The 109,733-nt window shown below is 40.2% G+C and overlaps 2 protein-coding genes across 2 annotated transcripts; one reads left to right on the forward strand and one right to left on the reverse strand.

Annotated features, from left to right (window-relative positions):
- Positions 1–1,042: 1,042 nt before the first annotated feature.
- On the reverse strand, positions 1,043–14,083 carry steep1 (STING1 ER exit protein 1). The gene is made up of 7 exons (XM_073841360.1): positions 13,885–14,083; positions 9,898–10,015; positions 9,774–9,815; positions 5,488–5,632; positions 4,659–4,748; positions 4,464–4,556; positions 1,043–1,313 (listed from the first exon to the last, which is right to left on the reverse strand). The coding sequence occupies exons 1-7, from the start codon at positions 14,006–14,008 to the stop codon at positions 1,251–1,253; spliced, it is 675 nt and encodes a 224-aa protein (XP_073697461.1). The 5' UTR covers positions 14,009–14,083; the 3' UTR covers positions 1,043–1,250.
- A 12,185-nt stretch (positions 14,084–26,268) lies between these two features.
- Positions 26,269–107,047, forward strand: rxfp2l (relaxin family peptide receptor 2, like). Its single transcript, XM_073840043.1, has 17 exons — positions 26,269–26,377; positions 29,391–29,519; positions 40,321–40,426; positions 40,664–40,735; positions 47,222–47,293; positions 47,901–47,972; positions 48,361–48,432; positions 48,614–48,688; positions 53,708–53,779; positions 64,949–65,020; positions 66,291–66,362; positions 66,648–66,719; positions 69,622–69,693; positions 72,127–72,356; positions 95,003–95,413; positions 98,010–98,222; positions 106,099–107,047. Exons 1-17 carry the CDS (start codon positions 26,269–26,271, stop codon positions 106,236–106,238), a joined length of 2,061 nt encoding a protein of 686 aa, XP_073696144.1. The 3' UTR covers positions 106,239–107,047.
- The last annotated feature ends 2,686 nt before the right edge of the window (positions 107,048–109,733 follow it).

Below are 109,733 nucleotides of genomic sequence, written 5' to 3' on the forward strand. Positions count from 1 at the left end.
ACGTCCTCTGAGATTTTTCACAGTGCGGAACGTCTTGTATTTTTAAAAAATATATTGCACTGTAGCCACTGGAAATTCAAAACATTTAGATATGGTCTTATAGCCCTTTCCTGACTTGTGAGCAGCCACAATGCGCAGTGAGCTCTTTTGTCTTAGCCATGACTGTCCACAAACCAACAGCAGAGAGCTTCTGTTTTTCACCTGTTGAGTTGATTAAAACAGCTGTTCCCAATGAATCAGGGTAATTAGGATGCTTTAGAACAGCTTGGACTATTTGGAATGGTATAGAACTTTGGATTTTCCCACAGACTGTTACAGTTTGCAAAGGGTATGAATAATTTTGGACATGCCACTTTTTGTTCAAATGTAAATAAAAGCTGAGAAATATTTTTTTTCACAATGATACCTCTTGTACATCGTCTTATCTTTTTTGGGAGAAACCTTTGTCATTTCCGGTCAAAAAAAAACTTGCTGGTTAAATAAAATAACTAAGTCAGAATTTGCCAGGGGTATGAATCATTTCGGGCTTGACTGTATATTTAGCAAAAATCATCCTAATCTAGTCCTATGTCAGAAGCGGCTGAGTCCTCAACTGGTTCATTACAGACGGCCTGGTAAGATGCCTGACCAGCATGAGGGGCGATTAACTGCACCTGTGCAGGTACAATGTCTCACTGGGGTTTGTGCAGGTGTGAAGTAATGCTCATGTACTGTTCACTGATCCAGAATCTGATCATTAATCACGGACCGCACAGGACTGAGAAACACTGGCCTTGCTGTACAAATACACACAGTTTCTTCCTGCAGGTGCACATCATCACTCTTCAGAGGTTCTCTAAGAGGTTTTGTCCAGTAATTTGCTTGATCAATCTTGCTCAGAACAACTGAACTGAAGATGTGTGAATATGACCATGACACATGCTGGGTTGAAGGACAGGTACATAAAAACCCTGCTGCAAATATTACACAGACACAGTAGTCCCACAGTCCCACAATCTCTGTATCTAATACAAGACAAAAAAGATTGTGAGAGGTTACATCATAAAATTCAATTGTTTTTTATTTAATGAAAAAGAGCTTGAACATTATTTTTACCATTCAAACATTTAAATAAATCTGTAATAAAAAAGATGAAAAAGTGATGTAAAAAAAAAAAAGTCCACCCTTCATACACACAACTGCACAAATATACACTCTCTCCAGCAGAGAACTCATTCATTTGCTGTGTCTCTCTCATTTACACACTATCTTCATTTGAACTGGTTGTCAATGAGAGTTCCCTTCATCTTGGCTTTCTTCGCCTCAAGCTCCGCCTGTGTGAAGAGAAACAGCGTTCAGATTACAATTGAAATCAGTCTGAATCCATTCAAATCAATCCTACATTATCATTTAAGTCAGTCACTGATACATATTCACATATTTACACAGTATTATAAGCAACTGTAATTTATTTTTCCTAAAAAGAATCTTATTCATGTACAAATCACATTAGCAGAGTCTTTGTGAGAGTTTTCTTGGTGTGTGCAATAACTTAAACTAACTGCAAAAAGAAACTCAGCATCTCCCGCAGTCTTACTCTTGCCTAGACTGCAAAACTCACTTGATTCCTCTCAGCTGCAGTTTTAGTATCATGTCCAGAAATTCCCAGAGTGAAGTTCTACAGCTCAAATGGACTTGATTTATGGGTTTTGTGTGTCTGCGCAGCAGTGTTTCAAGCTAAATAGGAACAGGGAAGTCCCCTGCCCACCCCCTGCAGCCCATATACCCACAAGGTTTTTTGACAAATAGTACTACTATGTAAAAAGACTTTTGTATAATATTTTATAGAAAAAAAAAAACATTATTTTTTATAGATGTACACTACGAGTCAAAAGTTTTTGAACGGTAAGATTTGTAATGTTTTTAAAGAAGTCTCTTCTTCTCACCAAGCCTGCATTTATTTGATCCAAAGCACAGCAAAACAGTAAAATTTTGAAATATTTGTACTATTCAAAATAACTGGTTTCTATTTGAATATATTTTAAAATGTAATTTATTCCTGTGATTAAAGCTAAATTTTCAGCATCATTACTCCAGTCTTCAGTGTTGCATGATCCTTCACAAATCATTCTAATATGCTGATTTGCTTTTCAAGAAACATTTATTATTATTATTATTAATATTAAAAACAGTTGAGTACATCTTTTAGGATTCTTTGATGAATAGAAAGATCAGCATTAATCTGAAATAAAACGCTTTTGTAACATTATACACTATACCATTCAAAAGCTTAGAGTCAGTATATATTTTTTGGAAAGAACCTATAGAAATTAATACTTTTATTTAGCAAGGGTGCTTTAAATTGATTAAAAGTGATGACAAAGACACTTACAATGTTACAAAAGATTTCTATTTCAGATAAATGCTGTTCTTCTGAACTTTCTATTCATCAAAGAAAACCTGAAAAAAACTTGCTTCTCAAAAAATGTTTTTGAGAAGCAAATCAGAATATTAGAATGATTTCTGAAGGATTATGTTACTGGAGTAATGATGCTAAAAATTCAGCTGTGAAGTCACAGAAATAAATTACATTTTAAAATATATTCAAATAGAAAACAGTTATTTTAAATAGTAAAACCATTTCAAAATTGAGAAGAGAAAGAAGAGAGAAGAGCAGAAAAATCAGTACAAATCTTACTATTCAAAACATTTGTCTGGTAGTGTATGTAAATGAAAATGTAATTTATTCTTGTGATGGCAAAGTGTCTCTTCAGTGTCACATAATCCTTCAGAATTCTATAAATCTATAAGATTTAAAGAAAAAACATCATTTAGCAAGAACACACTAAATTGATCAAAAATGACAGTATGGATAACAGATATTCTATTTCAAATAAATGCTGTTTAAACTCTTTTTCAGCTGTGTTTTTCATCAAATCAAAAAATAAGCTTTAATGAACATAGGGCACTTCTTTCAAGTTCAGTCTATATAGTATATATAGTGCTGGGATGTTTGACCAAAAATCTGTATCACATTTTCTTTTTTAGGATTCTGGCGGTTTCATGGTTTATCATGTTTTTCTTCCCTGACTGTGCCTTCATATAAATCAGAAAACATAAAACAGTTGCAGAACCACTGCATTTTAATCATGAACTAAACAAACATGCAACATGTAGCTTGAGCACTTTTTGATGTAAATTAGATTGTATAATTTCAAAATGTAAAGTAAAAACAGAATGGTCTGACCTTAGCTTTGTGAAATTATGCTACATAAAACATAATCACACAAAACAAAAACAGCAAACTGGCTGAATGAGAATGCAAATTCTTGGTTACTGCTCTAAACAAAGCAGCACTGCTTTTAAAAACTACATTAATGTGCATCATATGGACGTAAGATGAAAAGAAAATACCATCTAAACTTTTCTGAAGACAGTCAGTTCCCTTCAGAGATACATTCATATAAACCCCCAATTCAGTATTAAGGATTTTCTTCCAATATTTTGTGTATCGTAAACAGTGACCTTGCTTTGCCTGCTACAGTATTTTCTCCTTTTTGCATTCATCTTCAGCGTCTCTGACTTCTGTTTATAGCCGTTTACAGTTGGTTTATTTACCCAGTTAAATTAAATAATTAGTTGTGTGTTATTAATAGTTCTCTAATCATTAGTCAAAAGTGTATGCAGTTAACAGGGATCTTAGTTTACAACACTGTTGCTTAGCCACTTTTACCAGTATGCGTTTATAAAAAATTGTTCATTTGCAGAACACAAATGAAGACGCTTTTGATGAAATCTAAGAGCTCTCTGGCCCTCCATAGACAGCAAAGTTCCAAAAAGGTACCAAGAACATTTACAAAATATTCCATGTGACATAAGTGGTTTAACCGTAATTTTATAAAGCTATGAGAATACTTTTTGTGTGCAAAAAAAACAAAAATAATGACTTTATTCCAGCAACATATTGGAACGTGGAAGGACCCTTACTGTCTACGGAGGGTCAGAAAGCTCTCGGATTTCATCAGAAGTATCTCAATATGTGTTCAGAGGATGAACCAAGTTCTTACGGGTTTGGAACAACATGAGGATAAGTAATTTATGACAGAATTAAAATTTTTGGGTGAACTATCCCTTTATTAACAGGCGAAAAAGGCCTCAATCTATGTTCATGACCTGGCTTCAGAATGTGTGTGTGTGTGGGGGGGTATGTGTGTTTACAGTGTGACTCAAGAACTTGTGTGTGCTTATCTCCACACGTTTTAAGATAATCAAATACAAGCCTTCAGCTGCTTAACCAACCCACTTTAAAGAGCTGCCAAGGTAAATAAGATTAAGGGTGAGTGTGTGTTTGCATGTGTGTGAGGGGTCTCTGTCATCTTTAACTCTAAATTCATTAGCTGTGCAGACTATATTAAAGTTTCAATCTGCCTCAAGCATGGATGCACATTGCCTTTTCTTTCATCTTCCTGTGTGTGTACTCTTACCAGTTCCTGAAGTCGTCTCTTGCTCATTCCTTTCCTCTCCAGCTGTTTCTCAATCACTTTGGCATTCTGGGCATAAGAATCCGCCACCTCCCGCTGTAGGATAAACCAATCACAATCAATCACAGCTCTTCAACAAAGAGAGATGATGTAAGGGATGAGTCAGGCCTGATGGGCAGCTGATGAACTTCAACTCACCGCTTCAATCTCTTCCTCTTCTTCATCGATCGTTGAAACCGTTACAGAGCTGAACTTGCCCATGTCTTTGGTGCGTTTCGTCATCATAACCTACAATGCATACAAATGCATAAGTGACCCTGGATTACAAAACCAGTCTTAAGTTGCGCGGGTGTATTTGTAGCAATAGCAAGAAATACATTGAATGGGTCAAAATGATTGATTTTTCTTTTATGCCAAAAATCATTAGGATATTAAGTAAACATCATGTTCCATAAAGATATTTTGTAAATGTCCTACCGTAAATATATCAAAACTTGATTTTTGATTAGTAATATGCATTGATAAGAACTTAATTTGGACAACTTTAAAGGAGATTTTCTCAATATTTAGATTTTTTACACCCTTGAGATTTCAGATTTTCATATACACTCCTAAAAATAAAGGTGCTTTAAAAGGTTCTTCACAGCGATGCCATAGAAGAGCCATTTTTTGTTCCACAAAGAACCATTCAGTCAAATGTTCTTTAAAGAACCATCTCTTTCTTACCTTTTTGATACCTTCAAATGTTAAAGGTTCTTTATGGAACAATTTAGACCAAAAAGTTCTTCTATGGCATCGCAAGGCACTTTTATTTTTAAGAGTATAGTTGTATCTGGCCAAATATTGACCAAATTATTTTATAATTAGGACTATATTTGTCCTAATTATAGCTTTCTGTCAATGGAAAGCTTATTTATTCAGTTTTTTGACCCTTATGACCTAATGGTTTTGTGGTCAGATATTACACAAACTTGTTGACTTGTTGCAATTCTCTCACATTTTTTCAAATAAAAACGTGGTTTCTTACCCTGACTTTCTTTGGTGTCTCTTGTTTCTGGCTGTATACGCTCGTGTTGCCAAATCCCTGGCCAAACTTCACCAGCGCACCATCTACAATAAACGTTGCTGGAGTGCTTTTCATCTGATGCTGATAAAACAAGAGCAAACCACACCTACACAAAACACACACAAACAGATTAAAAAACTCAAAAAACACAATTTCTCAACGTTGAGACACTTTCAGTGTTGATTTATGGGAATAGTCAGATCAGCTGACTCAGAAAGTAATCAAACTTGCTAAAAATGCTGAGATCACACATAATTAGCACATTTTACAAGCACACTGCCTCTGCTCTAATCATTCCCTAAGCCTTGACGTCAACCTCTCAGGCACAGCATGACCGTCGTCATGGCGACACGGGAAGCTTGGGACTGACTGTTGTGAATGCTTATTTATGGACAGGAGATAATATGACTGGAAAAGACCACGGTTTTCATGAATGAGTGATAAATTGCAAGGCTAAGGTTATGTATCATCCTGAAGCCGATTATTTATGACTACATTATACAGCTTATTACAAACCTACTTACCAAATAAATAAATAATGAACATGGAATATTGATTCAATCGTTTTATTACACAACTGTTCAAAAGTTTGCTGTCGTAAGATAAATGATTATTTTAAAAGAAGCCTCCTATGCTCACCAAGGCTGCATTTATATTTAAAAAAATGACAGTAAAACAGAAATATTGTGAACCATTACAATTTAAAAGAATTATATTACTACAATTTTAAAAACATATTCTATTTTAAGATTTTTTTTTCTTTAATTCTGTGCTGCAACATTTAATTTTCTTTAGTGTCGCATGATTATTCACAAATCATTCTAATATGCTGATTTGGTGCAAACATTTACTATTATTATAGATGTTCAATGTTTTAGGAATCTCACTTAAATATAAAAAAGTTTCTTTTTGCATTTTCAATATCTTTACTGTTACTTTTGAGCAATTTTATGACAATTAAATGGAGCCCCATGTATTTAGGCTTCTATGGCTTAATATAACATGAATTATATTTCTTACTAAAACATGCAGTAAAGAAAAAAACAAGAAAGATTTACATTATTTTTAAAAATCCATATCGTTTTATACAAATTTTAGATAATGGGGGGTACCATTTTTTCACTTACGTGAAGTAGTTGCACTCCGTGAGCTACTAGCGCTACTTGTTGCTATTTTTACTGCAACACAACTCGGAAAATAAAATACTGATACAATGCCACATTGTGTGGCTTTTGGTTGTCATTTTCAGTCTAAGGGCAACAAGAGAATCGATCAGTGTTAATTTTGACAGCAAATTTTGATTTAGTCTTTGTCATAGTCTTTTGACTAAAATGCCATTTAGTTTTAGTCATTTTAGTCAACTGAATGTTTTTTAGTTTTAGTCGACTAAATATCATAAGATTTTAATTGGCTAAAATTTAATGGGTTTAGTTACAGTGTAATGCATTCATTAAGCATTTCTCTAAAATCACATTGTGTAGGTTTGATATTAATTTTTTTTTTATCATTATAGACAAAGATTTAACTGCTGTGACATGCAACATGCCTTTATAATAAAATTAAATGAAACTACCTCTCATAAAAAAGCAAGAACATGGTCTTCCATTCAATGAAATACCAATGGTTATATAGGCTAATTATGCATTCTTGCTTACCACATTTTTCGTTCTTTCAAGCAGACATATTTATGTATATAAATAAATTTAGGTTCATCTTTATAAGGGCTACTAAAGTGATTCAGTCAAGAGCAGTGAGTGATTTTCAGTCTTTCTTTTGTTGCTTGATTAACATAAATGCCACAGACGATAGCAACCAAATTAGGCTGCTGTCCCTTAAAAACCAAATGCACAGATGCAGGGTACTGATACGCATTCAATATTCTCCCTACTATTTATGTTCAAGACGTAACCGAAAGTGTTTACTCATGAATACTCATAAAACCAGACAATTCAGCATCATTTTGTGTGTATATCTCCGTTCCTGAGATGCGAAAGAGTACTCGTGTGCTGTGTGAGAGGCACTGCTTCGGTGTCCGGACCAAATTGAGTTTTCTTTTGCGTCGTCAAATTTATCCATATGTCTGCTTTTCTCTTACTCCCAGATATGGACATTTTTGAATGTTTTATGAGATGTGCAGCAAGTGTATGCAAGTTTATTTCCTGCCGATTAGATCAATAGGCTGCCTATGAAACAGTTCAGATGTACGCATCTAACCTCCTAACCACAGAGCAGATTCGTTCTGAATGAATCTCTTCCCAAATTGTTAACGAAAATGTCAATAGATTTTCATCACAGTTTTTGTCATTCAAAAACAGTTTTTGTTCTGTTATCATCTCATTTTCATCTGTGAAAAAATGTTCTTGATGAAAATTAGTCATCAATGAAATTAACACTGGAAGACATATAAGTTTTCACTGCTTTCTTAGTGATAAGAAGAGGAGAAAAGAATGGAAAGATGCCTGTGGACGAATAAAACTTCCTAAAGACCCATGTTTTTGTTCTCTTCACTTTAGCCCTGATGCCTTTGAGGCTTTTAGTAGACCACAGCTACTGAAAGAGCTTACAAATGGCAGAGACAAAAAACGCTAGATGCAACACTGGCAGGATGTAAACATGCCAACGCTTGTCATGACGCCGCAGCCACTGAAGGAGTTTCTCAGTGCAGATTTCACTCGATATCTGGGGGGCGCTTAGACTCCTTGTGGGAAAAAATGATGCTACGGCATTTGGTTTAAGCCTACGCTTATATCCATCGCAACCTGTAAACTCTTTTAGTAGCTGTGATCATCGTATCAGTATTTTATTCTCTGAGTTGTGTTGTAGTAAAAATAGCACAGGTAGCGCTAGCAGCCATTTCACATCATTGAAATAATGGCGCCCATCATAGTTCAAAATATGAATAAAACAATGTAACAATGTTTTTTTCTACAGTCGTGGCCAAAAGTTTTGAGAATGACACAAATATTAGTTTTCACAAAGGTTGCTGCTAAACTGCTTTTAGATCTTTGTTTCAGTTGTTTCTGTGATGTACTGAAATATAATTACAAGTACTTCATACGTTTCAAAGGCTTTTATCAACAATTACATGACATTTATGCAAAGAGTCAGTATTTACAGTGTTGGCCCTTCTTTTTCAGGACCTGCAATTCGACTGGGCATGCTCTCAATCAACTTCTGGGCCACCCGCCTCTTGAGGATTGACCACAAGTTCTCAATGGGATTAAGATCTGGGGAGTTTCCAGGCCATGGACCCAAAATTTCAACGTTTTGGTCCCCGAGCCACTTAGTTATCACTTTTGCCTTATGGCACGGTGCTCCATCGTGCTGGAAAATGCATTGTTCTTCACCAAACTGTTGTTGGATTGCTGGAAGAAGTTGCTGCCCTTCTTGACACCAGGCCATCTTCCAAAAGTCTTGGCCTCACTGTGCGTGCAGATGCGCTCACACCTGCCTGCTGCCATTCCTGAGCAAGCTCTGCACTGGTGGCACTCCGATCCCGCAGCTGAATCCTCTATAGGAGACGATCCTGGTGCTTGCTGGACTTTCGTGGACGCCCTGAAGCCTTCTTAACAAGAATTGAACCTCTTTCCTTGAAGTTCTTGATGATCCTATAAATTGTTGATTTAGGTGCAATCTTAGTAGCCACAATATCCTTGCCTGTGAAGCCATTTTTATGCAAAGCAATGATGGCTGCACATGTTTCTTTGCAGGTCACCATGGTTAACAATGGAAGAACAATGATTTGAAGCATCACCCTCCTTTTAACATGTCAAGTCTGCCATTCTAACCCAATCAGCCTGACATAATGATCTCCAGCCTTGTGCTCGTCAACATTCTCACCTGAGTTAACAAGACGATTACTGAAATGATCTCAGCAGGTCCTTTAATGACAGCAATGAAATGCAGTGGAAAGTTTTTTTCAGGATTAAGTTAATTTTCATGGCAAAGAAGGACTATGCAATTCATCTGATCACTCTTCATAACATTCTGGAGTATATGCAAATTGCCATTATAACAACTTAAGCAGCAACTTTTCCAATTTCCAATATTTATGTAATTCTCAAAACTTTTGGCCACGACAGTACATATTTCAGTAAGAAACATTGTTTTTGTTATATTAAGCCATACAAGTCTTAATACCTGGGGTTTCCTTTAATAAACCAAACTTTTGAACAATAGTGTATGGAACAGTCTGCAAGCCGTGTGCATTGTGAGACACTGTGAAATGAGTATACGTGCTTACTTACTTCCCACATTTTTTGCGATACTGTCTTTCGATGCCCTCTGACCTGCACAGAGACATACAATGGTTAGAGAATCTTAATCAATGTCTCAATGCACCACTTCAACACAACGTACAGACACACACACCTTTTCAAGTACACAGGCTCATCTTCCTCCACATTGCAGAACTTGTGGGCGTGTTTTGCTCCATCAATCACTCTGGCTTTGTCCCGTGGTCTCATGGGTAGTTTCTCTATCTGACAGTCTAAAAAAAGAACACAAAAGCTTAATTATCTCTCTCTTTACTTCTCACACAAATCACACACACACCACAGAGCCAACAGACAAAGCCAACTCTTGTAAAACAAGAAGGTGATGCCCTATTGACCAGTATGATCTCACTGACCTTGCCCCATAGATCTTGTCTAGAACATTCAGATGTCAGCAATTTTAGTCTGTATTGATTGTAAACAAAGCTGTACTGAATTCTAAGTTACATTTAGTTAAAATTCACTATTATGTAGCTATGAATAGACATTTTAAAGGGGACATTTCACCCAACAATACCGTCATCATTTATTCACTCTCAAGATATTTAATGAATGCTGGAAACAAAATGGTTTTGATGACCACTACTTCCACTGTTCAGGACAAAAAGTTTCACAGAAGAAAGAAAGTCATGCAGGTTTGATTCAACTTCATGGCATTTACTTTCCTAACATTATAATGAAAATAAATACCACAGATAATGAGTTTAGTCACACTAATTTCATTTTTAGAAGCAAATCATATGAATAACACCATATGAATGAAAAGCAGAAACACATCATGATAATTATACCTAGCTTCTCGTTATATTTCAACTAAATGTGTTATTTCTCATTATCACACTCTTGCTGAGGTGAAGAAGCATACAACTAGAAAAGGTAGTGATCACAAGGAAAAACAGGTTATCATGACGTAAAGTAATTCATGACGTCGCTGTAAATCTCGAATTGATTTTCCCCTCAGAAATCTCATGCAGCGAGATTAATATATATAACAACAACTAACGCATAATTTAATGTATTATATTATTAAGGGGAGACACTGCAGCCAAAAATGCAGTTTTTTATGCACCTGTCAAATTTAAAAATTAGTTTTTTCTCTTACACTGAGCCATAAATCTCCACTTCAGTAGCACTTACACACACCAAACTTGACCAAATTTTTCTTCCTGTCTATATCCTGAAGGTTTTTACAGAGGGATTTGTTCATATACAATTAGCTTGATTTTATACAACATTTTACTCCCCCCCCAAAAAGGGTAAAAATACATGGTTTTCTGACTGCTCAAAGTTTTTTCTGAATTATGGAGTAACAAAATAAGATACCTAAAATCACCTCTGTAAAAACGTGATTCTAATATGCCAAAAAATTTAAACAATAATTTCGAACTGACCTGACTCCAGTGTTTAGATTTCTGTACTAGAAATGTATGCAAATTAGTGCATATTTCATTAAATAATGGATTATTTGCATATTTAAACCTAACAGTTTAGAAAACTTGTAATACAAAAAAATGTTTGCAATTATCAATGTAATCAAACACCTGGGCAAGTAAGGTGATAACTATTAGTTCCTTTTTTACTCTATTCACCTGCAGTGTCTCGCCTTAATATATGTGGCCCTGGACCACAAAACCAGTCTTAAGTCGCTGGGGTATATTTGTAGCAATAGCCAAGAATACATTGCATGGGTCAAAATTTTTGATTTTTCTTTTATGCCAAAAATCATTAGGAAATTAGGTAAAGATCATGTTCCATGAAGATTTATTGTAAAATTCCTACTGTAAATATATCAAAATGTAATTTTTGATTTGTAAAATGCATTGTTAAGAACCTAATTTGGACAACTTTAAAGGTGATTTTCTCAGTATTTTGATTTTTTTGCACCCTCAGATTCCTGATTTTCAAATAGATGTATCTCGGTCAAATATTGTTCTATCCTAACAAACTATGCATCAATAGAAATCTTATTTATTGAGCTTTCATATGATGTATAAATCTCAGTTTTGTAAAATTTTATCTTATGACTGGTTTTGTGGTCCAGGGTCACATATTATTAAAAAATGTAACAAGAAAAGTATGACTAGATTACACATTAATATAAAGCAATGCAATACAGTTACTAAGGCCGAGTTTTGACACAAATTTCACAATTTCAATTCGATTCTTATTCACAATTTCTAACTAATGCTGTAAAAAATACATGAGAGTCAGTTGGTACTACATTACTATAATATTGAAGGTTATTAATTAAAATTAACAGATTTGTATACAAACACTAAATTAAGTTTTTATAATAATAAAGTTACAATTACATAATTATCTTTCTACTACGATTTGTTTTTGAAATATAAACATTTAAATGAAGGCTGACAGATTTACTTAAATTAAACATTGAAGAACAGTAAAAATTATAAAGAATATGTTATATGTTTCATATATTTAGCAAAATGCTCCTCTCAAGAGTTAATTTTTCTAGCTGACTAACAGTTTATGGTCACCGAATCAGTTTTTTCTGAGGTAAATGTGACGTTACGTGACATTGTTTACAAGCTGTTATATTAAGCTCTTTGCATGCCTGAAACACTGAACAATTACAGGAGACAGGATACAGATTTTGGTAAGTTGACATACCTTCGGATGTTTATGCATGTTTATTTTGTGCTAAAACTGGTATTAAAGTGGAGGAGATCATCAGTTCACATGCATTTCGCACTGCCGCTTCTTTTGAACTAAGGAGCTACAGCGATCTGTCACTTCACATTAAACAGCACCAAAACAGTATTTATTGTTTAAATACTGTAATAAAAGAGACAGAGTTTGAAATAGTTTTTACAGGGACAAGCCCTAAATAAGTTCTGAATAAAGTGCAATGGTGGTAATTACCCCTTGATGGGGTTTTAAAATACAATATTTTGGTTGCCAGATTAGATCTTAACCACTAGACTAAACCGTAAACTAATACTTATTTTAAACCAAGTGTCTATGTGCTTAATGCAGGAGCTTGACATTTAGACAGACCCTTGAACAGGTCTCAGGTGGACACAGATGCTCCTGTGCTTTGGGATGCTCAAAAAAACTGAGCATCTCATATCACGTCCACAGTCTAAAGTAGAGGACAACACATTTAAGCGCCAGACGTATAAAATAACACCTATCCTACAATATTCACAACATAAGTGAGGCTGAGTGGGACAAAGCCCTGTTGTGTGAAATATCAGTCCGCCTGCTCTAAAAGCGTTTCCCTGTTCACACATTCCCATGAGTGCAGGTGCAGACACATGTGTGAGGAGAACACCGTGAGGTTAGAGGACAAATCTGAACAGTGTTAAGGATTTGATTCAAACCACTGATGACAATCATCTGAATCAGTTCAATTCTTCCAGTGACCCTTTCAACGGGTCACATAGTTACAGCAGTAGCAGTAGTGTCTTTATTAAGTCATTTAATTATTTACTGAATAAAAAGAGAGAGTAATTTCGTCTTAAAAACCTGTTTACATCTGTAATACTACAGAAAGATTGTTCATGCATTATAAGCATCAAAGCAAATCTATCATCGTTTTCCTCAACTGTCATCTGCCTTTCTTGTCAAATAACTTTTATCAAGCTAAAAAATAAGTTTTAAAAGATTCTTTCAGTGACCCTTTCAGCAGGTCACACTGTTAACGCTTTTACGCCAGCAGTTGGCCACAAGTGACTTTCTTTATGAATGAGTCACTGCTGGTCATAAAGGCATGAACAAGTGCAAACAAAACATCTCATACTTGCAATAATTTTAAGATGATTCGTTCATAAACGAAACACCACCAAACCTGCACTTCGGGTCTAAACACACTGCAGGACGAATCTAGTAAGCTCCTGTTATAATCCTGTAATATATCCACACTCCTCAAGCGTTTAATTTTATCGTGTCGCAGTTAAGTAAACAAGGGGTGAAACCATATTAAACACTGGAAACACGACGATTTCTTAAACTTTCATTAGGTTGATAGCTGGGGACTGTTCGCTGAATGTAAACAGTGAATTACTGGACGATCAATCAAATCATAACTGTTGAATTTTGGGCTAACGTTAACGTTACTCACCCAGAACAAGCACCATCTGGCCACACAAGCAGTAATACACATGCAAGGGTTTCTCCCCATCATCATACTCCTCTCTGTCACGGGTGTCCGAACACACCACACTCCGAGACACCACTTTAGGCATATTTAATCTCGATTTCCTATCTTTTTAAATTCTGAACGAGATGTGTGTTTTCAGGCTTGTTTACTCCGCAGTTGTCGCCCGGTGATGACGTTGTATGGTTCTGTGACGTCGGGAGACCCCGCGCATCTTTTGCCTGGTTTCCTCTAGATGGCGCTGTAGACAGTTTTGCCAGATCAGGTTGACGATTTCCAGCCCAAAAGCTCACCAAAACCCGCCCACTTCAACAAAAACCAGCCCAAATTTTAACTGCCAAAATAATGAGAATTTTATTGCCATGTCAAGGTTGATAAGGACCATATTTATCTCTTAAAAAAAAAGAATAATGACAAAATAAAATAAAGATAAACCAATTTCACAGGAATATGGATCAAAACAGTCCGAAAATATGCGTAAAATGTCCAGAAATCTTTTCAAAGTGGAAATTAACCGATGACTTTAACCCTTGGAAAAACGCATGCATCATTTTCAATGTCCACAGTAAAAAATATGCTAATTTCTGTGCAAAAAGTGCACAATAAAATGATGAGAAACAAATGTAATGTAAAACCCCTTCACTCACAAGTCATCACATCTCACTAACGTAAAAGACGTAAATTGATTGACAGGTCTCTGTTAAACTAAACCAGTAAGGGTTACGTTAAGCAAAAATGAGTTGATGACTGCACTACACATTATATTACTATGATACTTTGAGCTCGAACGTACTAAAATAACATGACTAATGATAAAAGCGAAGAAAAAAAAAAAACAGCTGATTGGGCGGCTTTTAATTTTTTAAAGCAGCCCAAATTTTGTCTACCCGCCCAATGCGTTATTCTCCGGTCCAAGCCGACCAAAAGAAGCCCAATTGGGCGGAAACCCGCCCAATCTGGCAACACTGGCTGTAGATATTAAAAAGTACCAGAATCGTGTGCAGAAAATCTTCTGATTGTAAAAGGAATATGAGTCATGACATAACAGTAAACACAGATGGAAGTGAGATAGGCTACAACGATGAGAGAGGGCGTTTTCGCTGATGCAGTGAATTACTTCTCATTTGTTATAGTAGCCTACTACTACTACCAATATACATTTTAATTAAAGCAGCTTTCTCACAACAAAGCACCACAATAAAATTTTAAAAATAAAAGTAAAAAAGAAAGAAAGATAGGTTTTAATAATTTCTTGAAACAATTTAAGATGAGGCATTGCATAATCTAGGGCCATAATACATATAATACAACCTCTGTGAGGAAATGTCTTTGTATTTTCTGAGTACACGGCTATGTATTACTCATTAGTTTAGCTACTTGGAGTTTTGCTTTGTAAGTGGCTTTGGAATTTGCTAACAATGTCTAACCCTCATCCTGAGAGAATAGAGTGTTTTCACAACGCAAATTGGCTATATTGGTGGCACGGAACATAAACAATGCCACCGAACCAAATGAAACCTGAATATTTTGCTGATTATTACTTCTGAAAATGGTCAATTATTGTCATGTTTTGGGCTGTACTAACTGGTCGGACCAGGAAAAACATTTGAAATACTACAGACTGCCAAAAAGTTATAACAAATCAAGGAGAAAACTGTCTGAGAAACAAACAGGCGTTTGTGGTTTGCCAAAGTGAACCAGGATTTCCAGAGCAAGAATCTTGACAACGTTCATGTTTGTTTTTATCATTTCCGGTCAGGTAGGTGAAACATTAGGCTAATATCTTAATAAATACTGCTTGTACATGTTTACCACCTATTAACTTTAGTTTGTTAAAATATTGCACCCTTTCCTGTTTACTAAGTCCTTCTCTATGTGATTTAGCAGCTTTCACAGGTTTTTTCCATGGTTAAGACAGTACAATAACAGGACAACATATTCAGTAGTGCATTAATTGTGCAATCCATGCTGTTGTTTACATCCGAGTATCACCAATATGGCCGCTTCCAAGTAACTGACCAAATCGTGACCTTAAGTGCAAATCCTCTATCACTCAATTTACACTCATCACTATTCCTTATCTATTCTTATTCTTTGTTTAGTTTATTTAATAATAGTATCTAATATACAGTACTTTCTACGTTTACTTTGCAATTCTAATTTGTTTTTGTAATTTTACTTTATTTTACAGCGCACTACACAATTTCTCATTACACCCCGCTGCCTTTGACAGTGCAAATATGCACTTTGTCATGCAAATGAAGCACAAAATTAAAGTTGAGGTTTCCAGTTTCCAGTTAGTGATTCTTAAAGGATCTCAATTGAACTAATAGAGATTGTTTAAAAAAAAAAAAAAATTATAATATACAAGACATCCCACCTTAGTGTTTCTGCCTTTTGTAATCAAACATACACATGCGCAGACACACTTTTCTGTTGTCAACATTAAGAAGACTCCATACCTTACAAATCTTAACAGGAAAGTAGCAACAGGACACCTTGAATAATAGACAGAGCACATGGTTTACCTTACGCAAGCACACACATGTGTGAGTGTGTGTTAGGAATCATGCTGCTTTGGCAGAGAGTATGTTTCCATGTCCAAGTACTATCTGTGTGATATAGATGTGAGTCTCTCTCTCTCTCTCTCTCTCTTTCTCCCTCTCTCTCTCTATCTCTCCATTGCTCAGATCAGCAACTAGCAGCCTAGGAGATACACACTCACTTGTCTCTCAGAGCACCACGCATCATGCTTCCTCCTCTCCTCCTTTCCTCTCTCTCCTTTTCCCTAGCTTTTCTTTCAGGTAAGACCCACTTCTGTTTTTTCACCCCGTCTCTTCATCTCTTAACTGTATCTCACATGGCTTTCTCATTCTGAACACAGGTAACCGCATGACTGTCTTGTGGTCTCAGGAGATACTCTTAAGCATTTCTTTCCTCTGCTTGCTACTTTCTCACTTTCATTCCGTGTTAATGGTGTTTGTGGTGGATGTACAACTGCTTGAAGAATGTGTAAAGGAATACCTGTGCAGATGAATGAGAGAATGAATCATCTGTTGAATGAGCCGCTCTGTTAGGTAATGGGTTGCACTTTTGAAAGAAGCTTTATCAGTATGAGTATGTCGTGAATGGGTTTATAAATGTGACTGATTGAATGAATATAAATGTGATAATGAGCTTTTTCCAATGCAAATGAGCTTCAGGCAGTTAGATGTGACTTTTGGGATCAGTCTTTTTAATTAATATAATCAGAGGTTTTATTTTAATGCCTGTCAGTATTATGCTGCTATAATAGAGGTAAGATCTTGTGGAATGCTGATATCTGGCACAAAGGATTGTTGGCAGAAATATGCAGTTTAATTTAGTTTCAGTGTGTGTAAAGAAGTGTTTGATTGTCTGATACAGTACGTGCGCCCTGTGAGTGTGAGTTTCCATTTAGCTTTTATAGATATGCTGTATTTGTTTGATCATTTTGTCATTATGAGAAACTCAACCTGTTTTAAAATTAGATGGTGGACCTAAAAGAATTCCCTAATACAGGTGGAAAATGTGTGTGTGAGAGAAAGAGAGAGAGGGTGTTGAATTATTAAGGAGAAACCAGAAGATTGATGGACGCAGACACACACATGCAAGAGCGCACACTCTGTGCAAAATTCCCCAAGGTGCTGGAAAGCAACACCATATTTATTCACCTATCAAGAGATTCTCACGTTTTTATATTCTTGTGATATGACCTGTGGCATCTCTTGTGATCCATAATCTATAGTGTTTTGGGTCATGGACAGACACAAGTATGAATCAAGAATTCAATATTCCCTCAAGGACTGGAGGACATATGCATCCTTCTGTGACACTCTCACCTGATGTATGGTTGTTGAAAAAATATTACAGATTTTTTTTTTTTATTGAGTAGTATCAGTCAGTATTTAATATTTTATGGTGCATGCTCATTTCCCTTGTTTTTAAATTTAGTTTACCTCTGCTGTTAGCAGAGTTGAACCCAAAGTTAAATCTTCAAAAGGAATAATAATGTAATAACACCATTAAATGCAATTGTAATCGAGTCTTAAATTGCTGTGATGCACTTTAGTAGCACTTAAAATGATTTTAGATTTAGTTTTTTTTTTCTTCATTTATTTAGACAAAATAGTCTAACAGCGTATTATATTGGCCAGAATTTTAATAGCCCTAGGGTATATGTGTATCCAGTCTTGTTAATTTTTCTTTTTTGAAAGATTACGCAGATGTTAATCAATGCTAAATACAGATGCTTTTCTTTTCTTTGGGGTTTGTGTGACCTTTTAAAGCCATTAATCATTAGGGCAGTCTCTCCTTTGAGAACAGCAACTTATGTTCTTTGGTATTTAGAAATCTCATTTGAAGAGATCATTTCTTATACCTGTCTCTGCAAGACCACGCTCTTGAGTTACGTTTGTATATTGAGGAACGTTTTTTAACAGTACCATCTAACTTTAAATTACTTCTAAACTGAATTAATTAGCCTTGAAAGTAGGATGAATTCTTAATGGATGCTTGTACTAGGGCAAAGAGGAATGAGTCATATAAGTTAGAGGAGCATGAAGTGTTTGTCCATAAGCAGAAAGTGGTCCGTTTAAAAATAATCTCATGCACAGAATTAAATAACAAAAGAAACTGATGAAGAAATCGTTTCCAGGTTGAACTCAGCCTCAACCCAGAAATACGCTGAGTTGCGCAATGAGAAGAAAGAAAGAAAAAAAACATTGATGACTTGAAGCAATTCTGTTAAAAGAAATGAATGGAAATATAAAGCTGCTAAATAGAGGCAAAAGGAAGGGCTACTACTCCCAATAGGTGATTAAGATTTTCAGTAAAGACATCAGTAAAAACTTGTCAGAAAAAATTATGACATATCAACAGAAATATTCCCAAGAAGAATGGATTTAGGACTCCCAATTTTTAAGGAACCCAAAATGCTAGAGTGCTATTTATAAAATCAGTTTTCCAATTTCCAATCTATCAGCTTAAATATACATTAGTGTTTTAGAGTCATACTTGCGGCACTGAATGTAAACAATGCCATTTAACCAAATAAAACTTGCATATTTTGCTGATTATTGCTGCTGAAAATGGTCAAGTATTGTCATGTTTTGGGCTGTACTAATCAGTCAGATGGGGAAAAACATTTGGAGTACTATAGACTGCCAAAAGTAATAACAAATCAGGGAGAAGAGTGCAAAAAACTGTCTGAGGAACAAAAGGCATTTGTGGTTGTCTGAACTTTTGTGTTTGTTCTTATCATTTCTGGTCAGATAGGTGAAATATTAGGCTAATATCTTAATCAATACGGCTCGTATGTATCTTTACCACCTATTAACTTTAGTTTGTAAAATATTGCACTCTTTCCTGTTTACTAAGACCTTCTCTATATGATTTAGCAGCTTGCACACGTTTGTTACGATTTTTAGACAACATAAATTAGCAGAACAACGCATATAGTAGTACATTAAACGTGCAATCTATGCTGTTGTTTACATCTGTGTATCTCCAATATGGCCGCGTATCTGAGTAACTGACCAAACCATGACATACATGCAAACCCTCTATATTTGCTGTATGGGCACTCTCAGAAAAAAATGTGCTAAAATTGTATGCGAGTAGAACAAAAATTTCAAAAGGATATCTTTTTATTAGGGATGGCGAAATAAATTGATGCATGGCGAATCGAAAAATTCAGAAATTTTTCTAATGCATCGCAATTCTCTCTAATCGATTGTGTGGCTTGTTTTAGAAAGAGCTGTACTCTGCTTGCTTCAGGTCATTGCACACTGAATCCGAAATTTTCGATATTTTCACACGTTAAAAAATAAATACGTCTCACGTTGTGTCAATCATGTTTGCACACTGCCTCTGAAACTTTCGTCCGTCATAAAAAATGTTTAGATTTTCTGCATTCTTCGCATCCATTGCAAGCATTTTGATAGGAAAGGATGACAAATATGAAAAAACTGAAAAACGCATACATAAATTTCGTACTCAGTGCGCAATGACCTTTCCTGTTCCTTAAATAATCATTCATAAAGTTTGAAGCGAATTTACAGTAAACTGTGTTTACATTAATCTTGTGTCATAAAAGCATTCTGAGCATGACTCAGTCGAACGTACAAGCGCTCTTCTTTGTGAGCATTTGAGTGTGTGATTAAAAACTAGATTAGAGCACCATCTTCTGTTAAAAATGCATTCAAAATTGATCCATGAATCACGATGCATTGATTTTGCCTTTAATTTTATACCAGTACCTAGTTCACCCAAAAATTAAAATTCTGTCATTAATTACTTACCCCCATGTCGTTACAAACCCATAAGACCTTTGTTCGTCTTCAGAACACAAATTAAGTTTGTTCAGAGGAAAGCATGTGCATGCGTCATCGTATTCTACTAAATGGCGCTAGAATGACGCAGAGGAGAAGAATTGTTAAATAAAGTTGTTATTTTAGTTTTTTTGCGCACAAAATATTCCCGTAGCTTAATAAAATAATGGTTGAACCAATCATGTCACATGGACTATTTTGTCTATGTTCTTGGTACCTTTCTGGACCTTGCTGTCTATGGAGAGTCAGAAAGCTCACTAATTTAATAAAAAATATCTTAATTTCTGTTCCGAATACAAACGAAGATCTTATGATTTTGGAATGACACGAGGGTGAGTAATTAATGACAGAATTTTCCTTTTTGGGTGAACTATCCCTTAAGGGTACATATCAATACACTTAAGGTCATAATATGAAGAGGTAGTTGTCTCTTTAAAGATACTGCCCCCACGATAAAACTGTTTTTCCACATTTTTCATGACTGTGGGTCTAAACAGTTGCACTAAATTAAATTTATCTCCCTTTAGGTAATACATTTCATTGGCTAGAAATGGTTAGCTACTGGACTCCTTGTACTGTGTGTGTGTGTGAGAGTGTGTCTGTGTAAGAGAGAGAGCGAGAGCGTGGCAAACACACCTTTCAGTTTCAGAGTCACACATCAAGTTGGATTTCTTTTTTTTTTCTCACATCTTCTTTAGTCATAATCTTGGTGTAATGTTGATAATGCAGATCATCTGTTTATGTGCGAGCAGATGTGTTTGCGTTTGTGTCTGAGTGTGTCTTTGAGATTTCAAGAAGGAGACACCTGAGTGTGAAGGCTGCGGTTCTGGAGAGGTGAGCTAATTGAATAGTACGCGGTTCAGGGCAGACAGACTTATCACGTACGTGACCGACTTACCGTCCGATAATGATGGCAGAGCTGTGAGTGTATTGGCAATGCATTCAGGAGGATTATTCAAGTGTTTACCTGTGTGTGAATGATGGAGAGAGAGAGAGCTGAGGATTTCAGCTGACCCTTAGATTTGATGGGGATGTGTAGAGGTGTCTGTGATACATGACAGCAGCTCCCTGGGGCTTCACATAGACCAACCACTGCTTTATATTCATCCTGCAGACAGAAAGAGAGAAAGAGAGAGAGAGAGCGAGTTCATTGACTAGAACATAGTGTAGATGAAAAGCAGAATGAGGAATGCGGGATGGACAGTCAAAAGAATGAAAGCAAATGAAAATGCCTCTCATTTCTATGATGTCATCAAGAGGATTGTCAGCGGGAGACAACGTTGTCTTGTTCCAGGCCTTGATGAGACCCACTAAGGCTTTATGTTATATACTCACTGTGGGCTAAAGGAATTTTATCCATAAATATTTTATCCCTGATTGTGTGAATATTAACGGTGACCCAGGATCAGAAATGACAGTTACAAAGAAGTATATTAGTAAATGACGAGCGCACATTACACACATATAAAAGTGTTTAAAGTACTGTTTATACAATTAATATTTATGAAATAAATACTGCATAAATATAAAGAAAATAGTGTAGATTAGTGCTTCTCAACTATGGGGCTGTCAAATGCTGACAGCCAATGCTTTACAAGTTTTTTTTTAGATTATAAGATGGAATATTTTATTCATAACTTTATGAACTAAGTGCTCAAAAATTGATTTAAACAACAGTAATTAGAAAAATAATAATTGTCTCACATCCTGATGTACAATAATACAGACCCGAACATGTTCTTCTGTCATGTATTAAAAGGAAAACTGTTATCCTCCAGCTGTCTCACAGTTTTTCAATAGAAATATTCCAAATAAACCTGAAGGGCCCATCGCTGTTTAATCTCCTAGCTGCGTCAATGGAAACTTCTCCTCAGTCCAGATACAAAAAAAAAAAAAAACCTGTCTGGGTATCCTGCAGAGCGAGGAGAGCTTTCAGAGCTTTTACTTTAAGAGCTTTATAGAAATGCTAATTTTATTTTCCTTGCATGGTTCTAGTTCAAGAACTTTTTAATTTTATTTTCAATATATTGTAATACTGGCTGGTTGTGTTACTTTAATATTATCTTGTACTGGAAGCAGCAGATACCACTGGGTTGACGGCTTTTCAGTGGCAGGGGTTGCATATCTGAGGTTTGAATGTAAAGATTTTATGTCGCATATTGAAAATTGATTAGAAGGTTAAGATTTCATGCTTTTTCAGAACCTTACATTTCTGAGATGTTACATCACAGCTGCAGTGTGCTGGAAGGTCATCAGTTTGAGACGTACAATGTGATGCTGTCATGAGGCTGAGAGGTCACGCGAGTGGTGGCAGGGTTACCATAAACTAACCTAAGTCTTCCATCAGTCACGTGACCTACCTGCATCATGAATTTTGCCCTCCAGAAGTGCAACAAAAGGGAAGACAACAACATTCGGACACATCTCAGTTGGGCATCATTACTACATTAAATACACTGGAGAAACAAGATATGTTTTAGCTGGGATCTTTTAAATGTATTTAAAGATGTGTATACTTATGTAGACTATTACTCATATACCACATCCACAAAAAAGACAATTACACTCTAAAAAAATGCTGGGTTATTTATTTAACCCAAATGCTGGTTTCAGCTTGTTGGGTCATTTTTTGGGGGGTTATTTCTACTATTTTTACCCAGGTGCTGGGTAGTTTTTCTGCACTCTAAAAATGCTGGGTTATTTTTGTTAACCCAAATGTTGGGTTCAGCTTGTTGGGTCAATTTATTGGGTTATTTCTTATATTTTTACCCAGGAGCTGGGTAGTTTTTCTGCACTCTAAAAATGCTGGGCTATTTTTGTTAACCCAAATTCTGGGTTTTCTGTACTTTTAAAAAATGCTGGGTTGTTTTTTTTTTTTAACAGGAATGCTGGGTTTGACTTGCTGGGTCATTTTATTGGGTTATTTTTAATATTCTTTTACCCAGTTGCTGGGTAGTTTTTCTGCACTCTAAAAATGCTGGGTTATCTTTTTTAACCCAAATTCTGGGTTTGGCTTGTTGGGTCAATTTATTGGGTTATTTTTAATATCTTTTAGGGTAGTTTTTTGTAAACCTCCTCATACTTCCCCAGCTCTAGGTCAGTGTAACCCAGTGTTGAGTAGTCTGTGCCAAACCGGTTAAAGCTCGTTACATTTGTCAGTGGTCATTTTGTGTTCTGTTCTGAGAGAAAAGACTGACGGGAAACTTCCTGAATGAAATTAAGGTTTGTATTACATTGTAGTCCTTTCAAATTATCACTGTATAAGTAGAAAACTGTCTGTAGTCTCACATTTTAACCTTTTTTTTTTAAATGTACACCACAGCTAACATTCACTAGACTTACACTCAAAGCAACGCAACATCGCTGTTATATGTAACAAAGTTACCATGTGCTCCACTGACTACAATAGGAGCGCTATTAATCTACTGCACCATTGTTGCAGCTGTGGTCGCGCTATGCGTTTGATGGGGTGAAAACGTTTTCTGAATGTTTTTAAAGATTTTATGCTTGTAAAAGACTTGAAATTGACTAAAAAATATTGTATATGAACTGTTGTTGTCCTATACAATTGCAATCAAAAGCAGAAACAGCAGTACAAATACACGCTTTTGTGAAGATCCAGTAATTTATAAATCTATAACAGTTTACTGGCATATTTTGGAGTTATAGGATTTTTTTAATAACACAGCTATGTCATAATTATTCAACCCCTATTCAACATTACTGTTTTTAAGGTTACTTATTTGTATCGTGGGGAACAAAATTGTCTTAAAACACAATTAAGTCTTTAGAAACTCTATTAAAAACAGAATTAGCTTCAGCTGGTACCCATACATAAACTTAGCCCATGCATATGCTGAAGTTGAGTAGCAAACATGGCAAAGTCAATAGAGCTCTAACAAAAGCTAAAGCGAGGATTAGTTTTATTACATTAGAAAGTCTACGGCTACATGTAGATTTCCAAGACATTAAAAGATCCTAGAGACACAGCTGGCGGCCTTATTTCCTAGCTTAAAATATGTTGTACCACAAATCCTTTAAGGGTCTTGAAGAAAAAGCACAATATCATAATAAATTTGAGCAACTGAGGAAAAACCTGCAATGTACAGCCAGAGACTTGTAAGATGACCTGACGAAAGGTTGAACAACATTTCAATGAGAAGAACACTAGACAAGCATGGCTTTTATGTTGGGGCATCTTGATAAATGCCAATCCTGACCAAGAAGAACATAAAACGCTGACTTTAATTTGCTAAAATTCATTTAGATAGACCTGTGGAGTTCTGGAAGAATGTTTTATGGAGTGGTGTGACCAAACTGGAACTTTTTGGACCCATGGATCAGCTGGTGCAAAAAAGGCAAAGCTTATAAGCAGAAGAACATTGAGGTGGACCAGTCCTGTTATATGGGGTGTTGTCCTATTGCAGGAAGTGTATGAAAGACATCAGGCCATTTTGGCAAGAATTGTGATGCCTTTGGTGCAAATACTAAAGCTAATGAACAATGGACTTCAATCATCTCAAAGTATACATCCAAATCTACGTATGCTTGGGTTAGGGATCAGTCATAGAATGTTCTTGAGTGGCCTGTTCAGTTTACAGATTGACTTCTCATTGAAAATATTTGGTTGAATTTGAAGAAGCAGTGCTAATGTGAAAACCAAAGATTATCAGTGATCTATACATTTTTCAGGCGAGGAATTGGACCAAGATCGCAGTAGAGATGTGACAGAAGCTTCTAAGCACTTACTGACAGAGTTTATTGGTGGTTTTAAGGAATAAAAGATTCTGCACAATATTGGAAGGGTTTTGGGGGTTAAATAATTTTGAACATGAATGATTTTTATCATGACTTATCAATGTTACATTCTCAGAATCACTTCCTCCAATAGTTTACTGTTGCCTTTGTTCAATGTTTCATAAAATGTTGTTCTCTGCAGCAAAATGTCTTGTAGGTCAAGGAGATTGATTAATTTTGAACTGTATAAAACAGTTCCCTTCCGGAGGGAACTCTACGCTGCGTCCTGGTGGACACTATGGGAACTGCCTCCAGCGTGACCGGCTCTGAAGCTCTTATAGAACAACGACAATGAACTTTGACATTGGCCGGCGCCAGCCTATGACATCATCACAAGGCGCCTACCAGTATAAAGGTGTGCTTGTGAATACATCAACCATCTTTTTGTCCTTCAGACTGACCTTGTTCTAAGCGTGAGTAGAATGATGATTACTAGAGAAATCCGTGTCAGAGAAATCTGACACCAGATGACGTGCACAACCTGTTTGTTATGTGTTTGGGTGAAGAGCACGTGCGCTCTGTTCTTGAGAGTGCAGAGCGCGTTCATTGTGAGAGTTTCTCTCTAAGGAAACTCCGCTCTCGTTGTCCCTTTTCCCGAGGGAATTGGGACATTTATCTGCCCTGCGCTGCTCGGGTCCCGTTGCAGCCGAGGCTGCACGGAGAACGAGCTCGCAGACGTTACAGATGAAGTGCGGTCACGAGTTGAGAGACGTGTAATCTCTCACGCTCGTCAGCCGCGGACGAGGGCGAGCTGCGGGCGAAGGATGTATTGTTTTCTGACATCCTTTGATACAGCAGCAAGTGCTCTACTGGTTTTAAGCCAGGTTGTGGCTGTTATGGGCGAAAAAGTTATTTTCTGAGCTCTCACAGCCTGCCTGCCCCGCGTATGATAAGCTGTTGTCTGTTATGAACCGCGCTGCAGTCTGCTTTGATCTGCGTTCAAAGCACGTGCAGGGGGAGATTGCTTCCCATTTTGCATCCCATTCCTTCCTGATCTATATAATAAGATCGGGGGGGCATGGGATAAACCATATTTAGCCCGCACTCATCTATATCAGCATGTTAGTTATGCTGATGCAGAGTGAGTGCGTGAGTATGGCGAGGGCATACGCGGCAGCGGGTCAGGCTGGTGCTGCCTGCACACAGTGGCAGTGTTGCGGGCGTACTAGGCTGATCTGCTGGAGGATAAAGACCCGTGGAGATGGCTGAGCTGTTCCACACCACAGTTTTGTGGGTGAATTCGGCAGACATCGGGGAGAAAGAGAAGTGCTTTCTCCTCGATGCGCCAGTCTCGCCTTCCGAATTATTCTGTACATCCGTTGAGACGGTGGTCGACTAATTCAGGGAGGCGGAGGCGTGCTCAGCGGCTATTAGATCCTTTAGATGTTTTTGGATCTTTTGGATCTGTTATTTCTCACCGGTCTTCATCCCCACCCAAAACACAGGGGGGAGCCTGGCCCCTGCGGGCCGGAGGCAGGACCAGGCAGTTTGTGTGGCCACTCGAGACCCTCCTCCTGGGAGGAGTACTGTAGGTCTCAGAGGAGACGTGATGTGCGATTTAGGAGAGGGGATCGTAGGGAAACGATCCTCTCCCTTCTCCCTCACTATCGTTCGGCCACCTGTCCTTTTCTCCCCCATAAGACTCTGGGGCTGGGCCGACGTTAGATTGATAAACTGGCCTGGTACATGAACTGACATATATGTGGGTAAGTATATATGTATAGGTATGTATTGTTTGTCTACCAGCTCCGCTTGGGTGAGACTTATTGTAGTATTCGAGCCCCCTATTGGGCTCTACTGCCCCCAAGTGTCGAGTGTAGCCAGGTCTCCCCTCGTGTTTTAGCCAGTGTGTCGAGACCTCCACTTGTAATACTCCCATATGGGGTGAAGCGTTGTTAGGCTTCCTCGCCGTCTCGAGTTTCCTTGAAGCCTCCGCTATGTTGAGCTCGGCTTAGACATCATTATACATACGTATACATAGTTAGATGTTTCCTACAGGAAGCCCTGTGAGCATTGTTAGGCCTCTTCGAGCTGAAGGAGAAAGCTCTGCTGAAGCCTCCGCTCTCTGAAACCCTGCTAAGAATGTTACCCTTAGGCATGAGTGTAGTCAGGTCCCTTCCCTGTGTATCTTTGTATCATACAAGTGAGACCTCCACTCTTGGGAGTTTCGGTTCTAGGGCGAACAGAGCGTTGCTAGGCCTCCTCTCTGTGTAAGAGATGCTTTCCGCTGAAGCCTCCGCTCTCCTTAAAGCTCCACTTTTAAGTAGACTATTTCTCACAGTACATAGCTGGTAGGCCCCATTGGGCCTCACTAACCATTATTTTTGGTATCGTGCTAAGCCCCTCTGCCAAAACTGAGTGTAGTTAGGCTTCTCTCTTTTCAGAGATGTTTTCCTGAAGCCTCCTCTCTATGGAGTCCCGCTGGTGGACTCTTATGTGAGTTTAGTACTTTTTAGCGTTGAGTGTAGCCAGGTCTCCCCTCATTGAGAGTCATTAGGTTAAGACCTCCACTCCTTAGAGCTTTTTCCAGTGGTTTGAGTGTCGCAGGCTCCCTCTAGTTTGAGTGTTTCTGTTTAGCCTCCGCTCTCCAGGAATGCAGGCCGCAGTCATACAGCTAGTAGGCACTCTTATGCCTCGCTAATTATTTTGGTGGAGTGCTAATCTAACCACTCACCATGACCAGGTGTTGTAGGCTTGTTTCCCTAGAAACAATTAAGAAGCCTCCACTATGCACAGCTCTGCTTTTAGCATGTGAGCTCTTCTGTGAGCCTTGTCACTTCCAAGCGTTGAGTGTAGTCAGGTCTCCCCTCCTCTAGAGGGTTCTTAGTCTGAGACCTCCACTCTGAAGAGCTTCCTTAAGGTTGAGCGTCGATAGGCTTCTACGCGCTCTAGAGAGCCGTTCTGCTGAAGCCTCCCCTCTCCAAAAGCTCCGCTTCCAGGCTCTGCTATCGCCCGAAAAATATATGGTGTTTCCCTCGCTATGCCTGGGTACCTCCTCAAACCCACAACAGTGGTGATTACTCACGCAAGTCTTTGAGCACTCCTTAAAATCCACATGAGTGGTAAGTGCACTACTTAGGCACTTTCTGAAATCCATATTTATGGTAAAGGTCCCCCCTGTGTGCCGGGTCCTTTTCTGAAATCCTATACGGTGTGGGTTACGCAGGGAAATCCTCCGTTCCCATCTTCGAGTTGGTTCCAAAACCTCTAGTTTTTTTAACTCCAATCCAGGTAGCACTGTTAGCACATTGAGTGTCGCCAGGCTCCCTCTCGTTTAGAGAGTGTTCTTGCTGAAGCCACCACTCTCCAGAAACGCCACTCAGATAATCCTGTTGCATAGGTTGTTGAGCCTCTCTGATTACCTCCAGTGTTGAGTGTAGCTAGGTCATGAGACCTCCACTCTTAGAGCTGTTTCCTGCTAGCACAGGGTGTTGCTAGGCTTCCTTCGATGAAGCCTCCACTCTCCAGAAACTCCACTCAGGTAGTCTGTTGTATAGGCTATTCAGCCTCACTGATTACCTCCAGTGTTGAGTATAGTTAGGTCATAGACCTGCACTCTTTGATGGTTGATGTATTCACAAGCACACCTTTATACTGGTAGGCGCCTTGTGATGATGTCATAGGCTGGCGCCGGCCAATGTCAAAGTTCATTGTCATTGTTCTATAAGAGCTTAAGAGCCGGTCACGCTGGAGGCAGTTCCCATAGTGTCCACCAGGACGCAGCGTCTCGTTCCCTGTCCTCAGGGAACCGGGGTTACATACGTAACCTAGATGATTTTAGAATACATCCTTCTTTTATCAAATGAAAAACCTTCGATAGGTTGACTGACCCAGCAGCACTACGTCAAAAAGCAACACACTAAATGTGTTAATGTATAAATCCCAAAAAGCTGGGTCAAAATAAATAACCCAAGCATGTGTTCTGTCCAATATTTAACACAGAAGAAGCCAGAAATTGTTGTTTTTAACCCAGCATTTTAGAGTGTAGAAGATGAACACTAAACAAACAATATGGGATTCATTCAGTGGAATGTGATGGATGAATCAGTTTTGCTGGTTGGTTGGTTGATTGATTAAGTCAAGACTGTTTTAAATGCGGTTCCCAGCTGAATTTCATTCATTCTGGAAGACATATTTACAAATTTTCATGGTAATTGTATTTATTTATTTAGTTATTCAGGTTTTTTTTAAACACTGCTTTGCATTAGTTTCCTGACAGGAATAAAAAATGTACTTCATTTAACAGTCAAAACCTAAACCCATGTCTGAACAGACTTTGGCATTACCTTGTTTCTGTCAATGGATGTGTTTTTGTGTATGTAGATTCTTCAGGTTCTGATATGTGTCCGCTGGGTCAGTTTCCGTGTGGGAATCTGTCAGTGTGTTTGCCTCAACCACAGCACTGCAACGGGCAGCAGGACTGTCCTAATGGAGCAGACGAAGAGAACTGCGGTAAGCCTGTGGGCAAGAACGCACAAAGACACACATACAATAGATAATTTACAAATGGATGCAGCATATTAGGTTTGAATTGGTTTATGCTGGTCCTGAGCTGGTTTAAGCTGGTCATGTGCTGGTCCTAATCAACTAGGACCATTATAACCAGCTCAGGACCAGCTTTAACCAACTCAAACCAGATGCCATGCTTCAAACCATACATAACCAGCATATGCTGTTTTTTTCTACAGGGTAATGCAAGTGTGCAGACATGTTCACATTATATTTCCATAAACACACACAAATGCAGAAATATGAATATTCAGAATATGTGACAAATCAGAATATATGCATATATGTTGCAGTGGATAACAGTGGTTGGCCCCATCTGTTTGATGCCTTTATGAAAACAAGGGTCCAGGAGTCGAAAGAGTGCAGTAAGTGTTCTCATTTGTCCTCCCTCTTTTCCTCTCTGTCTGTATGGCTTTGAATGTATTTGTGAATTGTTTAAAAACATGCATAAAGATTACATGCATAATTATTAAAGGCGGATTATGTTGTGTTGAATCCTGCGGCACAGTGTTTCTCTGCTATACAAATATGACAGTGAGGTGTGAGTGTGGCATTTTGTTCACAGCTATCATTTGTTTTCTAAGCTTTATTTATTTGCCAGTGTGGAGCTTTCGATATAATTTGTATAATACTCCTCTTAGAAACAAAGGTGAAGTGAATGTGAGATGGGTTTAATACTTAACAACTCTCGCTTAGATGGAACAAATCCTTTGAATGGGTTTTATCAATAGGGTGTTTTAAATTGATGCTATCAGGTGTTATTATGTGGTTTTATCATTGGGTGTTATTTGGTATTGAGTGTATTTATTTTGCCTTTATCAAACAGGGCAGTCAAAAAATGAGAAAGAAAGTAATGTGCACTTCCTATAATTTAAAATCACATTTTATTTAACAGTTTGAAAGGAAAAGAGTGTCTCTTTGATTCCCTTGAGAACTGTTGTGAAATTCTAGCAAACGTTCTACAATTATGCTTTTATGTCCTTTGCTTTTTATTTTAAATTTGTTGAAATTGCTTTCTAATATAACACTATATGACAGGTCTCAATTAGTAGAACACAGAAAAATGTCTCACACAGGGCAGCTTCAAGAATTCATTGAGTAATTTGTCCCTCTTTCATCTTTGAGTACCAGAAAGAAGGACATGGACAGGCAATGTGTTTAGTTTGGTGAATATATTGGATACGCTTCATTGTCTCACTTCTGAAGATCAGTTTGTTTTCAAAAACGGCAAACAACAAACAGTTTTAAACTCTGCAACAAACCAATCTGTCACACTTCTGATTTGATTATAAAAACTTCTAAGCAAATTGGCCTAAATTAAAAACTCACCAAAAAGAGATACACTTGCCTGGATGAAAGGGTGGGACGGAAAAGAAGGAGAAAGAAATTTAAGCTTGACATCTCACAAAGTATTATTTAATGAGTTTTGCTGACTACAATAAACTGTAGAGGAACAGCGGAAAAAATGAAAACGTGTTCAACGGAACTGCAGTATAAAGTAAACTTCATCTGAAGCTAATGGTAAAGAACAGGTATATGACGCATCACTAATGGCTTTTCAATCTGTAAATATATACATATGTTAATAGGCCAGGCTTAAAATGCACACCAGAGTGTGGCTGTTTGCCATCTTTTCTCCGTTGAGAGTCAGGATCACATATAAGCTGTGCGAGTTTGAGCAGAGGGCAAAAGTGATGACCTGTATTCTGTGAAGACCTGCTGCAGCTCTCTGCAAAAAGCAAACACTCATCTTGAGTATCCGCTCTTAATGCAAGTGGTGGTACAGCAGTGTAGCATATGGAAAAGGACAGGGCCCGAGGGTAGAAGACCCAGGTTCAGGTTGTTTTATTGTGGGAGCAGTGCACAAGTTTTGTTTGGGGACAGTTATCTTGCAGTCTGATGATCTGACACGCTCTCACAACAGAATGCAAACTGATTGGGCTAAATGAAGTCACAAGGAAGGTCATACATACTGATTTGAGCTATTGTGTTTACGCCAGCTCCATTATGGATGAGAAGCAAAACATTTCTGCACGACTTTCTTCCTTAAATCTCACTTTCTGTTGACCGAAGAAAAAAGCCATTTAACTTAAAAGTTCTTAGCCTGTTTGCTTTCTATCTTCCTCTCAGTTTCTACCAATTACTTTCGGCTGGCAAGAGGGCTGGTGCAGTGTTAATAGACTGACCTTAGTGGCACAAACTCAAATTCAGATCATTTGAACAATATTACCCAGCAGTGCCAGGGCAGGAGTGAGAGAAAAACTAGAAGAAAGCTTTTAAAGATCGATAGGAAGACAGGGTGATGGTGGTGACATCTAGTTCCAAGGGAAATATACTTATTATTAGCTTGGTGCCTGCCCTCTGCCATCACCTATTACCGAAGACACCAGCAGGGTTCTTGAAGATGACACAAACAACTAATTTAATTTTCTGGAACACATGTGTCAAACTCAGCTCCTGGAGGCCCACTTTCCTGCAGAGTTACCTCCAAACTCTAATTAAACACACCTGCCAATCAAAGTCTTTAGGAGTGCTAGAAACTTCCAGCAAGGTGTGTTGTAGCTGAGTTTGACATTTGTTCTAGAAAAGTGAAGTCTTAAATACTGTATATATATTTTTTATGTATAAAGACTTTGGTGCTAGGTCAGAGTTAATTCAGTTAATTCTCATATTGTATTTTTAAAAAGTTTTGGAATATTTGTCCTCTCCCCAAATTTGTCATTACCGAAACACAATAATATATAATTTAATAAGAAGGGTTATATTGACCTATTAAGATTTCATTTACATCTCCCTGTAAATACAGTCAAGCCCCAAATTATTCATACCCCTGGCAAATTCTGACTTATAGTTACTTCTATTCAACCAGCAAGTTTTTTTTTGACCACAAATGACACAGGCTTCTCCCAAAAGATAATAAGACGATGTACAAGAGGCATCATTGTGGAAAAAAAAATATTTCTCAGCTTTTATTTACATTTGAACAAAAAGTGACATCCCTGCTGAAAAAAACAGCATATGCTGGTTAGGTAGGTTTTGGTGCTGGGATGCGGGTTTTAGCTGGTTTATGCTGGTCCTTTGCTGGTTTATGCTGGTCATGTTGCTGGTCAAGGACCAGCATAAACCAGCAAAGGACCAGCATAAACCAGCAAAGGACCAGCATAAACCAGCTAAAACCAGCATCCCAGCACCAAAACCTACCTAACTAGCATATGCTGTTTTTTTCAGCAGGAATGTCCAAAACTATTCATACCCTTTGCAAACTGTCATAGTCTATGGGAAAATCCAAAGTTCTATACCATTTCAAATAGTCCAAGCTGTTCTAAAGCATCCTAATTACCCTCATTCATTGTTCATTGCACACCACGGATGCAGACTAAAGAGGACACCACTTCTCCAGATAAGGTACACAAAAGCCCGCTTGACCTTTGCAAATGCTCATCGTCTTCTGTTTTATGGTCAAATGAAACAAAAATTGAATTGTTTGGCCATAATGATGTAGCCTTCATTTGGCGTAAAAAAGGAGAAGCCTTTAACACCATCCCTACTGTCAAACATGGTGGTGGGAACCTACTGTATTGTTTTGGGAGTGTTTTTCAGCTGGTGGACCAGGGTACCTAATCACAGTAAACGGCACCATAAAAAAAGGGGCAATACATCAAAATTCTCAACAACAACATCAGGCAGTCTGCAGAGAACCTTGGCACCAGTGGACATTTCAGTGAGACAACGACCCAATACACACAGCAAAAGTGGTGAAGAAATGGTTAGCAGACAAAAACATTACCGTTTTGCAGTGGTCCAGCCAGAGTCCTGACTTAAATCCAATTGAGAATCTGTGGAGGGAGCTAAAGATCAGGGTGATGGCAAGGAGACCCTCCAACCTAAAAGAGTTGGAGCTCATCGCTAAAGATGAATGGGCAAAAATACCAGAGGAGACATGCAAAAAGCTGGTCAGCAATTATAGGAAGCGTTTGCTGTAATAGCCAATAAAGGCTTTTCTATTGCTTATTGAGAAGGGTGTGAATAATTATGGACATGCCACTTTTTGTTCAAATGTAAACAAAAGATGAGTAATATTTTTTTCCACAATTCTTGTACATTGTCTTATTATCTTTTGGGAGAAGCCTGTGTCATTTCCGGTCAAACTTGCTGGTTGAATAAAAGTAACTTTAAGTCAGAATTTGCCAGGGGTATGAATAATTTCGGGCTTGACTGTATATTTGTTGCTTTTTCTGCTTAATTGCAGAAAAATGGTGTTACACACATATTTTTGGACTTTTGAAAACAATTTACCTCAAAATGATGGGACCTATCTACTCATACCTTGTAGCTATGAGAAAGAAGGACACAAGAATATTTCCTGATCAAAAATCAAAAAGATATTAAAAAAAAGTTCAATATTGTTTTCATAAGTTGGATTTTATCCACCTCCCAATTGAAAGTACCAAATACTTACTGATATTCACATTGATACTGAAATCTGTCTTCTGGTTGTGGGACAGCAGTTTGGACCAATTCTGTAGAATGCCCCTATATATAACCTATACATACCTGGAAATCTGTTTTTGAGAGCAAAATATAATTTACATTTACATTTTTATTCCATTTTTCTTTTAACTTTTCTACAGACCCTAGTCTGAAAACCCTTGGATAATACAGTCATTCAGTAGTACAGCAAAACTGTCATATACTGTAGATGTATAGCAGATTGGGCCTGTCAGAGGCAGTCTTTCTAACTGCAGATGTTATGGAGCACTTAACAGGGTTTCCTCCTTGTTATGCATGTCTCTCCAGAGCTTTGGGCTTAATGGATAGACTGTTGCCACTTTTTTAAATAAGCTGTCCTATGTTGGCTGAGAGGGGCTCCCAGGGGTCTGATATGCTCACAACACTCAAATCTGGCTGGGAACAAGGCAGATGTAGATAATGGGTGTCCTATCCACAAGAGCTTCTTTTAAGTTTACTGTGGAGAAAATACTGAAAAAAGCATCCAGTTTATTTACATTAGTTACACTCTTTTTGTAAGTGTAATATAAACAGAAGCAATGCTGAGGCAAGATATTACAGCAAATGACAATTAAAACCACTTAAAAATTTACTTGTGTATTATTTATCAGATGTTATAGTGCTATAGCATTTAAATACATTTTTTTCCATAAAGAAATTATTGTGGATAATTACACATTTATAAGTTATTGAATTACTTTTTTTGGTTGAAACTATGACAAATACTGTGGTCTTATTCAATGTTATAGCACTCCACAGTTAAGAGAATTGGGATAAATTAAAAACTTTGACTCCATTTACTCACCCTCATGTCATTCGGAAGCTGTATGACTTTGTTTCTTCTGCAAAACGCAAAATTGAAAAATACATTTAAAGGTATTTTATAGTTTTTTTTATCCTTATACAAAGAAAGTCAGTGAAGTTGGACAACATTGGGCTGTATATGGAACAAAATGAAGTAGAAAAGTAAGTAGTGTTGACAATGGTGGAAATATTCAGGTTGTGGCTGCCAAAATATTCTCTCTAAGCCAATTTTATGATCTTTTTTATTCTTTGCCAGGCAGATAAAAAGAGCAAAGATAAATACACAAGGGGAAATAAATATAGACTATACACACAAAGCATAAAGCAGCCAGTGTAACATCCTGTAATGATGACAGAGCAAATTAGTACAGTAAGTGTCACAATTTTTAGGGTTGAGGAAGATCCTTGAGTTAGATTATTAATTATTAAATGGCATGTGGTATAAATGATGCAATGTATGTGTAATATATGGAGTCTGTGCAGGTATGACAAGCAGGGTCGATGAATTCTGACTGCCTGTGGAAAGAAAATGCTCACAAAAATGTTTCTTAGCCTCGGGTCTGACAGATAAATGGGGTCCTTCCCGATGTAGGAAAGCGGGTCACAGTGATGTACTGGCCAGTTTTACTATCTGTTACAAGTCGTTCCTGTCAGCACCAAAACAACTTCCATAGGCCAGATAGTGAGTTTGTTAGAACACTCTCCATGTACAAGCCCTGCAGAGCACCAGTGGGACAAAAAGTTTCTGTGTGGAGTTTGTTGATTAGGGTCTGAGGTAAGATTGTGTTGAAAGCCGAATTGAAATCAGTGCTTTCTGACATAGGGGTCTTTATTTTCCAGGTGACCGAGTGTGAGATGGATTGCGGTTGTTATGGCATTTTCGGTTGAGTGGTTATAGGCATTCTAGTGAGGGTCCAGAGTAGCTGGGATGGAGGCTATGATATGTGCCCTGACCTGCTGCTCAAAGCACTTCATAGCAATGGAAGTGAGCGCCACAGGGGAATATTCATTCAGGAAACTTCCACTGGAATAATGATGGCAAATCTGAAGCAGGTTTAGGGCAGAAAAGGATGAAGTACTCAAAATCCTGTAAAAGTACAGATACCCTAAAATTGTAGCTACTCCAGTAAAAAAGTGTCAGTTGTCCTTTGAAATTTTTGCTCAGTGTAAGTAAATTCAAAAGTTTAATCAAGAGGCAAACATACTTGTCCATAGACTACTATTTAGTTACTCAATATATCTTCCTGCTCAGAATATTTGAATGTACCTGAAAATATCTGAATGCGTCTATCTGAGAGCAAAAGTCAGTCATGCAGATACAGCTCAGTCCAACATTATTATGAGTCAGCACAACAGATCTTTATATATCATCTATTATAAATCAGCAGTCAGAAGCACACTCTCAAGGAAACATTTTACTTTTTTTTTGGTCATTTAAAAGACCAAATACCAGTTTGCTCTATTCGTTTCTGTTGCTATGTCCGACAAGCCATGGCGCTCTCATGCCACACATCATGTTCTCACGCAATGAAAAATGCTACCTGATCTCATGACAAAAATTTACCTGTGGAAACTTTTTCACAAGACTCGAAATACGTACCAATAACTATATCTCTGTAGTTTCCAACAGAAATGAACACTAAAGGTGGTGAAACAGTGAGCACTTGTAATCGTTTTGGTCCACAGTTATGATTACAGCTCCATATGTTTCACTTTCCAGACATAGTCTGCACCGAATTGGACTTAGGATGTGGGTACGAATCACGCAAAAAACATGACTCACGATAAAAGAGCTGAAAGATGAGAGATTAAAAAAAACAAGCTAAAATGGCATGCTTGTGATTGTGTTTTTACGTCACATTCACTTTTGTTCACCATACTACCAGGTAGGTTTTAGTTAAAGATGGTACATTATTTTAAAACGTCTCAAGTATTAGAGTTATAGCACCACTCAATGGACATTTCAAGTCAGACCTGCGGTGACACGTACATTCACAAACACTCTTTTAGTGCCACTTATTGGACATTTCACATTGAATATGTCACAAAATGTACATGGTGCTAGTATTTCGCGTCTAAATTCCCACATGTACGTTCATGTGATCAGGCTGGAAAAATACATTGCAAACTAAAGTGAAAACTTACAATGCACAGACAAACAAGGTTACTTTAGGGATGAAATAAAGTCTCAGCTTTCAAATATTGTCTTTTTCTTAAGAAACTCAAACAATAAATACCGTTTTTTGGCTCTTTAATGTGTTGTGACAGATCACTGTAGCGCCTCAGTGCAAGCGTGAACCAGTCAGTTTTTTCTGGCCATTCCTGACACACCATTTTTCAGGTTCAAGTCCACTGATGTGTATCTACTATCTGTCTGGTTTGTTTGTCAGACAAAAATGGCAGATTTGGCATTACGATTGGTCAGATTTCCTGCCAATCAAACTACCTGCAAAGGTTCAAACTGAGATTTACTCATGTCATGTCACCCATGTCATCCAAGATGTTCATGTCTTTCTTTCTTCAGTTGCAAAGAAATGTTTTTTGAGGAAAACATACCAGGGATTTTTTCCATATTTTTTTCTCCATATAATGGACTTCAATGGTGGCCAACGGCTTGAAGGTCCAAATTGCACTTTTAATGCAGCTTCAAAGGGCTCTACAGGGTCTTATCTAGTGAAATGATCATTCATTTTCTTTAAAAAAAAAAAATATATATATATATATATATATATATATACTTTTTAACCACAAATGCTCGTCTTGCACTTGCTCTGGGTGGTTAGTTCTTCATCTATGTACTTTGGTTCAAAAAGGTAGGGTGAAAAACTCCATCTCATTTTTTCCTTCAACTTCCAAATCGTCCAACATCGTTCTTTTAACCTTTTTGGTAAAGGTTGTTTGACTTTCTTTGCACCTTTGCTTTGTAAACCCTGGGTCAGTATTTCTGCCACACGTGACCTTTCCAATGTGACTATGAAATGCTAGTGAAAGATTAGCGGTTAAAGGGTATATTATTATTTTTTTTTAGAAAAGGACCAATTGTTTACCTAGATAAGACACTTATTCCTCGACTGGGATCATGTAGAGCCCTTTGAATCTGCAATGAAACTACAATTTGGACCTCCAACCTGCTGATCCCCAAAAAAATAGAATTTCTTTTCGACTAAAGAAAGAAAGACATGAATATCTTGGATGACATGGGGGTGAAAAAATTATCAAGAAAATTTCATTCTGGAAGTGAACTTTTAAATTCACAGATGAATCATTAAACTTGATTTGTGAACCAGTCAAGATCCAGTTTATTAACAAAGACATCGTTATCGCATCTTAGAGCAGATCAGGATTTCTTCAGTTTGGAATAATGGTGGATGGTATGTTTTATTCAAATATAGTAGAGTAAAAAAAGCTATCCTATGGAATGTAGCAATCTATTATGCTTTTTTTCACTCCCAAACAAACACTTACAATTACTAAATAAGAAACCCCACAGGAAATAGATGCTCAAACCTAGGTTAGGTGACACAGACCCACTTGTCTCACAACCTGAATGTGTCGGAAACTGATTGCTTCAGTCTCACTGGGGGATTAAGCTGTAGATGCCTCAAATGTGTCGAGTGGGTTGAAAGAGCCTGAAACTACCTTCTGTGTCAAACTCTATGAGCCATAATGGACAAACAATATGTGGGAAGACCAGCTGTAACAGTATTCTTGTAATAAATGCTTCAAAATTCAGAAATTTAACAGACTTTTCTTGGCTGGCTATGCTGAAAATAGTTTTGTTTTTTTATGAGATATTCAGACTACTTTAACTTTATTTTTCCTCCTCTCTGGAGATTTTTAAAGGAGAAATTCATTTCCAAAAAAAATGTAAAAAAAAATGGTGTCCTGAGTTTGAACTTCCAAAATGCAGTTTAAATGCAGCTTCAATGGTCTCTAAATGATCCCAGCCGAGGAAGAAGGGTCTTATCTAGCGAAACAATTGGTTAATTGGTTGGTAAAAAAAAAATTCTCGTCTTGTCCAGCTCCGCGTCAACTCTGTGTATTCCAGTTCGAAACAGTTAGGGTATGTCGAAAAACTCCCAACTCATTTTCTTCTCCAGCTTCAAAATCACCCAACATCGCTGTTTTACATTTTTTTGTAAAGAGCGTTTGATCTTCTTTGCAAGTTCACTTTGTAAACACTGGGTCAGTACTTCTGCAACGATGTAGGATGATTTTGAAGTTGGAGAAAATTAGATGTTTTTTTTTTTTTGACCTACCCTTACTGTCTTGAACCCGGAATACACAGTTGACACAGAGCTAAACAAGACGAGCATTTGATTTTAAAAAGTATATTGTCAATTATTTTAGAAAATAACTGATTGTTTCACTAGATAAGACCCTTTTTCCTCGTCTGGGATCTTTTAGAGCCCTTTGAAGCTGCATTTAAACTTCATTTTGGAAGTTCAAACGGAGGCACCATAGAACTCCACTATATGGAGAGAAATACTGAAATGTTTTCCTCAAAAATAATTTCTTTACGACTGAAGAAAGAAAGACATGAACATCTTGGATGACAAGGGGGTTAGTAAATTATCTGTACATTTTTGTTCTGAAAGTAAAATTCTCCTTTAAGGCCTAAAATCAAAACTAGTTAATGTTAAGTTTCTTTTGAGAATAAGCAAAAAGTGACAGTTAAAACTTAAAAGGTTTGGAGGTACGGCAGGACACTTTCCACAGTAAATGGGGATTTAACTTTTACATCATTTTCTCTCTGTGTCTCTCTCTTTGTTTTGTTTTCAGTCTCTCTCTCTCTGATTTTAGCTTAACATCAGTATACATTGTTTACACAATTAGCTGGTGCAGGCATGGAACATAGCAATTTATTTAACTAGGAAACAAAAGCTTTCAGATGGTCATGGTTGTGATGCCCTGCTGTTTTTAAATGGATTGAGAAAGGCATGAAAAGAACTGAAGCACTGATTTTATACACTTATGGGAAACACAAAAAGGGGTTTGAGAGGGTCTACAAAAGCGTGTTTTGTCATGTTAATGCCAGGAGTTTATCTATTTTGGAAGACATAAGGTAATCTGTTTCTATCTCGGTCTCTTTCATGCTTTTCTGTCTTTATCAAACGATTTCTGAAGAATAAAGTCAATACTCATTAGCACAAAGCCTGTAGATGAAACATTATAGCCCGCTTCGTAATAACAGATAGACACAGAGAGAGAGAGACACACACACACTGTCAATGATTTCTAATTATACACTTAGTACCTTTACAAGTACACATTACCCTGCTTATCTAAAACGAAATGAAATTGCCTAGCCAACCATATTCATTATTAATATGGAAATTCCTGGTTGGCAAATAGGACCATTCAGCATTTATTTTCTGAGCAATATTCCTGTGGGATTTTTAATGACCTGTTTCTGTCTGTTTGCTTTCAGTGTTAGATGTCTATCCAGATGTATGTCATTGTGAGGGTCGGAAGGTGAACTGTAATGGCAAAAACCTTCTCCATGTACCTGTTGTATCTTCTAATGTAACTGCACTGTAAGTATAACACATAGCAAGAGACCTTCATCTCTGTTATTGATCAAAGCAAAACTCTGACTGTCAGGTTTGCTGGTTTTAGAAAGGTTTTGGGGACTGGTCAGTCTGGCAGACTGGTCCACCTTAAGCTGGTTTCAACCTCTTTTTTTTTCTTTATCAATCAGGGAATGAGATGCAAATCATTATATTTGTTTTCCAAATGTAATAACTGTTATTTTCCTCTCACGCTGCCCTCAGAGAGCTGAACAGCAACAGGATTGAATCTCTCTCTCGTGATCTGTTCATCCGCTACAGACACCTGGAGAGATTGTGAGTGACACTTCATCCTTTCTTCTCATCTTCTCCTCCCCTAATCCCTCTTTCAGTTATCTCTTCTAAGCTTTTTAAATGTTTGAGTCTCATTGCCTTGAGCTAAAGTCATGATTTATAAATGATGATTAGCAACAGCTTTGCAATGATGAGTTTTTCATTTTCTCTAAAATACCAAACAGACAGGTTTGTGTGTGTGTGTGTGTGTGTGTGTGTGCACCTGGTATTCATCACGTTGTGGGGACCAAATGTCCCCACAAGGATAGGAATACCGGTAGATTTTGACCTTGTGGGGACATTTCTTAGGTCCCCATGAGGAAACAGGCTTATAAATCATGCACAATGAGTTTTTTTGAGTAAGTAAAAGTGTGCACAATCTCCTGTGAGGGCTAGGTTTAGGTGTAGGGTAGGTGTAGGGCGATAGAAAGTACGGTTTGTACAGTATAAAAACCATTACGCCTATGGAATGTCCCCATAAAACATGTAAACCCAACATGTGTGTGTGTGTGTGTGTGTGTGTGTGTGTGTTTAATTAAGGGTTCAAAAATTGACCAGTTGGGCTGTAACTTTATAAAGAACTGCAACATTGTAGTTAAAACTGTAAGAATGACAGCCTGATGTTAGAAAACAAGCAATTCAATCTGACAAGATTTAAAACATATACTAAAGAAATTATCTGTGCTCTAACAACTTTTACCTCAGTAGGCTTAAAATTTTTCATATTAACCAACCAACTAAACCAAAACAAATATATTAGGAATAAAATCATGATATTTATAGTTTGTATATTAAGCTGCAAATGATGCAATAACATCCACCTAAATAATTCTAATAAATACAGTCAATTATTCATACACCTGGCAAATTCTGACTTAAAGTTACTTTTATTCAACCAGCACATTTTTTTTGGATTAGAAATGACACAGACGTCTCCCGGAAGATTATTCCAAAATTATTCATACCCTTCTCAATAATCAATAGAAAAGCCTTCATTGGCTATTACAGCAATTAAATGTTTCCTATAATTGCTGACCAGCTTTTTGCATGTCTCCACTGGTATTTTTGCCCATTTATCTTTAGCGATGAGCTCCAACTCTTTCAGGTTGAATGGTCTCCTTGCCATCACCCTGGTCTTTAGCTCCCTCCACAGATTCTCAATTTGATTTAAGTCAGGACTCTGGCTGGGCCACTGCAAAAGTTAATATTTTTGTCTGCTAACCATTTCTTCACCACTTTTGCTGTGTGTTTTGGGTCATTGCCGTGCTGAAATTTCCACTGGTGCCCAAGGCCAAGTTTCTCTGCAGACTGCCTGATGTTGTTGTTGTTGAGAATTTTGATGTATTGCTCCTTTTTCATGGCGCCATTTACTGTGATTAGGTTCCCTGGTCCACCGGCTGAAAAACACCCCCAAAACATTAGGTTCCCACCACCATGTTTGACAGTGGGAATGGTGTTTTTAGGGTTGAAGGCTCCGCCTTCATTGTGGCCAAACAAATAAATTTTTGTTCCATCTGACCATAAAACAGAAGACCAGAAGTCTTCTTCTTTGTTCAGATGATCATTTGCAAAGGCCAAGCGGGTTTTTGTGTGCCTTATCTGGAGAAGTGGTGTCCTCCTTGGTCTGCGTCCGTGGAACCCAGCGGTGTGCAGTGTCCGTTGGACTGTCTGCCTTGAGATGTTGCCACCAGCAGAGCCCAGATTCATCAGGATGGCCTTGGTGGTGATTCTTCTTTACCTCTCTCACTATCCTCCTGGCCAGCATAGGTGTCACTTTTGGTTTCCAACGACGTCCTCTGAGATTTTTCACAGTGCGGAACGTCTTGTATTTTTAATAATACTTTGCACTGTAGCCACTGGAACTTCAAAACATTTAGATATGGCCTTATAGCCCTTTCCTGACTTGTGAGCAGCCGCAGGTCCTCAGTGAGCTCCTTTGTCTTAGCCTTGACTGTCCACAAACCAACAGCAGAGAGCTTCTGTTTTTCACCTGTTGAGTTGATTAAAACAGCTGTTCCCAATGAATCAGGGTAATTGGGATGCTTTAGAACAGGTTGGACTATTTGGAATGGTATAGAACTTTGGATTTTCCCACAGACTGTTACAGTTAGAATTTGCCAGGGGTATTAATAATTTCGGGCTTGATTGTATGCAAATACAGTTTCATGGGCAACAATTAACTTGCCTATGTCAGATATGGAAATCAAATAATTTTAGATCCTTCCATGTGCATGACTGTTTGTGTGTGTCAGAAAAAAAAAAAAAATCTCACCCCCACCCCTATCTCTTCCTCATTTGTCACTAAGTGCAGTGGAGGTTTTTAAAGCTCATCGTCCTTTGTAGAGTTCAGACAGGATGACATTTTTATTGTCTATCAAAGTTCAACTGTGTAGCAGTCAGTACAGACAGATAACATTTATTCTTAGACAGATGACGAAAGAGAGAGAGGCAGCCCATCAATTAATCATAATAAATGACAGACATTACTTAGAAAACGTCATGATAAAAATAATCATCATAGCTTTGTGGTTTGATGTAAATAAACAACAACAACTGAAGAAATGTGTATTTGAAAGGTTTGTGTGTTTTCATTTCTACAGCAACTATACAATTTATTAGCAGATTGTATGTTTTGCTTTTGATCTGCATGACAGCTCTGTCAGTTCATTGACTGTGTAAGCACGATTTTTATTTAATAACTAATATGAGAATTTTTAAGGTAATTGTGTGTTCCTGTTACAGTTCTGTCAGTTTATGTCTTAGTCATGTCATGTCTTTGGTTTCTCCCATTGTCTCCCCCTGTGGATCTGTGTCATTTTGGTTTAGCCCCATCATCTGTCATCCGCATCACCTGTGTCCCCGTAATTAGTCTGTCCTTATAAGCATGTGTTTGAGTTCTGTCCTTTGTCGGTCCTTTTGTGTGAAAAGATGTGTGTGATGTTCCTGACTTGTTCCTGCCTTGTTCCAGTCGAAGAGTTATATTAAATATATTGTATTTTGTAATTCCTGTCGTCCGTCTCGTCAACTCCTGCACGCACCCCGTTACATAAGGACCGACCTACAAAAGTATACCTGGCGTCTTTCCCTGCGTTTATTTTTTCGTTTTTGTATCAGTGTTTGTTTTATTATTTTTCCTCATGGATGACCCCAACGTTGCCATCATTCTCCTGAAGCAGGGGAGACGCTCTCTCGAGGACCACGCCAGAGACTTTCTGTTCCTCGTTCCATCAACTCACTACCCGGACAGCTGCTTGTGCACGTTCTTCCACCACGGACTTAATGACAACATCAAGACGCAGCTGTCCGGGGAGGGTCCTCGAGAGAGCTTTGCCGGATTCGTCGAGTGGGTGCTGGCGTCCAATAGATCTTCCTGGACTGTCGATTTCTTCGAGGAGGACGTCAGCCCCGCTCACAACCCAGAGAGCAGCCAACCATCGCCCCGACATGCAGAGCGGGAACCCGAGCGCACCGCGGATGCAGGACTAGAGCCACGAGCGACAGAGCCAGAGTCCTCTCCGGCTGATCAGGTGCGTGAGTCGGATTCTACATCTCTGACGGTGGATTGCGACGTGGAGCTAGGGAGGGAAATGGAGAGCCCTGCCCACTGCAACTCCGCTGGGGGTGAGCTGGACATCTCTGGGGACTTAATTGACTTCGTTGCTGAAGTTATGGAGTATAAACTAATTGACTTTGTTTCTGAGACTGTGGATATTGACACGCCGGATTTAATAGACTTTTTCTCTGAGCCACTGACCCGCATTGACTTCCCTCCCACCCGCCCTCATCTGTCCGAATCTGCCTGGTTCCCGCTGGTTCCGCCCAGCCGCCCTGAGTCCCCGCTGGTTCCGCCCAGCTGTCCTAAGTTCCCCAAGTCAGCAGTCAGTCCCCTTGCTCACCCTCAGCCCACCATCTCTGCAGTGGGCTCGCCGCAGGGATGCCTGCTCACTTCGGTGGCAAGGCTGGAGGTTCCCTCAGCTCCGCCTCCAGCCTCCGAATCCAGACCTCCACCTCGGTCCTCCGACCCTGCGGCTCCACCACGGCTCTCAGCGCCCTCCTCTCCACCGTCGCCCGTCGGTCCACCAGCTCCACCGGGCTCCATCGTCTTTCCGGCTCCGCCCTGGTCAGTCGTCACCCCATCGGATCCTCAGGACTCTCAGCCTCCATCCTCTGTCGCTCCGGCTCCGCCGCGGATCTCCGGGACTCCGTCTCCGCCTCGGCCGCCAGAGCCCGTTCCGCCTTGGCCCTCCGGATCCGCGGTGTCGCCCTGGATCTTCGGCTCTCCATCTCCGCCTCGGGTTCCTCTGCCAGCTGCTCTGCCTCTGTCGGTCGGCCCCACGGAGTCGGCGGTCCGTCCTCCACCATGGCTCCTCCCTCCGTCGGCTCCTCCGTGGGCCGTCATCCTGGCTGCGATCTGGGTCCTGTTCTCCTGCTTCAGGTCCCTCCTGTGTCTTCCCTGGCTCCTCCCTCCGTCGTCGCCCCCATGGACTGTCTTTTTTGCCCGTTGGACTTGTGTTCTGGTCCTCCTCCGGGGGTTGCGTCCTCCGCCGGAGCCCCCTCCCTTATTGACTCTATTTTCCTGGTTTTCCGCCCCTCTCGTTTTTTCGTTTTTTCTACGGCGCGAGGACGCGCCTTTCCGGAGGGGGGCGTAATGTTACAGTTCTGTCAGTTTATGTCTTAGTCATGTCATGTCTTTGGTTTCTCCCATTGTCTCCCCCTGTGGATCTGTGTCATTTTGGTTTAGCCCCATCATCTGTGTCATCCGCATCACCTGTGTCCCCGTAATTAGTCTGTCCTTATAAGCATGTGTTTGAGTTCTGTCCTTTGTCGGTCCTTTTGTGTGAAAAGATGTGTGTGATGTTCCTGACTTGTTCCTGCCTTGTTCCAGTCGAAGAGTTATATTAAATATATTGTATTTTGTAATTCCTGTCGTCCGTCTCGTCAACTCCTGCACGCACCCCTAACAGTTCCCAATGAAGAGTTTGTAAATGTTTACTACCATTCTATGTGGGTTTGGAAAGATTTTTTATGTTTTTGTAAGGTGTATCTCATGCTCACTAAGATATCAATTATTGATCAAAAACAGTAATATTGTGAAAAATTATTACAATAAAAAAATTGTTTTCTGTTTGAATATACACTAACAGTCAAAAGTTTTTGAACAGTAAGATTTTCAATGTTTTTTAATCAAGTCTCTTCTGCTCACCAAGCCTGCATTTATTTGATCCAAGGTACAGCAACAACAGTATAATTTTGTAATATTTTTTACTATTTATAATAACTGATTTGAATATATTTTAAAATTCCTGTGATTTCAAAGCTGAGTTTTTATCATCATTACTCAGTCACATGATCCTTCAGAAACCATTCTAATATTCTGCTTTGCTGCTCAAAAAACATTTATTATTATTATGTTGAAAACAGCTGAGTAGAACAGTAAATATACATAGAAATATATGTCTTTTGTAAATGTCTTTATCATCACTTTTGATCAATTTAAAGCATCCTTGCTGAATGAAAGTATTAATTAATTAAGACTCCAAGCTTTTAAATGACATAGTGTATAATGTTACATTATATTTACTTAACTGTTTTAAAAATTGATAATAATAATAATAAATATTTCTTGAACAGCAAATTAGAATATTAGAATGATTTCTGAAGGATCATGTGACACTGAAGACTGGAGTAATGTATGATGGTGAAAATTTACCTTTGATCGCAGGAAGAAATTACATTTTAAAATATATTCAAATAGAAAAGTTATTTTAAACAGTAAAAACATTTCTCAATATTACCGCATCTGCTGTATCTTGCTTGAAGAGACTTCTCTAAAAAACATTAAAAATCTTACTGTTCAAAAATATTTGACTGGTAGTGGATATTTGAATTTTCAGCTTTATAATCTCTTTCTAATATGCTGATTTGGTGCTAGTGCTTAAGAAACAAACATTTTTATTTATACATTTCTGATTATTAAAATTGATCAAAAGAGCAGCATTTATTTGAAATGGAATCTTTTTTAACAACATAAATATCTTTGCTGTAATCAATGTAATCCATCCTTGCTGAACAAAAGTATTCATTTCTTTCAAGAAAAGAAAAGAATAATCTTCTAACAGCAAATGGGTGTATTGGCTGACTGAACAGTATACCAATTATTACTTAGCAATTAAATAAATGAATGAAATATTGATTTAAATCATTGCAATTATTTGAATTTAATTTAATGTAACATTATTTTATTATGTGAGCAGAACCACTGAGTGCAAAAAGAATGATGAAACTAGCACCCTGTTAAATTGGTTGCCAGACACACGGCGACCAATTATACATTATGCAAAAAATTTTATACAAAAATATTTGACCGCAGGATGCTGCGATTGACTATTCATTTCTTTAGGGGTAAAACTTTTTTAATGAGGCGAAAAATACAGCATGCACCTTGAGCTACAACTCAAACTGCTGTGAATGTTCTCTCTGTCTCCACAGACATTTGGAAAGTAACAGTATAGAAATGATCTCCAAGAGGGCGTTTTCAGGACTGATCTCGTTGCGTAAACTGTGAGTAATGTGTAAATGAATGGAACGACTGTGTGTCTGACTGCGCGCGTTTATATCCCTGACACATCATGTATAATGACATTGATCCTTCCCTGAGCTCCTGTTTAAATCATCGTGTAACTGTAAATCACTGACTATCTGTCTATGCAATTATGAGCGTCCCATCTGTTTCTTTCTATCAGTCAGTCTGAGGCTTTCATCATCCACCCATTCATCCATGCAAAAGAAAAAGAAGGGGAAGAAGGATGTAACAATGAGAATGGTGGATTAGGCTTGATCCAGGCAGAACAGATCCATGATCAAAGAATGAATTTTAATGCATCCTAATGCTGTTGTGTGTTTATGTATGCTTCAATGTGTACCTGGGCTCTTACTTTCAAAGTTCTGCTTTAATGTATACATTAATAATAAACATTCTACTTAAACTAATCAGACATCTAGAAGGAGGAAAGAAAGAGAGAAAGATAGGAGGAACAGCAGTGATGGTCATACAGCAGATGGTCTTTGTAATAACACACTTAGCAAAGCCCATTTAAATATCAGACCTCTATTAATGTGGCTTTCTCTTTCACTTTCTCTTATTTTGTCTCTCTCTTGTTTTTTACAGTTTTTTGAGTCAAAATAGAATTGCGTCTCTCAAAGCAGGAATATTTAGTGACCTCAGCAGTCTGGAGTGGCTGTAAGTAAAAAAAACACAGACACGTACACACTCATATAGTGGATGAAATGGGCTGATAAGTGTGATTCGGCTAGGAATTGCTCTCTTTCTTGTTCTCACTTTTTGCTTTTTCTTTTTCAATCAGACATAATTGATGGATTGTGTTCATTCTCCCCGAGAATGAAATGCAGAATAATTTAAATGTATTTCGGCCCTTTCAGGGCTTAGATTAGGATGAGTCTGACATGTTTTCATTACCATGCAATGCGCTTCAACAAGCTCTCCTCAAAAGACTTGGGGTTTCTGAGGAGATAGGTATTTTCAGATGGTTTTCGGGTCAGTTTTTGTGAATATATTGTCATTTGTGATAAGGAAATTCATTATTGGATGTGTGTCTGTCTGTGTGTAGGATTCTGGATGAAAACAGAATATCATCTCTGCGTCAGAAGTCTTTTGAAGGCCTGAAATCATTATTTTTCCTGTAAGAGTGACCTTCTAATTTACCTTGACAGATAGATCATATAGATGAAATACGGTATATGCTAAGCTGTGCATAGGCCTATAAGGCCTTTTTTTTACTGTACAATTTACTGTAAAGTGATTTCTCTGTTGATTGTACTTTATTCCTCAACAGTATGTGTGTTTATCTATGTATTTTGCAGATCTTTATTAAATAACTCTGTCGAACAGTTTCCTAAAACTTCGATTTGCCTTGAGATGCCCCGACTCAACTGGCTGTGAGTTATAAACATATTACTTAATTGTCTTAATTGACATCCTAAAACAGTGGATGTATGAAGTATTTGCAACTAAAATACAGAACCTAATGGCATTTTTACACGAAAAAAATTCTAATAATACATAGATAAGTTCACTTCCAGAACAAACATTTACAGATAAATGTCTTTCTTTTTTAGTCGTAAAGAAATTTTTTTTTTTTTTTGAGGAAAACATTTCAGTATTTCTCTCCATATAGTGGTGCCCCCGAGTTTGAACTTCCAAAATGCAGTTTATATGCAGCTTCAAAGGGCTCTAAATGATCCCAGCCGAAGAAGAATCTTATCTTGTGAAACAATTGTTTTTTTTTTTTCTTAAAAAAAATGGAGAATTTATATAGTGTTTTCCAAAAGTTGGTTCACGAATTTGAATCATGATATGGACTAGTGTCTGTGAATACTGAAACGCAAAAAGACGGTTTAAATATGAATCCTGCATGTTCCGTTTGCCTCTGGATGTATAAATGGCAGAGACATGGTTTTGTTTACTACATAAATACTGAAGCATGAATGACGCTCCCGGTAATTTTCGGCCTTTGCGTCTCACATAAACAGATAAACTCATCCTCCAGAGCTGCTGTGAGTATCACTTAATGTGAATTTTACAGTTTCATTTGAGAAAACTAGCAACATATCACACTGTATACACACGGAACTTCACGGCAACCTGTCAAAATAAAAGTCTGGTTTAACGTGTAACAGAACTATATTAGTCTTTTATTACTTTTGTACAGTATAATGTAGGTGTTTATATATTCCTATTTCTGGCAAATTTAAATAAAACAATTAAATAATAATAAAAAAATATTAAAACAAGATTTACCACTTAATTGTAGAAAAATACTAAATTAAATATTTTTATTAAATAATTAAAACTTTTTAACTGAATATTCACACAATTATTCTTCCATGTATTAATTTTAAACAGTAAACGACATAGCTGCAGAAGTACCCACCTAGTGTTTTAGTGTTTACAAAGTGAACATGCAAAAAAGATCAAACACCCTTTACAAAAAAAGGTAAAACAGCGATGTAGGGTGATTTTGAAGTTGGAGGAGAAAATGATATAGGATTCTTTCAACATTCCCTAACTGTCTTGAACCAAGATGAGCATTTAAGGTTAAAAAGTATATAAATTGTTATTTTTTGTAGAAAATAATGTATCGTTTTGCTAGATAAGACCCTACTTTCTTGGCTGGGATCTTTAAGAGCTGTAAGACGAGGACTCGTAGGAAGCGTGTAAGATCCAATTGCGAGCTTTAATAAACAGATCGTAGTCAAACAGGCAGGGTCAATATCCAAACAAACAGTGTGACGAAGGCAAGACAATAGCGCAATCCAATAATACAGACGAGGGTCAAAATCCAAATGAGCAGTCCAAAGTAGCAAATGAAACAAAACAATGAAACAAGGAAAAACTATAACTATGACCATAAAACAAAACTATGACTATGAAACAAAACTATGACTATGAAACAAAACAGAACAATGGCAATGGCAAAAACAACAAGGCAATGAAACAAGAAAACGCTTGGTAGAGTCCACAACAGCAAAATACTTTGCAATGCCTGTTTGGCATGGCCATCCTTATATGGCTGCCAAACAGAAAGTAACCATAGAGGCAGCAGAGGGAGCAGTGACAGTCAGTGTGAGTAAGGGCTCCCTCTGCTGGCCTGGCGTTACAGATTCCCCCCCTCTAGGAGCGGCTCCTGGCACTCAAACAAAACAAACTTAATAAGTCCAGGGGGGTGGCAGAGCAGGGGGTGGGATGGTGGGCCAGGTCCATGCAAGGAAACAGTTACAGAGTTAGGGCCTGGAGCAGAGGCAGACAGTGGAATAAAGGAGGACCTGGGCCGTGGAGCAGTGACAGACAGTGAGACAATGGAGGTCCAGGGCCATGGAGCGATGGCAGACAGTGAAGCTCTGGAGGACCTGGGCAATGGAGCAATGGCAGACCTGGACCATGAAGCAAGGGTGGGCCTGGTCCGTGAAGCAATGGTAGACAGTGGAGTAGTGGAAGCCATGGCAGATCAGACAGTGCAGGAGGCCATGGCGGAGCAGGCAGAACAGGAAGCCATGGCGGATCAGACAGAGCAGGAAGCCTTGGCGGAGCAGGCAGACCAGGAAGCCTTGGCATTGCAGGCAGAGCAGAAAGCCATGGCGGGGCAGACAGAACAGGAAGCCTTGGCAGAGCAGGTAGCCTGGGTAGCCATGGCATAGCAAACAGTTCAATAGGCCATGGCTGATCAGGGAGCTTGGGTAGCCATGGCAGAGCAGACAGGAGCACATACTTCCACAGTGGAACAAATTACATCCATAGCAAAGCAGTGAATTTGTGATTGGATGCCGCCCCCATAAGAGGTTCTACAGCCGGAGCTACCACCTCCGGGGGCATTGGCACAGACTCATGGTCAGACATGGCAGTGAGTTCATGGGTGGACGCCAACTCTTTAGGAGGTTCTACAGAGCATGCTGACACCTCAGGAGGTATTGGCGCAAACTCTTGGACACGAGAGGCCTGTGGTACAGACTCGTGGACAGACTCATGGACAGACGAGGCCTCTGGAGCAGACTCGTGGACAGACTCATGGACAGACGAGGCTTCTGGGATGCAGTGTGCAGCCCACACACTCAAAATGGCAATTGCCATCACAGGTAACACAGTAGGCAATGGGATGCCCACCGGGCTGGAAAGTGAGAGGCTTGGGAGCGTCAGCCCTGCATGGCTTGGGAGCGTCGGCTCTGCGTGGCTTGCTTGTCTTGGGAGCGAAGGCTCTGCGTGGCTTGGGAGCGAAGGCTCTGCGTGGCTTGGGAGCAAAGGCTCTGCGTGGCTTGGGAGCAAAGGCTCTGCGTGGCTTGGGATGCCTGCAGCCTGCACTGACATCAGAGGAGGGTCCATCACACTGGCAATCAAGACATGGCATGGCTCTCGCAGATCAGACGAGACATGGTGTGGCTCTGGACGCTCGGGTGAGACGTGACTTGGCTCTGGACAAGAAGCTGTGACTTGACTTGGCCTTGAAGGGATGGCTATGACTTGACTTGATGTTGGACCAGCAGCTGTGGCTTGACATGGCTTTAAAGGAACAGCTGTGGCTTGACTTGGCCTTGAAGGGATGGCTATGACTTGACTTGATGTTGGACGAGCAGCTGTGACTTGACTTGGCTTTGAGGGAACAGCAGCTGTGACGTGACTTGACTTTGCAGGAACGGCATCTGTGACGTGACTTGACTTAGGAACAACAGCTGCGACTTGGCTAGACTCGTGGAGAACAGCTGTGACTTGGCTTGATTCGTGAAGAACAGCTGTATCTTGGCTTGACTCATGGAGGATAGCTGTATCTTGGCTTGGCTCATGGAGAACAACAGCTGTGTCTTGGCTTGACTCATGGAGAACAGCTGTATCTTGGCTTGGCTCATAGAGAACAGCTGTATCTTGACTAGGCACGGAAAGTGTAGCCCTGACTTGACTTGACACCAGAGGATCAGGCATCACTTGATTTGCTTTGGGTGCAGCAGATATGGCGAGATGAGATTTGGATGAGATGATTTTGGCTTGATGAGGCTCAGGTGTGGCAGCCATCTTGGCCAGGGACTCAGACAGGGCAGCCATCTTGTGAACAGGCTTGGGGATGGCGGCCATCTTGTGAACAGGCAGATGTGACGTGAGTATGTTGTGGTTTGTTAGACGTGACGTAAGCAGGCTGTGGCTTGGCAGACGTGACGTGATCGGCTGTGGCTTGGCAGACGTGACATGAGCAGGCTTTGGCTTGGCTGACATGATGTGAATAATTCCAGACATGATGGAAGGGATGTGAAAGCACTGTTGTGTTGTAGGTACTGTGGGGAGGCAGGGTTCTTCATCCACAACCCCCACAGTAAACGAGGAACCACTCAAACGAAGTGCAAAGTCGATATATTGTTCTAGAGTCCAGTGTGGGGTGTGTAGGGGCATACAGGGTTTTATTTTTTTGTCCAAACCACAATAGAAAATGTCCTTTAGAAAAGAGTCCATGAAGTCTACCTGATACGACAGCTCACAGAAGTCAGACACATACTCCTCAATGGGCCGGTTATTCTGGCGATCTGATCTGTTTTTGAAAAGCTGCTGGATCTGTGGTAGGCGAAGTATTCTGTAACACGAGGACTCGTAGTAGCCTGTAAGGTCGGAGCTTTATTAAACAGATCGTATTCAAACAGGCAGGGTCAATATCCAAACAAACAGTGTGACGAAGGCAAGACCATAGCGTAATCCAATAGTACAGACGAGGGTCAAAATTCAAATGAGCAGTCCAAAGTAGCAAATGAAACAAAACAATGAAACAAGGAAAAAGTATAACTATGACCATGAAATAAAACTATGACTATGAAACAAAACAGAGCAATGGCAATGGCAAAAACAAAAAGGCAATGAAACAAGAAACCGCTTGGTAGAGTCCACAACAGCAAAACAATACTTCATAATGCCTGTTTGGAAGTTCAAACTCGCAGGCACCATAGAAGTCCACTATATGAAGAAAAATCCTGAAATGTGTTCCTCAAAAAACATTTCTTTATGACTGAAAAAACATGAACATCTTGGATAACAAGGGGGTGATTAAATTATCTGTATATTTTTGCTCTGAAAGTGAACTTCTCCTTTAAAAGGATAGTTTAGTTAAGAATAACATCAAAATGGCAAGAAAATTGAAGCAAGTTCTGAGAAAAGGTTTGGTGTAATTTGTTTCTGGACACACTGCCTGCATTACTCTTGTCAATGGTTCCTCTGGTGTTGGGAATAATAGTATATAATTGGCTTTCTGGCTTTTAAACTTTGTTGACTGTAAAATGTGGGAGTTAGGGGATCAGGAGTTTTTTTAGAAGTACTTTTGCTGCTTTGTTTCAGTAAATGGTCTTAAGTTTTGAGTTCTGAGAGTTAATATATTTACATCACCTACTCTGCACACTCCGGTGATCAGCTGAATGCATTTGTTTCTGCAGGGAAATGGAGGGGAATAGGATTTCATCTCTCTGGGCGTCAAGTTTTAAGAACTGCTCGTCTCTTACAGTCTTGTGAGTATCCACAATCCACACATACATGGTAAATGTAAACCGCAGTGAGTGTTATGGGATCCAGGGTATTTATATTATAGACTGTTTATTTGTCACAGCTGAGTGTGGGAGACGGGGACAGAAGTGGAACTCTTCTACAACTCCTTCCGAGTCTCTCAGCTCAGCTGGAAACACTTACAAATAAATGCAGATTTAGGTTGAGCTGAATAATTTAAGACCTAAGTAGATTAAAGAGTGAATAAATTACAATAATTACTCATGTTTTAGATGTACATGTTGATATGCATCACGGTTATCTGGTGCAGTGGTGTAAGGCCTTTGATTTGATCTGTCAGTGACATTTGAAGGACAGTCTGTCCTGAGGGACGGAGCCTGCTGCATCACGACAGCTTCTCTCTCAGACTTTCCAAGTATTTTGATGTTTCTTCAACTACAGGCACTTTTATGTCCTAGAAGTTGTTTTTAATTAAAACTAACCGATTTGATATTTTATCATTTCTTTTTCCTATTTTTTTTTAAATCCTTTAAATTATATATTTGGCTGTTTTATCTCAGACACAAACTTTCAATCTTAAACTACAAAAATCTATAAAATAATAATAATCAATTAAAACAAAGCAAGACCTGTGTGCAAGCATCATCTGATTTGTTTTGTCCAATCAAGATTCAAAAAGTGAAAATGCTACTCAACTGTGTAACTTTTACTTAACCATTTCAAACACAAAATGCTTTTATGAACACTAGTCAAAAGTTCCCTTCCAGGTAACTCGAGCTGCGTCGAAATGCTGTGGGAACGCCTCCAGCGTGACCGCGTCTTGAATCATGTGTGCAACTAGTCCAATAGGAGTGTGAGACGTCACGGCCGTCATGACATCACCGACCAGGAAGCATAAGAGCACGTATGTGTCTGTGTCTGTGTGTGTGATCGCTGTCCTTTTTGTGCAAGTTAGAACAGCCTTTGTTTAGAGAGCAATGTCTAAGTCCAGCAAGGGTGATATTAATAAACAGCACTACAAGCTGTGTGTCCCTCCATGCACTCGCTTCATTACGAGTGAGGATACGCACAGCTTGTGTGTTGCTTGTGAGGGTGCCAAACATGCGGCATCAGCCCTCGAGGGGACTGATTGCCCACGTTGTTTGAGTATGCCACTTCGTGTGCTTCGTTCAAGGAAGGCTCTCTTTTAGAAGGGAGTCTTCACCAGCGTTCCTCGAAGGTCTGGTCCCGCTTCCACTGAGGCGGGGCGGCGATTGCACTCGTGGGGTTCGCAATTAGATCTAGCAGAGGGAATGGAGACGGGCGAGTCCCTATCTCTTTCCTCGCCTGCTAGATCTGCTGCTTTCTCTTTGGGTTCGGAAGCCCACTCTGCGGTTTCCGTGTTGCAGACGTACCAAGCCAACCTGCTGAAACAGCTGGACGAGGGCGATGGAGTTCAGCCTGAAGATCTGGCTGAGCTCAGGAGAACCGCTGACCTGTCTTGAGGGCCAAGAAGAGCTCGGCCAAGAAGCCCTGACGGTCGAGGCCCAGGGCTAATGAGGACAGTCCCCTCTGGGGAAGAGCGGCCAACACCTCAGTATATGGTGCCCGTCTCTCCTCAGTGTCCTCAGGGGGCAGCGGCCCCCAGTGAGCATATCTCTCAGTCACCGCCCGATCTCGTAGCGGTGCTAGGAGGCTCACGACCTCCTCAGAGGTCCCTCTTACAGCTAGCTGGGTCACTCAGTCCCCAGTTTTGGGACCCCCGGCTAGCCGTTCCTTTAAATCCAGAGGTCAGTCTCGAGAGGCTGATTCCCCTAGTAGACTTTCTGGCAGCGTGGAAACTTCTGCCAAATGTCTCTCAGTGGGTCCTGCACTCTGTAGAAAAAGATTCTCCACTCTTGCCGGAGCGATGGAAGCTATGGGTGTGGCCCCTGAGGGGGCACAGCTAGTAGCTTCGGGTCTCTCAACTGATGTTGTAGAGACCATCCTCCAATCCAGAGCTCCCTCTACGAGGAAACTGTATGCCTTGAAGTGGAGACTCTTCACTTCTTGGTGCGGAGACCGCCAGTTAGACCCAGTTAACTGCCCAGTTGGTACAGTGCTGGAGTTTTTACAGGCATGTCTTTCCGCTGGGTTGACTTCAGTGGGCAGACACCCCCTTGTTACACGTTTCCTCCGCGGTGTGCTGAGGTTGAGACCTCCAACATGCTCTCGCGTCCCTCCTTGGGACCTGGCTGTGGTGCTTGAGGCCCTGTGTAAGCCTCCTTTCGAGCCTTTAGAAGAGGTCTCCAACCGTCTTCTTACCCTAAAGACTGCCTTTCTGCTGGCTATTACCTCCCTCAAGAGGGTTGGGGATCTTCAAGCCCTCTCAGTGGCCCCTTCTTTTTTAGACTTTGCGCCTGGTATGGCCAAAGCTTTTCTGTACCCCCGGATGGGGTACCTTCCGAAGGTCCTCACAATAGCACCACGGCCTGTTGTGCTGCAGGCCTTTCATCCTCTTCCCTTAGTGCGGCGGGCTGGTCTACGCCCTTAACCTTTAGCATGTACTATGACCTGAATCTTAGAGCATCTCCTGGCTCCTTTGTCCTCTCGCCTTGACAGGCTCGGACATTCATCGAGACATTTCCTCTCTCTCTAGCCCTACTTTTGGGCCTTTTCCAAGCCCTACTTTCGGGCTCCTTTTTCGAGGTATGGCTTATGGATCCTTCGTCCCCTTGCCCAGCCCGGCAGGGACAATCTTCAGTATGGTGGCGCGGGCATTCTCGTTCCCACAGCGTTTCGACGCAGCTCGAATTACCTGGAAAGGAACGTCTCAGGTTACATATGTAACCCTAGTTCCCTGAAGGGATGCTGCCTCTTTAAGCCATACGCTTTATTCAGCCCACCGCCATTTTGAATCGAAAACGAGGCTGTGAGGGATAGCAGTCCATCAGCGCCCACTGTGGCGTATTGTTGAGTATCGGGATGTAGATTGTTTAGTCATAAAAATAAAGAGAAAATATCATTTCACTAATTTCCACAGGACAAAGAACTTCAGAAAATGTGTATTATTAAAGTTCGACGGGACATAGGACCTAACTTTCAGGTAACAATATTGCATTTATTTAAGAAAATGACTGTGGAAACTAGCCGCTTGGCTAATTGCTAATTTATAATGTGAGCATGTTTATCTTCCTTTAAATGTTTACGCAGAGCTAAAATGTTATAATTTACTACAACAAGTAAACTAAATATCTCCATTTTGTATAGATTACAAAGAACACAAGACTGTGCTCCTAACATTTTACTCAGGATTATTTTTCAAAAACACTGACTGGAATTAGGAAGCTTAAGGAGGGTTCAGCTCCGTCTGTGTTTACCTGGACTCAAAAGCCTCACGAAAGGAAAAACCGTGCGATCGTAAGTGAAAAAGATATTATTTTTAAATGATGTTTTAAAGATTAACATGCTTAAAGGGATAGTTCGAGCATTTAAGACATGAAGTTGTATGCAATCCTTATCAGCACTATAGTGTATACACACTGACCCACACTGCGTTCACCTCCCTGGTCAGAGTTCTGGCCGCTGGAAGTTTTTCAAGAAAGTAGTCACGGTTAGTTTCCGGGGCCTCAAAACTGTGCGTTTTTACGTGAAAAAAATATATGCGTTTCAAAGCTTGATTAATTTACATCACAAAAAACACTCCTAACAAAAATCATACCTCAGTTTTAATCGGCACTATATTCTTTCCGTTTCCATCAATCCGCGCTGCTGTCAGTTCGCACGTTCCTATCAGCTGTTGATAGCGCGACTCACTGACAACATGTCTGACTACGAAACTTCTGATGATGAAACCAATTTTAGCACAATGTCAGACGGAACAGACGATATATATATATTTATATTAGACCTCGTTTCACGTGATTTCCACAGGAGTCTAAACATCAGATTGTTTACTGTACAGTTTAGACATGGGATCTCCAGTCCTCGTGAGCTACTGTCTTGCTGGTTTTAGTTTTTCTCTGATGCAACACTGACTCAAATCAACGGGTTATTAGCAGGCTTGTACAGAATGTCTCATTTGAGAAAGGAGTCCTGTCATAGGAAAACATCGCGCTGCAGGAATGTAGCTCACGATGACCGGAGTTGGAGATACCTGGTTTAGACCTACCTGTATGTGACTTCAAGCACACTTATAAACACGATGATATCGACGCATGTTCCGCATAGTTACAGACAATAACAAATATAGCAAAGCATCATATTTTGTTGTGTTATATAGATTCAATTAAATTCATTAGTTATGACATTTGCCGATTTTCTCACCACATAGACAGTCGATTATTGTCGATGCTATCACTGCCCCGGTTAGAATATTCTCAATGTGACGTTAGCCTAAAAACCGACGTTAGCTTCAAAATAAACCTGTCGTATGCGACATAAAGTTAGTAAATAGAGCTTACCCGTGGTACTGGTACAGCAGAACTCTTTAAAATCCATTTTTTGATTTTTCCTCCTTGGTTGGGGATGTAATCGTCTTCGCTGAAGTAAGCACTGCACACACGAAAATCCTTGATACTGGATATTTTAGCTCCCGCAGAGTAGCCGATGGCAACCAGCCAAAGCTGTCTCATAACTATATCAGAAACAGGAAAACAATGGAATCTGAACGGCGATCCCTGCACATTCTTGTGGTCACAACCTGGGAATTTACAAGTTCGCACCATTGTTAATTTTCTACTTTTTACGTCGTTGTCATTCGAGTGTGTAATGGAACAGCTGATAGGAACGTGCGAACTGACAGCAGCGCGGATTGATGGAAACGGAAAGAATATAGTGCCGATTAAAACTGAGGTATGATTTTTGTTAGGAGTGTTTTTTGTGATGTAAATTAATCAAGCTTTGAAACGCATATCTTTTTTTCACGTAAAAACGCACAGTTTTGAAGCCCCGGAAACTAACCGTGACTACTTTCTTGAAAAACTTCCAGCGGCCAGAACTCTGACCAGGGAGGTGAACGCAGTGTGGGTCAGTGTGTATACACTATAGTGCTGATAAGGATTGCATACAACTTTATGTCTTAAATGCTCGAACTATCCCTTTAATAGTTTGTGAGCCTGCAGTTAGATCGTAAGCCTCTTTCAGACAACATGTTAAGTCATACAAAAAACAGTGGGTAGAAAGTTTATTTTTATGCAAAGCGATCAAAAGATAACATTTATTTATTAGTTTGCCATGTAGTGTTTGAGGTAAACCACTTTTAAAATCGCAAAATGATATTCAGAACATTATTTTTTGTTTCTGTTTTGTTTGAGACAAGGAAAATGTCATGTTTATCGTAATTTCATAATAAAGGTCGGGAAGACGCTTATGACCTAGCTGCAGGCTCTTAACACGAACCATTAAGCATTTTAATCTATATAACATCATTTGAAAAACTGTGTAAGTGTTTAAAGGAAGATAAACATGCTCACATTAGAAATTAGCAGTCTTTCCACAGTCATTTTCTTAAATAAATGCAAAATTGTTACCTGAAAGTTAGGTTATTTGTCCTGTGGAAAAATGTGAAATGACCTATTATTTTACGGTTATAAGATCTACATCCCGGTACGCAACAATACGCCACAGTGGGCACTGCTGGACTGCTATCCCTCACAGCCTCGTTTTCGATTCAAAATGGTGACGGGCTGAATAAGGCGTATACTTCGGCATCCCTGCAGCGCTTGCTGTCTCCAGAAGATAGCGCTGTGTTTTACCGTACGTGCTTCCTGGTCAGTGACGTCATGACACCCGTGACGTCTCACACTCCTATTGGACTAGTTGCACACATGATTTAGGATGCGGTCACGCTGGAGGCATTCTCACAGCGTTTCGACGCAGCGTCTCGTTCCCTTCAGGGAACTAGGGTTACTTACGTAACCTGATGCTTTTTAAAGAAGTCTCCCAAGCCTGCATTTATGTGATCCAAAGTACAGCAAAAGCAGTAATATTATGAAATATTTAAAATAACTGCTTTCTATTTGAATATATATTCAAATGTAATGTATTCCTGTGATCAAAGCTAAATTTTCTGCATCATTACTCCAGTCTTCAGTGTTCTAATATGCTGATTTGAAGAAACATTTTTTTAAAGAAATGTTATTGTTATTATTATTATTATTATTATCAATTTTTAAAACAGTTGAACAGTCAGATCAGCATTGATCTGAAATAAAAAGCTTCTGTAACATTAAACACTATACTATTTAAAAGAGTGTGTATATATATATATTGGGAAAGAAATTACAGAAATTATTATTTTTATTTAGCAAGAATGCTTTAAATTGATCAAAAGTAATGATAAAGACATTTATAATGTTACAAAATAAATAATGTTTCAAATAAATGCTGATCTTTTAATCTTTCTATTCATCAGAGAAACCTAAAACAATTGTACTCAGATGTCAACATAATAACAATAATAATAAAAAAAAATGTGAGCAGCAAATCATAATAATGTAATGATGTTAAAAAATCAGCTTTAAAAACGCACAAATAAATGACATTTTAAAATATATTTAAATAGAAAGCAGTTATTTTAAATAGTAAAAATATTCCAAAATCGTTTTGCTGTACTTTGGAACACATAAATGTAGAAGATCTCTTAATTAATCTTACTGTTCAAAAACGTTTGACTGGTAGTGTATATATATTTTGCATAATATGACATAATAAAAAAACTAAATAATCACAACAACAACAAAAAAAATCCATTTTATAACATTCCAGGTGCTAAAAATAATGTTTTTGGGGTCACTTTAACCCACGCCAACAGTGGTAAAGTAGCCTTATTCTGCGGGAAAACCGCAGACTTGGCAACACTGCTTTGATGCTTGTATGTTGGACTTTTATTAGTAGACACATTAACTACTAAGCGTTTGCCACAGGCCCAAAAGTGCTTATACAGAAGAAAGTTGAAGAAACACTCTGGATTAAAACATACATTTCAATGAAGTGTAATTTAATATTCCAGCATCTAAGAGGCTGAATTCTCTCTTCTACTCATACGGTGTTAGTGAATCTTGCATCGACTGAAGTGACAGTGTGTTTGTTGTGTTATCTGATCTACACTGTAAAAAAAAATCCTGTTAATTTACAGTAAAATACTGGCAGCTAGATTTGCCAGCATAAAGCTGTAATTCTACAGTGCACCTGCTGTAACATGGAACAGCAGTTGATTACCGTAAAACATTTTACAGTACTGTGCTGTAGAAAATATAAGATACAGTATAAAACTGTGTTTGTTTTCCATTATACTGTTTTAGTTTTCTTACTGTAATCTCATACACTTTATTATTGTAAAATGTATTTAAATGCTGATCTTGTGTGATCTTTATTTAAAATAAGCATTCTAAAATAAATTGAATACAAATGGCTCGGACAAAAGATGGCTTCAAAACTTTAGGCTTTTATTAAAGGCAAAATGCATTCATTAACAGTTTCCACTTCACCATTGCCATTGAAAAGAACACAATACTTTGATTACACATGAACATTTGGTTGCAAACAGAATGCAAAATTTTCACAAATATGTGATTGCAGAACACAATGCTATGGCTTCACATGAAGATGTACTTGCAAAACACACAATGCTGAGTTTACATAAAGATGTGGTTGCAGAACAAAGTGCTGTGACTTCACATGAGCAAAGGTTTGAAGAACACTGTGATGACTTTACATGAACATTTACAGGTGCCAAAAAAAAATTGAATATCGAGGGAAAGTCCATTTATTTCAATAATTTGTTTCAGGTAGTGAAACTTGTTTGTTATATTAGTTCACTACACACAAAATGAAATATTTCAAGCCTTTATTTGTTACAGTTTTGATTATGGATTAAAGACAAAAAAAAAAAAAAAAAAATCCAGTATTTCACAAAATTAGAATATTTCATGTTTCCGGTAAAAAAAAATATCTTAAACACATGTTGGCCTTCTGAAAAGTGTGTTAATGTACTGTATTATGTCCTCAGTACTTTGTTGGGCCTCCTTTTGCACTAATTCCAGCATCAAGGCGGCGTGGCATGGAGGCGATCAGCCTTTGATACAGTTGAGGTGTTATAGTAGCCCAAGTTGCTTTGATATTGGCCTTCAGCTCATCTGCATTTCAGGGTCTCTGTTCCCTCATCTTCCTTTTGACAATACCCCATAGATTTTCAATGGGGTTAAAGTCAGGCGAGTTTGCCGGCCAGTCAAGGACAGTTACTCCATAGCTATTAAACCAGGTAGGCTACTGCTAGTTTTGGCTTTGTGGGCAGGTGCCAAATCCTGCTGGAAAATAAAAATCATCATCTCCAAAAAGCTTGTCGGCAGCAGGAAGCATGAATTGCTCTAAAATTTCCTGGTAGACAGCTGTGTTGACTGTGGACTTGATAAAAGACAATGGACCCACACCAGCAGATGACATGCTCCCCAAACCATCACTGACTGTGGAAACTTCACACTGGACTTTAAGCAGCTTGACTTTTGTGCCTCTCCGGTCTTCCTCCGTACTCTGGGACCTTGATTTCCAAATGAAATGCAAAATTTACTTTCATCTGAAAACAGGATTTGCCCAGCACAGACTCTTCTGACGTTGTTTTTGGTTCAGGATTGGCTTGACGTATGGAATTCTCCAGCTGTAGCTAATGTCATGCAAACGTCTGTATATAGTGGTTCTTGATGCACTGACACCATGATGAGGGAACAGAGACCCCGAAATGCAGACGAGCTGAAGGCCAATATCAAAGCAACTTGTTACCTTAACACCTCAATTGTGTCAAAGGCTGATCGCCTCCATGCCATGCCGCCTTGATGCTGGAATTAGTGCAAAAGGAGGCCCAACAAAGTACTGAGGACATAATACAGTACATTAACACACTTTTCAAAAGGCCAAAATGTGTTTAAGATCCTTTTTTATTCGTCACATGAAATATTCTAATTTTCGGAAATACTGGATTTGGTGTGGGGGTATCTTTAATCCATAATCATTAAAATTGAAACAAATAAAGCCTCAAAATATTTCACTTTGTGTGTAGTGAACTAATGTAACATACAAGTTTCACTTTTTGAAACAAATTACTGAAATAAATGGACTTTCCCTCAATATTCAGATTTTTTTGGCACATACCTGTAGTTGCAGAACAGAATGCTGTAAGTTTGCACGATATGGTTGTAAAAGATGTGGAGTTTGCATGAACATCTAGTAGAGGTACAAAACACAACACTCTCACTTTGCATTACTGAACAAAGCCTCACTCGAAATCCAAAAGGTTCTTCATTAGGGTGGCCACATGAGGATTCATTGTTGGAAGTTTGCCCGTCTTCTTGGACACCACCTTCACCTGGCTGGCCTTTGTCCCTCTTTCAGGGTTCAACCAATGAAGCACCTGAAAAACAATAAATAAATATGAGATATTAGGCTTGGTAAAACTAAAATAAAAGTAAAAAATAACTGCACTTAAGACTACTCTAAGATGTTTACTCATGATTACACATGATCTCTGTGTTTCATAATTATGAGAGAATTAGCTTATTTCAGATTACCCCAATACCTGTGAAGGACTGACACCTACAGTACCCTGTGAGGACTTTTGTGAGGAAAACGATGCCAACTCTGAATCAATGTACAAAACTGCTAAATGTTCTTTATATAATTATGATAACAACATGTAAATATTAATTTAACAGGTTTTAGATTAACTGAACACATTGTGTTAACTAAATGCATGATTTTTATTACCTTAGAACTGTAAGTTAAATTTCTTCCAAAAATTACTTTGACACAGTCACCACTGATAACAGATCACTAATTGTAAAAGAATAAGTTACAGCACTATACAAATAAACAAGATTTGAATTCAATATTGACAAACTATTATAATTAAAGGGTTAGTTCACCAAAATAAAAATTAAATTATCAATTACGTACCATCATGTCCATTGGGGAGGGTCAGGATGTGCTCAACATCTGCTGCAGTGGCTGACATCTGTAGAACATAGACACTTATGTACAAATCCTGAATGAAAATATGTGCTCAGTTATAGCAAATATAAATAAATAAATAAATAAATAAACAAAACTTACATCAGCACGGAATATCAGTCCCTCTGTTCTTTCATCAAAATAGGCCATCAGCAGCTGGGTGCTAACAAGCTAACATTAGCTAACTAACTTTGCTGTTTCAGTAGACATAAAAAAATCAAACAAATCGACTTGTTATTAGCAAACTTTGTTATTTTATTTGCTAATAACAAGTCGATTTGTTTGATTTTTTATGTCTACTGAAACAGCAAAGTTAGTTAGCTAACGTTAGCTTGTTAGCACCCAGCTGCTGATGGCCTATTTTGATGAAAGAACAGAGGGACTGATATTCCGTGCTGATGTAGGTTTTGTAAATACTATAAACAGGGTAACACTGACAATAATTAAATTGTATTTACCAGACGATGAGGAAAACACCATGTAAGAATGTATCATTCAGTTTGTTGTTGCCGGCAGCACATAGTCGTAATGAATCGTCTTCTTGAACTCTTCTGTTGCTCTTTACACCTGCAATCTTACTGCTGATGAAACTTGATCCGTTGTGATTTTGCTCAGACAGAGAACAAAATGATGATGTGTCGTTGTTGTGCTCTGAGGAGTTCTGAGCCGAGCAACAGCTTCGCCCATGTGACTAAATTTAAAAAATACTGCTGTATACCGTAAAATTTAACAGTAGCTTGCAATTAATATTGTCCCTCAAATTTATCCTCATTCACATTATACCACTGTATTTACGTAAAACGGTACCTTACTGTAGGAAAATTCCTGTATTTTTACAGCAATTTTTTACAGTGTAGTTCACTCACTCTATTTCTATTTCTCTACTCTATTTCTCAATTCAAAGCTGTTTCAGTTATCAAGACAGGCCACATTTCTTCAAATATGTAAATATTTCATGTCTTTTGATACGTCCAGTGCTTTTCAGAACTAATCTGGGGCTGTCAGTGAGTCCTTGTGTACTCAAGCATTATGGCAAATGTTTGCGATAGTTCCTGGAAGCTTGAACCAGATGGATAGTTCTTAAGTGTGATCTCTTAAGACCCAGCTGATTTACATATAGATGTGTATGACTTCATTCTGCGGCACTGAAGGCCTTGGTGATTTGGAGTATACGTTTAAGGCTGAGCTATTATATATGTCTTTTTCTGGTTTAGAGCATTGAGGAGAAACCGCATTAGCACCATTGAGGAGGGAACATTTGCAGACATGCACAGATTGATAGACCTGTGAGTATACACATAAACGCATACACAAAAGTTAATGGAGCCATTCATTTTTACAGAGTTCCTAGATTACATCTTTTGTCATCATTTTTTTTGCTTATAAAAATGTGTGCACTGGAGAGAAAGAAAGAGATTTATGAGCCTTTTAAAGGTTTGTTCACCTTCCTATAAAAAATACTGTCTCTCTTTCTTATTTACTCACCCTCATGCTGTTCCAAACCCGTATTCTTTCTTTCTTCCCTGGAACACAGAAAAGGAAAGAAAAATGTTTACATGGCTGTCTCCCATACAACAATAGCATATATAAATGAAAAGCAGAAAAAGGTATAGGTCGAGGCCAAGAGTTAGAGTCAATAAGTTTTGCTCTTTGCTCAGAGCTATTGTATGACTTTGGAATACAGTGCAGAAGTTTTGTCTGTGAAGCACTTTTTCCCTTTTCCCAGGTCATGTGTTTTGTTAAAGGAGACATCAGATGCCCATTTTCCACAAGTTGGTATGGGTAGGGACTTCAAGAAATGTCTGCAACATACTTTGTTTAAATTTCCTCAGTTAACAACTAACTGTTTCGGTGCATGCCTCTTTAAATAATAATGAGCTACTGCTCACCCCGCCCCTCTCTTTAGTTTTTTGTATATTTGATGACAAAAACAAAACTAATCCACTGCGTCCCCAGTAGCTCTAATGTCGAGAGATCTCTTATGTTCACTTTTACACCCAACTGCAAAACACATACATTGCTTACAAGACACTGTTTTTGCTACAGCTGCTCAAGTGTGGAGAAAATGGTGGACAGCGTACAACTGGCTGAGGGCGGCAATATGTAGTCCATCAGTGGCTGTGGGCGTGTCCTGAGAAGTATGGCATCATACTGCTCAGAAGATCAAAACCGCTTGATAATTAAGACAGTTTAGGTTTTTTGGGGTTAAAAAACAGGAGAGAATGGATTTTTTATCATTGTAAGACACATTTATATACAAACACCATGTAAAAGTGAATTTTGCATCTGATGTCCTCTTTAAATAGAAAAACAGCAATAAAGTCATACAGGTTTCAAACTACATAGGTGAACCATCCCTTTTAACCATCCCTGCTGAGATTCAAAAGCAGAGAGAGAAGGACAAAAAGAGAGACACCTGCTCAAACAACCTCAGTCTGATAAGCGCAAATGTTGGACCAGAGCTTCTATTTGAAGATCTTCTTTTTAGTTTTATTTATTTCATGAATGATTAAGTTGAAAAATGAGCTGCTGAATTTGCTTTGACTTGATTTACAGAGACGTGTCTATGAACCAGATTAAAGACCTGCCTCCATCTCTGTTCCAGAACCTCCAGAGCCTCAAACAGCTGTGAGAGCCGCATTCGGCACTTTATTATTTATTTGCAAATTGTGTTGTTTAGACGTCCTTGTTCCAAGCTTAAAGTTAAACCGCATTTTTATTGAGGTACCTCAGTGGTGCAATACTTCAGTGTTATTCATTTTGTATTTGTGCTGATCTGCCCAGTGATTCATTGATTGGTTGAAAGCCTCTTCAGACGAAGTGACAGGCCTTATGAATCACAGAAGCAAAGTGTGGACTTTACCAATAACTTTTTTTTTTACTTATTTGTCTGCCTCTGTGTGTTTGTTTCAGAAATATTTCCAACAATCCCCTGGCACACATATACGACAATCAATTTGACAGTCTGGTGAATCTGCAGTCACTGTGAGTAAACAAAACAATGGTTAAGTTATTAAATTGTTGCATTGATTATAGGGGAGACCTTGTATTTATTTATGTGTGCATGATGTACGTAGAAATCTACATCGAATTTACACGACCTTCACGTACGATACATGACTACTGGTCTCAGCCTGTGATCAAATTCAGACTGTTAATCAGAGAATAATTAAATATATAATGTCACGGTGAATAAGTTTTTCATACAGGCTCTGATTAGGCAGTTAATTATGGTTACAAACCCATTTATTTAAATCTTATATGATAGGTTTTTAGTCTGAGGGCAGGTTTTTTGTGCCTGTTTTAATAAAGCTGGTCTAACAAGCTTTCAGATTCTGTCACTGATCGCTGCATTTCGCACACAGTGTCTCTGTGTGAAGCAGCTCAGTGTGGTCTTCACACTTCTGCTGTTTAAGCTCTGTAGACCTGCACCACGTGATTTACAGAAGTAGGACATATTCCTGGATTGACATCTTATGTTGTTCCTAGAAAATTCACTTCTTTCAGCCAATTATAGTCCTACTCAGAAGGCATGATTAGTGCTCAGAGGATCAGGGGACTCCTAAAAATCCTGAGGTGAAATACAAATAGAACCAAATTAAACAATTATTGACATAAAGTAAGATTAGAGAGCCGTAATATAAATGAGATCTCTGCTGAAGCTTTGGAAGAGTCACGTATAAGATTATGAGGATCTCAGAAGAGAGGAGCATGACATTTAGTCTCACGTTGCCAGACCTTCAGACTGACGGCAGAAGGTCTGGGAACTTTGGCTGCTTTGAATGGCCAAGGACCACCCAAGAGGCTCTATGACTGACAGGTAAAGCAATAAATTAAGTTTTGTTTTAAATTAAGTTAAATTAAGTTTTGTTTTGTTGCCGCGTCATGTTTAGGGGTGTGGAAATATCCTCACAATAACAGATCGGTATGTAAAACTCTTGGATGTATTTTATAGTCTGTGTTACGAATTTTACATATTTCATATATTTTGAAAATCCATTGCTCAACGTCACAGCTGTGAACATGACAGCTTCACTCTTTCATGAGGAGGTTTCTTTGTGTCGAGATGGAACGTAAAGAGCGCAACACATGTGTCTCCTGGAAATCCTGTATAATTCAACCAATCTGTTGACGACTTTGAAGCTCCTGGTGTGTTCTCAATTTTGTGTACCATATGCATCAGATGTTTAGCTAACAATCCATGGCTGAACTACAGGACATTAAACAAAAGCAAAAGTTGTTATGTTATTTTTATTTATTCTCATTCATTTCTAAGAGAAACAACCAAGATATTAAATCACACGTATGATGTGAGGTTATAGAAATCTAATTTAATGTGAACCTGAAATATAATCCTAAATGCCAGTTTTTGGTTGATAGTAATGCTGTTCAAGGTTGTATTTTAAGATACAGATCCAGGAAAAGACTGTAGGCCTTCGATTTCTATGCTGCAGTTCGATCCTCAGTGAATTCTGCAGACCATGGTCAGAAATGAACAATTACCAGGCTCCATAAAAAAAAGCATCAGAAAGAAACAGAAAAATGCCCCAGAATACCCAGAATAAAGACTAAAATGTCTTTAGTCTTTGATGGTATATTCTATACTGATGTTGTACTATATTTAATTTTAATAAATATATATTCCATTTTAGGCCTGTCAAGTTTAGTTCACTACCAGTCAAAAGATTTTGATTTTGAAAGTCTCTTCCGCTCACCAAGTCTGCATTTATTTGATACAAAGTACAGTAAAACTTTAAAATAAATGTCTATTTGAATATATGTAAAAATTACATTTATTTCTGTGATTTCAAAGCAAAATTACTCCAGTCACATGATCCTTCAGAAGGCATTCTAATATTCTGATTTGCTGCTCAAAAACATTTGTTATTATAATTATGTTAAAAAATGCTGAGTATTGATTTTTTTCAGGTTTCTTTGATGAATAGAAAGTTCAGAAGAACAGCATTTATCTGAAATAGAAATCTTTTGTAATGTCTTTATCATCACTTTTGATTTACAATTTACAGCATCCTTGCTAAATAAAAGTATTAATTTATATCATTTCTCCACCCCATCCACCCCCCCCCCCCCCCCCCCTTTGAATGGTATAGTGTATAACGTTTCAAAGGCTTTTTATTTCAGATAAATGCTGATCTTTGGATCTTTCTGAAGTAACAGTGTGTCAAGATTAAATATTGATAATAATAATAAAATGTGTCTTTAACAGCAAATCATCATATTAGAATGATTTCTGAAGGATCATGTGACACTGAAGACTGGAGTAATGATGCTGAAAATTTTGCTTGATCACAGGAATACATTACATTATAAAATATATTCAAGTAGTAAAATAGTAAAAATATTTCACAATATTACTGCTTTTGCAGAATTTTGGATCAAGCTTGGTGTGCAGAGCAGTCTTCAAAAACATTAAAAACCATACTGTTCCAAAACTGGTAGTTTATGTATTTTAAATATTTGATGTAAATGAATAGCATGCTCTTTGTTTTCATATGGTTAGAAAAAAAATACCCTCACAGATATAAAACTGCCTGCCAAAGACAGTATTGATGCACAAATTGTCCCTGGTATTAATTTCAGAATTTAAAAAAATCACAGTGAATGTTGTTTTGCAGTCTACAGAAGTAGATGAGCTACTTAGTGAAAGTCCTTAGTGTTCAGAACTGTGGTATTTAGCAGCCTTTGTTTATTCATGTATCTGCATTCACTGATATTTTTCTGGGCATTATGCCAGTAATTATTCAGCTGGCTTTCCTGGTTTACAGTTCTCTATTTTATTGGCTTTGAAAATGTACTTTTGTTCTGGCTAAGAAAAAAAAAAACACCTTATAAAGTTAAAATGTGCATATTTCTATTCTGTGCACAGGAGTATGGAAGAGGTAGAGATTCCCAACATCAGCATCAGGATGTTCCGGCCCCTAACTAACCTCACTCACATGTAAGCATACTAAAATGTCCAATGAGATATATATATATCTTTCTTTATTAAAATAAATATTTTTATTTTTATATACGTTTTGCGCTTGTGTGCCCTCTATGGAGAGTTATCAGTATGTTCCAGACTTTCACATTTGCGCTCAAATTCCTTGTACTCCATAGTCTCTCATGTCAAAACAAACACAACAAAAACCTCCATTAAGCCAGAAAGTCACACAGCACGCCCTCTGAGCGAGATACAGAGGGAGGTCATTACTGCTGAATGTAGGCTGGCCGATAGCTGTCAACCGAAGGATGAATTATTACTGCATTTGAAAAGTCAAACCCACTGGTAAATGCAGCTCAACTTGAACTCCCCATTTTTTCACAGGTGACAAGATTATCATGCCTCTCTCCGCTCTATCTTTAACTTTTCTTCCATCAAATTCAATATCTCCCGAACAGCTGCGTTCCCCTCCGGGAAAATGAAAATGAAATAAAGTAGTGGAGTCTAGGCCTTCAGAGAGATTTTTAAATGGAATGCCATCATTTCATGAGGAATCAGTCCCCTCCACACCAGCACTGAACAAAAGAGCCACCACGTGCCGAGGAGAGATGCCGCACTGAAGTCTTTAGAGCTCTGAACCTTACGCTGAACCTGTCTGCACTTTGATGTGGAGATTAGGTTTTCGGGATTGTTACTTTGCAGATATCAGCCGTGCTAGAAATTCACTTTTGATCCGAGACAGGCCCACTCTAGCAGACTGTGACAGTAATAGAAGGTTAGCTCTACATTTTACAAACCCGTTGATGAGTTTGACGAGGCGTAAATGTGAACAGAACTGTTTGTGTATGCTGTAGTGAAGCATGCACGTTGTAAAGGGAACCCCGGGTATTAAGACTTGTATGGCTTAATATAACATAAATTATGTATCTTACTGCATTATTTAAAAAATCCACATTGTTTTATATATTTTGGACAGACTATAGGGGGCCATTATTTTAATGACGTGAAATGGCTGCACTCCTGTTGCTATTTTTAGCACAATAAAATACTGATACGATGCCACATTGTGTGGATTTTGGTTGTAATTTTCAGTCGAAGGGCAACAAGAGAACCAAAGTCTTCACTGCTTTCTTAGCTAAAACAATGGAAAGATCCCTGTGGACAAATGAAACTTCTTAAAGAACCACGTCTTTGTTCTCTCCACCTTAGCCCTGATGCCTTTTAGGCTTTTAGTAGACCACAGCTAATAAAAGAGCTTACAAATGGCAGAGACAAGAAACACTAGATGCCATCCTGGCAGGATATAAACATGCCAACCCTTGTCATGATGCCGCAGCCACTGAAGGAGTTTCTCAGCACGGATTTCACTCGATATCTGGGGACATTTAGACTCCTTGTGGGGAAAATCAATGGTAAGACATTTGGTTTAAGGCCATACGCTTATATCCATCGCCACCTGTTAAGCTCTTTCAGTAGCTGTGATCATCGTATCAGTATTTTATTTATTTTCAGTATTTTATAGTTGTGTTGTGGTAAAAATAGTAACAGGTAGCACCAGTAACTCACCGAGTGCAACCCTATTTAAATTATTTAAATAACATACATTTGATATGGGTTCATTATTCAGTAAAAGACATCATTTACGTTATATGAAGCCATACAAGTCTTAATACCTGGGGCTCCCTTTAAGAAAAGACAGCGGAACAGATAACTCTGCTAGGGCTGAAGTGTTTGATTATGCAGTATTAGATAAAGTATTAGGTTTTAATGGATTCTGTCATAATTTACTCATGCTCATTCTAAACAAGAAATGAGTTTTATTTCATCTGTGGAACACACACACAAAAAAATAATTTGTAGGTGACTGTCCCAGCAATTCTTTTCCATATAATTAAAGTGAATAATAATAATACTGGTTCATGTGACTTGTGTGCTATATCCCAAGTGAAATGAAAGCTTTGTGTAACACACTGCAATGTAAGCCATGAAAAGAGTCAAACAAAAGATAACAATGTTCAAAGTTTTTTTAAATGTATAGAAAGAAATGGTTCATTCATTTATGAATGGGATTAATTGTTGAATATTGAATCATTGTTCATTGGTTAATAGCTCAATGGGTGGATGATTTTCAAATGAACAATATTTAACATTTCCATACTATTCTTAGCATACTTTTTTTGTAATTTGACAACCCCAAACCTCAGTCAATCTTTCAGTCAATATATTATACTTATATATTATACTAAAATAGTCAGGATACCTTTTTGGTTCCACAGAAGTCATACATGTTTGGAAAGACATGAGACTTGAGTAAATTATGGCAGAATTTTTATTTTTGAGTGAAATATTCCATGAAGTTTTTATATGATTATTGATAAAGTATACAATTATGTGTACAACAACTTTTCTATTTTCTTTTAATGCCATTTTTGTTTCGTATCATTTCAGTTATTTTAAGCGTTTTGAATTCTGTGGATATTCTCCCAACGTGCGAAGCTGCAAACCAAACACAGACGGAATCTCATCCTTTGAGAATCTGCTGGCAAACATCATTCTGCGTGTGTTTGTCTGGGTCGTCGCCTTCATCATTTGCTTCGGAAACATCTTCGTCATCTGTCTGCGGTCCTGTATTGCTTCAGAGAATCAACATCACACCATGGCCATCAAATCCCTTTGTTGTGAGTCCATTGTACATCAAACATGAGCGTGGCACAACCAATATGCAGCTCCTACTCAAGCCCAGTGAAGCTCAAATGATCAATCAGTCAAAATCAATTTCATGCATTAGAAAGTGAGACAAAAACGTCTCGGGTTACGTATGTAACCTTAGTTCCCTGAGGGAACGAGACGCCGCGTCAGGAACGCTATGGGGAACGCCATTGGCGGGCCGCACTCTGAACTGTGTATAACAACCAATGAAATGACGGGGGTGACGTCACAGGCGCGGTGACGTCACCGACCAGGAAGTATAAAGCACGTGCGTTTGAAGCCGGCGGCAGCTCTTTAGGAATGAAGCGAGCGCCGCAGGGTGCGGGAATTATGGTCCGAGACGCGGCGTCTCGTTCCCTCAGGGAACTAAGGTTACATACGTAACCCGAGACGTTCCCTTCCGGGAACTCGAGCCGCGTCAGGAACGCTATGGGGAACGAGACTACCAACGCCCCCATAATTACCGAGCCCTGCGAGTGTCTGCTCAACCAGGGTGGAAAAAGAGAGAGCCCTTGTCTAGCATTACGCGGACAAGAAGGCCCTGTAGTCCTCGGCCCTCGGGCACACGAGGAATGGTAGTCTTCCTCTGTCTGGTCGCCAGCCAGAACGAGAGGTACTCCACGGCCCTCAGGCACACGCAGAGTCTTAGTCCTTTGTCTGGGAGTTAGCCAGAACAAGAGGGACCGAATGACCACTGTCTAGCACTCGGCGGACAGATGGTGTGGGAAGTCCTCGGTCCGCAGACCCACGAGGACGGTGAGCTCGACCTCAAGGCTCCTCGGCCCTCGGGCACACGAGGAGAGGGTGATCCTTTGTCTGGGGGTTCAGCCAGAACAAGAGGGATCCAAGGCTCGGCCTGGAGCTCCGCCAGGACGCGAGGGAATAAGCCATTGTCTAGCATTACGCGGACAAGAGGGCACTGCAATCCCCGGCCCTCGGGCTCACGGGGAAGACAGTAGGTGCCTCTGCCTGGTAGCCAGCCAGTGCATGAGGCACTCCTCGGCCTTCTGTGAAGGCAGACGAGGAGTCTTAGTCCTTGGTCTGGGGAAAGCCAGAAACCAGAGGGACCGGAGTACACTCGGTCTGATAGCATCCTGCGTCAGAACACGAGGAGAATTAAGCCATTGTCTAGCATTCCGCGGACAAGAGGGCTGTACAGTTCTCGGCCCTCGGGCACACGAGAACCGTGACCTCTGCCTGGTTCGCCAGCCAGTGCGAGAGGCACCCCTCGGCCCTCGGGCTCACGAGGGGTCTTAGTCCTTTGTCTGGGGGTTCTGCCAGGACAAGAGGGACTGAAAGGGCTTTTGTCTAGCTTTCACGGACAAAAGGGGTAAAGTTTTGCAGATCTCTTATGAGTGGCGAAACGACTTCTCTTCTTTCCGCAGAAAGAATGCGCCTTGAGAAGTCTCCTCCTGGCTAGGGAGGTGGCTGCCCCTCTAGGCCTAGCGCACTAGGCCGAGAGTACAGCCGAGCCTGGAGCGGCTCTGAGGTCGAGCTCGTAATACCTAACGAATGTTAGGGGCGTGGACCAACCCGCAGCATTGCAGATGTCTTGTATTGGGACACCTGCCGTCAGAGCTCTCGAGGCACTCATGCCCCGAGTAGAGTGAGCCTTGAGTCCCAACGGTGAGGGGAGATCAGAGGACTCGTAAGCAGTAGTTATGGCATCGATGATCCATCTACTAATAGTGGGTTTTGAAGCTGGGCTCCCCCTCTTAGGGGGGCCGTAACAGACAAACAGTTGCTCTGTTTTACGCCACGTGGCAGCTCTGTGGACGTATGCGTCTAAAGCTCTGACTGGGCACATGCAGTTTAACTTCCTGTGACCTGGCTCCACGTATGGAGGAGGATAGAACGCCTGCAGCGTTACTGGCTGCGGTGCTAGGGAGGGGACCTTCGGGACGTACCCGACCCTGGGATATAGAAAGGCCTTGGCCATCCCTGGGGCAAACTCTAAATGAGATGGGGCCACTGAAAGGGCCTGCAGATCGCCTACTCTCTTGAGGGAGGTGAGTGCTAACAGGAGCGCCGTCTTAACTGTGAGGGCGCGATCCGTAGACTCCTCTAAGGGCTCGAATGGAGGCTTGCAGAGAGCTTCTAGCACCACAGCGAGGTCCCACGTGGGGACCCTGGGTGTCACTCGAGGCCTCAGCCTGAGCGCACCGCGGAGGAACCGTATGACCAAGGGCTCTCTACCTACTGAGAGGCCACCTAAAGGGGCGTGGTAGGCACTTATGGCCGCCACGTATACCTTTAGAGTGGAGTGAGCTAGCCCTGCGGATAGGCGAGACTGTAGGAACTCCAGAACTGTACCGACCGGGCAGTTGACTGGGTCCAGGTGGCGCTCGCGGCACCATCTCGCGAATAAGTTCCACTTAAGGCCATACAGTTTCCTCGTAGAGGGAGCTCTGGATTGGAGAAGGGTCTCAACAACCTCGGTTGAGAGACCCGCTCCTATGAGTTGTGCCCCCTCAGGGGCCACACCCATAACCTCCACCTCTCTGGGTGGGGGTGGCATATTGCGCCCCCAGCCTGAGACAGGAGGTCCCTCCTGACGGGAATCTCCCACGGAGAGCCGTCTAGGAGAGATACCAGGTCCGAGAACCATACTCGTGCCGGCCAGTACGGGGCTACTAGTAGCAGCCGCACTTGAAACCGACGGACCCGTTCCAGAACTCCCGGGAGCAGAGCGATCGGGGGAAAGGCGTACAGACGCAGCCTCGGCCACGTCTGTGCCATGGCATCCAGCCCCAGTGGAGCTGGATGAACTAGAGAGTACCAGAGGGGACAGTGCGATGTCTCCTGAGTCGCAAACAGGTCCACCTGAGCCTGGCCAAACACTCTCCAGATCTGCTTCACCACCTCTGGGTGAAGCATCCATTCCCCGGGCCTCGGCCCCTGCCTTGACAGGACGTCTGCTCCCACATTCAGATGTCCAGGAATATGGACTGCTCTCAGGGAGAGGAATTTCTCTTGAGACCAAAGGAGTATCCGGTACGCCAGCTTGTACAAGGGGCGTGAGCGGAGTCCTCCTTGGTGGTTTATGTAGTAAACCACCGCAGTGCTGTCTGTACGGACCAGCACGTGTTTGTTTCTTAGGTCTGTGAGAAACCTCTTTAGGGTCAGGGATACTGCCAGCATCTCTAAGCGGTTTATGTGCCACGAGAGATGGTGGGCGCTCCATAGGCCTTGGGCTGAGCGGCCACGCATGACCGCCCCCCAACCGGTAAGGGAAGCGTCGGTCGCTAGCGTGATGCGGCGACCAGGCACTCCCAGAACCGGTCCCTGAGAGAGGAACCAGGGTTTCCTCCACATGGCCAAGGCACGTAGGCAACGCCGCGTGACCTTGATCTTGCGGAGTGGGTTTCCCCTCGGGGAGAACCCCCTGGTCCTGAGCCACCACTGCAGTGGTCTCATGTGCAGCAGTCCAAAAGGTATCACGTTGGAAGCGGCTGCCATAAGACCTAACAGTACTTGAAACTGTTTGACAGTGAGTGACTGGCCTAGCTTTACTGCATTCACTGCGGTCAGTATGGAATCGACTCGTGCAGGAGACATGCGTGCCTGCATGGAGATCGAATCCCACACTACGCCTAAGTAAGTGGTCCTCTGTAGTGGAGAAAGCACACTCTTCTTGGCGTTGAGTCTCAACCCTAACTCTTTCATGTGAGCGAGAACAGCACCTCGATGCTGAACCGCTAACTGTTAGTTGAGTATGCGGATGCCCTGGAGTCACAGTGGAGCCAGCGCAGCATCCACACACTTCGTGAAAGTGCGAGGTGAGAGAGCTAGGCCGAAAGGAAGCACTCTGTCTTGGTAAGCCTTGCCCCTGAAAGCGAACCTGAGATACTTCCTGTGCTAAAGAACCAGAAAGTTCACTAAGGGTACCAGCCTCTCGAGACTGGTGTCTGGATTTACTTGAGGAACTAACTCGGAGTCCTGAAACAGCGAACTGGCAGGAAGCGCCGGAATTAGCTCCTCGGAAAACCCCCGCGGGGGTTGCGAACTCTCCAGGGCCGCTACGTTTCCGGGCGGACCAGCTAGAGGATGCTCGCGGGAGATAGCCGCGCCCTGTAACACTGGCAGGGTTAGCTGACTCATCTCCTGAGGGCCACGAAGGGGTCTGAAACCCGCACCTGGAGGTACGGTGCAAACCCCCTCGAGAGGGGCTGCCCTCAACGGCCCTGAACCACAACCGTCAGGGCCGCTTAGCCGAGGACTTCCTTGACTGGAGGACGACCCTCAGGTCAGGCCTCTTCGTCTTGGAAGCCCCCGACTTAGAGCGTTGCTTTCCGGGTCCCCTAGGCTGGGCCGGGGGAGCACGGGCGGCAACGCTCTGTTTTTGTGCCTCTCTATGGGAGCTCGTACACGGCTGAGGCTGCTTCTTAGATGGTGCAGCAGCCTCAGAGGAGAACACGCGGCGAGGAAGGAAAGTTCTGAACGCCGCCGCCTGCTTGCGGGCCTCCTGGTGCCTGGCCACAACGGTATCAACCGAAGCACCAAAGAGGCCAGATGGTTGCAGGGGGGCGTCCAGAAGCGTGACCCTGTCCTTCTCTTTTACGTCGGACAGGGTCAGCCAGAGATGCCTCTCCGCGGCCACCAGGGCTGCCGCTGCTGAACTCCTTCAGCAGGTCAGCCTGGTAGGCTTGCAGGATGCCCATGGTGTGAAGGCAAGACCCTGCTTGACCTGCTGCCGTGTATGCCTTACCCATCAGGCCAGATGTGACTTTAAGGGGCCTGGTGGGTAAGGACGGAGCCTTCAAGGATGATGCCGAGCCGGGTGACAGATAGCCCGCAAGCGTCTGTTCAACCCGTGGCATCGTCCTATAGCCACTCTCCTCTGCCCCCCCCACATTTCCATAATTTTCAGCGGGGGAGAAAAGACGGGAGGAGTATGGCTTTTCCCACGATCTCGCTAGCTCTTGGTGGAGATCGGGGAAGAAGGGAAGGCTCCGTTTTGGAGGTGCTGACTTTGTCCGCAGGAAGCGATCATCTAATCGGCTTCGCTGCGGCTCATGTGATTGCTGTTGTTCTGCGGGCCATGTGATGTGTAATTTGGCTACCGCATTAGTCAGCACCTCTACGAGCTCCTCATAGTGAGGCGAGCGTGATGGCGGTTGTGGTTCCTCTGTAACACTTTCAATGTCAACCTCCTCGGAGGAAGACAAGAGGAACTCGGGGACCTCCTCCCGGGGGGAAGAAACCGCAGCGCGGGCTTCCACATCCAGGAGGAGATCGCTCGATCCGCTGAGTGAGGGCGGAGATAGGGGATCACCCGTCTCCATACCCTCCAGCAGATCGAGCTGCGAGCCCCACGAGTGCAGCCGCCGCTCCGCCTCGGCGGAAGCGGGGCCAGACCCACGGGGCACGCTAGTGAAAGCCCCCTCCTCGAAGAGGGCTTTCCGGGAGCGAAGCAGACGCACCGGCAGGCGTTCACAGTGCTCACAGCCAGCCTTTTCGAGGGCTGACTGTGCATGCTCCGCTCCCAAGCAGACCACGCATAGACTGTGTGTATCCCCACCAACAATGAAGCGTTGGCAGGGAGGGACACACTGTCTATGCGGGCGCTTAACCACCATCAAACTCTTTTTCTTAATAGGTTGTAAAGATGCCATTCTACTCAAATAAAAGTGTGTCAAACTGGACACAAAAACAGCAGAAATGGCAAGACAGACACAGACACAGAGCGCTCTCGCTGAATGACAAAAGCTGCCGCCGGCTTCAAACGCACGTGCTTTATACTTCCTGGTCGGTGACGTCACCGCGCCTGTGACGTCACCCCCGTCATTTCATTGGTTGTTATACACAGTTCAGAGTGCGGCCCGCCAATGGCGTTCCCCATAGCGTTCCTGACGCGGCTCGAGTTCCCGGAAGGGAACTTGGGAACTCAAAGTAGTTGTCTGACTACATCAGATAAGGTTGACATTTCTAACAATACAATCAACTAAAACACCTAAAGTCAACATAAAACAGCCTGCACAGCCCATTTTAATTCTGTAATACTTCTAGAAAATAGATGTAGACTAAGGTTTATCCAATTTTTTTTAAAGAAATCGTCAGTGCTCACCACATGCCTTGTTTTAATACAAAAAACACAGTCAAAACAGTAACATATCAAGTGAAATATCATTACAATTTCAATAACTTTTTTTTGCATATCCATATAATATTTTTTAAAATTCATTTGTTCCTAAACCTGAATTTTCAGCAGCCATTATTTTAGTCTTCTGTCAATGATCCTTCAGAAATCATTTATTTGCATGATTAAATAATTGTATTCCTGTTGAAAACACTTGTGCTGCCTTTTTAGTATTCTTTGATGAATAGAAAGCTCAAAAGAACAACATTTATTTAAATTAAAATTGTAACAATATAAAAGTCTTTATTGTCCCTTAATCAATTTAACGCATCCTTGCTTGTGTAAGGGTGGCAGCCCCAGAATAATTAAAATAATAGGTTTACTTGAATTAATTAATTTGGGCACTAGACAGGATTAAGGCTGTCAAAAAGAAATACAGTAAATACCCCAAGATATCTCAAAGGAAAAACCTCCAGTTACAAAAATAGCTATGATTATAATAATAACAATAGTTGTTTTTTTTCACACAATAATGCTTTGATGGAATATAAAGGACTTCTTCTAATTAAGAGTCACAACAAGAGTTTCAATATTATATTCACAAAAAAAGTTATTTTCACACAAAAAAATGGAGGGGAAAAACAATATAACTGACCACAATCATTAGAATGTAGTGTACATTCTAATGTTTGTAGTCAGTCAAAAGTTTTTAATGTTTTAAAGAAGTTTGTTCTGCTCACCAAGCCTGCATTTATTTGATCCAAAATACAGCGAAAACACTATAATTATGAAATACTTGTATTATTTAAAATACCTTTTTTCTATTTGAATATACAGGTGCTGGTCATGTAATTAGAATATCTTCAAAAAGTTGATTTATTTCACTAATTCCATTCAAGAAGCGAAATATGTATAATGTATACATTCATTCCACACAGACTGATATATTTCAAGTGTTTATTTCTTTTAATTTTGATGATTATAACTGACAACTAATGAAAACCCCAATTCAGTATCTCAGAAGATTAGAATATTGTGAAAAGGTTCAGTATTGAAGACACCTGGTGCCACACTCTAATCAGCTAATTAACTCAAAACACCTGCAAAGGCCTTTAAATGGTCTCTCAGTCTAGTTCTGTAGGTTACACAATCATGGGGAACACTGCTGATTTGACAGTTTGACCACTGACACCTTGCATAAGGAGGGCAAGACACAAAAGGTCATTGCAAAAGAGTCTGGCTGTTCACAGAGCTCTGTGTCCAAGCACATTAATAGAGAGGCGAAGGGAAGGAAAAGATGTGGTAGAAAAAAGTGTAGCAATAGGGATAACCGCACTCTGGAGAGAATTGTGAAACAAAACCCATTCAAAAATGTGGGGGAGATTCACAAAGAGTGGACTGCAGCTGGAGTCAGTGCTTCAAGAACCACTAACGCACAGATGTATGCAAGACATGGGTTTCAGCTGTCACTTTTCTTGTGTCAAGCCACTCTTGAACAACAGACATTGTCAGAAGCGTCTCGCCTGGGCTAAAGACAAAAAGGACTGGACTGCTGCTGAGTGGTCCAAAGTTATGTTCTCTGATGAAAGTAAATTTTGCATTTCCTTTGGAAATCAGGGTCCCAGAGTCTGGAGGAAGAGAGGAGAGGCACAGAATCCACGTTGCTTGAGGTCCAGTGTAAAGTTTCCACAGTCAGTGATGGTTTGGGGTGCCATGTCATCTGCTGGTGTTGGTCCGCTGTGTTTTTCAAGGTCAACGCAGCTGTATACCAGGACGTTTTAGAGCACTTCATGCTTCCTGCTGCTGACCAACTTTATAGAGATGCAGATTTCATTTTCCAACAGGACTTGGCACCTGCACACAGTGCCAAAGCTACCAGTACCTGGTTTAAGGACCATGGTATCCCTGTTCTTAATTGGCCAGCAAACTCGCCTGACCTTAACCCCATAGAAAATCAATGGGGTATTGTGAGGGGAAGATGCGATATGCCAGACCCAACAATGCAGAAGAGCTGAAGGCCACTATCAGAGCAACCTGGGCTCTCATAACACCTGAGCAGTGCCACAGACTGATCGACTCCATGCCACGCCGCATTGCTGCAGTAATTCAGGCAAAAGGAGCCCCAACTAAGTATTGAGTTCTGCACATGCTCATACTTTTCATGTTCATACTTTTCAGTTGGCCAAGATTTCTAAAAATCCTTTCTTTGTATTGGTCTTAAGTAATTTTCTAATTTTCTGAGATACTGAATTGGGGTTTTTATTACTTGTCAGTTATACTAATCAAAATTAAAAGAAATAAACACTTGAAATATATCAGTCTGTGTGGAATGAAAGTATACATTATAGAAGTTTCACTTCTTGAATGGAATTAGTGAAATAAATCAACTTTTTGAAGATATTCTTCAGTGTCAGATGATCCTTCAGAAATCATTCTAATATGCTGATTTGCTGTTTAAGAAACCATTTTTATTATTATTATTAAAATAAGTTTAGTACATTTTTTCAGGATTCTTTGATCAATAGAAATATCCAAAAAATCATCATTTATCTGAAATAAATTATATACTACACCATTCAAATGCTTGGAGTCAGTATAATTGGGAAAGAAATTATTGAAATTAATACTTTTATTTAGCAAGGATGCTTTAAATTGATCAAAAGTGATCATAAAGTAATTTATGATTTTACAAAAGATTTGTATTTCAGTTAAATCCTGTTGTTCTGAACTTTCTATTCATCAAAGAAACCTGAAAAACTACTCAGCTATTTTCAACATAATAATAATAATGCATATTTTTTTGAACAGCAAATCAGAATATTAGAATGATTTCTGAAGGATCATGTGATGGAGTAATGATGCTAAAAATTCAGCTTTGAAATCACAGGAATAATAAAGCAATAAGCCTCAAGAAGCCATGATTTACAGTGAATTTATAACAGCTAAGGGGTGTTGTTAGGCACGACGTGAAGCTGTTATAAATTAAAAAAAAAACTTAGCTATTATAAATTCACTGGGCTTATTTTTATAAAATGGTTATTCCATATACATAGTAAGGTTTCAGAGCAAATAAAGTGTAATGATATTAATAAAAACAGTATTCTTCCACCAAATCAATGTAGTTCCTCTATGCAAATGTAAACAAAGGTGTATGTTTGTAGAGTAATCTACAACATCTTAGAACATGGCTCATCCAATCAGAATCAAAAACCGGAACTAGAAATTTTTCCATACATTTAAATAGTACAAATATTTTAAAAATGTTACTGTTTTGCTGTACTTTGGATCAAATAAATGCAGGCTTAGTGAGCAGAAGAGACATCTTCAAAAAAACTATAAAAACCGTACTGTTCATAAACTCTGATGACTAATCAGGTCAGGTATGTGTATTACTATAGTAAATATTGTTTACAAATTATATATTACATTTAAATAGTGTTGACGTATTAAATCGTCTATCTACCTATGTAAAGTGAATGAACAAGTTGTTTGTTTGCTTTTTGAAATGGCAGCGTGTGAATGCAGGGTCTAATTTTGGAAGTTCACAGGCGTCAGACAAACAGGCTTAAAGGGTCGTAGTTCCCTCTAATTGCAGCATTTACACACACACGTGCCATTATACACACTCGGCTAATTATACACATCAACACATTGCTCTGAAACTCACTAAATTATACATCTATGCAGTATCACAAGCTTTTAATAAACATCAAAACACACACACTCTTTCCCACCCACTGGGTAGATAAATAATTACAACAGTTGGTATCTTTAGATACACACAAAGAGAGCTTGCTGACTTGTGTACGACCTCGCTGACACATGAAACACGCTGCAATACAACAGCTCATACCTGGACACGCATACACACTTTCATTCAACAACAGAAATGGAAAGTTTTATTAGAAAGAGGTTGGATCGGCTTGCAATATCTAGAGCTGTTCAGCTGGGGATCAGAGTCTGAGGACTAATCTGTGTCTCAGTGATGGAGAGAGATAGCAGACAGGGGGCTGAAAAGAGATGGATGGATGAACAGATGGCTGGATAGGTGCAGTTTTTTAACCTAACCCACACAGAGTTGAAAGGACATGTCGCTCTCTTAAATGATCAAAACCTGCCGCCCCCTCAGATGAGAGACATGCAGAGAGAGGTAAGAGTTTGCTGTGTGTGTCTCCAGCTCTGGAGTTTCCCCACTGAGTAACACTGGCTGGAATATGTTTAGTAGTGGTGGTGGAGGTAAGAGGGGAGTGTTTTGCTGTCTCTGTAGACCTTACTTATTTAGTTAGGGACTAGAATAACACGGTATTCATGCTTACTTGCAAAAACCCATTCACAGAAACTTCTCATCTCAGAGGCCCTGCTTTGATGAATGAAAACCGAAGTGGAGAGAGACATCTATGTGACGGAAAGAAAATGATTTGGAGGGAGTGCAGTGAATGAAAGTGTGTGGGTGATTTGGTGGTGGTTAATTATTGGCTGAATCATCTGCTCAGCAGGCTTTTGGGACCCACAAATCAAGACAACTGCAAAAAGAGAGCCACAAACTAGCCTAACCACACACTGTCAAAAGTAAATACAGCAGGAAGCATAGAACGTGACTGATTATGAATACAGAAAAATACCCCCCAAAATATTATAGTTTTATTTGAAGGGATAATAGAAATTACTCACCCTCATGTCGTTCCAAACCCATAAGACCTTTGTTCATTTTTGGGACACAATTTAGATATTTTTGATGAAATCCGAGAGCTTTCTGACCCTGCATAGACAGCAGCGCAACTGACACGTTCAAGGCTCAGAAAGGTAATAAGGACTAGGGATGGGTGATATCCTTTTCATTTGCGATACACTGGTAAAAACTCTACCCACAATAAGAATTAGTCTTCCCATAATAATAACGATAAACTCTAGTTGTTGACATATTTCTATGTGCGACAGCGCGGAGTGACATGGCTGAAGGCGGATGTGAAACTGAGGAGTAGTAAATCGTTAAACTAGGAGCTCCTTTTACAATCTGGAACTGGTTTGGTCAAAGCTGTGCAGTGCAACAACAACAACAAAAAAACTCAGTCTGAGGCTTGAATAAATGTACTAAAGTAGTGTGCGATAGAGTTTTGCATGTGTATGAACCTGTTTACAAACCTGTTGTCCAACAAAGATATCATTTATCGACTCCAAGTTAACTTCATAGGCAGAAATCATACTAATGTTATTTTGTAGTATTACAAAAGCTATGTTGATCAGCATTGCATTATAAAAAATACTTTATCCTTATAGAAATACCCAAGATATATAACCATATATTGTCACAATCGTATGTTTGTCTTCAAGTTTCCTCAGTTAAAATGTATCTATCTGCGTTTTATTCAGCTACAGCAATAACTGGATAAGAGATTTCCAGGAGCATCGTCAGTACTATTAATTAAACGATGAGCGCCGCCATTACGAATTCTAATGTCAGATTGAATGCTTTTCTGTTCCGGTCTCCATAGGAACCCATTCAAATAGCGTCCATCTGTTTTTAATGTAGCTAACATCCGCAGCTTCATGTCATCTACACACTCATTAAAGTGAGCCACTGACAAATGACGGTCATTGCGACATTGCAAAGTTATGGCGCTATGGAGCTATGTGCTATTTACAGTTTTTCTCAATTGCTAAAACACTATAACCAGTCTTTTGAACTAAAATTTCAAAACTATGACGCCATTTTTGAAAAAGCACACCCATTTCCCTAAACTATAAACACTATTCCCTGCTTTGACACATGAGTTATATTTGGTGAACTGTTACTTCAAAACTCTACACACAAATCCCTACATTTCTCAGTGCTTACACCATGAGGTCATTTAGAAAGCACAAGCATTCAATATTGTTCACTCAAGTCTGCGAAGTTTGAGCTCAATTAGCACACAATTACCCAAGTGGAAACACTAGGACTCAAAATTTAGCACACACCAATCAGAAGCTTCGATGGAGATAAAAGGATAAAAGTTTTTCTCAGTCACTTTGGTGCATTTCTCAGATCAGAAATGAAATATACATTTGTCTGCAGTTTCCTATACATTATCAGTCGCTATTGTCATGTTGCTCAAAATGTATTATATACTGTAGTTCTCTGTGCAATAGTCTTACCCCTCAAAACATCAAGTCATTAGCTCATCGTATAAATCATTACCTAAATGCAAAATTTTTGATCTAGTTGTCCTAATCTGTCAATCATATATTCTACACATTTCTATTAGACTTTTTGTAAATTTGCCATGAATTATTCAAGTGAATCTTGACTTTCACTAATGAAGATAATATAGATCAACCAATGATAAAGCAGTTCTCTGAAATAGATCAAAGGTACATCTCATGAACCTTCCATTGGAAAGCAAATAGACAGAGGACAACACAGGAGTTACAAATTCTGACAGTGGACTTTCTTATTTTTATTTTCACCTTTGTGCCCATATTTCTTTTTTTTTCTGTTTCACAATGACGTTGTGTGCTTTTATTTTATTTTTTTTATTTTTTGTCAGACCACTAGTACAAGTGTAACTGTGAATCCTATCCAGTCTTTTTCAATCAATATCCCACATACAGTAATGTGTAATTTTGAAGAGGAAGAGTAGGAGGTGAAAGAGGAAGAGGAGGAGAAGAAGGTGGATGATGATGATGACGACAACATGGAAGAGACAGAGTAAGGGCAAGGGAAAGAAAACAAGCAGTCTCATATATTTTAGTTGATGAGTGCCAGGGTTGGATCAGGCATGCAAGAGGATTTTACCCCTGCTGCCTGGCCAGGTCTAATTTAGCCTGTGATGCTGAAGAGGTTCTTTGGCCTGTCCCAGACCAAAGACAGGATGCTGGGCAGAATAATTATTTTGTTGTTTTTTGCTGTTTTGTACTGTACAGTACATTAAATTAAGGAATAAAACACTTGCAAAGGAATAGATTTGTTGTGTTCATCATGTGAAAAGTTTTTTATTTGTATTGTTTTTGTAGTATTGTTTTGAATTTATCTCATCAGTGTGTAAAACTGTGTTGTAGTGTGTTTGTTTTTGAGGATTTGTGTGTCATGTCTGAAAGCAAAGTTTGGTTTTTCAGCAAGATTGAATTGTTTTGAGTGGAGAGCTTCATTTTGACCTCAATATAGGAAGTTTGGGGAAATGAGTTAGGAGTTGTGGATTTGTGTTTAGAGTTTCGCAAATAAGAGGCATAATTTCAAGAAATGTGTTTAAGCAATTGAGAAAAACTGTAATACATTTTAGTTTAACATCAGATTATTAGCTCAGAATATACGCTAATTTGACTAGAAAGAATGGAGACCGGAAATGCAATGCATTCTTTCAGTAAAGAGCTGGACTTACTTCCGCGTTCAGGAAAAAAGTCTGTACATATGTGGAGTTTTTGCGCAAGGGTACCTTCGGCTTCCGGTATGAATTAAACAGTCATTACATTACCTCTGGACTAATGCTTGCACCACCCTATTTTGGGTAAAAAAAAAAAAAATAGGAAAGATAATACTTTTGTCTAAGGAAACAGGATTCCCTTAATTTATTGTTATTGCAATAAATACCAGAAATTATCATGATAGAATTTTAAGCTCATATTGCCCATCCCTAATAAGGACATTGTTAAAATAGACCATGTGACATCAGTGGTTCAACTGTAATGTTATGAAGCTATAAGAAAACTTTTTGTGCGCACAGAAAACAAAAATAACAACTTCATTCAACAATTTCTTATCTTCCATGTCAATGGAAATGCGTGGCAGAGCCTAACACAGAACAGAAGAATTGTTGAATCAAGTCGTTATTTTTGTTTTCTTTGCGCACAAAGCGTATTCTTATAGTTTCATAAAATTACGGTTAAACTACTGATGTCACATGGACTATTTTACCAATGTCTTTACTACCTTTCCCACCAACCTCCGTTAAGCTTGTCTAATAGGTGCCCAAGTTCATCGCCCAATGGCGGCCTTACAGACACTTGTGGCACGTTGGACCAAGACCACGTGTACCAATTTTCATGTTAATAGGTCAAACAGTTGTGTAGTTATGGATGTTTTTATGTTTTTTTGCCCTCTTATAGCACCACGAAGTGGCCAAGCTCCACAACTTTTTTCATATGTCCTCAGATTCTACTCTCAGATACTTTTTATGATTTTGGTGATGATATCTCATTCCATTCAAAAGTTTTAGCCATACCTGTGGGAACTTTTCAGCATGACGCAAAATACGTACCATTAAGTATCACTGCAGTTTCCAACAGAAATTAACACTAGAAGCGGTAAAACAGCGAACAGATGTAATCGTTTTGTGTACATAGTTATGATTACAGCTCCACATGTTTCATTTTCCCGGATGTAACAAGCTTGCTTGGTAGCTCAGCTGACACGGAATTGGACTTAGGATGTGGAATCCTTGGGCACAAAACCCGTGGAATGTACTCACAATAAAAGAGCTAATCGATGAGAGATCGAAAAAAAACTAAAACAGCATACTTGCGATTGCGTTTTTAAATGACATTTGCTTTTGTTCATACTATTGGGTAGGTTTAGGTGTAGTGTGTCACGGATTGGTCAGGTTCTGCACCCACAATCACTCCCAGATCACCGTCACCTGAGTATTGATTAATGAACACCTGCACGTAATCATCACCAGCACATAAAAGACACTCTCCACACACCACTCATTGTCCGGGCTCGTTCCAGAGAAAGCGGACTTCCAGTGTCTTTTGGCGAGTATCACTATCGAGATTACTTACCCCATTGTACTTACCTTATCTCTGTCTCGTTCCAGTCTTCCAAGCGCCAGTCCTCTGTGTCTTCTCAGTATCCAGTCATTAGCGGTGTGTGGCCGTAAGCTGACTTTCGCGTCAGCGGAGGGTGGTGGATCCACGAACTCTCTGAACCCCTCTGGCTTTCGTTCTTGGAATCCTCCAGTCTCGCCACCTAAAATGGAAAGGACCTGTTACCCTCTTCACGTTACCATCCAGCTCTGAATTCATCACTTCAAGTCTTGCTCACCTTCACGAACTCACTATCCACCTCCGGCACTGCTGCTTATATAAATAAAACACCATTCGTATACACTTACCTTGTTGTCCCGTCTGCTTCATAACAGGAAGCCCGGACCATAACAGTAAGCAGCATGAGTGCTCAGGATCCATTCCAGGAACTGGTGGATAATCTGCGGAAGGTTTTGTTGTCATCCCCATCTGTCACCCCTTCCGCACCGCCGGCACCCGTACCTCCATGCACTTCTTCGGAACCACCATCCAGTCCCATGGCCCGACCAGCGCCCTACGCTGGCGGGGCGGAGGAGTGCAATGGATTTCTACTGCAATGTTCTCTTGTCTTTACTATGCAACCAGCGCTCTATCCTACAGACCAGTCTAAAATAGCGTTTATCACCTCTCTTCTCACAGGACCAGCTTTGAAGTGGGCCGAATCGATGTGGCAGCAAAGCGGGCCGGCCACTCGTTCCATCCAGGCATTCATCAATCACTTCAAAGAAGTGTTCAACCGTACAGACGGGGAAGTATCAGCGGGTGAGCAGCTCTATCACTTATCACAAGGATCGATGTCCACTCATGAGTATGCCTTACGGTTTCGAACCCTAGCCGCTGCCAGTGGATGGAACGAGCGGTCGTTGCTGACCACCTATCGTCTCGGACTCGAACCCCGTCTTCGCCTCCAACTAGCTGCGTTGGATGACGCTATGGGTCTGGAGCGTTTCATACAGCAATCCATCAGATGTTCTGACCGCATGCAATCATATCAGACTCTCTCCGATGTCTCTCCTAATGCACTCCTCCGCCCAGTGGAGACCGCCAGTCCTCCAGAACCATCCACCATCCACCTTCAGATTGGAGCTCTTCACCAAGAAGACATCCAACTTCTGGTTCTGGAGGGGGCCACCATGGACATCATCTTGGGGCGCCCGTGGCTGGTGAAGCACAATCCCATCATCTCTTGGGGCAATGGAGAGGTAATCCGGTGGGGTCATGACTGTTTTCCAGAGTGCTTTCCAGAAGCTCCACGTCCTATACCAAGACCCATTCCTGTCTGCGCCACATCCATCGAGAGCCCTTTGGAGCAACGATCCACCGAGGTTCCGGATATCTACTCCTCTTTCCAGGACGTCTTCTGCCCCAAGAGAGCTTCCCAGCTACCTCCCCATCGGCCATGGGACTGCGCCATAGACCTGATTCCTGATGCTCCTTTGCCCAGAGGAAGGATCTACCCGTTGTCACTTCCGGAGACAAAGGCCATGGAGGAGTATATTCACGAGGCTCTCCAGCAAGGATACATTCGTCCCTCCACTTCTCCCGCTGCATCCAGCTTCTTTTTCGTGGCGAAAAAGGATGGAGGGCTGCGGCCGTGTATAGACTACCGCATCCTGAATCAAGCCACAGTCAAGTTTAAATATCCCCTTCCTCTCGTCCCAGCGGCCCTCGAACAACTCCGGTCAGCCACCATCTTCACGAAATTGGACCTCCGCAGCGCTTACAATCTGGTGAGAATACGGAAGGGGGATGAGTGGAAGACGGCCTTCGTGACCCCTACAGGCCACTATGAGTATTGCGTCATGCCCTATGGCCTGGTCAACGCCCCTTCCGTATTTCAAAACTTCATGCATGAAGTCCTCCGGGAGTTTCTCCATCGGTCAGTGATTGTCTACATTGACGATATCCTCATCTACTCCCGGAGTGAGACTGAACACATCCACCACGTTGCGGAGGTCCTCCAGAAACTCAGGGAACACCAACTCTTCTTGAAAGCAGAAAAATGTTCATTCCACCTTCCATCCGTTCAATTCCTGGGATACATCATCGACCGTGAGGGTATTCGTATGGACGAGAGGAAGGTGTCATCTGTCACGTCCTGGCCAAAACCCTCTTCTGTCAAAGAACTCCAGAGATTCCTCGGTTTTGCTAATTTCTACCGCCGTTTCATTCAAGGTTATAGTATCATTACAACTCCATTAACCAACCTACTCAAAGGAAAACCGACTAAACTTACCTGGAACCCCGAAGCCGCCGCAGCCTTCCAATCCCTCAAGGACGCCTTCACCCAGACTCCTATTCTGCGCCATCCGGATCCCGACCTCCCTTTCGTGGTGGAGGTGGATGCATCAACCTCGGGAGTCGGAGCGGTTCTCTCCCAACATCACGGAACTCCAAGTTTACTCCATCCATGTGCCTACTTCTCCCGGAAGTTCAGCCCGGCGGAGAAGAACTATGACATCGGCAACCGGGAACTTCTCGCCATCAAGCTCGCCCTGGAGGAGTGGCGACACTGGTTGGAGGGAGCTAATCACCCTTTCCTGGTACTCACAGATCATAAAAACCTCCAATACCTCCGTGATGCAAAAAGGCTGTGCCCACGTCAGGCCAGGTGGGCACTGTTCTTTTCAAGGTTCCACTTCTCCATCTCCTATCGTCCCGGTCCAAAAAATATAAGAGCAGATGCCCTGTCTAGAATCCACGACTCCACTGATTCCACTGAACCTCCCAGCAATATCCTCCCACAAGACATCTTCATCAACCCCATCGAATGGTCTGCTCCTCCTAGTGTCGCTACTCCTGCTCCTCGCCCTCCGCCGGGCTGCCCTCCTGATCGACGTTACATTCCTAGGACACAACGGGTAGATCTCATTCGCTCCATCCACACTTCCCTGGGCACTGGGCATCCCGGGACCAGCAACACCCTCTCGCTGCTATCCGAGCGCTTCTGGTGGCCTGGGATGGCAAGGGATGTGCAGCGGTTCATCCAGGGGTGCAAGGAGTGTGCCATGTCCAAAAGTCCCAGGCATTTGCCCGCAGGTAAACTCCATCCCTTGCCGATCCCGAACCGCCCCTGGTCACACCTGGGAGTGGATTTTATGACGGACTTGCCAGCATCGGATGAAAACACCTGCATCTTTGTTATAGTGGATCGATTCTCCAAGTTCTGCAAGTTGCTGCCCCTGAAAGGACTACCCACTGCCTTTGAAGCAGCCCAACTCCTGTTCAATCACGTCTTCCGTCAGTATGGAATACCTGAGGATATTGTATCGGACCGCGGTCCTCAGTTTATCTCCCGTCTATGGAAATCCTTCTTCCGTCTCCTAGGTGTGACCGTCAGCCTCTCCTCTGGCTATCATCCGCAGTCCAATGGCCAGACGGAGAGGAAAATCCAGGAAGTGGGGCGGTTCCTCCGGACCTTCTGCCACAACCACCAGAACTCCTGGAACCAGTTCCTGGGCTGGGCAGAGTATGCCCAAAATTCACTGCGGCAACCGTCCACCGGCCTCACACCATTCCAGTGCGTCCTCGGATTCCAACCACCGCTATTTCCCTGGAATGGTGAACCATCTGAGGTCCCCGCAGTGGATCACTGGTTCCGGGAGAGCGAGAGGGTCTGGGACGAAGCACATCACCACCTACAGAGGGCAGTACGCAGACAGAAAGCCTTCGCGGATCGGAGGAGGGCCCCAGCTCCAGAATTCAGGCCAGGCGATCAAGTGTGGCTTTCCACTCGAGATATCCGTCTGCGACTGCCCTCCAAGAAATTAAGTCCCAGGTTTGTTGGTCCCTTCAACATCCTGGAACAGGTCAACCCCGTCACCTACAGGCTTCAACTCCCACCTGAATATCGCATTCACCCCACCTTCCATGTCTCACTACTAAAACCATTTCATCCACCTCTCACTCTCTCCACAGAACCTGACCACGAAGAAGAACCTCCTCCCCCCCTCATGCTGGAAGATGGAGCCGTCTACTCCGTCCGGGAGATTCTCCGGTCTCGTCGTCGTGGTGGTCTACTCGAGTACCTGGTTGACTGGGAGGGTTATGGACCAGAGGAGAGGTCATGGGTCCCAAGAGACGATATTCTAGATCCCACGCTCACTGAGGAGTTCCACGCTAGTCATCCTGAGTTCCCTGCACCCCGAGGACGAGGTAGACCACCACGGCGCAAGAGACTTCGGCCCTCAGGAGCGGGCCCTGGGGAGGGGGGTAGTGTCACGGATTGGTCAGGTTCTGCACCCACAATCACTCCCAGATCACCGTCACCTGAGTATTGATTAATGAACACCTGCACGTAATCATCACCAGCACATAAAAGACACTCTCCACACACCACTCATTGTCCGGGCTCGTTCCAGAGAAAGCGGACTTCCAGTGTCTTTTGGCGAGTATCACTATCGAGATTACTTACCCCATTGTACTTACCTTATCTCTGTCTCGTTCCAGTCTTCCAAGCGCCAGTCCTCTGTGTCTTCTCAGTATCCAGTCATTAGCGGTGTGTGGCCGTAAGCTGACTTTCGCGTCAGCGGAGGGTGGTGGATCCACGAACTCTCTGAACCCCTCTGGCTTTCGTTCTTGGAATCCTCCAGTCTCGCCACCTAAAACGGAAAGGACCTGTTACCCTCTTCACGTTACCATCCAGCTCTGAATTCATCACTTCAAGTCTTGCTCACCTTCACGAACTCACTATCCACCTCCGGCACTGCTGCTTATATAAATAAAACACCATTCGTATACACTTACCTTGTTGTCCCGTCTGCTTCATAACATAGTGCAGATGGTACGTTATTTTAAATAACGCCACTCAGCGGACATTTCAAGTCAGAACTGCAGTGACACGTATAAAAACAACTTCACATAAAACGTACCATATGTAGATTCATCTGTTCTGGGGGAAAAAAATGAACACTCTTCTAGCACCACTCAGTGGACATTTCACATCGAATATGTCATGAAACGTACATGGCAGTAAGTATTTAGCGTTCCCACTATGAAGGGTCAGAAAGCTCTCTGATTTTTTTCTCGGATTTGTGTTATGAAGATGAACGAAGGTCTTACGGGTTTGGAACGACATGAGGGTGAGTGAACTATCCCTGGTTTTCCAAGATGGGTTTCATTCGGAACAGGCCTTGCAAGGGTCGATTAACGAAGTTGAACACTCATTCTGTGTGTCAGGTGCAGAACCTGGCTTCAAAAAACAGATGCATGAGTGCTGCCAGCATTGCTTTAAAGGTCGCAGAAGTAGAAGGTCAGCTTGTCAATGCTCAGACCATACGCCGCACACTGCAACAAGTCAGTTTTCATCGGCGTCGTCCCAGAAAGAAGCTTCTTCTGAAGCTGGCTCACAAGAAAGCCCGCAAACAGTTTGCTGAAGACAACCTGTCCAAGAGCATGAATTACTGGAACCATGTCCTGTGGTCTGATGAGACTAAGATAAACTTGTTTGGCTCAGATGTCCAGGATGTGTGGTGATGCCCTGGTGAAGAGTACCAAGAAGTTTATTGAGGTTAATATGGATTCTATTATGTACTGTACAATCTGAAGCAGAACATGATGCCTTCCCTCCAGAAACTAGGCCGAACAGCAGTTTTCCAACATGATAACGATCCCAAACACACCACCAAGATGACAACTGCCTTGCTGAGGAAGCTGAAGGTGATGGGGTGGTCAAGTATGTCTCCAGACCTGAACCCTATTAAGCACCTGTGGGGCATCCTCAAGCGGAAAGTGGAGAAGCACCATTTGTCTAAACATCCAGCAGCTTTGTGATGTCATTAGAGGAGTGCAAGAGGATTCCTGCATCAACCTGTGCAGCTCTGGTCAATTCCATGCCCAGGATAATTAAGCCAGTGCCAGATAACATTGATGCTAACTAGGGATGGGAATCGAAAAACCGGTTCTTGTTGAGAACCGGTTCCCAGTGTTTCAATTCCATCGAATCGTTTGCAAAATTTGCAAACGATTCCCTTAACGATTCCAGTGGGCACGAATGACGTCATCACGCGCATTGCGTAATAAGTCAATAAGCATTGGCGCCTAAGCGGAACAAACGCTCAAAAGTCTGGTTGTATTTCACCAAAAAAGACGAAAATAGGGCAACTTGCAATACTTGCAGCGTAGATATTTCCTCAAAGGGAGGAAATACCACTAACATGCTAAAACATTTGCGCACACAGCATGCAATAACAATAAAAGAATGTTGCGTTTTCGATCCGCTCCGGACTAACAGTTCTCAACCCAGCAGCGGCAGCAGCAGCAACAACGTTAGCATGTCCTCGGCTAATAAAGCTGCAGGACTCATTCATTCCCATTATATATTTTCTAGGGAGATGACAAAGATTCTCAGCCCTAAGTACAAAGCCCCAAACAGAGACAGTTTAACTATGCTAATCAACAATTTGTTGTCCGTTTTCTTCCATATGAGAATCGATAAGGGAATCGATAAAGAATCGAATCGTTAAGCAGAATCGAAAATGGAATTGGAATCGTAAAAATCTTATCAATTCCCATCCCTAATGCTAACACAATGGACCGTTCGGTTCGCTTGTCTTGGTTCGGTGCATGTGTGCGTCGCACGGTTCAACGCATGCACAATGTAGCCTCGTGAGTGTCCTTTTTGCGCGAAATAAGAGGTGTGTGTAGACATAGAGACAGTAAAAGTGGAGTGCTGCAGGTTACGTCACGTGTAGAAATGGCAAGTGGGAGAGATAAGGAAGGCTGCCCGGAGTTGGAGGATGCGCCAGCTATGATACGCTGTTCATCCAACTTGGCTGTGCTTTCAATTTTATTAAAGGAAAGGATGAAGCTGATTGGTTGGTTCATGTCACATGGCCTGCGGTGAGCTTGCGGAATTTTGAAAAGTTGAGATGTTTTTATCTTGATGCGGCGCAGACACGCCCGGAAAAAACGAGCGTGTCGCACCGCGTCGCTTCCATTACGAGCGCCCATACCACGCGTCTACATTTGAAATAACAAACTTGAGTGCGCAAAAGAGGCTTCATGTGAACGGCCCCTTAGCCAGGTCAGATGTGTGGGAACATTTTGGATTTCATGTTACCTGTGATGAAGACGGGAATAAAAGAATAGATCGAACTGAGACTGTGTGCAAGCATTGTGGAAAATGCATATAATATGCTAACGGCAACACTTCTAATTTGTCAGTTCATCTGAGAAGACATCACACCAGTGTGTTGGTAGACATACAAGTTAATTCTTTAGTTCAATCTTTATGTGCTAAAAAGGCACATAAATTCCTGTGGAGATACACATTGTCCTGTTTTTGCCAAATAAATGAAAAGCATGTCATCAATGTCTTCTCTATTGCTGTATCAAATCTCCCCTAGCTTTCCTCAGAGATGGTCCCAATAATGTGCTTAAAGTCAAGTCCAATTCAGTTTGTGCATGATTACATGATAAAACTTTTTTTTAAATACGATACGAACCGAACCGTGGGTTTTGTGAACCGTGCCACCCCTAATGTTGAGTAATTATCAGGGGACACTAAATCTATACTGCTATACAAGCTGCACATCGACTACTCTAAAATATATCCAAGTTTTATTTCTATAGTATTGTCCCTTGAGAAGATATACTAAAATGGTTGCTGAAATGTGAGGGGTGCACTCACTTTTGTGAGATACTGTATGTACCAAATGGATGCATGGACAGGTTAATGGATAGACATGACAGATAGATATTTTGATGAACCAATGTTAAATCATATATTAAGATATATTTGTTTATCTCTGATAGGTGCGGACTGTCTCATGGGCGTGTATCTGCTTTTCATCGGTGCCTTTGACATCAAGTACTGCGGCGAGTACAATCGTCATGCTCAGATATGGATGGAGAGCCTGTCCTGCCAGTTGATAGGCTCTCTGGCCATGTTGTCCACTGAGGTGTCCGTCATGATGTTGACCTACATGACACTAGAGAAGTACTTGTGCATCGTCTTTCCATTCCAGCATTACCGTGCCGGACGAAAACAGACCCTGTGCTCACTGACCTTCATCTGGTTGCTAGGATTTATCATTGCCGTTATTCCCTTCTGGGATAAACAGACATTTGGGAATTTTTATGGACGGAACGGAGTATGTTTCCCTCTTCACTCAGACCAGACAGAGAAACCTGGTGCCAGATGCTATTCTACAGCCATTTTTCTCGGTGAGAGCAGAGGGTACTGGAGTGTGTACATTTTGAAGTGTGTATGTTTGCGACCTGAATGAGCCAGTGTGTGTGTTTGTGTCATTCTCTGGAGGTGACTCAGGTTTGAATTGGGCTTTTCCAGGGTTATCTTACAATTTTACTGCATTTCCCCAGAGATTCAACCGTGCTGTTTTTTAATAAAGTGAACTCAGAAAAAGACCATCCCTGGCTGCGACTGCACTGAATTTAAAAAAGGTGTATAGTCACTATTTTTCTCATTGTATAAACTGTATAAAATATTATGACTTGTTTTCAGAGAATATGTAATGAATTAAGTTGAAATAAGTATTTTTAATTTCCCATCGTCATTTATTTATTTAAGAAAACTTAATTCAAAATGTGTCTACAAACTAATAAAACAAGTCTGTTTTCTTAAATTTTTTTTTTAAATATATAAATAATAAATATAGCTGCAAGCAGTGATTACTGTGTTTCAAGCATTTTAAGGCATTTAAGCACATATGAAAAATGACATTATATATTATTTAGCAAGCCTGTAACCACCTCAATGATTTCTAAAAACAATTTGGCAAATACAGGTAATTTGCTATAGAAATATGTTTTTGTAATGTTAATGACTGTTATAGTGTAGGGTACCATACGTCCTTTTTTTCCCCAGAAAAATGCATCCGGCCAGGATTCCTAAATCGCCCAATACGTCCGGGATTCGGCTTTTGCTTTCTACAGTCACCATTCATTGTGCGCATTTTTTATTAAAGCCCTGCGTGGGACTGTTTTTTAATCCCGCTCCTGCAAACATTCCAGTATTAAATATAATTTTCACGCATCACAAAGTCGCTATCAATATGCAGAGTATTTAAGTCACTTTGGATGCAACTTGTGTTGAATGTAGGATTGCCAAATCCACATTTTTTTTCCACGGAATTGGGCTGGTTTTAAACTGTTGTGGCGGACTGATTTTCTCCCGTGGGTTAAAAGTTTGAAATATTGAATAAATTCTATTTGACTGAAATACTTGTATTGAAACATTTTGCATTCTACCTGGGGTAAAACTGTGGTAGATTAGTTTTGTAAAGGACTGCCTTCGGTGACTGTAAAACAAGGGTGGGGAACCCTGATCCTCGAGGGCCGGTGTCCCTGCAGAGTTCAGCTCCAACCCTGAAAAAAAAATGTATCCTAAAAACCTTGATTAGCTTGTTCAAGTGTGTTTGATTAGGGTTGGAGCTTAACTCTGCAGGGACTCTGGATCAAGATTCCCCACTCCGGCTGTAAAATATGTAGTTTTGGTATGGAAATTGCATATTTTGATACCAAAACTAGGACGCCGATCTCCCTAAAACTTTGCATGCTTGTTTAGAATCACCTGTCGCATGTGCTCACCAGGTTTCGTAAAGTTTTGAGTTTTCTTTTAGCCTTTATAGGCTTTTAAGTACATATGGAAAGGTCCCTTTTCTACGTGACCTCATTATAGCTTCCCAAAGGGCAAATTTCAACATTTTTGGATAATTATTGACCTAGAGAGTCCAGAGAATTGCACTGCAGCGTTTTTTTGTTTTGTTTTGTTTTTTACATTTTCTCAATCATTTAACAACCAGTTGGATTGACAGCAGTGGTTCTAGAGGCAACGTTTGGAATGAGATTTATCGTATGATATGAATATTGTGCACGTGTGAAAAAACGCGTAATATACAATCGTTTATGAAAAATGCAATATCGCCCCCAGTGGCCGATTTCTTTCAAATTTCTCACAGGCCTTTAGGGCCGCGAGTCAAACAGGCCCACTGAATTTCATTCCGATTGACCTCTATTAAGCATGTCTAATAGGTGCTCAAACTTAACCGACCAAAAGCGGCCATGTTTTTGGAGATACAGAAATGTACTTATAGCCACTTGTGCCACTTTGGACCAAAACTGTGCATACCAATGTTCATGTTTGGCGAAGATACCTCCTTCCGTTGAAAAGTTATAGCTGTTTTATTATAGGCCCCTTTCAAACTTTTTGCGATGGTGAGTTGATCACTTTTTTTTTTTATCATTAATGATATTCACTCTCCAGAGAATCTTCCTGCACTGATTTGGTTCTAGGACTATTTAGCAAAAGTAGGTGTGACAGAAGAATCAGAGGCATGCGTTTGGTCCTGCGTGAGCCAATGATTCAGACATCATAAGACACTTGAGCATGCGACAAACTGTTTATGAGTTATGAGCAATTTCATACTTTTGGTCGCTGTAGCGCCCCCCTCAGGCCGATTGGAGCGAGCCTTGGTGACTTTGTAGAAGGAGTGAGTACCATTCCACTAAGTTTCAAGTCTCTACAACTTACGGTTTGGTCTGCCCAATTAGTTTTACATGGTCCTTGGCCATTCTAACAATTACAAATAGGGTTTCAGCACAACCCCTAAAAAAATTGCTTCCAAAGCTCAAAAGCCCAAAGGCAAAAGAAAAAATTCAAACTATGCTGCTAATGTATAAAAAGATTAAATTGGAGAAATACCTCAATAAACTTTCAAAGTCAAATTCACATTTGTTGAACAGCTTATTTAGTTCAGCACTTCACTTGATGTTACTAAAAATGTGTGTTTTTCTCTGTCAGGTCTGAATCTGCTGGCTTTCGTGATGATTGTGTTCTCCTACTCCAGTATGTTTTACTCCGTCCAGAAGACGGCGAAGACAGCGCGTCAAACAGTATTTGATCGAGAAGTCACTATTGCAAAGCGATTTTTCTTCATTGTGTTCACTGATGCCATGTGCTGGATCCCCATCTTCCTCTTGAAGATACTATCACTACTAGGAGTACAGATCGCAGGTAAGCAGACATGTGTGATCACATATTACAAGCTGATATGTCTAAAAAAGCACCCTGACAGGATATTATAAATGTGTCACTTAACTCATAATTGCTGTGACCGCAGTTTGGCTGCACATTAGCTAATGATCCTAATGAGGCGGCTCATTAATATTATACCATGGTGAAATGAGACATGTCTTTTACAAATCACTGCTTTATCCTAGCCTGCTTTCTAGTTAATAAAACTGCAATTCCCCTGGTTTGTTCATGTGGATGTTTGATGGATGAAGGAGGATTTACAGAGCTTTACATTCAGATCTGGCCTTTGCTCCACCAAATATTGATTTTGTTTTTTGCTTTTTGGACACATTTAAACAAGTACTATAAATAAGACAGACTGACAATTACACATACATTCACAAACACTGTCAGCAAACACCTTGTCACTGGGGCAATGTGCTTAAAGGGACAACATACTAAGTGTCCCTTTAAAGGGATAGTTCACCAAAATATGAAAATTCTGTAATTAATTACTCGCCCTCATGACGTTCCAAACCCATTTGATCTTCGTTCATCTTCGAAATACAAATTAAGATATTATTGATGAAATCTGAAAGCTTTCTGACAGGTCTGAACATTTCAACAGAGAGGATGACTTAAAATGTTTTGCCCAGCCTTTAGGCCCCAATATAGTTTAAGCGAAAACGAAAATCGTTTTTGGAGTTTGAAACCTGCTTGCCAAAGCGAGCTTTCTGGGAAAAGTTCATTTTGGCTGCAAAACACTTTCGTACCACCATTGGTCCATGACGAGTTTGCCATTTGTTTTACACATGTTTACATATTAATTTAAACATAACTTTCATTAGAGTGGCCAGTGTTGCTTACAGTATACCGCTGCTTCGTTTAACCCTTAAGGCGGCCGTACACTGTGCGAATTCGGACGGTTTGACCGTTTGGCCACACACGAGTCACGAGTGAAATTTTTTACGGACGCACGATTTTAAAACCTGCCGATTTCCGAGGCAATCACATTCTGAGAGGAAGGCTGTGTATAATATACTGTGTACAGTATATACTGTTAAATACAACTGTTCTCTGTCTATCTCATAACTGCATATAAAAAATATGAGCCGTAACACTTTGCTACACATGCAGGAACCGTCTGATCACCCTTGCGTGTATACACTCGTTGCAAACATGACAAAACTTCACCTCTACAGCAGTGCTAACAAGCATATGCATTAAAGACATTGGAACTGCAATGATACAGCACTGTACAGCATTGTAATGTATGTTTTAACTTAGTATTATGCACGTCGAGGGGGCTAGTTGGCCACCACTATAGCTAGCAATAGCTGTAGCAAACAATAGGTCAGGGCTATTCAATTGGCGGCCCGCCAATCATCTTCCTCCGGCCCGAGGGAGAAGCAAGTGCACCTGTCTGCAGCCTGCAGATCGAGGCGGGGCTGAATCTGGGGCGGGGCTGCACGTGTCACCCCGCCCACATGCCTTCTCATTGGTTGTAGGTAAATTAATGACGTCGATGCAACATCCCTCCCACAACTCATCTCATTGGTTAGTGAAATGGATTGAAGTCGCTGCCACGATAAACAGGAAATGCAGCTGGAAACTATACTTATGAATTATACGTTTATATAAACACTGAATCCTTTGCTTATTTATTCAGCTTTCAGATGTGTACAAATCTCAATTAAGTTTTTTAAAAACGTATGCTTATGACTGGTTTGTGGTCCAAGGTTACATACATTTACAAGCAAGACATCTTTCCGCTGTTTAGTTATCCCATTTCTGGCAATCCGTGACTTTAAATCAAAATGTTAACTAGTGGTACCCTGGAAATCCAGAGGTCTCGCGAGAGCACAATTTGAATTGTCTCTGCAAGACACTCTGGCATCGAGCAATGATGCAGGTTACTGCAATACTGCAATAAGCAATTGTGGGAACCAATCAAATCGGTGTATCTGATGTAGGCGGGCCAGAGGCGAGCTAAGCTGATGATGACAGCACTGCGATGTTCGAATCATATAGTAAACTTTGAAAGATCGCTGTCGCTACAGATGAACAACAAGTTGTTTGAAACGGCTTTGGCCGCTACAATGAACGAGTTAGACTTGGCTTTCCATATAAAAGAGGAACAGAAAACCGAAAACTCGAATCGTTCCTTTGCAAGAAGGACGTTTTTGCTGTTTTGCCGACAAATTCATTCACGAGTTCACGCTTACATATAATTAGCCGGAGAATAGTAGTGCATGTTTGGCGTGCTGTCCGGTGAAGGGCTCCGAGCTCGGAAGTGGCCCGAACCCAGAGTACGTTACCCCCCCAATAGGAGTAGCGAGAACTCGGAGTGATGAGATGGGGTGGTGGAGGTTTACTGATAAACCATCGAGTGAATTGAGGTGAGTCAGCTATCTTTAAACCTATGGCGCTGATTGACTTGTGATGTTTACGCTAAGCATCTGACGCGCTTCTCCCGAACTTTGTTAATGAAACATCATTTAGCTCTGCTGGTAGCTAAGCGTGTATTGTTGTGATTGGTCGTGGCTATCCAATTGCGTCCAGTTAGAGTTTCAAATGCATGCTTGGTGCCGCCCCTCGAGTTAGGTCCTTTTCATTGCTCGATCCCAGACCCTTAATCTTAATAGATTAGGGTCTGGATTTTTCCAGGCTAAACCAGTGGTGTTTATTTACAGCTTTTTTGATTATTGTCTTAATTGTTAATAAGATACATAAATGTGGAAAATTCTCAGCAAGAGTATCCACTATCCTTATGTTATTAAATTAATAAATAGAAAAGGGTTGTTAAACATCAGAGTTGTTTATAAATACAAACATTTATGACACATGAATGAATTTCACTGTTATTTATTTAAGATAATAATGTTCACAGTTATTTCTGATTCTCCCTCCCAATCTAATAGTGACACGAGAATATTTTATAATCTTTGAAATACATTAATTTCTCTAAGAAATTGAAATAACACCCTATAACAATCTGTTGACCCTTCCCGAAGTATATCTACTAAATTGAAACATATTTTCATTTCTTCTAATTTCGCTATTAATTGTCTTCTTTCAGTTTCATATTTCCTGCACTCTATTATGACGTGTTCCCCTTGACTATTACGCCGGAATGGAAGTGTAGTTCCTAATCTTATTAGCCTAGAAACTTGCAGTTTTGCATTTCCACCGGTCTTAGTACACGATATAACTACAGAAGAGTCAAGTTTTAAATACAACAAATATGGAAACTCGTTGGTCATTTTTGAACGCGATGCTATTGGTCTAATGGGATTCAATGATCTATGCTAAGCTATGCTAAAAGTGATATCGCCAGAACAGGAGAACGGCTGAATGGATTTCAAAACGGTAAAAATCAACTTATTAACTCGGGGGGAGTTGGAGAATGAGCCTATTTCCAAAAAAAGTGGAGTGTTCCTTTAAGCATAGTCGAATGTTATTACATTATTCACTTAAGGTGTTTATACAACCTTTTGAAAGAGAAATTCAAGCACTTTTCAATGACTTTCAAGCATTTTGCACAACCATTTCCATTTTGTTATTTGGATGGCCAAATAACTGAATGTTATTTTGATGGCCAAAATATACTTTGTGGTAAACAAACACTAATGTAAAAAATTTGAAATACATCAAATCACAATTATAACCAGTATATTGCAATAATAATCAGTGTAGTTTACGCATAAACAATTTATAGTTCATGTGAAGACATTTAAATAAAAAAAAAAGAAAATCATCTAAATTAAAAGTTGTTATATATATAGTTGTAAAACTGAGAGAAAATTCATTTAATAAAGACACCAGTACCAGTATTGATATCAATACTTCATTAATAATAGGCTACTTGGTAAAAAAATAATATGCCATTAAACACATATTTAAAACATACTTTATGTTGTTTCTACCTTAATTTGGAGGTCCAGTGTGAAATTCTGATAGAAATATGCGATTAATTACAGAAAAATGCGTGATTTTTTTTAATTGATTGACAGACAGTACTAATGTTAACCTTTTATAGATGTTGGTGTTGTAATATTAGTTGATTTTAGTGCATTTCAATTTAATTGTATAGCCCCCCTAGAAAGAGATCGGGACGGCCCCCACCCCCTTGGCCGCCTTCAAATTTTCAGCTCGATAATCCGGCCCTCAAATGAATCTAATTGAATAGCCCTGCAATAGGTGATCGATCACTGATCGATACATCATATAGCGCTCACTGTTCTTGCCAAAGTTCAGCGAGTTTATCCTCTTTCTCAATAGTCCAAGTCGCCGTGGCACTGTCATGTTCATCTTCTTCTTAGTGATGGGTCGTTCTTGAACGATTCGTTCATTTTGAACGAATCTTTAATGTGACTTGGGAAGAACGAGTCGTCTCGGGGAGTGATTCGTTCAGTCGCGCATGCGCAATTGCTCAACTATGAACAAACGACTCAAACCCGAAGACTCGAGAAATGACCTAATCAATTCTGTTTCCGGCTCAGGCAGCATAGGTAAAGCGTATGGGACTGTCACGTGATGAATGAACGACTCAAACCCGAAGACTCGAGAGATGAACGAATCCATTCTCTTTCCGGCTCAGGCAGCATAGGTAAAGCGTATGGGACTGTCACGTGATGAATGAACGACTCAAACCCGAAGACTCGAGAGATGAACGAATCCATTCTCTTTCCGGCTCAGGCAGCATAGGTAAAGCGTATGGGACTGTCACGTGATGAATGAACGACTCAAACCCGAAGACTCGAGAGATGAACGAATCCATTCTCTTTCCGGCTCAGGCAGCATAGGTAAAGCGTTTGTGGCTGTCACGTGATGAACGAACGACTCAAACCTGTACAGATAGAAGTGAGGGAGCTAATCATAGACTGAAGACCCAGGTAAACAAGGAATTAAACTTTTCTTTTTCTAATAGTATTATAGTTTTGTCTTGTTTGTAGTGTGATCAACGTTTGTACAAGCAGTACATGTGTTATGGAAGTAACACCTAGCTTTTTAATTATATTTTGGTAAAATGAACGAAATGAACGAGACTCAAAGATCCGAGTCGGTAAAATGATCCGAACTTCCCATCACTACTTCTTCTATGGTTTTCTTTTCTTTAGCTTCTGATTGGTCATTTCCAGTTTGATCAACAAATCGGCTCGTTCAACAGCACACACGTCACGCTTCAATCCGACAGCTCACAAAGTTTTTTGAAATGTTTAAAAATGATCATGAGGTCGGGAAGTGCTCGTAAGGCTCTCTGCTCATCTCGTAATTTCTCAGACACCATACGAGCCCCGACCATACGAGAAGAGACGATTTCCTCCGATAACCAAAAAAATCGCATGCGAGCTCGTACGACCTCAAAAATCGCACCGTGTACGCCCGCCATTAAAGGGGTGCAATTATGCTTTTTCACTTTTTGAACTTTAGCCAGTGTGTGGTGTGTATGTTTGGGCATAAAAAACATCTACAAAGTTACAAATCTCAAAGTCCACTCCAAAGGGAGATATATCAGTTTTTAAAAGGTCCCTTTTCAAGAAGTACAATGAACGGCTCGTTTGGACTACAGCGTTTGTTTTCCGCATGCTATGATGTCACAACACGGTATCCCGCTTACGGAAATTCAATTCGTTTCAGGGGTGGGGGATTCGCCTAACCCCCGAAGCATGTATTATGGACAGCTGCTGCTGGGATGCTTCAGCGAGCCGCAGGTCGTCTCAGCTTTAACTAAAGAGTCTGCGAACTGCTCCGGAATCCGTGCTGGAGCCGCGCCATTGACGTGCGGTATAGAGGTTTCAAACACACGCAGAGTCGCGGCTGATGTAAACACGAACACTGACTAGTGATGATCCATGCACGTGTCGGAGCCGTGCCGTTGACGTGCAGTGTGTGGTAAGACTGACGATAAGACCAACAATACTGTAGCGTATTATTTACTCACCATTCATGCATCCTAGGTGTATATGACTTCCTTCTTTCAGACAAATGCAATTGGAGTTACATTAAAAATAATCCTAGCTCTCTCAAGCTTTAGAACTGAACGGTATAGATGAGTGTTTCTCTCCATCAGTCCAAAACAAGTCGATCCATAATAAAAAAAAGTGCCTCACATGGCTCCAGGACGGTCGGTAAAAGCCTCCTTTAGCGATCCGATTTGTTTTTGTAAGAAAAATATCCATATTTAAAACATAAGAGTCACTTTAATCTAGTTTGCTGCTTTGGGAAGGGGCGCGGCAGGGCAAAACACGGTCTACGCTGTTCACTAATCGCAACGCAGTGGGACTGCTAACCAATCATAATACATTTGGTTTTTTGGAAGGTGGAACCCGGAACTAATCGAGCCGTTTGTGCCAGCCTGGGGAGAAAGATATTGTAATAATGCAAATTATGTTAAAAAACTATGCGTTTTTCGAACCACCAAGCATGACAGCATGTTCAAGTACACCCCCAAAACAAGATAAAGACTTTGTAAAAGAGCATAAAAGGACTAGCCTAGAATCTAGACGCGCCCCTAGCGGCAGCAAATTACATTTGCTTCCAAGGGCAGTCTAGTAACTCTCCGTTCACTTGAGACTTCCAAAAATTCAAAATCGACCGGGCCAATCACGAGTCGGTGGGCGTGTTTAACATGATGACGACTGACCTGCATTAGTTCCGTCAGACATTCTCTGGTTCCGTGAATTACGCGTGAGAGAGAGAGCGATGGCTGCTGCTAGCGAACAACTTTCTTTCGAATCGGCTTTGGCCGCCACTCTGAAAGACTTGAAGTTAAGCTTTTCACAAGAAACTGCTCTGAGGTCGTTCTTACCATAGATATGTATATGGTTCTAAAGAAGGATGTATATTTAGAGTTGACTACGTCACCTTCTTCGTTGCTCTGATTGGTTGTAGCGCTATCCTATTTCGTGGAGAGGGAGTTTGAAAGACAACCGTTTATCCCGCCCCTCCGGTTGAGCGCTGTCTATGGAGAGTGCCCAGACCCTACATTTATGTGGGTCTGGCTTGTCAGGCTATAAAAGGACCCCTTTAAACAAAGAACGAAAAGGAACTTTTGCAGGTCAAAGACTGGCACAGAAGAGAATAAATTTTGAATGAATGTTATTTTTTTAATGTTTTTCTTTATGCACAAAAAGTATTCTCATGGCTGAACGAAGATGAACGAATGTCTTACAGGTTTGGAATGGCATGAGAGTGAGTAATTAATGACAGAATTTTCAATTTTGGGTGAACTTTCTCTTTAAGTGACAAGCTGTTGTACCCCTAGCTAGTTTTTTGCACAGTTGTTTCTGAGAGTGTATATTTTAAAAAATGAGAGACGGTGATACAGGTTAGCATATGCTGTAAATACAGATAAATCATTTCAGATTATTTGGAAGGAGAATCAATCATGTCTAGATGTTCTTAAAATCAATAAAAAATTAGATTTTCAATTTGAGACACTTATTTTTATTATTTTAACTAGTATGCTATCTTTTCCAGAGGGATTAAAGCTCTTAATATCCACATTACATTTGATGAATGAGTATTGATTGTTAAACAGTTGACTTTATCGAGACACAATGAGCCAGTTCAATTGTTTGCCTTTATCCTGAGTTTTAAGCCTGAATCCAGATATAACTGTTTACTTCTTGCAAAAATCTGTTGACAACTGCCATTTACGAAACTAGTTATGCAAGTAGCCGGTCTGAGCCGAGAGGCACATTTTGATTAGTAGATGGCTGAGGAGCTGAAGCCGCGGGTGCAGGGAGGATTAGACATTCAACCGCCATGAGCACACATGAACACTTATCAGCTAGAATGGCTTTGCAGTTCTTCCCTTGGACAATACGGTTTAATCTGCACTTTCTTTTCTCTCTCTCTCTGTCTCCTCCAGGTACCATCATTCTGTGGGTGGTGATTTTTATCCTTCCCATAAACAGCGCCCTGAACCCCATCCTGTACACAATCACAACCAGCGCCTTTCAGCAGAGACTCAAACAGTGTTTGAAATATCGCTGCCAGCAGACTAACTGACACAAACACACACATACCCACACTATGCACATGCTCTGAGATTAATATTCCACGTGGAATGAAAAGTTAATAGATGACAGGATAATGACCACACACACGCACACGCAAACATGAGATGCTCTCATCCTCAGCAAAAGCTAATAAGGCTTATAAGAACCTGTAGGGTTGAAGTAATGAGAGCATACACGGCAACATTAACCGGCAGACCATCATGAACAATATATGCTTATGCAATTCATATGTAAAACCAAGCCTTATATGAGAAACAAAGAAAAGAGATACACGCAAATCTAAGAAACTTCAACTGTCAAACAGACCTGAAGCAGTGCGTATACATGCAGGGAACGCCAAACTCTGTGGCTGTCAGAGGATGCAGGCAGGAAACGGTTTGGGACGGACCCGGCGGGCTGAGGATTGGAACCCTTCCGACTGATTTAATTGCATTTTTGTGAGCTTGTGTGGATGTGTTTGGAAAACAAAGAGGTGGTTGCATACAGTCAGGACAGAAAATGTCCAGTTAGACCAAAACTATAAGGTGGAGGGTAAGAAACGGTTATATGGAATGATTTCACAATCAAAGATCATACTAAAATCAATCACAGCACTCCATCCGCACTCCATAAAAACAGAAGAAAGACATAAAGGTCATTATGGTGTTCACGTTCACATCAAATGACAGATTTGTTCCAGATTGCTGTTATTAAGATTACATGAGTTTATTGTGTGAGTCTATTATTTATGAATCTCACGGCTTTCATTTGTCTGCTGTAATTTGTCAGTTGTCTACAATATGTAAAATGAATGTACAATCCAACTAATTGCAATCAATAAATTTTAATTATTTCATTACATTTTATTGTATCCATTTGGCAGCACCTGTTCCTTTGCTCTGATGTATCTCAGCACTAAATCAGCTTTTAGACAATAAGATTTAGGATAGACCTCATTACCAGAGAGCAGCTTTACTGAATAAAGACGTTCATTGATCTCCCTGGACTGCACAGTCCTAAACAGCATCCCAGGACAATCATCTGTTTACTGAGCTAGATGAAGTGTTGGGGTCAGACAGCATAAAGTCTGATCAAAATTTCAATGCATTCTGTTTAAAATTTAATTTTGCTGTGTCCGACAAGCCATGGCACTCTCACGCCACACATCATGTTCTCACAAAATCAAAAATACATTGCGCAGCAAAGGGGACACTGACAACACACCAACAGACAAGACAGAGCAGGTCACTAGTTTCAGCTTTCAAATTTTGTCATTTTTTGAAGAAATTAAAACAATAAATAGCATTTTGTGGCGCTCTAATGTGTTGTGACAGATTGTAGTAGCCGCACCAGTTCAAGCAGCTCATGAATCGATCATCATAGAGTGAAATAAACATGAATGAACATCAGAAGTTATGTTGTTTTAATCACAGAAAGACATCAATACACACCATTCAAGTCCACTGATGGTAAAGTATTAGTTCACTTCCAAAATAAAAAAAATTCTGATGTCATCCAAAATGTTTAAGTCTTTCTTTTTTCATTTGAAAGGAATTAAGGGTTTTGAGGAAAACATCCTCAGCTGGATGTAGAGCACTTTGAAGCTGCATTAAAACTCCAATTTGGACCTTCATCCCATTGGCCACCATTGAAGTCCATTATGGAGAAAAATCCTGGAAAGTTTTCCTCAAAAAACAGGGGTCACCAGACTCACTCCTGGAGGGCTGGTGTCCTGCAGAGTTTAGCTCCAACCCTAATCAAACACACTTGAACCAGCTAATCAAATCTTAGTAGGTATACGTGAAACTTCCAGGCAGGTGTGTTGAGGCAAGTTGGAGCTAAACTTTGCAGAACATCGGCCCTCCAGAACCAAGTTTAGTGACCCCTGCTCAAAAACCTTAATTTCTTTTTGAATGAAGAAAGAAAGCCATGAGCATCTTGGATGACATTGGGGAAATTTTTATCTACTCTTGTCTGGTTTGTTTGTCGGACAAAAATGGCAGATTCTGTGTTGTGATTGGTCAGATCACCTGTCAGTCAAAGGGTCAATATATGTGTGTGTTTGCAGTTCACTTGTCTCGCATGTCTTTAGATTGTGGGGAAATTTCTTATCTTACCTGCTACAAAGTGCTTTCAAAGATGAATCTGAATATCTTTCAAGGATTTTATGATACTAATTACCAAAATATTGAAAATCCAGTGATAATTTCATGGTCTTTGCATCAACCCATTACCTTATAAGCACACTTTTGTTTGCATTCACTTAAATGACCTAAATGAGACTGCTTTGTTTTGATTTACCACCTATTATTTTCAACAGGTTCTCAAATTAGCCATACAATTATGGCTTGTTTTAATATTGTATCTGCATATTGACCTTAGACTGATTTTAATGCAACCTTAATGCTTATAATGCTGTATTAACAACAGATAGCGCTACATTTGATCCAGTTACAAAAATAACCCTGTATCTCACATTGATTCAGGTATATTCTGACATAACAAACAGAATGTTACAAAAAATCTTTTCTAACAGACCTGAAATGTGGCCTCAGTGATTTTTTTTATCACCTGAGCCAGCCAAGCTATCAGACAATCTATTTATCTAATCGATTCAACAGATGAGACACAATCAGGACTGAAGAGAGGAAAGGAAAGGGTGCGAAAGAGAGAAAGAGAGCAGGAGAGTGTGACAACATTGCAGTAAATCAAAAACCAACCTCATCTGTGACCCTGTGAATAACACTTGCAGAATGCATCGTAACCTGCCACATCAAATGCTCCAGAGAATTTTTCAAAGTCAAATGAATCTGTATTCTTTTTATGTGTTACACTGTAATCTGTAGCAGGAGATAACAAAGAGGAGGAAGCACAAAAGAACAAGGAAATTTAATTGCTCTTCAAAAGACCACTGGCTTGTGAATAGCTTTGAGCCAAGCTGCTTGAAAGATCAGGAAACCGCTTTGCTTTCTAGGCAGGTGATCAAACGGACGTTACAATATATTATTCCAAATTTAGCACATGCTTCATTATTCAAAGTCACTTTGAATTGGGAAACCCTCATCTGGGGTATCCTAGGTTAATGGGTAAGTGCCTTCCTCAAGCAGACATTGGTCCTCATGAATGTATCTTCTCATATATACCTTGTTTAAAAGATTTTTAGATATTTTTAATGGAAAACAAGATTTAAAAGATTAAAAGATTTTGGACATTTATTGTATTAGATGACCTCTTTTGAATCTAGTCAGTAGTGGTATTATATGTAGCCAGATTTAGATCATGTTTCTATTTGCACACAATTTTGGCTATTATTTTGCCACTGTCCTTCAACACATTGGATTTAAAACAATAATTAGGAGTTTAAAAAGCAGACTTTCAGCTTTAGTATGAGGGTATTATATGTTCATAAAACTCAAAGAATCTGCAACAAAATCCAAATATGATTATTTTATTTAGATGCACAGGAACTACTGTAATAAATGTTGGATCGCTGAAAATGGCAGTC

Source organism: Garra rufa, chromosome 5, assembly GCF_049309525.1.
Source record: "Garra rufa chromosome 5, GarRuf1.0, whole genome shotgun sequence".
Classification (NCBI taxonomy): Eukaryota; Metazoa; Chordata; class Actinopteri; order Cypriniformes; family Cyprinidae; genus Garra; species Garra rufa.

What these genes read in the sequence shown, in the direction of transcription:
- steep1 (XM_073841360.1), bottom strand. Translation starts at nt 14,008, where the DNA reads ATGCCTAAAGTGGTGTCTCGGAGTGTGGTGTGTTCGGACACCCGTGAC. An exon ending in CCAGATGGTGCTTGTTCTGG is followed by an intron (nt 10,016 to 13,884) that starts GTGAGTAACGTT and finishes TTCTTTTTTTAG; the next exon opens with ACTGTCAGATAGAGAAACTA. An exon ending in GAGCCTGTGTACTTGAAAAG is followed by an intron (nt 9,816 to 9,897) that starts GTGTGTGTGTCT and finishes GTCTCTGTGCAG; the next exon opens with GTCAGAGGGCATCGAAAGAC.
- rxfp2l (XM_073840043.1), top strand. Translation starts at nt 26,269, where the DNA reads ATGGCTGAGCTGTTCCACACCACAGTTTTGTGGGTGAATTCGGCAGAC. An exon ending in CTGATCTCGTTGCGTAAACT is followed by an intron (nt 47,294 to 47,900) that starts GTGAGTAATGTG and finishes TGTTTTTTACAG; the next exon opens with TTTTTTGAGTCAAAATAGAA. An exon ending in CTGAAATCATTATTTTTCCT is followed by an intron (nt 48,433 to 48,613) that starts GTAAGAGTGACC and finishes TGTATTTTGCAG; the next exon opens with ATCTTTATTAAATAACTCTG.